Raw genomic sequence first — 122,994 nt, 5'->3', positions numbered from 1 at the left:
CATTTATGTCGCTTCCCACCTCCCCGCCACCTCTGCTGCTATTGATCTGTATGGAAATCAAAAGGTATAAGAATCAAGGCAGTCCTTTTCTTCGGGGTCCGTGAGCGGGGACCCTGTTGCAACAGTTATTTGTTCTTTCAATAACGATCAGGCTTTGCTTTTCAGGCTTTGCTTTTCTCCAAAAATCCTGGTGTGGTCTCTGTCTTTTCCCGACCGATACGGAGCCTTCAACCATGCTCCTTCCAAGGTCCCGGTCCTCCTTCTGAGGCAGGGACCCCTTGGGGAGGCATTTATTTATTTATTTCACCCCCGAGCAGGCGGGCAGAGGGCAGGCTTTGCCCCCTGTGCCAGGGCTGTGTGTGGCTGCTCTTACTGCTGCCAACATCTCTCTTGGCAGATGGGAGGTTGGGTAAGGCTTGGGTCCCCTGCCAAGAGCGGAAGTGATGATGCCCTTTGGCCCAGACAATGGGGGTGCATCTTGGGTGCCGCCAGGGCCTTCTCTTGCCAAGCAGGGCAGGGGTGTTGGGTGGGTGAGCTGTGTCTCCTTGGCATTCAGTGACGGGGGGGGGGCAGCCTTAGAATCATAGAATCATAGAGTTGGAAGAGACCACAAGGGCCATCAAGTCCAACCCCCAGCCAAGCAGGAAACACCACCAGAGCACTCCTGACATATGGTTGTCAAGCCTCTGCTTAAAGACCTCCAAAGAAGGAGACTCCACCACACTCCTTGGCAGCAAATTCCACTGTCGAACAGCTCTTACTGTCAGGAAGTTCTTCCTAATGTTTAGGTGGAATCTTCTTTCTTGTAGTTTGGATCCATTGCTCCGTGTCCGCTTCTCTGGAGCAGCAGAAAACAACCTTTCTCCCTCCTCTATGTGACATCCTTTTATATATTTGAACATGGCTATCATATCACCCCTTAACCTCCTCTTCTCCAGGCTAAACATGCCCAGCTCCCTTAGCCGTTCCTCATAAGGCATCGTTTCCAGGCCTTTGACCATTTTGGTTGCCCTCCTCTGGACACGTTCCAGTTTGTCAGTGTCCTTCTTGAACTGTGGTGCCCAGAACTGGACACAGTACTCCAGGTGAGGTCTGACCAGAGCAGAATACAGTGGCACTATTACTTCCCTTGATCTAGATGCTATACTCCTATTGATGCAGCCCAGAATTGCATTGGCTTTTTTAGCTGCCGCGTCACACTGTTGGCTCATGTCAAGTTTGTGGTCAACCAAGACTCCTAGATCCTTTTCACATGTACTGCTCTCAAGCCAGGTGTCACCCATCTTGTATTTGTGCCTCTCATTTTTTTTGCCCAAGTGCAATACTTTACATTTCTCCCTGTTAAAATTCATCTTGTTTGTTTTGGCCCAGTTCTCTAATCTGTCAAGGTCATTTTGAAGTGTGATCCTGTCCTCTGGGGTGTTAGCCACCCCTCCCAGTTTGGTGTCATCTGCAAATTTGATCAGGATGCCCTTGAGTCCATCATCCAAGTCGTTGATAAAGATGTTGAATACGACCGGGCCCAAGACAGAACCCTGTGGCACCCCACTAGTCACTCTTCTCCAGGATGAAGAGGAACCATTGATGAGCACCCTTTGGATCCGGTCAGTCAGCCAGTTACAAATCACTGAGTGGTGGCATAGTCAAGACCGCATTTTACCAGCTTCTTTACAAGAATATCATGGGGCACCTTGTCAAATGCCTTGCTGAAATCAAAGTAGGCTACACCCACTGCGTTCCCTTCATCTACCAGGCTTGTAATTCTGTCAAAAAACGAGATCAGGTTAGTCTGACATGACTTATTTTTCAGACTATTGACCATGCTGACTATTGGTGATCACAGCATTCCTTTCTAGGTGCTCACAGACTGTTTGCTTAATGATCTGCTCCAGAATCTTCCCTGGTATTGATGTCAGACTGACTGGGCGGTAATTATTTGGGTCCTCTCTTTTCCCCTTTTTGAAAATAGGGACAACATTTGCCCCCCTCCAGTCCGCCGGGACTTCACCTGTTCTCCAGGAATTCTCAAAGATTACTGCCAGTGGTTCTGAGATCACATCTGCCAGTTCTTTTAATACTCTTGGATGCAGTTCATCTGGCCCTGGAGACTTGAATACATCTAAACTAGCCAAGTATTCTTGTACTATCTCCTTAGTTATTCTGGGCTGTGTTTCCTCTGCTGAATCATTTCCTCCAAATTCTTCAGGTCGGGCATTGTTTTCTTTATCGGAGAAGACTGAGGCAAAGAAAGCATTGAGGAGTTCAGCCCTTTCTGTGTCCCCTGTTTGCATTTCACCATCTTCTCTTCTGAGTGACCCCACTGTTTCTTTGTTCTTCCTTTTGCTACGAACATACCCATAAAAGCCTTTTTTGTTGCTTTTAACCTCTCTAGCAAGCCTGAGTTCATTCTGTGCTTTAGCTTTTCTGACTTTGTGTCTACACGTGCTGGCTATTTGTTTGAATTCCTCTTTGGTGGTTTCCCCCCTTTTCCATTTTTTGTACACATCCTTTTTTAATCTTAACTCAGGTCAGGAAAGCAAATCTTTGTTTGACACTGTCCTGCCTTGTATTGCCCAAAATCCTCCTGACACAGAGCTTGTGGAAGGCATTGAGGGGTTGTTTCTGATGGTTGTAATTGTCCATGACTCACTTCACAAAGCAGCTTGCTCAACACACAATCCTGATAGACCTTCATCTTGGTATTGAACGGTTAGCATCCCATTCTCCCATAGAGTGGTCCGTCGGGTTCCAGACGCTTCAGGTTCCAGACGCTTCAGGTTATAGACTACGCTGACCCAGAAATAATACCTCGGGTTAAGAATTTTGCTTCAGGATGAGAACAGAAATCATGCAGCAGCGGCACGGTGTTAACGTAAGGCCTCATTAGCTAAAGTGATACCTCAGGTTAAGAACAGTTTCAGGTTAAGAACAGATGCCCAGAACGAATTAAGTTCTTAACCAGAGGTACCACTGTACTCTTTGGAGAGGTGAGCTGTTGCCGTAACTGCCTCGCCAGTACACTTGTCCAGGTCAGCATCAATGAAGAGGTTGCTGGTTTCTTAGGTAGACAAAATCATCCACCACCTCCATTGTCTGAAACTCACATGGTTCTAGGTGCATTTTGCAACAGGGAATGCCATAGACACGAGCAGTTTCTGAGCTCTGCCTGCAGAACTTAAGATTTCGGATTAAAACTGCAGAGTGGAAGGAAAGAAGGACCTTTTTCTGCCTCCCCACTTCCAGCTACTCTCTGAAGACTGAAGGAGAGACCTTCTTAAAAACTCAGGGGGGTGGGCAGGGGAAGGACTAGACCATGTGAAAAATGAACATATTATTTTAGCTGCTGTTCATTCCTTTTCAGCTTTGTATTTTTGTCATAACAGAGTGCACGTAGACATTCCATTGTTGCGCCCGAATCCCAGGTTTAAGGTCCTCTTTATGTCTTAGCTGTCCTATCTCTGTTTCTAACACTGACCACCTCTAGTGTGTGGTCAGCAATGTGGATGCATGGAATTCTTTCTCTATCACAAGGGTTGGTGATCGATATTAAATACAGTGGCACAATCATTGAATTGTGGAAAGAGAGCCGATCTCACTTCCCACCAAAGAATTCACACAGGGGGAAAACCATACCACTGCTTGGAATGTGGAAAGACCTTTAGTCACCGTGCCAATCTCATGGCACACCCAAGAATTCACAGTGGTGAGAAACCATATCAGTGCTCCCAACATGGGAAGAGCTTCACTGTGAGCTCCGGTCTCCCTTCCCATCAAATAATTCACAGTGGTGAGAAACCATATCAGTGCTTGGAATGTGAAAAGAGCTTCGGTAAGAGGACCAAGCTCATGGCCCATCAAAGAATTCACACAGGGGAGAATCATAGAATTTTAGACCTGCAGGAGACCCCGGGGTCATCTCAACTAAAGCACCCATGACATATTGCCTTCAAACTTCTCCTTACAAACCTCCAAGGAAGGAGAGTCCACAACCTTCCAAGGGCATCTCTAATTTGAAGCCATTGGTTTGGGTCCCAGCCTCCAGAGCCGGTGAAAACAAGCTTGTTCAATCTTCCACCTGACAGCCCTTCCTGTTCCTCAGAAGGCTTGGTTTCCCAACGCTTAATTGTCTTGGTCAACCCCCTCTGCACACCTTCCAGCGTGTCAAAATCCTTCTTAAATTGGGGCACCCTAAATTGGACACAGGACTCCATGTGTGGTCTGAACAAGGCAGAAGAAAGTGGGGCTGTTACTTCTCTTGATCTGGACACTTGAGTTCTTTGGACGCAGCCTAGAATAACAGCCTTTTTTGCTGCTGCATCATACGGTTGACTCATGTTAGTCTAAGACCCCAGGTCTTTTCCACATGTACTACTGGCAAGCCTGGTATCCCCCATCTTATATTTGTGCAGCTGATTCTTCTTGCCTAAGTACAGAATCTTACCTTTCTTCTTACTGAAATTTATTGGATGCCTTTATATACCACCTGTTTCTTCAAGAAGCTCAGTGTGGTGTAAAGGGGTTCGCCCCCTCATCGTTTAATCCTGACAACAACCCTGTGAGGTAGGTTGGGCTGTGAAGCCATCACCCAGTGAGCTTCATGACTGAGTGGAGATTTGAACCCAGGTCTCCCAGGTCCTAGTCCAAAACTCTTAAGCACTCTACTCGAATGAGACTCTTGGAAAGTGCATGCATGAGCATTTAATGAAAGTTTCAGTGCAATGTCTTGGTGTTTGTATTTAAAGTTGTGTACACATGTGTCAATGACATTAATATATTAATGGTAATCACAGTAGACGAGCAAATTTTAGGTATTGCTAGACGGCGATGGGGTTAGTTTGGAATGCTGGGATTGAAAAATTGAACAATTTCCACATGAATCTCAACAAGATCTAAAATATAAATACAAAACGCCAACAGCAACAACCCCTGAAAAAAAGTTCATACAACCATCTTCTCGGGGTTCCTACTCTTTGTGAGGATGAACCTTGTTGCTACAAATAAAGCTCCTGACCGCTGTTTTGCTCCCTTAACTTGCCTGGATTCTCCTTCTTTGCTGACCCCGGAGGGACCGCGGGGTGTGGCTGTTGGGATACTGCCAGGGAGATGGAGGCATCAGGCAGCCCCCAGGTGTCTCTGGACGATCACTGGTCTCCCGTGGAACAGCACCAGTGAATTAGCGACAGGAGCCTCAGAGACATTCCAAGCCCCATGCCCACCCTTTCAGCAGAGTCTCCACAAGGAAAGATGCCGACAGGAGAGCATATTCACAGCTTTATTCAACGTAGTTCAGAACAAAGGAAAAACATGACTGCTTGCCTCCGTGTCCAGGAAAACAGCCAGAATACAAAAGCTATATACAAAACGGAAATTCCCAGCAGAAGCTGGAAGTAAACAGGCATGTGACACACAACAGCCTGTTTCCTTTTAAGGTGGATCGCAACTATATCCTAACATTGGCCCCCTGGGGAGCTGGGCAGCGAGGGAAATCAGCACCCCAGGATTTTTTCCTTCTCAGTGCTTTCCCACTTGAGCCTCTTACCTAAAAGCCTTAGAGCCCACAATGAGACAGGATTGTGTCCCTGCCCTCAGCAGACAAAATAGCTCCCCCTCCCAAGATACTGAGGTGCCCTGAGGGCTGTGCGGGACCCCCAGTCATTGAAGTGAAAAGGGGAGGCTCAGGAAAGTTTTGGGAAGGGGGCAGCACAGGCTCCAGAAGCTCCTTCTCACTGATTCCTCCACACTACTCCCCCCCCCAATTACGCCTGCCTCCCCCCCCCCATGGCTCCTTCACAGGTGTGGGGAAGCTGCGACCCCTCTGCCCCCATCAAACTTCCTTTAAGACCCCACGTTGCAGGGGGCAGGCTCACCTGCAGCAAAACAAAATGCAGCTGCCCTGGCTGAGTGGAGTCAGGCTGGGGGGCACCTTGAGGACCCCGGAAAGGTGCCCCTAGAAGAAATGTGCCCCCTTTGTCGGAGGCAGCCCTCCTTCTGAAACACCAAGAGAGTAAACGGACAGTTCTCTGAATGGAGAGGAGCAGAAAGTGGAGTCCCCTCAAGATCAGTAGTGGGACCTGTGGCTTTTCAACTTGTTCATAAATGATCTAGAGTTAGGAGGGAGCAAAGTTTGCTGATGGCAGTAAATTGTCCAGGGTTGTTCAAACAGAGAGAGATTGCAAGGAGCTCCTAAAGGACTTCTTCAAAGGGAGTGAATGGACAGAAAATAAAGCTCATTGTCAATGAGATTAAAGTGGTGCATGTGTGTGTAGGGGGGGGGGGACACCATCTTAATATCATGTACAGGCTCATGGGGTCTGAACTGGATTTCCCTGTGTGCTCTAGGAGACCAGGGGAGAGGGGAGCTGGTCGCAGCAGGAGGGGGAGTCTTCCTGGATGCTTCAGCTGATGGCCTCCTCTGGGTCTCCTCTCCTCCCTCTGAGCCTGAACTGCTCTCTGCCCCAGACTCTTCCCGCTCACTAAACCCTGTTTCCTCCTCAGCTTGCAACATCTCCCCTTCCGGTCTACACCCTTTTCTCCCTCTTTTTGCTCATTGCCATCCCACCACAAGTCCCTGGTGGTGCCTCCCCCCCCCCCCCGCTGCACCCAGCCAGTCCATGACAACAACAGCAGCCACAGCACTGTGGTCCTCTGGTAGGAAATCTCTCTAGCAGCATGACTGAATAAAAAGTTCTGGGACTATGGGAAAGTACTATCTTCCCCAAACCCCAGAATCACCCATTGTAGGGATCAGATGGGATTACCATGAGGAATTATAAAATATACCTCAAGCCATCGTGTCCACGATGAAGACATTGTGTTGACTGGGTTTGATATATTGACGATAATTTCTGATTAAATCCCATAAGATTCTACATTCATGTCCTTTTATGCCCTTTTGCCTCTGCTGCCCATTCCTCTTGTCACGTACACAGCCCAGTTGCTTAGACAGGCCACCGTCCTGGGTCATCAAAGATAGTGGGCAAGTTTATTTGATGTAGGATGTTAATCTTAGGGCCAGGAAACAGATCTCACATTAGGGGGATAATGGTCACTGTCCTCCTGGCCTTCCTTATCATATGTACTGCTTGTTTGTTACCTCGGGGTTGCCAGATGCTCTTCTTTGTAGTTCTCAACATATTTACCCCAAAATATATGCATGCTAATTAGTGTTGTAGTGTAACTTTTTCCCCACGTGGGGTTTGATGAAATGCTCAGAGGAAATATGATTGGTTCTTACGAGCACTGTGTAAAAGATTCTTTTGCTAATAAAATGGCCTGGCGAGGGGTGTGGTGGATGCACTTTCTCCGAGAGCCTTGCTGGTCAAAGCCTCGTGTCTTGCTTTTAATCAGGGTCCAATCCTTTTACTTTGCGAACGCCACATCCATTAACTTACAGTATTATCAGTTTTCTTCAAAATGCTTAGGAGGCAGGGATGAAGTTCTGGTGAAGAAGCCGTGCTTGGAGATCATGCGGTGGGGGAAGTGACAGAGTTTGGTGCAAAAACCGTCTTGCATGCTTGAGTAGAGCAACTCCAGCCAAGTAGCAGCAGGGTAGGGGCCACGTGTAGAGCAAGTCCCACGCTGAGGTCAAAAACACACACAGAGGCAGCAGGACTTCTTCAGTAATAGTTTACTGAGCTTTCAAAGCATACAGTTCTCACTGGGTCCCCAGTGAGACACAAAACTTAGCTCCTGAGAGCAAATCCAGTTTCAGCAGTAAAAAAATACACCACACAAGATATCTAAGTCAGGCACACAAGGGAGCAAGGGAGGAAAGAGGCTGGAAGGACACAAGGCAATGGAGGTGTGTCTTTCACTTCCGGTCGTCTGGGAGGGAAGTCAGCAACTCAGCATCTGCAGGGGCTTCACGAAGAAAAGCTTTATGCCGGCTGCTTCCAGGCAAATGAGCATCCCAGAAACACACACTGTGATCTGTGGGGTGTTGCCATATCCATTGTTTTTGAAAGGTTACCACAATTTGGTCTAGAAACCAGTATAGGATGAGATCAATATATCGCCCAGCCCTAATCCTCACTCCCCACCAGAAATCCAGATTCACCAACTCCCCCTCAGTATCAAAAGGTACCTTACATCTAAAATTATACTCACTATTGTGAGACGTTACCTTCATTATTTCATTACTATAGTTTTACATATAAACAGCAGAACTTCAAATACACGACAGCTTTTAAGATGGATTTTCTGCTGAGTTCAATGCTGTGAAGAAGAGTAAACTCTGAAAGGAACACGTTCCTCACTCCATACATCTAAATGGGTTCTCCCCTCTGAGAAGAGGAGGAGTTTGGATTTGATATCCCGCTTTATCAGTACCAGAAGGAGTCTCAAAGCGGCTAACATTCTCCTTTCCCTTCCTCTGTGAGGTGAGTGGTGCTGAGAGAATTCAAAGTGTGACTGGCCCAAAGTCACCCAGCAGCTGCATGTGGAGGAGCGGAGATGCAAACACGGTTCCCCAGATTATGAGTCTACCACTCTTAACCACTACACCACACTGGCTCTTAGATGTTCCTTAAACACTCCATTATAACTAAAGCATTTCTGCAATCTTTCCCTTTAAACAGCTTCTCCTCTTTCGAGGGTTGATGGGTTTGTAGGGTGTCAACTGTTAAAGTTCTTCCTGTCCATGAGCCTGTAGATGTAGGACTTCCACTAGGACTGAACCTCTTTCTACTTTCCTGACATTTATATGGTTTGTCTTTTGTGTGAGTTTGTTGACATAAATCAAGGGTTCCACTCTGACTGAAGCTTCTTCTACAGTCCATACCTTTAAATGGTTTCTCCCCTGTGTGTCTACTGATGTTTTCTAAGATTTCTATTATCACTAAAGCTCTTTCCACACTCCATACATTTAAAAGGTTTCTCTCCTGTGTGAGTCCATTGATGTTGTCTAAGGTGTGCACTCCGGCTGAAGTTCTTTCCACACTCGATACATTTATATGGTTTCTGCCCTGCATGAGTCCGTTGATGTATTCTAAAGTCTCCAATCCGAATGAAGCTCTTTACACACTCCATACATTTAAATGGTTTCTCCCCTGTGTGAGTCAGTTGATGTTGTCTAAGGTTTGAATTGAAACTGAAGCTCTTTCCACACTCCATACATGTAAATGGTTTCTCTCCTGTGTGAGTCCGTTGATGTTTTCTAAGGCCTGCATCGTAACTAAAGCTCTTTCCACACTCCATACATTTAAATGGTTTCTCTCCTGTGTGAGTCTGTTGATGTATATTGAGGTGTCCACTCTGACTGAAGCTCTTTCCACACTCCATACATTTATGTGGTTTCTCCCCTGTGTGAGTCCTTTGATGTGTTCTAAGGGCTGCATTGAAACTGAAGCTCTTTCCGCACTCCATACATTTAAATGGTTTCTCCCCTGTGTGAGTCCGTTGATGTGATCTAAGGCCTGCATTGTGACTGAAGCTCTTTCCACACTCCATACATGTATATGGTTTCTCTCCTGTATGAGTCCGTTGATGTATTCTAAGGTTTCCAATCTGAATGAAGCTCTTTCCACACTCCACACATTCACATGGTTTCTCCCCTGTGTGAGTCCGTTGATGTCTATTGAGGTGCCCACTCTGACTGAAGCTCTTTCCACACTCCACACATTTAAATGGTTTCTCCCCTGTGTGAATATGTTGATGTTTTCTAAGGTTTGAACTGAAATTGAAGCTCTTTCCACACTCCATACATTTAAATGGTTTCTCTTCTGTGTGAATATGTTGATGTTTTCTAAGGCTTCCACTATCACTAAAGCTCTTTCCACAAGCTATGCATTTAAATGGTTTCTCCCCTGTATGCGTCCGTTGATGTATTCTAAGGCCTCCACTCTGACTAAAGCTCTTTCCACAAGCCATGCATTTAAACGGTTTCTCCCCTGTATGTGTACGTTGATGTGTTCTAAGGGTTCCAATCTGACTGAAGGTCTTTCCACACTCCATACATTCATATGGTTTCTCCCCTGTGTGAGTCCGTTGATGTGATCTAAGGTCTGCATTGTAACTGAAGCTCTTTCCACACTCCATACATTCATATGGTTTCTCCCCTGTGTGAGTCCGTTGATGTGATCTAAGGGTTGCATTGGAACTGAAGCTCTTTCCACACTCCACACATTCACATGGTTTCTCCCCTGTGTGAGTCCGTTGATGTCTATTGAGGTGCCCACTCTGACTGAAGCTCTTTCCACACTCCACACATTTAAATGGTTTCTCCCCTGTGTGAGTTTGTTGATGTATTCTAAGTGTATCACTTCGACGGAAGCTCTTTCCACACTCCATACATTCATATGGTTTCTCCCCTGTGTGAGTCCTTTGGTGTAATTTAAGGTTTCCACTCTAACTGAAGCTCTTCCCACACTCCCTGCATTTGAATCCTTTCTTACCCATGGGAGTCCTCTGATGTGTTCTAGGTTTTTCACTGTCAGTGAAACTCTTTCCACACTTCAAATCTTTAAAAGGTTTCTCTCCTGTGACTTTGTTGATGGGAGCTATGTGTGCTCATTCAGTGAAGCATATTCCACATTTCGCACATTTCAATGTCTATTCCTAATGAAATGAAATGTTCCCTGTCCCCTGGAATTCAGACGTTCTTCAGCGTGGGCAGAGAGGAAGTCCTTTTTGGATTCCAAGGAAGAGGACAAAGGGAAAAGAACAAATCAAACACCATTAGCCCCTTCTCTTATTTCAACATCTCCTACATCCCCCCGCTTCCTACCCATGTTCCCAATTTCTAGGAAATAATAATAATAATAATAATAATAATAATAATAATAATAATAAATTAAATAGTTATTATTTATACCCTGCCCATCTGGCTGGGCTTCTCCAGCCACTCTGGGAGGCTTCCAGAAAAATAATACTGTAATATATCAGACATTAAAAGCTTCCCTAAACAGGGCTGCCTTCAGATGTCTTCTATGGTCTCAGCAGCCGCTCCCAGTCCCCAGTCTAGCTGCTGCATTCTGGATTAGTTGTAGTTTCCGGGTCACCTTCAAAGGTAGCCCCACAGAGAGCACATTGTAGTAGTCCAAGCGGGAGATAACCAGAGCATGCACCACTCTGGCAAGGCAGTCCGCAGGCAGATAGGGTCTCAGCCTGTGTACCAGATAGAGCTGGTAGACACCTGCCCTGGACACAAAATTGACTTGCGCCTCCATGGACAGCTGTGAGTCCAAAATGACTCCCAGGCTGCGCACCTGGTCTTTTAGGGGCACAGTTACCCCATTCAGGACCAGGAAATCCTCCACACCTGCCCGCCTCCTGTCCCCCAAAAGCAGTACTTTTGTCTTGTCAGGATTCAACCTCAATCTGTTAGCCGCTATCCATCCTCCAACCACCTCCAGACACTCACACAGGACCTTCACTGCCTTCAGATTTAAAAGGGAGGTAGAGCTGGGAAACATCCGCATACGGATGATCGCCCAGTCCAAACCCCCTGATGATCTCTCCCAGCGACTTCATGTAGATGTTGAAAAGCATGGGGAGAGGACAGAACCCTGAAGCACCCCACAAGTGAGAGCCTAGGGGTCTGAACACTCATCTCCCACCACCACTTTCTGAACACAGCCAGGAGGAAGGAGCGGAACCACTGTATAACAGTGCCCCCAGCTCCCAGCCCCTCAAGACAGTCCAGAAGGATGTTATGCTTAATGGTATCAAACACTGCTGAGAGATCCAGCAGAACTAGGAAGCAGCTCTCACTTTTGTCCCTAGCCTGCCGGAGATCATCAACCAGTGCGACCAAGGCAGTTTCAGTCCCATGATGAGGCCTGAATCCCAACTGGAAGGGATCCAAATGGTCTGCTTCTTCCAGGCGTGCCTGGAGTTGTTCAGCAACCACTCGTTCAATCACCTTGCCCAAGAATGGAAGATCTGAGACTGGGTGATAGTTGGGGTTTTTAAGAAGCGGTTTAATAACCACCTCTTTCAGCGGGTCTGGAAAGGCTCCCTCATGGAGGGAAGCATTCACCACCCCACGAAGCCTATCGCCCAGCCCTTCCCGGCTAGCTTTTATAAGCCAGGATGGGCAAAGATCCAAGCAGCCTGTCCACATCCTCGGGGGTAACAGATTGGAATTGATCCCACACAACTTGACTAGACAGGACTCTAGCACTCTCCCCTCCCCTCCGGCCATGCTCCCACGGTGGAGTCTACCTCTTTCCGAATCTGAGCGACTTTATCAGCAAAAAAACTTTGCAAAATCATTGCAGGAGATCATGTGGCCCGTACTGAGCCCTGATGGAGCAGGTGGTTCTGCTAAATTGCGAACCACCTGAAAGAGTCTCCTGCTGCTGTTTTCTGCAGATGCAATAGAGGCAGTGAAGAAAGTCGTCTTCGCCATCGCTACCGCCACTTGGTAGGCTCGACACTGAGCTCTAACCCGTGTCTGGTCAGATTCAGAATGGGTTTTCTGCCACCGGCGCTCTGGCCATCTCAGCGATTGTTTCATTGCCCTCAGATCCGTGGGAAACCACAGGGCTGTCCGGGCTCCATGCAATCGGAGAGGGCACTTCAGAGCCAAACAGTCAATAGCCCTGGTTAACTCCACATTCCAGCGGGCCACCAGGGAATCAGCTGAAAGCCCATCAACATGGGATCAAACATCCCCTACCACTCTCTGGAAACCATTTGGATCCATTAAGTGGTGGGGTTGGACCATCTGAATCGGTCCCACCTCCCTGCAGAGGGGAAGGGTCACAGAGAAGTCCAGTTGCACCAGGAAGTGATCTGACCATGGCACTTCTTTAGTTTCACTTTTACTTCGTGTCAGATCACCCACGTGACTAGAGGTGAACACTAGGTCTAAGGCATGTCCATGACTATGAGTTGGGCCAGACTTATTCAGGGACAGCCCCATGGAGGCCATGCATTCCACAAAGTCCCGAGCAGCCCCTTGTAAGGTCATGTCGGTGTGGATGTTAAAATGCCCTAGGACACTCAAACTAGGTGTCTCCAGGAGAACATCCGCCACGACCTGGAGCAGCTCGCGTAGGGAATCCTTGGTCCAGTGGGGAGGTCGGTACACCAGAAGGAATCCTGTACTGCCCCTATTGCCCAACTTCCGGAACATGCACTCAGAGAACTGGGTCTTCCCAATAAGACGCCTGGTGAAAACTAATGACTTCCTAAAAATCACTGCAAACCCCCCTCCCCGCCCACAAGGCCTGGGTTGCTGTGTGTAAGAGAAACCTAGTGGACTAGCAGCAACAAGGACAGGCCCATCTGCTTCATCCAACCAAGCCTCTGTTACACATGCCAGGTCAAGTCCTCCATCCACTATCAAGTCATGGATCACAATGGTTTTATGGATCATTGACCTGGCATTGCACAGCAGCACCTTCAGGTCATGTGGGTATCCCCTTCCAGTATCCGTCCGGTCAAGACCAGACCTGGAGGCAGGGATAGTCCTCAAACAATGACTAAGCCCGCTTCTTCGGTAATGACGTGGTCTGGTCTTAGCGTAACTCCTCCTCCTACCCATGATCACTGAGATCGGTTGCCCCAGTACACACACACACACACTCCCGTGGAACTTGCCCCAGCCATTTTGTTTGATGGGACCCACTCCCAGGCAGCCCTGACCCCTCCCCTTAAAATCAAATTAAAACGTATACAAAAAACAAACTAACAAAACAATAAAACAAAAAAAGAGTACGTTACAAACACACCACAATTAAATTAAATTAAACAAATTCCCGCACCCAACTAAACACCCACCCCACCCCTCTTACGCACAGCAAATGAAAAAGCAATGCCATCAAATGATAGTAATGCAGCAGAAACCTTTCATAATCCTCAATCATCGTTAACAGCACAGCATGATCTTGGAATAAAGACTTTTCAAATCAATTGTTTCCTCACAGGAAAGGCAGCTGCTCTCTGTCCATGAACAGGCCCTCTCTTTCTCTGGTTCATCGTTCCTTTGGACATTCCCCATCCTCTGCATCATGAAGACACTGAGGTCCAGCTCTGAGGGCCTTCTGGCGGTTCCCTCATTGCAAGAAATGAGGTTACAGGGAACCAGACAGAGGGCCTTCTCGGTGGTGGCGCCCGCCCTGTAGAACGCCCTCCCTTCAGATGTGAAGGAAATAAGCAGCTATCTTATCTTTAAAAGACATCTGAAGGCAGCCCTGTTCAGGGAAGTTTTTAATATTTAACGCTGTACTGTTTTAAACATTTGATTGGGAGCTGCCCAGAGAGGCTGGGGAAACTCAGCCAGATGGGCGGGGTATAAATAATAAATTATTATGATTATATTATTATAATCCTCCATCCAGCCCAGTTTCCACCTCTAGATCTTCCTGAGTCACCTTCACAGTCCCAATGCCCTCAGGAGGTCCATGTGGACCATTTTGGGAGACCCAGGTCTACATCTTTTCCAGGGGCTGTGGTCTGGGTCAGTCAGAGAACTAGTGACAAGGCTTGGTGCTTGGGGTCAGCTGAATGGGTGCTCAGGGAAGCTCCTGTTCTTGGAGATGGACCTCCGTCTACATGCCTCACATTGCATGGAGAGAGCAGGAGAAGCAGAAGGAAAGCAGATGGCACATGGGAAACACTCCATCCCAATGGTTCTTTATAATGATGATGTGCTGCCTGATCTCGAGCCCCTCTTCTGACACAGGACTACCCTCATTTGGCACTGATAAAGCTGGATATTCAAGGCAAAGGGATAATTGTACTTAATGGAAAGTTCAACCTTGTAACACTGTCCTAAAGGATCTTCACTCGCTCTCAGTGCATTTCCGAGCACAATTCAAACTGCTTGTGCTGATCTTTAAATTATAATGCTTGCATCTTTCAGGCAAGAAAAGTATTGATCTAACATATAGAGATCATTCCTAGTCTATTGGTTCAAGAAAGTTCTGGTAGTTTTACTCTGTGTGATTCAAAGCTGGTGTTTTCTCCAGCTGGAACATTTTAGCTGATAAGGCAGATTCCTTTCTGCTGAGAGCAGGTGGTGGGATGAGTTGTAATGAGATTATGCTGAACCTTCCTTGTGTTTGGGAACCAGAAGAAGCTGGTTTAAACTGGAGTGAGCCAGGCTTGTTATCCAGTCCCAAGTTTACTCTGACACTGAATTGTTTATAAATTACAGTATTGAAAGGCGCCTGGTCCCACTTCCTATTCTGCTATTCTCTACTCTGCTTGTGTCTTTCTTACTTGAGTGCTGTTTTGGTATGCTTAGTTAGGGTTTGACTGTAAATTCAGTTTTTGGATTGTTCTGCTTCTTTGCCTTTTGTACTAAATTTCACTGCTGAATGGATTTTTTGCTGCCTCTGAGTGTTTTTCCTACTCTGCTAACTATATGTCAGACGTGGAGATCATTAGGGAGGAGCAAGATCTGCGACCTAAAGCCCTCAACCGCCTTGGCCCTGTAGACCTAAAGTAGTGTCTCCACCCCCATCGCTCAGTTTGAACATTGAGGTCCTCCTGCTGGTCCCCTCTCTGTGAGAAGTGAGGTTACAGGGAACCAGGCAGAGGGCCTCCTTGGTGGTGGCGCCCGCCCTGTGGAACGCCCTCCCTTCAAAGGTCAAGGAAATGAACAACTACCTGACATTTAGAAGACAGCTGAAGGCAGCCTTGTGTCAGGAGGTTTTTAATGTTTGATGTTTTCCAGTCTTTTATATGTACTGGAAGCTGCACAGAATGGCTGGGGAAACCCAACCAGATGGGCGGGGTATAAGTCCTAAAATTATTATTATTATCTTCTGGGGCTTTTTTGTAGTTATTTTGGAATTTGTACTGCAATATCAGCTCATGAAATGTTATAGGTGGAGAAAATCACAGGGTTGCTGTAAAATATAATCCCACCCACGACTTCTCATTCACATACAGTCTGTAAATTTGGGGGGGGGGTCACACACTTTACCTGTGCTAATACTGGCAGTCTTTGGCCTTCACAGGCACACCCGGTGTGTAGAGCCTCCAGCCACAGGCACTGTCTATCATGAAAATGGATCCTTTGACTGGGAAGATATATGCAATGGCTGTCACCAGATGATGGTGGGTTGTATCTCAGCTTGTCAGTCACTGTGACTCTGCCTACAAAGAATAAAAGGAACAGAAATGCTTTTCAGGTGCAACTTCTATATGAATCCTGAGAGCCATTCCATGGACTCTGCACCCGTTTCTGATGACAGGTGTACATTATCCTCATCCTCAGTGGAAAAGAGAATAAGGATGGAAGCCTGAGAGAGAGGAAAAGGTTTCTGGCTGCTTCCTGGGTGGGATTGCGGAAACCAAGAGCCGCTTCTGAGAAGGCCTCCCCCCTCCCCTCTTCCTCTCAGGATTTCCTCTCCTCTCCAGGGGACCAGTGGTTGGACTGGGCAGAATTGCTGTGTCTGGACAGGGCAGGGGATTATTGGGTGGAAGGAGGATGGAGATTGTAGGAAAGAAGGGTGGGGGGACAGGACCCGACTTTCCAGGGATCTTTCTCTGGTCGCCTTGAAGGGGGGGGGGTCGATTCCTGGCTGGGAGGGAGAAGCCAAGGCGGCCCCTCCAGAGATTCATGATGGAGATGTCTCCCCAAAGACTGGTCTTCCTCCCTCCCCCCCCCCCCATTGCTGCGCTTCCTTGTCCCGGGGATGCCCCCCCTTCTCCCCCCCCCACTTCCATGACCCCCTCTCTTTCTCCCGAAGTCTCCCCTGCACCCAGACGCCCCCTTGGCCCGGCTCACCCCTCGCCCTGCGCGACCCATCTCTCCGTCCCTATTGCCCCCCCAAGACGAGCCGGGGAGGGACAGGGGGTCTCCCGCACCCCTTAACCCTTTCCTGGCCCGCTTCTCTCCGCGCCCCAGGGATGCCTGCGCGGGGGAAACGGGGCCAGGGAGTCCTCGTGGGTGGGCGCCCCACGTCCGCCCCTGCGAGGAAAGCCCCCTCGGCAGCACGCACGCAGGGATCCAAGCCCCACGGAAGGCGCTTGGGGGAGCTGGCGGGGTCTCGTGACCCCTTTACCTCTTTGTCCTCGCTCCCGATCCTCCCTTCCTTTCCTGCAACATCCACGGGGGTGGGGGGGATTTACCAGCCGCCCCTCCTCCCCTTTCCGAAAGCGCGCGCCCCTAGAGCTACGGGCCAGAGAAGAAATCCGAAGGGGAAGCTCCACTTCCGGGAGAAGAAGGGAGGTTGGGAGGGGGCTCACACCCCCATTCCTTCAGGAGAAGCCGGATTGGAGGAGGGGGAAGGAGGGGTGGGACTTATGGGGGCGGGATCTGGGGTTGTGGGGGCGGGGGAGAGAAGGAGGTGCCGGGAAGGGAGGGAAAGGATTGAGGATCAGGAGAGCGGGGGAGGGGCTGATCCCGGAGATCCAGCTGCAACGTGCCCCCCCCCATTGCAACATCCACCCCTCCCCCACCCCACGAGCTTAGATCCCTCCGTGTTTTAGGTCTTGGTGCTGTTCAAAGCAGGAATGGAGGGGGGCAGCTAAACGACTCCCCCAAATCCCAGCTCCCCACCCCAGCCTCTAAGGCCAGGACAAGGACCGTGGACACAGGCACAGGCCATGCACAACAGCCAAGCGGATTCCAAAATCTGAGGGCTCCCTTGGAGAAAAAACAAGGAGACCAGCCAGGAAGAGGAGAGCAAAAGAGCAGCCAGTAGGTCTGGACTGAAGACTGTCTCCCCAGGACTCCCACCTGCCACCAGGTGGAACAAGATGGAAGCCCCCAACAAAAGAAGACCCCAACTTTTATTAGCCGCTAATCCCCCATGCTACACCCCCAAGACTACATCATGACTACATCATTGACACATCACAGGGAGAAAAAGAAGAAGAAGAGTTCAGGGAGAAAAAGAAGAAAAAGAGTTTGGATTTGATATCCTGCTTTATCACTCCCCTTCAGGAGTCTCAAAGCGGCTAACATTCTGCTTTCCCTTCCTCCCCCCCCCCAAACACTCTGTGAGGTGAGTGGGGCTGAGAGACCTCAGAGAAGTGTGACTTCTCTGAAGGAGGAGGAGTTGTGGTGGTAACCTAAGGGTCTTCTCATCTGTTCCTCCTTTCCTCTCCCCATGATTACATTCCTGAGGACAAAGGGGAGTTCACTGTTTCCTGCCCCCCAGAGGGAAGGGCTGGTCACTGTCCTGTGTTTCAGTCCGAACTGAATCCACTTCCATATGCAGGTCCTTTGTGAGTGGAATGATCTTCTGTCCAGGACCATCAAGGTTGGCATGCCAACTGGGTAGGGCTCGCTGCGGACGTGTTGGCTGCCTTGTGTCAAGTCTCCCCCCTTTGATAGTCCTTCACTCATGGTGTAAAATAAAAGTTGAACGGTGCAGATCCAATGTACGGCTGATTTTGTATGAATTTATAACAGAAGTGTCATGTATGTCCTGTGTGAGTGTGTGTGTGTGTGTTGTTTGTACAAACTGAATGATTGGGCGGGGGGTTCCTGCAACACATGAATCCCCATCCCAAAGAAGGGCAGTGCCAAAGAATGCTCCACCTGTGGGAATGTTCAGGGATGCAGGAGAGTATATATTATCTGGTTATATCCTTATCCAACTTGTGTTAACAAGTTTCCAATATCAGCAGAGTAAAACATTCCCCTTTATTTTAAGTTTGCAACGGCAGCGTTTGCTCAGGCTCGCTGAAGCCTCTATAATAACTATTCTGGTAATTTCCCCTTATTCCCTCATAAAATAGAAGAGACGACACAGTCTTTTACAAAAGTATAAAAAGAGTTTACTCACATTCTGTTCACAATCAGATCCCAGAAGGCAGACTTAGGCTTAATGAAGTAATATACATTTGGAGTCTATCTTATAATAAGACAGTCCCTGTCTCCTCTCTTGACTGGGAGCCAAGAGGGCATCTTTAGCTTAGTAGATGTTGCTTCTTCGAAGGAAGAGAGGCAAGAGAGAGATGGCTGCCCCTGCCCTGTACTTTTATCATTACCTGCACAGGTGAGGCCACACCCACCTCTAGTCACATGCAGAGGAAGTCTGTCCCAGCCCAGAGGAAAACAGGAAGTTTACCTGCTGGCTGGACAAACATCCCTCCCCATGTCTAAACATGTACAATCTAGGAATGTTGTGATTGACTGCTCTTGTGTTTCACATCCCACACCACCTACCACACAATTGCGCTCATTTCACACGCTAGCAAGGTTATGCTTAAAATGCTACAAGGCAGGCTTAAGCAGTATGTGGACCGAGAACTTCCAGAAGTGCAAGCTGGATTTCGAAGGGACAGAGGAAGCAGAGACCAAATTGGAAACATGTTCTGGATTATGGGGAAAGCTAGAGAGTTCCAGAAAGACATCTACTTCTGCTTCATTGACTATGCAAAAGCCTTTGACTGTGTCGACCACAGCAACCTATGGTGAGTTCTTAAAGAAATGGGAGTGCCTGATCACCTCATCTGTCTCCTGAGAAATCTCTATGTTGGACAAGAAGCCACAGTTTGAACTGGATATGGAACAACAAAATTGGGAAAGGAGGACGGTATATTGTCTCCCTGCTTATTTAAAGTAAATGCAGGATTCATCATGTGGAAGGCTGGACTGGGTGAATCATGTAATAAAAAATTTAAGGTCTTATATATATAATAAATGTTCATAAATGTACCAAGCAAGCACATAAATAGATATGTCGACCACATGTCTGGAGCAGCTCAGGAAGACCGTCCTGAAACCATTTAGACTCCCAAACTGACCAAATGTTTACTCTGCAAGGAGGGAGGGGGTGAGGGAACCTTCCCATTGTCTCAGGAATTGGGAAATCACCATCTCAAAGGAATGGCCAGACTACCAGGAAAGGGAATCAGATAAGGCATTATCAGAAAACCTGCCAGACAGAAAAAACAACAACATTCTAATTTCTGTTGTAGACCGCCTTTTCTGTGATGTAGGTATGATGTTTGTGGGGAGTGGTCTGGGGTTACACCCCTTCTGTGATGTATGTATGATGTATGGAGGGGTGGTCTGGAGCTCCAGGGAAGGCAATTTAAAATGTCTGTATAAAGGCAGGCACACCTTTGTTCTGGGTCCTCCTCCTTTCCTGCGTGTGAGGGGAGCGCCCTGTTGCAGCAGATCAATAAAGATCAGGCTTACGAGCGGCTTTGCTTCTCAATATTCTCTGGTTGCCTCTGTTGTTTTCTCCTACCAATGGAGAACCTACAAGGGACTCTATAAAGGGCTCTTGTGCCCCCCATAAGGGAAGAAGGGCAGCTTTGGTTTACAACAGATGGCACCCACCCCAGATGGGACCTTCGGTTGCCCGGATTCTGGGGGCAAGGAAGGACCGATGATCCAGCGCGCACCAGGCCATTTGCCAGGAGGAGCCACCAGCCCTCTACAGACCCCAGGGTCTGGAAATAAGTGGAGTTCCAGCGGGGCTAACCAGAGAAAGCAACGCTTGATCAGGCTGGCCTCAAATTTATTTATTTTTAACATAATCTTTATTGATTTAAACTACACACATATACAAAGAATTTACAATCTCATACTGCAAAAAAGACAATTAAGAAAAAACAAAGAAGAAAATACAGAAAAAGGAAAGAAGAAAAAGCAGATTTATGTGCATAAAAAAAATTAATCTTCCTAATTAAATAAAAAAGACTTCTGACAAAATGAGTCTTACAATTATTCTCATTGTACTGTTTATACTGCCATTGTTGTTTTTTTCGCACAGTTTTATATTCTTTGATATTGTTCCAGTCTACTCCACAAACAGCATTTGTTGTGTTTACAAGTATCACTCAAGTTCTGCTAATATGGTGTGGTTGGTACAATATGATCTTCTATAATTCTCAAATATTCTCCCTTCTCCAAGTATTTTCTGGTTCAATCCTCCTCTATCTCTTCCCATCAGTTTTGCTAGTTGTAAATATTCTAACATGAGTAGATGGCTTCTCTTGGTGATGTCCACAAGGGTATTTTTGGCTCAAGTAGTCCTTTATATTTATTCCAGATTTTATATCTCGGTTTCTTTCCACTCCATATAAATCTAGATATTTCCCTTTTCCACTCCTTAAAACAATTCATTCCTCCTAAAATGGGCATTGTTTGGAATAAGAAAATCATTTTGGGAAGGATATTCATTTTCACAAACGAGACTCTTCCCCAGAGTGAGAGATGGAGTTTGGTCCAGGTTTCCATATATTTTTTTAAAAAATTCTTTCCATACTTTACTAGAATTATCCTCATATAAATTTAAACTTTTATTTGAAATCCAGATCCCTAGGTATTTAACCTTATTTTTAATTTCCAGGCCTGTTTTTTTCTTGAAGTTCTTTTTTTTCTTCCATTGTGAGGCTTTTTGTCAGTAATTTAGTTTTTTGGTAGATTATTTTCAGCCCCAGGCCGACCATAAATTAATCTAGTAAAAGACCCTGGGATGGCCAGGAGCAGCGCATGCGGACGTGAGTCTAGGAATGGAGAAGATTGTGGGCAGGAATCTCTGAAACACCCAGCAACCCAGATTCTCATCCTTTGCTGTCTCTCTTTTGCTTACGGTCTTCACTCCCAGCCTTTCTGGCAAGAGGTAGCGAGGAGGGGGAGGGGAGAATGGGAGACTTGGGGTTCTGCAATTAGAGAGGCAATTAACTGCAAGGGGAGAACGCCAATCAAAGCTCTCATTCCCTGTCGGGGAACCTAAGATCTGAAACTTTACCTTTTTCCCAAGGAAGACGCCCCAAGGCTGGTCCAAGTGGCCAGTTTGGATAGCAAGGGGCTTGGTTTCCAATTTCTCTTTTTCTCGTAAATGCAGCTGCACCGGCAGCACCAAGATCTGGAAGGAAGCGACTGGTGCGCGTCAGAGCGCAAGGGTGTTTCCAGTTCCTTTCCGTTCTCTCTGGAGCAGCCAGATTTGGCACTGGGCTGCCAGGCGTCCAATGGAAAGGGACTCTTTTCCCTAGAGTGTAAGAGGCAGAAAAGGTTGCTGGGACCCCATTGGAAAAAGAGGGAGGGAGAAGGACTTTGTAGAGAAGACAAACGACTGTGAGGTCAGGAAAGACCTGGGAAAAGGCTAGCGGGTTTTTGTTTTGGTTGAAAAATTGGATCCCCACATTCTAAGAGTTCTAACTGCCAGAAGCAAAGGCTGGTCGCAGCAGGAGGGGGAGTCTCCCTGGATGCTTCAGCAGCAAGCCTCCTCTGGGTCTCCTGCCCCCCTCCTCTCCTCCCTCTGAGCCTGAACTGCTCTCTGCCCCAGACTCTTCCGGCTCACCAAACCCCGTTTCCTCCTCAGCTTGCAAAATCTCCCCTTCTGGTCTGCTCCCCTTTCTCCCTCTTTCGGCTCATCCCCCCCGTGCTGGGAGATCATGCGGGGGGGGGGGTGACAGAGTTTGGTGCAAGAAACAAAGGTACTTTCATCTAAAATTATACTCACTATTGTGAGATGTTCCCTTATTTCATTATTATACAGTTTTACACATAAACACCAGAGCTTCACATATACCTCATGCTTTTAGGAATGGTTTCCTGCTGAGTTCATTGCTCAGAGTGGACTCTGAGAAGAAGACATCCCACACTCCATACATCTAAATGGGTTCTTCCATGGGAAAGTCCCTGGATGTTCCTTAAATACTCCATTATAAATAAAGCACTTTCTGCAGTCTTTTCATTTAAACTGCTTCTTCTCTCTGAGTTTGTTGATGGTTTGAAGGGTTTTAAGTCTTAAAGTTCTTCCTGACCATGAGTATGTTGATTTAGAACTTCCGCTAGGACTGAACGTCTATCTACTTTCCTGATATTTATATGGTTTGTCTTTTGTGTGAGTTTGTTGACATAAATCAAGGGTTCCGCTCTGACTGAAGCTCCTTCTACAGTCCATATCTTTAAATGGTTTCTCCCCTGTGTGTCTGCTGTTTTCTAAGGCTTGAACTGAAACTGAAGCTCTTTCCACACTCAATACATTTATATGGTTTCTCCCCTGTGTGAGTCCGTTGGTGTAATCTCAGACTTCCATTCTGACTGAAGACCATTCCGCACTCCACACATTTAAATGGTTTTCCCCCTGTGTGATTCTTTTGATGTCTTCTAAGGCTTCCACTATCACTAAAGGTCTTTCCGCACTCCATGCATTTAAATGGTTTCTTCCCTGTGTGAGTCCATTGATGTTTCCTAAGGTATCCACTATTACAGTGTTTCCCAACCTTGGGCCTCCAGCTGTTTTCGAACTACAATTCCCATCATCCCTGACCACTGGTCTTCCTAGCTGAGGATTATGGGAGCTGTAGTCCAAAAACAGTTGTAGGCCCAAAGTTGGGAAATGCTGCACTATTACTAAAACTCTTTTCACTCTCCATGCATTAAAATAGTTTGTCCCCTATGTGAGTCTGTTGCTGAGTTTTACTAAAACTCTTTCTGCACTCCATACATTGAAATGGTTTCCCGTCATGTGTGAGTCCGTTGATGTTTTCTAAGGTTTCCATTAACATTAAAGCTCTTTCCACACTCCATACATTTATATGGTTTCTCGCCTGTGTGAGTCCGTTGATGTCTTCTAAGGCTTCCATTTTCACTAAAGCTCTTCTCACACTTCATGCATTTAAATGGTTTCTCCCCTGTGTGAGTCCGTTGATGTGATCTAAGGCTTGTATTACAACGGAAACTCTTTCCACACTCTATACATTTAAAAGGTTTTCCCCCTGTGTGAGTCCATTGATGTGATCTAAGGTGTCCATTCTGACTGAAGTTCTTTCCACACTCCATGCATTCAAATGGTTTCTCCCCTGTGTGAGTCCGTTGATGTGTTCTCAGGCTTCCACTATAACTAAAGCTCTTTTCACACTCCATACATTTGAATGGTTTCTCCCCTGTGTGAGTCCGTTGATGTTTCCTAAGGCATCCACTATTACTAAAACTCTTCTCACACTCCATACATTGAAATGGTTTCTCCCCTGTGTGAGTTCGTTGATGATTTCTAAGGTCTCCACTCTGACTGAAGCTCTTTCCACACTCCATGCATATAAATGGTTTTTCCCTTGTGTGAGTCCGTTGATGTTTCCTAAGGCATCCACTATTACTAAAACTCTTCTCACACTCCATACATTGAAATGGTTTCTCCCCTGTGTGAATCCGCTGGTGTAATTTAAGGACTCCATTCTGACTGAAGCACTTTCCACACTCCATACATTGAAATGGTTTCTCCCCTGTGTGAGTCCGTTGATGTGTTCTAAGGTTTCCATTATCACTAAAGCTCTTTCCACACTCAATACATTTATATGGTTTCTCCCCTGTGTGAGTCCGTTGGTGTCTTCTAAGGCTTCCACTATCACTAAAGCTCTTTCCACACTCCATACATTCATATGGTTTCTCCCCTGTGTGAGTCCGTTGATGAATACTGAGGTGTCCACTCTGACTGATGGTCTTTCCGCACTCCATGCATTTATATGGTTTCTCCACTGTGTGAGTCCGTTGATGTTTTCTAAGGCTTCCACTATCATTCAAGTTCTTTCCACACTCCATACATTCATATGGTTTCTCCCCTGTGTGAGTCCCTTTGTGCAATTTAAAGTTTCCACTCTGACTGAAGTTCTTCCCACACTCCCTGCACTTAAAACGCTGAGTCCACTTAAAACAGTGAGTCCACTGGTGTGTTCTAAGTTTTGCATTGAAAGAGAAGCTCTTTCCGCACTCCATACCTTTAAATGGGTTCTTTCCTTTTTGTGTTCGTTGATGTGAACTATGTGTGCTCATTCGGTGAAACATATTCCACATTTCACAATTTTAATGGCTATTCCTAATGAAATGAAAGGTGCCCTGTCCCCTGCAATTCTGTCTTCTCCATCACCTTTTTCAGGGTGGGCAGAAAGGAAATCCTGTTTGGGTTTCAAGGAAGAGAACACAGAAAAAAAGGGCACATCAACCGCCATTAGCACCTTCTCCTATTTCAACATCCCCTACATTCTCCCATGTCCTACCCATGTTCCCACTTTTTAGGAAATGAAAATGGTATAATGTCTAATGATAGTAATGCATCAGCAAACTTTCATAATCCTCAATCATCTTTAATAACACAGCATGATCTTGGAATACCGTTGTCCTCTGAGACTACCTTTCAAATCAAGTGGTTGCCCCCATTTCCACCTCTAGATCTTCATGAATCACCTGCACAGTCCCGCTGACCTCAGGAGGTCCATATGGACCATTTTGGGAGACCCAGGGTCTCTTCCAGGGACTGTGGTCTGGGTCAGTCAGAGAACTAGTGAGAAGGCTTGGTGCTTGGGGTCAGCTGAATGGGTGCTCAGGGAAGCTCCTGTTCTTGGAGATGGACCTCTGTCTACATGCCTTGCATTGCATGGAGATAGCAGGAGAAGCAGATGGCACATGGGAATCCCAGGTGTAAACACCGACCCAAATGGTTCTTTATAATGATGATGTGCTGCCTGATCCTGTGCTTGCCTTCTGACAGAGCACTATCCTAATTGGGCACTGAAAAGCAGGATATTCAAGGCGAGGAGATAACTGTACTTAATGGTAGGTAGACATATTGGTCTGACACAGTTGAAGTAAAAAAATTAACAAAAATAGTCCAGTAGCAACTTAGGGTCTTGGGAGAAAAGTAATGACAAACCTAGACAGCATCTTAAAAAGCAGAGACATCACTTTGCCAACAAATGCTTGTATAGTTAAAGCTGCAGTTTTCCCAGTAGTGATGTATGGAAGTGATAGCTGGACCATAAAGAAGGCTGATTGCCAAAGAATTGATGCTTTTGAATTCTGGTGCTGGATGAGACTCTTGAGAGTCCCATGGACTACAAGAAGATCAAACCTCTCCATTCTGAAGGAAATCAGCCCTGACTGCGAACTGGAAGGACAGAACCTGAAGCTGAGACTCCAAGACTTTGGCCTCAAGAGAAGAGAAGACCCCCTGGAAAAGATCCTCATGTTGGGAAGATGGAGGGCACAAAGAGAAGGGGACGACAGAGGGCGAGATGGTTGGACAGTGTTTTCGAAGCTACCAGCATGAGTTTGACCAAACTGCAGGAGGCAGTGGAAGACAGGAGTGCCTGGCGTGCTCTGGTCCAGGGGGTCACGAAGAGGCAGACACGACTAATCGACTAAAAAACAACAACAACAGCAGCAGCAGCAATTTAGGGACCAACTAAGTTTGTTCTAGGTATAAGCTTTCGTGTGCTTGCACACTTCTTCATATAGTGATGGGTAGTGGGAGACGGTAGTAGGAGTACCTTCTGAGAAAAACCCCACCCCACCCTCCCACGATATACAAGGGTCTGGTGACATCTGTGTCGGTGTATCTGAAGAAGTGTGCATGCACACAAAAGCTTATATCTAGAACAATCATAGTTGGTCCCCAAGGTGCTACTGGACTATTTTTAAATATTTTATTTCAACTGCGTCAGACCAACACGGCTGCCTACCTGCATCTAGATGTCATGGGGTGTTGGGGAGCAGTAGTTCCTTTGGTGGGGGACATGTCCTTCTGGGGTCATTTTTCCACCCTTGGTCCCCACCCTGCACTCAGCTCTCACCTGTGGCTTCCAGAAGCTGTCAGCATGCAACAGGAGTTCAAGCAACGGCTTCAACCGGCCGGCTAACCCAGGTGAGGATAGCTGATGGGTCTCAAATCCTTGGGGGGCTGGGGAATTCTGCTGCACCTGAAGTCAAGCCCTGGTGGATGGAGAGGAGGAGAACAAGCGTGAATCCCACAGTCCAGAAGGCAGATTCTGCCCGTGCGGAAGAGGAACCTGAAGGGCAGGTGGGGCACGTCCACCTGGAGGCTTGTTATCTAGTCCCAGGGTTACTCTGACATTGAATTGCATATAAATTGCAGTATTGAAATGCGCCTGCTCCCACTTCATATTCTGCTATTACTCTACTCTGCTTGTCTGTTTCTTACTTGAGTGCTGTTTTGGTAGGCTAAGTCAGGGTTTTACTGTGAGTTACATTTTTGCTATTTTTGGATCCTGTTATGCTTATCTGTCTTCAGTAACAAATTTCTCAGCTGAATTGTTTTTTTGCTGCCTCTGAGTGTTTTCTCCTACTCTGTTAACTATACATCGATCATTATGGAGGCGCAAGATCTGCAACCCAAAGCCCTCAACAGCCTCGGCCCTGTGGACCTGAAGGAGCATCTTCACCCCCATCGCTGAGTCCAGACAGGGAGGTCCGCCTCCGAGGGTCTTCTGCTGGTTCCCTTGCAGTTAGAAGTGAAGTTCCAGGGAACCAGGCAGAGGGCCTCCTGCCCCATGGAATGCCCTCCCTTCAGAGGGCAAGGAGGTAGGCAACTATCTGAGATTTAGAAGACAGCTGTATCAGGAAGTTTTTAATTTTTGGATGTTTTACTGTCTTGTATATGTACTGTAGGGACGCGGGTGGCGTTGTGGGTTAAACCCCAGAGCCTAGGACTTGCCGATCAGAAGGTCGGCGCTTCGAATCCCCGTGACGGGGTGAGCTCCCATTGCTCGGTCCCTGCTCCTGCTAACCTAGCAGTTCGAAATCATGTCAAAGTGCAGGTAGATAAATAGGTACCGCTCTGGCGGAAAGGTAAACGACGCCTCCATGCGCTGCTCTGGTTCGCCAGAAGCGGCTTAGTCATGCTGGCCACATGACCCGGAAGCCGTACGCCGGCTCCCTCGGCCAATAAAGCGAGATGAGCGCCGTAACCCCAGAGTCGGCCACGACTGGACCTAATGGTCAGGGGTCCCTATACCTTTACCTATATGTACTGTAAGCTGCCCAGAGTGGCTGGGGGAAAAGACGAATACTATAACTTTTACAGTGGTACCTCGTGTTACAGACGCTTCAGGTTACAGACTCTGCTAACCCAGAAATAGTACCTTTTGTTAAGAACTTTGCTTCAGGATGAGAACAGAAATCGCACGGTGGCAGGAGGAGGCCCCATTAGCTAAAGTGGTACCACAGGTTAAGAACAGTTTCAGGTTAAGAACGGACCTCCAGAACGAATTCAGTTCTTAACCCGAGGTACCACTGTACTATTATTATTATTATCATTATCATGTGATTTTTGTAGTTAATTTGGAATTCGTACTGCAATATCAACTCATGAAATGTTGTGGGTGGAGAAAATCACAGGGTTGCTGTAAAATATAATCCCACCCACAAACTCACATTCATACACACTCTGTAAATTTGGGGGGTCACACGCCTTACCTGTGCTAATACTGGCAGTCTTTGGACTGCACAGGCACACCTGGTGTGTAGAGCCTCCAGCCACAGGCACTGTCTATCAGGAAAATGGCTCCTTTGACTGGGAAGATTCATGCAGTCGCTGTCATCGGATGCTGAAGGCTTGTATCTCAGCTTGTCAGTCACTCTGACATTGCCTACAAAGAATAAGAGGAATAGAAATGCTTTGAGGTGCAACTTCTATATCAACCCTGAGAGCCATTCCATGGACTCTGCACCCGTTTCTGATGACAGGTGTACATTATCCTCATCCTCAATGAAGCAGGCGGTGGAAAAGACACTTAAAGATGGAAGACTGAGAGAGAGGAAAAGGTTTCTGGCTGCTTCCTGGGTGGGACTGCGGCAACAAAGAGCCGCTTCTGAGAAGAACTCCCCCCTCCCCCCCGGGATTTCCTCTCCTCTCCAGGGGACCAATGGTTGGACTGGGCAGAATGGCTGTGTCTGGACAGGGCAGGGGCTTATGGGGTGGAAGGAGGATGGAGATTGTAGGAAAGAAGGGTGGGGGGACAGGACCCCCACTTTCCAGGGATCCCTCTGGTTGCCTTGAAGGGGGGGCGATTCCTGGGCGGGAGGGAGAAGCCAAGGCGGCCCCTTCGGAGATTCCCGAGGAAGGCACGATGGAGATGTCTCCCCAAAGACTGGTCTTCCTTCCCCCCGAAAATGCTGCCCTTCCCTGACCCGGGGATGCTCCCCTCCCCCCTCTTCCATGACCCCCTCCCTCTCTCCCGGAGTCTCCCCTGCACCCAGAAACCCCCTTGGCTCATCCCTCGCCCTGCGCGACCCATCTCTCCGTCCCTAATGCCCCCCAAGACGAGATGGGGAGGGACAGGGGGTCTCTATGCAGGCGCCTCCCGCACCCCTTAACCCTTTCCTGGCCCGCTTCTCTCCGCGCCCCAGGGATGCCTGCGCGGGGGAAACGGGGCCAGGGAGTCCTCGTGGGTGGGCGCCCCATCTCCGCCCCTTCGCAGCACGCGTGCCGGGATCCAGGCCCCACGGAAGGCGCTTGGGGAGCTGGAGGGGTCTCTGGGTCCTTTTCTCCCCCCCGCGACCCCTTTACCTCTTTGTCTTCGCTCCGATTCTCCTTTCCTTTCTTCCAACATCCACGGGGGGGGGGTCTCCTGCCTCCTCCCTCCCCTTTCCGAAAGCGCCCCCCCCCCCGAGCTACGGGGCAGAGCAGCAATCCGGAGTGGAAGCTCCACTCGCAGGAGAAGCAGGCAGGTTGGGAGGGGGCTCACCCCCCCATTCCCGGAGCAGAAGCCGGATTGGAGGAGGAGGAGGAAGGGGTGGGATGTTTGGGGGCGGGATCTGGGGATGTGGGGGCGGGGTGAGAGGAGGATGTGCCGGGAGGGGAGGGAAGGAATTGAGGGGGGGGAGGGAGGTTTCCCCTCTACCGTCTTCCTTCTGGATCAGGAGGGCGGGGGAGGGGCTGATCCCGGAGATCCAGCTGCAAAGTGGGTCCCTCCTGCAAGGTTTGCATTGCAACATCCTCCCCTCCCCCACCCCACGAGCTTAGATCCCTCCGGGTTTTAGGTCTTGGTGCTGTTCAAACCCCCAAATCCCAGCTCTGACTCAGGCCAGGACAAGGACCGTGGACACAGGCACCGTCCATGCACAACAGCCAAGAGGCTCAGAAAAGCAGCCAATACAATTGGAGCCAGAAGCGGATTCCAAAATCTGAGGGCTCCCTTGGGCAAGAAATAAGGAGACCAGCCAGGAATATGTTACGGAAATTACGGGGGGGGGGGCACATCTTTAAAGTTAAATATTACCAATATTATGCCTGAATGTATCCTTCCAACTTGACAGCTCAGGGAAGTCACATAGCTTTAAAAATAATATAAAATCATCTCCTTTGCCAGTTCCCCCCATTCCAAAGCTATTTTCCCCTTGCAAAAGGACTCCAGGAAGTTCTCAGAGGTGACAATTGCTGGGCTCATTGTTAGCCAAAGGAAGCCAAATCTCATCACCTGACTCGCCTCAGGCACCAGACATGCAAAGGAAGTTCTATTGTACTTTTGGGTGGTGGGCACTTAAGACATATTTGTCTATGCTCATCTTATACCTGAGTCTTGCCCTGCCATGTCTGCTTATGCTAATCTTGTACCAAGGACTTGTCTGGACATGTTTGCCAAGGTTAACCCCTCCCCTTTGAACTGTATTCTGGGATGTGGTGGGAAAGTTTTAAAAGTCTTTGTCACCCCATCCTTGGGGTTCAAATTTGCTTTTGAACCTATTGCGCAATAAACTTTGGTCTACAGCTATTTGCTCCGGTTGGCTGGACTCCTTCCTTTATTCCGCAGGGACCCGCGGGCTCTGCCCAACCAGCTGGGGGACTGAGCAGCCTCACACCTAGATTTTCCCCTAACAAATAGCAGAGTAAAAGAGCAGCCAGGAGGTATGGTCTTGATTGAAGACTGTCGCCACAGGACTCCCACCTGCCACCAGGTGGAACAAGATGGAAGCCCCCAACAAAAGATCACCTCAACATTTATTAGCTGCTAATCCACCATGCTACACCCCCAAGACTACATCATGATTACATCATGACTACATCATTGACACATCAAACAGAGGAGGGGTTGAGGGAGGAGTTGTGGTGGTAACCTGAGTGTCTTGTCGAGAGCCAGTGTGGTGTAGTGGTTAAGAGCAGTAGTCTCGTAATCTGGGGAACCGGGTTCGTGTCTCCACTCCTCCACATGCAGCTGCTGGGTGACCTTGGGCCAGTCACACTTCTCTGAAGTCTCTCAGCCCCACTCACTTCACAGAGTGTTTGTGGGGGGGGGAGGGGAAAGGAGATTGTTAGCTGCTTTGAGACTCTTGAAGGGGAGTGATAAAGCGGGATATCAAATCCAAACTCTTCTTCTTCTTCTTCTTCTTCTTCTTCTTCTTCTTCTTCTTCTTCTTGTCACCTGTCCGGTTCCTCCCTTCCTCTCCCCATGATTACATTCCTGAGGACAAAGAGGAGTTCATGTGTTTCCTGAACACATGAATCCCAATCCCAAAGAAGAGCAGTGCCAAAGAATGCTCCACCTACCGTACAATTGTGCCCATTTCACACGCTGGCAAGGTTATGCTTAAAATGCTACAAGGCAGGCTTAAGCAGTATGTGGACCGAGAACTTCCAGAAGGGCAAGCTGGATTTCAGAGGGACAGAGGAACCAGAGACCAAATTGCAAACATGCGCTGGATTATGGAGAAAGCTAGAAAACATTTTACTTCTGCTTCAGTGACTACGCAAAATCCTTTGACTGTGTCCACCACAGCCAACGATGGCAAGTTCTTAAAGAAATGGGAGCGCCTGATCACCTCATCTGTCTCCTGAGAAATCTCTATGTGGGACAAGAAGCTACAGTTAGAACTGGATATGGAACAACTGATTGGTTCAAAATTGAAATAGCAGTATGACAAGGCTTTACATTGTCTCCCTGCTTATTGAACGTAAATGCAGAATTCATCATGCGAAAGTCTGGACTGGAGGAATCCTGTAATAAAAAAGTTAAGGTTGATACGGAAGGGGGGGCATGTTTGTCAACCCCCTTCCCAGAAGCCTTCAGAGGGTTTGAGGTGATGACCTCAAGGGCGCCCGGGCCTGCAAGGACCCCCCAGCCCCCTCACTCTTTTGCACTAAGCACCACGCAAAACCCAAGCCCCCAAATAAAGTGCCCTTTCCCTGGGTAGACCGGAGGAGCTAGTAGCGTATTTTATGAATGAACAGACTATTTGCCTACGGGAGCGTCCTGACCAATCAGCCTACACCGAATGCAGCCTCCAGCCAATCAATACAATGCATTTGGTCCGCAGTGTCAGCTCTTGCAGGCCTCCTTTACCTTCGGACAAGCTGTTGACAGCTCCCTGATGGGAGAACAATGGACTGACACCTTGTATCCTTGCTAAGCCCATCCAAATTGATACAATGGATCAATTCGTTTCCCAAATGAGCTGCCACTGTTTTAAAGGGCTAAAAAAAATCCATAGAAAATCACCCGTACCACCGATTCTCTTGCTTTCCATGCCAAACTGCTCAATTTCCTCAGGACTTCAAGACTGCCCAGTACCTTCCATAATCCCTCAAGCGGGAGGTCACGTACACCCAGGAAGGACCCCATTGATGCCAAATCACCCGGTCTAGCCCTTCCTCCAGGCTCGGCCGGGTGACAGACTATGCAAACTAAGACCCCATTGCCCTCTTATCACCGGTACTCAGAATGTGCCTTTCAATACATGTTCCAACTCTGCAGGATTCCCCCTCCCTCCTCCATATCTTAATCCTGTAGAACCCACCCCTTCTCTGATGTAATTGTGATGTAGCAATGATGTAGTGATGATGCTTTTGAACTGTATCTGGGGTAATGGTGGAAAGTTTTAAAAATTAATGTCACCCCATCCTCGGGGTTCAATCTCGCCTTGAACCTGTTGCACAACAAACGTGGATCTTCTCCAACTTGCTCCAGTCTCTGGCTGCGCTCCTTTTGTTCCGCAGGGACCCGCGGACTCAGTCCGATGAGCCAGGTGGCAGAGCAGCCTCGCACCTGGATTTTCCATAACAAGGTCTTGTATATACAATAAATGTTCATAAATGTACCAACCAAGTGCATACATAGATATGTGGACCACATGTCTGGAGCAGCACAGGAAGACCGTCCTGAAACCATTTTGACTCCCAAACTGACCAAATGTTTTCTCTGCAAGGAGGGAGGGGGTGAGGGAACCTTCCCATTGTCTCAGGAACTGGGAAATCACCATCTCAAAGGAATGGCCAGACTACCAGGAAAGGGAATCAGATACAGTGGTGCCCCGCAAGACGAATGCCTCGCATGATGGAAAACTCGCTAGACGAAAGGGTTTTCTGTTTTGGAGGTGCTTCGGAAAACGAATTTGCTATGGGCTTGCTTCGCAAGACGAAAATGTCTTGCGATTCCTGGGCTTTCCCCCCCCTCCCCCCCTTTTTCCCAAGCCCCTAAGCCGCTTAACAGCTGTTAGCTAAGCCGCTTGACAGCTGATCTAAGCCGCTTATCAGCTGATCTAAGCCGCTAATAGCCTTTTAGCAGCTAATCCGCTAATCCCTTAAGCCTTTAATAGCCGCTAATAGCCTTTTAGCAGCTAATCCGCTAATCCCTTAAACCTTTAATAGCCGCTAATAGCCGCTAAACCGCTAATAGCGCTAATCCGCTAATGGGCTTGCTTCGCAAGACGAAAAAAACCGCAAGACGAAGAGACTCACGGAACGGATTCTTTTCGTCTTGCGAGGCACCACTGTAAGGCATTATCAGATAACCTGCCAGACAGGAAAAACGACAACATTCACATTTCTATTGTAGACCGTCTTTTTTGTGATGCAGGTATGATGTTTGTGGGGGGTGGTCTTGGATTACGCCCCTTCTGTGATGTATGGAGGGGTGGTCTGGAGCTCCAGGGTAGGGACTTTAAAATGTCTATATAAGGGCAGGCACGCCTTGGTTGGGGGTCCTCCTCAGGAGAGCACCCTGTTGCAGCAGATCAATCAAGATCAGGCTTACTAGCTGCTTTGCTTCTCAATAGTCTCTGGTTGCCTCTGTTGTTTTCTCCTACCAATGGAGAACCTACAAGGGACCCTATAAAGGGCTCTTGTGTCCCCCATAAGGGAAGAAGGGCAGCTTTTGTTTACAACAGATGGCACCCCAGATGGGACCTTCGGATGGCCAGATTCTGGGGACAAGGAAGGACCGATGATCCAGCGCACACCAGCCCTCTACAGACCCCAGGGTCTGGAAATAAGTGGAGTTCCAGCGGGGCTAACCAGAGGAAGCAACGCTTGATTAGGCTGGCCTCAAATTTATTTATTTTTTAAAATAATCTTTTTTGATTTAAATTACATACATATGCAAAGAATTTGGAATCTCATACTGCAAAAAGAAAATGAAAGAAAAAACGAAGAAGAAAAAAGGAAAGAAGAAAATACAGAAAAAGAAAGAAAAAGCAGATTTATGTGCATGAAAAAACTTAATCTTTCTAATTAAATAAAAAAGACTTCTGACAAAACGAGTCTTCCAATCATTCTCATTGTACTGTTTATACTGCCGTTGTTTCCCCCCACAGTTTTATATTCTTTGATATTGTTCCGGTCTACTCCACAAACAGCATTTGTTGTGTTTACAAGTATCACTCAAGTTCTGCTAATATGGTGTGGTTGGTACAATATGATCTTATATAATCCTCAAATATTCTCCCTTCTCCAAGTATTTTCTGGTTCAGTACTCCTCTGACTCTTCCTGTCAGTTTTGGTAGTTGTAACTATTCTAACATGAGTAGATGGCTTCTCTTGGTGATGTCCACAATGGTATTTTTGGCTCAAGTAGTCCTTTATATTTATTCCAGATTTTATATCATGATTTTCTTAACACATGGCTCAAAAATCCCCTGTGGACCTTCACTTTTTCGTATTTTGAAGAAGCCTGCCATCCAGACCGATTCTCGTGGCCTTCCAAGTCTATTAGGTCCATATCTTTTGGTGTAATCCAGTCTTTCATCCAAACCAATCCTGCTGCTGCATGGAAAGAGAACAACTAAATGCCCCAATAACAAAACAGGAAACCCAAAGGTCAATAAAGAGGATGAAACAAGGTAAAGCCCCAGGACCGGATGGGCTTACCTCAAAGTATTTCAAAACACTTAGTGAACAGTTGATACCGGTTCTCTGTGAAGTAATGAACTCTATTCTACAAGGAGGAAAAATACCAAATTCCTGGAAGACGTTGTTCCCCAAACAAGACACAGATCATTTGAGCATTAAGAATTTTAGACCAATATCACTGTTGAACAATGATTACAAACTATTTGTGGACATTATGGCAAACAAATTGAAAATAATATTAAATGAGCTAATTCATAAAGACCAAGGAGGTTTTTTACCAGGCAGGCGATTAAAATATAATGTAAGACATATTATTAATACATTGGAATATTTAGAGGTAAGAAATGATAAACCAGCTGTACTAATGTTTATCGATGCTGAAAAAGCATTTGATAATATATCTTGGCTATTTATGAAGAAAACTATGGAGATGATGGGGGTTGGTGCCTCCTTCCTGAGAGGAATTGAAGCAATTTACTCGGAAAAGAGAGCGAAACTAATAGTGAATAATGCCTTGACATAATCATTTGACATCACAAAGGGTACCAGACAGGGGTGCCCACTGTCCCCACTATTGTTTATTATGGTTCTAGAGGTATTAGCAAATTATTTGAGAGAAACATTAGAGATAAATGGAGTTAAAATAGGTGTTAAAAATTAAAACTTAAGGCCTATGCAGACGATTTAGCATTAACCTTAGATGAACCTCAGGAAAGTGTTAAAAAATCTGGAAGACGGCAAAGAATATAAACATATTCAATGATAACTATCAACCAGTGTGGAAAGAGATTAAAAGAGATTTGGAAGTATGGGATAGATTAAAATTGTCAATAAGTGGAAGAATATCAGCGATCAAAATGAATACATTACCAAAGATGCTATTTTTATTTCAAACGATTCCTATAATCAGAGGCTTAGGACAATTTGGAGAATGGCAAAAGGTTCTCTCGTGCTTTATATGGCAAGGGAGAAAATCGAGAATTAAATTTAAAATACTGACGGACAGAAAGGAAAGAGGGGGGGGTTCTCGATACCTGATTTGAAACTTTATTACGAAGTGGCCTGTCTATGTTGGATAAAGGATTGGATAACCTGGAAAACTCAGACCTGTTAGTTCTGGAGGGATCTAATAACAGATATGGGTGGCACTCCTACCGCTGGTATGGTAAAGTGAAAGTGCACACAGGTTTCACAAACCATGTGATAAGGAGTGCCCTATATGAGGTCTGGGCAGAAATAAGAATCTGCTAGAAAGGAAAACACCGTGTTGGGTCTCACCAGTTGAAATGTTAACAGTAAAAAAATTGAATATGGCAGGGAGTTGGGCTACATATGAGGAGATTTTGATGAAATCTGAGAAAGGATGGAACTTGAAGCCCTATAATTGTATTGAGGAGAAATTGACAGGATGGTTGCAATACCATCAAGTTAATGATGTTTTTAAGGATGATAAAAGATTAGGATTTGAAGATAAGAAATCGAAATTTCAAATTGACATTATAGAAAGCAAGACCAAACTACTCTCGAAAATGTATAATTTCTTATTAGAACGGAATACAAAAGATGAATTGATAAAAGAGGCTATGACAAAATGGGCAATAGACTTTGGGCATAATATAGAATATGATGCATGGATCAAACTCTGGAATGAAAATTTAAAATTTACTGCATGCTCTACTTTAAAAGAGAATGTAATGAAAATGGTTTATCGCTGGTATCTTACTCCCAGCAAACTAGCAAAAATGTACAGGACGAGTAGCAAAATCTGTTGGAAATGTAAAGAAAAGGATGGTGACTTTTACCACATGTGGTGAGCATGTGATCAAATGAAAGAGTTTTGGGAACTGATCTATAATGAATTAAAAAAGATGTTTAAATATACTTTCCTCAAAAAGCCTGAAGAACCACTGCTAGGTTTGATAGGAGAGGATATTAAGAAGACGGACCAAAGACTATATATGTATGCTATGACAGCAGCCAGAGTTTTGATAGCCCAAAAGTGGAAAACACAGGAGATACCGACTGTAAAGGAGTGGCAGACAAAGTTGGTCGAGGATGCGGAACTAGCAAAACTGGCACACAGGATTCGCAGTCAGGAGGAAACAAAGTACCAAAAAGAATGGAGTAAATTTATGGTCTATGTAAGTGAGAACTGTAGAAATCTGAAGACGTTATTAGGACTGAAATAAATCTCATGTCATGGTTTAGTCTTTTACTAATGAAACTGTGAATTAAGGATTGGAATAAGAAAACCTGCGGAAGGGAAGGAGGGAAGTCAATGGCTCTATGGAGCATAAAGTAAGATAGATGTAAAAAGATTTGATATATTTGTTTGTTGGTGTTGGTGTATTTAAAATGAAAACTTAATAAAAAGCATATTAAAAAAAAGAAGACGACGACCCTGGGATGGCCAGGAGCAGCAAATGCGGACGTGAGTCTAGGAATGGAGAAGATTGTGGGCGGGATTCTCGGAAACACCCAGCAACCCAGATTCTCATCCTTTGCTGTATCTTTTGCTTACGGTCTTCACTCCCAGCCTTCCTGGCAAGAGGTAGCTAAGAGGGGGAGGGGAGAATGGGAGACTTGGGGTTCTGCAATTAGAGAGGCAATTAACTGCAAGGGGAGAATGCCAATCAAAGCTCTCATTCTCTGTCGGGGAACCTAAGATCTGAAACTTTTCCTTCTTCCCAAGGAAGACGCCCCAAGGCGGTCCAAGTGGCCAGTTTGGATAGCAAGGGACTTGGGCTCGGTTTCCAATTTCTCTTTTTCTCGTAAATGCAGCTGATCCTGAAGGAAGCGACTGGTGCGCGTCAGAGCGCAAGGGCGTTTCCAGTTCCTTTCCGTTCTCTCTGGAGCAGCCGGATTTGGCACTGGGCTGCCAGGCGTCCAATGGAAAGGGACTCTTTTCCCTAGAGTGTAAGAGGCAGAAAAGGTTGCTGGGACCCCATGGTAAATAAAGGGAGGGAGAAGGACTTTGTAGAGTCCTTCGTAGAGAAGACGAACGACTGTCAGGTCAGGAAAGACCTGGGAAAAGGTTAGTGGGATTTTGCTTTGGTTGAAAAATGGGATCCCCACATTCTAAGAGTTCTAACCGCCAGACTCAAAGGCATGTGCTGGTCGCAGCAGGAGGGGGAGTCTCCCTGGATGCTTCAGCAGCCGGCCTCTCCTGGGTCTCCTGGCCCCCTCCTCTCCTCCCTCCGAGCCTGAACTGCTCTCTGCCCCAGACTCTTCCTGCTCACGAAACCCTGTTTCCTCCTCAGCTTGCAACATCTCCCCTTCCGGTCTGCTCCCTTTTCTCCCTCTTTCTGCTCATTGCCATCCCACCACCAGTCCGTGGGCTCTGAGCCTTCTTCCCTTGTGGTCCCCCAGCTGGTGCCTCCCCCTCCCACCAGGCAGTCCATGACAACAACAGCAGCCACAGCACTGTGGTCCTCTGGTAGGAAAACTCCAGAGTAGCATGAGTGAATAAAAACTTCTGGGACTATGGAAAAATATTCTCTTTCCCAAACCCTAGAATAAGCAGGAGCTCTGGGGTTGCCCCACGGGGTTAAGGGTGAAGATGCTCCCACCAGGAGATTTCCCTGGTACCTACAGCCCCTCCTTCCCCCTCTTGAAATGAGGCTTGGAGGAAAATATCCCATTCAATTTCAGCATTTCAAGTTTTCTTCATGACCCGCAGGAGGCAGCGATGAAGTTCTGGTGAAGAAGCAGTGCTTGGAGATCAGGGGTGGGGGGTGACAGAGTTTGGTGCAAAAACCAAAGGTACTTTCATCTAAAATTATACTCACTATTCTGAGATGTTGCCTTCATTATTTCATTATTATACAGTATTATACATATAAACACCAGAACTTCACATATACCTCTTGCTTTTAGGAATGATTTCCTGCTGAGTTCATTGCTCAGAGTTGACTCTGAGAGGAAGACGTCCCACACTCCATACATCTAAACGGGTTCTCCCATGTGAGAGTCCCTAGATGTTCCTTAAATAAAGGTAAAGGTAAAGGGACCCCTGACTATTAGGTCCAGTCGCGGACGACTCTGGGGTTGTGGCGCTCATCTCGCTTTATTGGCCAAGGGAGCCGGCGTACAGCTTCCAGGCCAGCATGACTAAGCCGCTTCTGGCGAACCAGAGCAGCACACGGAAAGGCCGTTTGCCTTCCCGCCGAAGCGGTGCCTATTTATCTACTTGCAATTTGACGTGCTTTCGAACTGCTAGGTTGGCAGGAGCAGGGACCGAGCAACGGGAGCGTCTCCTCTCTGACTTCTGCTTCTCCTCTCTGTGTTTGTTGGTGGTTTGAAGGGCTTCAACTCTTAAAGTTCTTCCTGACCATGAGTATGTTGGTTTTGAACTTCCAATAAGAGTGAACCTCTGTCTACTTTCCTGATATTTATATGGCTTGTCTTTTGTGTAAGTTTGTTGACATAAATCAAGGGTTCCACTCTGACTGAAGCTCCTTCTACAGTCCATGAATTTACATGGTTTCTCCCCTGTGTGTCTGCTGATGTTTTCTAAGATTTCCATTCTGACTGAAGGTTTTTCCACACTCCATACATTTAAAAGGTTTCATCTCTGTGTGAGTCTGTTGATGTTGTCTAAGGTGTGTACTCTGACTGAAGTCCTTGCCACACTCCATACATTTAAATGGTTTCTCCCCTGTGTGAGTCCGTTGATGGTTTCTAAGGTCTCCACTCTGACTGAAGCTCTTTCCACACTCCATGCATTTAAATGGTTTCTCCCCTGTGTGAGTCCGTTGATGGTTCCTAAGGCTTCCATTATCACTAAAGCTCTTTCCACAATCAATACATTGAAATGGTTTCTCCCCTGTGTGAATCCGTTGATGTATTCTAAGGTGCCCACTCTGACTGAAGCTCTTTCCACACTCCATGCATTTAAATGGTTTCTCCCCTGTGTGAGTCCGTTGATGGTTCCTAAGGCTTCCATTATCACTAAAGCTCTTTCCACACGCAATACATTGAAATGGTTTCTCCCCTGTGTGAATCCGTTGATGTTTCCTAAGGCTTACATTATCACTAAAGCTCTTTCCACACTCAATACATTGAAATGTTTTATCCCCTGTGTGAATCCGTTGATGTTTCCTAAGGTTTCCACTCTGACTGAACTCCTTTCCACACTCCATGCATTTAAATGGTTTCTCCCCTGTGTGAGTCCGTTGATGTAGTCTAAGGCTTGCATTCTTACTAAAGCTCTTTCCACACTCGATACATTTATATGGTTTATCCCCTGTGTGAGTCCGTTGATGGTTCCTAAGGCTTCCACTAACACTAAAGCTCTTTCCACACTCGATACATTTATATGGTTTATCCCCTGTGTGAGTCCGTTGATGGTTCCTAAGGCTTCCACTCTGACTGAACTCCTTTCCACACTCCATGCATTTAAATGGTTTCTCCCCTGTGTGAGTCCGTTGATGGTTCCTAAGGCTTCTATTTTCACTAAAGCTCTTTCCACACTCGATACATTTAAATGGTTTCTCCCCGGTGTGAGTCCGTTCATGGTTCCTAAGGCTTCCATTATCACTAAAGCTCTTTCCACACTCAATACATTGAAATGTTTTATCCCCTGTGTGAATCCGTTGATGTATTCTAAGGTGCCCACTCTGACTGAAGCTCTTTCCACACTCCATGCATTTAAATGGTTTCTCCCCTGTGTGAGTCCGTTGATGTTTCCTAAGGCTTCCACTCTGACTGAAGTCCTTTCCACACTCCATGCATTTAAATGGTTTCTCCCCTGTGTGAATCCGTTGATGTTCCCTAAGGCTTCTATTTTCACTAAAGCTCTTGCCACACTCGATACATTTAAATGGTTTCTCCCCGGTGTGAGTCCGTTCATGTGTTCTAAGTTTTCCATTTTCACTAAAACTCTTTCCACACTCGATACATTTAAATGGTTTCTCCCCGGTGTGAGTCCGTTGATGGTTCCTAAGGTTTCCATTATCCCTAAAGCTCTTTCCACACTCTACACATTTAAAAGATTTCACCCCTGTGTGAGTCCGTTGATGTCTTCTTAGGTTTCCACTATCATGAAAACTTTTTTCACACTCCATGCATTTAAAAGGTTTCTGCCCTGTGTGAGTCTGTTTGTGCAATTTAAGGTTTCCACTCTGACTGAAATTCTTCCCACACTCCCTGTACTTAAAACGTTTTCTCTCTGTGTGAGTCTGCTGGTGTGTTCTAAGTTTTGCATTGAAACAGAAGCTCTTTCCGCACTCCATACCTTTAAATGGGTTCTTTCCTTTTTGTGTTCGTTGATGTGAACTGTGTGTGCTCATTCAGTGAAGCATATTCCACATTTCACACATTTTAATGGCTATTCCTAATGAAACGAAAGGTGCCCTGTCCCCTGCAATTCTGTCTTCTCCATTACCTTTTTCAGAGTGGGCAGAAAGGAAATCCTGTTTCGGTTTCAGGAAACAAAACACAGGGGGGAAAGGACACATCACCCGCCATTAGCACCTTCTCCTATTTCAACATCCCCTACATTCTCCCATGTCCTACCCATGTTCCCAATTTTTAGGAATTGAAAATGGTATGATGTCTAATGATAGTAATGCATCAGCAAACTTTCATAATCCTCAATCATCATTAATAACACAGCATGATCTTGGAATAGTGTTGTCCTGTGGGACTGCCTTTCTTTCTTTTTTCTTCTTCTCTTTTTTTTAAACTTCTATTTTGCTTTAAACAGGTACATGTAAACAGGTACTTAGAAATATAGACAACCAAAATTACAAAGGAAAATTCCTTAATAGTAATGAAAAAAAATGAAAAAAGACTACAAAAAATATCGAGGTACATGACACAGAACAAAAGCAACTATGGGAAAGATAAAGAAAAAGAAAAAAAGAAAAAGATGAGCCAAAGCAGGAAAGCTCATCTATTGTACACTTCCGTCAAGCTCACAACAGATCATTATTCTTATCAATTCTCTCTATCTGCATTCTAAAGGAATCCCTCATCTTGGTATCAGGGAGCATTTCTCTATGCGGTATCATTCTAAACATAGCCAGATCTTTCTTGTTGAGCCCTTGTCCCCTACATAATTATTTAAACATTCCCATTCTTCTTTCACCATTTTTTAAGGTTTATCTCTTATTGCATCTGTCAGCTTTGCGAGCTCCAAGTACTCGCACAATTTGACTACCCATTCCTCTTTAGTGGGTGTATTTTTATCTTTCCAGTGTTTTGCCACTACAACCCTTGCTGCTGACGTTGCATACATAAATAGCCTAGTTTTGTTTTTGGGAATATTATCTGAAACCATTCCAAGTAAAAATTATATGGAGAGACGACCAATGGGTGACGCAAACAAAAATCAAGCTAGCGGAATTTTTCGAGATAAATGGGAAACAAAATGCAGACATGAATGTAGTTTAGTAAAGTGTACATGAGGGGTCTTGGAATACAACAAATGGCTAGGCTGAAGAAGATAAAAGACAATAATATCCAAGAGCTAACAAAACAGATAAGAATTAACGAAAAAGAGTTGATCAAAAATCCAAAAAGTCATGAAATATTACAAAAAATAAAGATATTGCAATCCCATATCTCTAGTATATTAAATAAGGAAGTAGAAAATAAAATTAAATGGGGAAAACAAAGGTATTTTGAGTCCGCCAATAAGCCCGGTAAGTTGTTAGCATGGATGATAAAGGAAAAGCAAACAAAAAAAGTTATAAATAGAATTTTGGACCAAGGAGAGGAAATAACAGACCCAGTAAAAATAAAAATAAAATTCTTAAACTTTTCTAAAGATTTGTATAAACAAGAACATTTAGAGGTTAATAAAATGGAAGAGTATTTACAACAAAATAAATTACCAAGAATTGAAAAAGAAGAAGTTGAGGCCCTAAACTCTAATATAGAAATAGATGAAATGGCACAAGTAATAAAAAAAAAGAAGAGTGGCAAATCGCCAGGTCTTGACGGAATCACATTAATGTACTATAAGAACCTGGAAGAAGAATGAATAATATACTGGGAGGGAAAGATATAGCACAATCATGGAAAGAAGCACTGATCACTCTAATCCCGAAACAGGGAGTGGAGTTGACAGACATGAAAAACTATAGACCAATCTCCCTGTTGAATACAGACTATAAAATCTATGCTGGGGTGATGGCTAATAGATTAAAAAAGACTCTAAACAAAATAATCAGCAGAGACCAGGCGGGCTTCTTACCAGATAGACATATAAAAGACAATACAAGAATAATAATTGACCTGTTGGAATATGTGGAAATGAAACCAAGTAAAAAGATGGCCATGTTATTGGTTGATGCAGAAAAAGCTTTTGATAGAGTATCATGGAATTTCCTATTGGAAACTTTCAAAGGTCTGGACGTAGGGGAGAAAATAATTAATGGAATTAGGGCGATATATGATAACCAAAAAGCAAAATTGCTAATAAATAACGAGATCACCGAAGAGTTCAGCATCGAAAGGGGGACAAGACAGGGGTGCCCTCTCTCCCCACTTCTTTTTATTGCCACCTTGGAACCACATTTAATAGCAATAAGAAAGGATAAAAATATAGGAGGAATTAACCTAGGAACTCGATACTACAAAATTAAAGCCTTTGCCGATGATGTAATCGTAACCACTGAAAACCCAGTGGAAAGTATCCAAAAAACGCTTGCACAACTGGAAGAAATTGGGAAGGTCTCAGGGTTCAAACTGAATAAAGGAAAATCCAAATTATTAATGAAAAATTTGCGTAAGTTGGGAGAGGAGTAAAAAATCAGTAGTAACCAAAACACCATGGTGGCTGTCACCAATGGAATCTATGTCAATTCACAGGATGAATATGAACAGCGATTGGCTAACATATAAGGATTTAGTAGAGGAAACAAGTAGTGATCCGAAAATAAAGGGCCTAAGCGAATTGAAACAGAAGGGAATAACCTGGCTGGAGTATTATCAATTAAAAGCCGCCCTTGAAAAGGATAAAAGAACCAAAGGATTTGACAAAAAAAAATCCTATCTGGAGAAGGTTATTTTATATAATAATCAAAAGATACTTTCTAAAATGTACAAACTACTTTTGAATTGGCAAAGAAAGGAGGAAGATATCAAAGAATTACAGTAAAATGGGAGAGGGACCTGGGACATACGATCAAACCCAATATTTGGAACGAATTATGGACTAAAAATATAAAATTCACGGCTTGTTTCCTTATAAGGGAAAATCTTATGAAAATGTACTATAGGTGGTACCTGACCCCTGAAAAACTCGCAAAAATAAATAAATCAAATAATAACAAGTGCTGGCGATGTAAGGAACGGATAGGAACATACTACCATATGTGGTGGTCCTGTCTAGAGATACAAAGATTTTGGAACATGATTTATGAAGAGATAAAGAGATTGAGAAAAACTACATTTAGCAAGAAACCGGAAGAATTTTTACTCTGAGACTGCCTTTCAAATCAAGTGGTTGCCCCCATTTCCACCTCTAGATCTTCATGAATCACCTGCACAGTCCCACTGACCTCAGGAGGTCCATGTGGACCATTATGTGAGACCCAGGTCTACATCCTTTCCAGGGACTGTGGTCTGGGTCAGTCAGAGAACTAGTGACAAGGCTTGGTGCTTGGCGTCAGCTGAATGGGTGCTCAGGGAAGCTCCTGTTCTTGGAGATGGACCTCTGTCTACATGCCTCACATTGCATGGAGAGAGCAGGAGAAGCAGAAGGAAAGCAGCTGGCAAATGGGAATCCCAGGCGGAAACAGCCCCTCCCCCACTGTTCCTTATAATAATGATGTGCTGCCTGATCCTGTGATTGTCTTCTGACAGAGGACTATCCTAATCTGGCACTGAAAAGCAGGATATTCAAAGCAAGGAGATAACTGTACTTAATGGTAGGTAGTCATATTGGTCTGACACAGTAGAAGTAAAAAAGTAACAAAAATAGTCCAGTAGCACCTTAGGGACCAACTAAGTTTGTTCTAGGTATAAGCTTTCATGTGCATGCACACTTCCTCATATAGTGAAGGGTAGTGGGAGATGGTAGTAGGAGTACCTTCTGAGAAAAACCCCACCCTCCCACGATATACAAGGGTCTGGTGACATCTGTGTCAGTGTATCTGAAGAAGTGTGCATGCACACAAAAGCTTATATCTAGAACAATCATAGATGGTCTCTAAGGTACTACTGGAATATTTTTTAATTTTTTATTTCAACTGCGTCAGACCAACACGGCTACCTACCTGCATCTCGATGTCATGGGGTGTTGGGGAGCTGTAGTTCCTTTGGTGGGGGACATGTCCTTCTGGGGTCATTTTTCCACCCTTGGTCCCCACCCTGCACTCAGCTCTCACCTGTGGCTTCCAGAAGCTCTCAGCATGCAACAGGGGTTCAAGCAACGGCTTCAACCGGCCGGCTAACCCAGGTGAGGATAGCTGATGGGTCTCAAATCCTTGGTGGTTTGGGGAATTCTGCTGCACCTGAAGTCAAGCCCTGGTGGATGGAGAGGAGGAGAACAAGCGTGAATCCCACAGTCCAGAAGGCAGATTCTGCCCGTGCGGAAGAGGAACGTGAAGGGCAGGTGGGGCACGTCCACCTGGAGGCTTGTTATCTAGTCCCAGAGTTACTCTGACATTGCATTGTATATAAATTGCAGTATTGAAATGCGCCTGCTCCCACTTCATATTCTGCTATTACTCTACTCTGCTTGTCTGCTTTTTACTTGAGTGCTGTTTTGGTAGGCTAAGCCAGGGTTTTACTGTGAGTTACATTTTTGCTATTTTTTGGGTCCTGTTATGCTTATCTGTCTTCAGTAACAAATTTCTCAGCTGAATTGTTTTTTTGCTGCCTCTGAGTGTTTTCTCCTACTCTGTTAACTATACATCAATCATTGTGGAGGAGCAAGATCTGCAACCTAAAGCCCTCAACAGCCTCGGCCCTGTGGACCTGAAGGAGCATCTTCACCCCCATCGCTCAGTCCGGACAGGGAGGTCCGCCTCCGAGGGTCTTCTGCTGGTTCCCTTGCAGTTAGAAGTGAAGTTCCAGGGAACCAGGCAGAGGGCCTCCTGCCCCATGGAATGCCCTCCCTTCAGAGGGCAAGGAGGTAGGCAACTATCTGAGATTTAGAAGACAGCTGTATCAGGAAGTTTTTAATTTTTGGATGTTTTACTGTCTTGTATATGTACTGTAGGGACGCGGGTGGCATTGTGGGTTAAACCCCAGAGCCTAGGACTTGCTGATCAGAAGGTCGGCGGTTCGAATCCCTGCGACAGGGTGAGCTCCCGTTGCTCGGTCCCTGCTCCTGCCAATCTAGCATTCCGAAATCATGTCAAAGAGCAAGTAGATAAATAGCTACTGCTACGGCAGGAAGGTACACGGCGTTTCCGGGTGCTGCTCTGGTTCGCCAGAAGCAGCTTAGTCATGCTGGCCACATGATCCGGAAGCTGTACGCCGGCTCCCTCGGCCAATAAAGCGAGATGAGCGCCGCAACCGCAGAGTTGGCCGCAACTGGACCTAATGGTCAGGGGTCCCTTTACCTTTACGTATATGTACTGTAAGCTGTCCAGAGTGGTTGGGGGGAAATACTAATACTATAAGGTCTAGAGTGGTACCTCGGGTTACAGGCGCTTCAGGTTACAGACTCTGCTAACTCAGAAATACTACCTTTTGTTAAGTACTTTGCTTCAGGATGAGGACAGAAATCATGTTCCGGCGGCGCGGTGGCAGCAGCAGGCCCCATTAGCTAAAGTGATGCTTCAGGTTAAGAACAGTTTCAGATTAAGAACGGAGCTGTAGAACGAATTCAGTTCTTAATCCGAGGTACCACTGTACTATTATTATCATCTTGTGATTTTTTGTAGTTATTTTGGAATTCGTACTGCAATATCAGCCCATGAAATGTTATGGGTGGAGAAAATCGCAGGGTTGCCGTACATTATAATCCCACCCACAAACTCTCATTCACATACAGTCTATAAATTTGGGGGGGGGGGGTGTCACACACCTCACCTGTGCTAATACTGGCAGTCTTTGGCCTGCACAGGCACACCCGGTGTGTAGAGCCTCCAGCCCCAGGCACTGTCTATCAGGAAAATGGGTCCTTTGACTGGGAAGATTCATGCAGTCGCTGTCATCGGATGCTGAAGGATTGTATCTCAGCTTTACAGTCACTCTGACATTGCCTACAAAGAATAAAAGGAACAGAAATGCTTTTGAGGTGCAACTTCTATATCAGCCCTGAGAGCCATTCCATGGACTCCGCACCCGTTTCTGACGACAGGTGTACATTATCCTCATCCTCAATGAACCAGGCAGGGGAAAAGAGACTTAAAGATGGAAGCCTGAGAGAGAGGAAAAGGTTTCTGGCTGCTTCCTGGGTGGGATTGCGGAAACCAAGATCCGCTTCTGAGAAGGCCTCCCCCCTCCTCTCTTCCTCTTGGATTTCCTCTCCAGGGGACCAATGGTTGGACTGGGCAGAAGTGCTGTGTCTGAACAGGTCAGGGGCTTATGGGGTGGAAGGAGGATAGAGCTTGCAGGAAGGAAGGGGTGGGGGGACTAGACCCGACTTTCCAGGGAACCTTCTCTGGTCGCCTTGAAGCGGGGTCGGTTCCTGGCTGGGAGGGAGAAGCCAAGGCGCCCCTCCGGAGATTCCCCAAGGAAGCCACGATGGAGACGCCCCCACCCCAAGACTGGTCTTCTTATCTCCCCACCACCACCAATGCTGCGCTTCCTTGCCCCGGGGGTGCCCCCCTCCTACCCCCAACCTTGCCCCCCCTGCACCCAGAGGCCCCCTTGGCTCACCCGTCGCACTCCCTCCCTACTGCCCCCCAAGACGAGCCGGGGAGGGTCTCTATCCCTCGTGCCCGTTAACCCTTTCGTGGCCCACCTCTCTCTGCGCGGAGCCACCAGCGCTCCTGATATTCCCAGCGGGCGCCACGATGGAGACTTCTCCCCAAAGACTGGTCTTCCTATCTCCCCCCCTCCTCCCCCAGTGCTGCCCTTCTCTGACCCAGGGATGCTCCCCTCCCTCCCCCCATTCCTCGACCCCCCCTCCCTCTCTCCCGGAGTCTCCCCTGCACCCAAAGGCCCCCTTGGCTCGGGTCACCCCTCGCCCTGCGCGCCACACCTCTCCATTGGCAGCCCTCCCGATAGGAGCAAGGGAGCGACAGGGGGGTCTCTATCCCGGCGCCTCCCGCACCCCTTAACCCTTTCCTGGCCCGCTTCTCCGCGCCCCAGGGAGTCCTCGTGGGTGGGCGCCCCATCTCCGCCCCTTCGCAGCACACGTGCCGGGATCCAGGCCCCACGGAAGGCGCTTGGGGAGCTGGCGGGGGTCTCTGGGTCCTTTTCTCCCCCCTCCCCCCCGCGACCCCTTTACCTCTTTGTCCTCGCTCCCGATTCTCATTTCTTTCCTGCAACGTCCACGGGGGGCGGGGATCCTCCTCTTCCCATCCTCCTCCCCTTTCCGAAAGCGCCCCCCCCCCATCTACGGGGCAGAGCGGCAATCCGGAGTGGAAGCTCCACTTCCGGGAGAAGCAGGCAGGTTGGGAGGGGGGCTTCCCCCCCCCCCATTCCTGGAGCAGAAACCGGATTGGAGGAGGAGGAGGAGGAGCAATGTATTGGGGGCGGGATCTGGGGTTGTGTGGGCGGGATGAGAGAAGGATGTGCCGGGAGGGGAGGGAAAGAATTGAGGGGGGGGGAGGAAGGTTTCCAGCTGCAAAGTGGGTCCCGTCCCTCCTACAAGGTTTGCATTGCAAAATGCTCCCCTCCCCCACCCCACGTGCTTGGATCCCTCCGTGTTTTAGGTATTGGTGCTGCAGCCCCTCCGCCCCCCCCCAAGTTCCTTTAAGAGCCCCACGTTGCACGGGGCAGGCTCACCTGCAGCGAAACAAAAACCAGCTGCTCTGGCAGAGTGGAGCCAGGCTGGGGGGCACCGTGGGGACCCCAGAAACGTGTCCCTAGAAGAAATGCGCCTCCCCCCTTCTCTGGTGCTCAAGTGCTGCCGGTGGGCCCCTGCTTGGCCCCTGGGAGGACAGAGGTCCCTTGGGCCTGATCCTGCAGGGCTCACCTGACGCTCAGATGCAAGTGGACCCTCCTTTGTAATTGAGGGAGAACAGGGTTTCCCAAACTTGGGTCTCCAGCTGCTTTTGGACAACAGCTCCCATCACCCCTAGCTGGCAAGAACAGTGGTCAGGGTTGATGGGAATTGTAGTCAGGCCCTCCAGGTGGCTCTGGCAAGTGAGCCCAGCTGCGTGTGACAAGAGTGGGGGAAATTACAAGGGGGGGTGTGCTTACCACCTGACATTATCCCCTGGGTCCAAAACCCCTCTTCCCTCAGTAGCACAAGAACAACACACACTTCCTATAAATACAGGAAAACACGGTCTCTGTATTTTATGGATGGGATTTATGGACTTTGTATTTTATGAATGGAATTTATGAATAACTGAAACTCAACAATCAAGAGCGCTATGTTTTGACAGCTAGCCAATGGGGGAATCTGTAGACGGCTAAAACTGTCTGCAAACCAGCCATTCAGCTCAGCCTTTGCACAATTGTCTCAGCGCCCTCCTGCTGCTCAAACTATGGGCAAAGTATATTAAATGTATCCATTTTGGTTTCGATTGCCTAAAGTTGCTAGAATCTTACAGAGACTGTGTCTGAATGTATCCTTTCAGCTTGACAGCTCAGGGAAAGATACCTAACTTTGCAAATTCATATAATACCCATTCTTTAACCAATTCTTCCCATTCCAACACCATTTTAAGGTGAATTGAGGCTTCACCCTCCTCCATGACCCTGGAAGGGGATAGTCACGTAGGCAGCGAGAACAGGGCCTACTGCCATAATCCCCTGAGCGTGAGAGCACGTACACTTCGCCCCACCCAGGGAGTGACCAAGGGGCGACAATAGACGTCCACAGAGGCAGCTGATCAAGCCAGGTGTTCTGAAGGCCCATCTTGGGAGAAGCCCTGAGGGCAAGGATGTATGTCAATAGTTTTATTGTTCTCTGGGTGGTGGGTTCTTGAGAGGTGTCCAGAGTTGTATCTGATAGAAGGACAAACTGCTGAACTTGTGTAACCCTTTGATACCCCTCCCCTTTGATACCCCTCCCCACTTGTGACATACTAGTGAAGATGCTGCTCAAAATGTATTCTGGGCGAAGGGGGTGTTAATGCATTGAAAGTATAAAAAGATAACAATCTTGGACAATCTTAGTAAAAGGAAGATTTTATTAATACATTTTTGCAAACGAGTACTGCAGCATAAAAAGCAAGCCAGCAGAACAAGTCAAAAAGATTACACACAAGTTTTAAAGCCTCATAGCCTCTTTTCCCACTCCTTCACAGAGAAGACATGGAAAACCCCCAGCTGGGAATGTTATTTGGAGCTGCAGCTATTTTCACGTCTGTGAGATGGGAGCCAAGAGCTCACTTCAGTCCAGATCTTTTATAGCCTGTAGTCACTCTCCCTCCTCCCTCGCAGAGAAAACATGAAATCCCCAATTGGTCAAAGACAATACGACGTAGGAATACTTTTGAGCAAAGATTCTGATATAATTTATAGCACAAGATCAAGAAATCGTTGGATGTTCTGACATAATTTAGATACAGGATAAGCAGCAGGTCAAGAAGGTCGTTAGGTAAAGGTAAAGGGACCCCTGACCATTAGGTCCAGTCGTGGCCAATTCTGGGGTTGCGGCGCTCATCTCGCTTTATTGGCCGAGAGAACCGGCGTACAGCTTTCGGATCACGTGTAATAGAGACTGGCTGAGTGGGGACAAACTCCTTCTCCCCCCTCCCCCCCTCCAGGGTGGTGGGTGCAGAGGGTGCCATGCAGTGCCTTCCCCCTCCACCCCACGCTTCGCCTTACATCAGTGCCAAGTCTTCACCCCGCTTCCCTCCCCCTCTTACCCCCACGTGTGGGGCAAGGGCAGAGTAGCCAAGGTTTGATTCGGGGTGGGGGGCAGGCAGCTGCCCCCTCCTTCTCCAAGCCCCGAGTGCGCAGGCCTTGCTGCGTAGGAATCTGCCTCCCCTTGAGCCAGGCCCACTCAGCTCAGTCTTGCCTGCAACTGGCTGGCAGCATCACCTTCAGGGTTTCAGGCAGCCCTGCTTGGAGTTGCTAGGATTGGACCTGGGACCTTCTGCAGGCGGATTTATTTCATAATTGATTAATAGCTGTGTAGTATACCCCTTGGTATTTTCTAAAATGGTTCTGATAACTGTTTGTAATTTTCTCCTTCCATTGACAGGAAGACAAGGAAAGTGAAAGTAGGCAAACATTGTGTTTGGTGGGAAAGGGATTAAAAGGGAGAAGAAAGACAAAACAAGAGGCAGGAGAGATAAGTTAGAGGGTGCACTACACAGAAGAGTATATAAAGCACCACCTACTGGCAGAGAAAAACCTCTCTCTCTCGATATAGTGAGAGGTTATTGACATAGTAAAGGAGCTAAAAAGAACTAACTAAAAATAAATCATGTTAATAAAATTTGGAAAAAGGAAAGAGGGACATCTAGTGGTGGCAGTTAGAAAAATAAAGTAAAAAGGATTGTTAAGTGGAATTATGGCATACAGGGTCAACACCAAGAGACAGAAGGAATTCCAAACAAGAAATGGAACCCAGAAATGAGATTTTAGAGATGTCTGCTGAGATCAAAAAAGACATCAAGGACATTTAGGACTGTGAAAAAAATTTGGAAAGTAAGCTTACTGGAATGGAAAAGAGATTTGACCAATCAATTACAGAATTAAAAGGACAAATTAATGAGGTAAAGACTAAAACACAAACATTAGATGACTCAATTAAAAAGTACAGAAAGAGGTCAAAGAGACAAGGAAAGAAGGGGACAAAGTTAAAGGAGAAGTGACAGAGTTGACTAAACTACTTGAGGAGACACTGGATGCTCTTGCAATGATTGAACTGAAGAAGGAGGAATTGAATCTGAGATTCAGAGGGGTGCTGGAACTGGCAGAAGAGGATATTGGGAATAGGTTAATTGTGGAAATTGCAAATTGGCTTCAATTGAAAGATGAGGATGTGGCATCCACAACTGATAAAGTTTTAAGAATCAAGACAAGTTCTGCCAAATCTAAAAAATTCCCAGGAGATTGCCTAATTTTCTTCAATTCCAGAGGTTTGAAAGATACAATTTTGTGGATGAATCAAGGGGGGACGGACGGACTGCATTGATGAGAAAATGATCATAATTTATGAAGAGGTCCCTAAAAGTTTTTTGGTTTTTTTTTTTTTGTTTTGTTTTTTTTTTGAAGGAAAGAGAGGCCTACAACTTTAGCAAGTGTCCTAAGGAGAAATAATATCCAATACAAATGAAAGTTTCCTGAGGGAATGTCTTTCTATTATAAGGACAAAAAATCCAAGATGAAAAGCCCTCAGGAGTGGTAGCATAGTCAAGACCGCATTTTACCAGCTTCTTTACAAGAATATCATGGGGCACCTTGTCAAATGCCTTGCTGAAATCAAGGTAGGCTACATCCACTGCGTTCCCTTCATCTACCAGGCTTGTAATTCTGTCAAAAAATGAGATCAGGTTCGTCTGACATGACTTATTTTTCAGAAATCCATGCTGACTATTGGTGATCACAGCATTCCTTTCTAGGTGCTCACAGATTGTTTGCTTAATGATCTGCTCCAGAATCTTCCCTGGTATTGATGTCAGACTGACTGGGCGGTAATTATTTGGGTCCTCTCTTTTCCCCTTTTTGAAAATAGGGACAACATTTGCCCTCCTCCAGTCTGCTGGGACTTCGCCTGTTCTCCAGGAATGCTCAAAGATGATTGCCAGTGGTTCTGAGATCACATCTGCCAGTTCTTTTAATACTCTTGGATGCAGTTCATCTGGCCCTGGAGATTTGAATACATCTAAACTAGCCAAGTATTCTTGTACTATCTCCTTAGTTATTCTGGGCTGTGTTTTCTCTGCTGAATCACTTGCTCCAAATTCTTCAGGTCGGGCATTGTTTTCTTTATCGGAGAAGACTGAGGCAAAGAAGGCATTGAGGAGTTCAGCCCTTTCTGTGTCCCCTGTTTGCATTTCACCATCTTCTCCTCTGAGTGACCCCACTGTTTCTTTGTTCTTCCTTTTGCTACGAACATACCCATAAAAGCCTTTTTTTGTTGCTTTTAACCTCTCTAGCAAGCCTGAGTTCATTCTGTGCTTTAGCTTTCCTGACTTTCTGTCTACACATGCTGGCTATTTGTTTCAATTCCTCTTTGGTGGTTTCCCCCCTTTTCCATTTTTTGTACACATCCTTTTTAAATCTTAACTCAGTTAAAAGTTCTTTAGATAGCCACCCTGGCTTCTTTAGGCACCTTCCATGTTTCCGTCTCATTGGTATTGCCTGAAGTTGTGCTTTTACTATCTCCCTCTTAACAAACTCCCAGCCACCATGAACTCCCTTTCCTTTTAGTATTACTGTCCATGGGATCTCACCCAGCACTTCCCTAAGTTTTATGAAGTCGGCTTTCTTAAAGTCAAGAAATTGAGTCCTAGTATGCTTGGCTGCTCATTTCCGTTGTATAGTAAACTTCAGAAGAGCATGATCACTTGCGCCTAATGATCCTTCCACTTCTACCCCACTAACCAGGTCATCGACATTGGTTAGGACCAGATCTAAAATGGCTGTTCCTCTTGTTGCTTCTCCCACTTTCTGGACAATGAAGTTGTCTGCAAGGCCAGTGAGGAATCTGTTTGACCTTATGCTCTTGGCTGAGTTTGACATCCAACAAATATCACACAGTATATCCAAGTCAGGCACGCACACCAGCAGAAGGGAGCAAGGGAGGAAAGAGGCTGGAAGGAGACAGGGCAATGGATGCGTCTTTTGCTTCCTGTTGTCTGGGAGGGAAGTCAGGAACTCAGCATATTCAGGGGCTTCACAAAGCAAACATTTCTGCCAGCAGCTTCCAAGCAAATGAGCATCCCAGAAACACACACTGTTATCTGTGGTGTGTTGCCATATCAATTGTTTTTGGAAGGTTTTCACGATGTGGTCTAGAAACCAGTTTGGACAATATATCACCCAGCACTAATCCTCACTGACCACCAGCAATCCAGATAAACCCTCACCCCTTCTCTATCGAAAGCTACTTTACATCTTAGATTATAATCACATTGTTTGACATTGCCTTCAATATTTCATTACTATACAGTTTTACACATAAATACCAGAACTTCACATACACAACATGTGTTAAAGACTGATTTTCTCCTGAGTTCATTTCTGTGAAGAAAAGAGTGGACTCTGAGAGGAAGACGTCCCACACGCCAAACATCTAAATAAAGCGCTTTTTGCAATCTTTTCATTTAAACTGCTTCTACTCTGAGTTTGTTGATGGTTTGTAGGGTGTCAACTATTGAAGTTCTTCCTGTGCATGAGTCTGTTGATGTAGGACTTCAACTAGAACTGAACATCTATCGCCTTTCCTGACATTTTTATGGTTTGTATTTTGTGTGAGTTTGTTGACGTAAATCAAGGGTTCCACTCTGACTGAAGCTCCTTCCACAGTCCATACCTTTAAATGGTTTCTCCCCTGTGTGTGTGCTGATGTTTTCTAAGATTTGTATTCTGACTGAAGCTCTTTCCGCACTCCAGGCATTTATATGGTTTCTCCCCCGAGTGAGTCCGTTGATGTATATTGAGGTGTCCACTGTTTCTGAAGCTCTTTCCACATTCCATACATTTATATGGTTTCTCCCCTGTGTGAGTCCGTAGATGTGTTTTAAGGTATCCATTTCGACTGAAGCTCTTTCCACACTCAATGCATTTAAATGGATTCTCCCCTGTGTGAGTCTGCTGGTGTAATTTAAGGTCTCCTTTTTGACTGAAGCTCTTACCGCACGCCATACATTCATATGGTTTCCCCCTGCCTGTGTGAGTCCGTTGATGTGATCTAAGGCCTGAATTGTAACTGAAGCTCTTTCCACATTCCATACATTTATATGGTTTCTCCCCTATGTGAGTCCGTTGATGTGTTTTAAGGTATCCATTTCGACTGAAGCTCTTTCCACACTCAATGCATTTAAATGGTTTTTCCCCTGTGTGAGTCCGTTGATGTATTCTAAGTGTTCCAGTCCGATGGAAGCTCTTTCCACACTCCATACATCCATATGGTTTCTCCGCTGTGTGAGTCTGTTGATGTGATCTAAGGCCTGCATCGAAACTGAAGCTCTTTCCACATTCCATACATTTATATGGTTTCTCCCCTGTGTGAATCCGTTGATGTCTTCTAATGCTTCCACTATCACTAAAGCTCTTTTCACACTCCATACATTTAAATGGTTTTTCCCCTGTGTGAGTCCGTTGATGTTTTCTAAGGTTTCCACTATCACTAAAGCTCTTTCCACACGCCATACATTTAAATGGTGTCTCCCCTGTGTGAATCCGTTGGTGCATATTGCGGTGTCCACTCTGACTGAAGCTCTTTCCACACTCCATACATTTATATGGTTTTTCACCAGTGTGAGTTCGCTGGTGTAATTTAAGGTCTGCATTCTGACTGAAGCTCTTCCCACACTCCCTGCATTCATATGGTTTCTCCCCTGTGTGAGTCTGGTGATGTTTATTGAGGTGTCCACTCTTACTGTAGCTTTTTCCACACTCCATACATTTATATGGTTTTTCACCCGTGTGAGTCCGTTGATGTGAACTTAAGTGTCCACTCCGACTGAAGCTCTTTCCACACTCCCTGCATTTAAAAGGTTTTTCACCCGTGTGAGTCCGTAGATGTGCACTTAAGTGTCCACTCTGACGGAAGCTTTTTCCGCACTCCGTGCATTTAAATGGTTTTTCCCCTGTGTGAGTCCGCTGGTGTATATTGAGGAGTCCTCTCTGACTGAAGTTCTTCCCACACTCCCTGCATTGGAATCCTTTCTTGTCCATGTGACTCCGCTGATGTGTTCTAAGTTTTCCACTATCAGTAAAACTTTTCCCACTCTCCATACCTTTCAGTGGTTTCTCCTCTCTTGGAGTAGATGTGAGCTATGTTTGCTAATTCAATGAAGCATATTCCATATTTCACACATTTTAATTTCTATTCCTAATGAAACGAAAGGTGCCCCATCCCTTGGAATTCTGAATGTCTTCTCCATCACCTTCTTCTGAGTGGGTGGAAAGGAAATCCTGTTTGGGTTTCAAGGAAGAGAACAAAGGGAAAGAGAGCACATCAAATGCCATTAGCACTGTCATATATCAACATACCGTACATTCCCCCACCTCCTATCCATATTCCTCTCTTTCTCCGATCCATCGTTCCTTTGGACATTCCCCATCCTCTGCATCATAATCCTCCATCCACCTCTAGATCTTCATGAATCACCTGCACAGTCCCATTGGCCTCAGGAGGTCCATGTGGACCATTATGTGAGGCCCAGGTCTATGTCTTTTCTGGGGAATGTGGTCTGGGTCAGTCAGAGAACTAGTGACAAGGCTTGGTGCTTGGGGTCAGCTGAATTGGTGCTCAGGGAAGCTCCTGTTCTTGGAGATGGACCTCTGTCTACATGCCTCCCATTGCATGGAGAGAGCAGCAGAAGCAGAAGGAAAGCAGATGGCAAATGGGAAACACCCCCCCCCCATTGTTCCTTATAATAATGATGTGCTGCCTGATCTCAGGCCCGTCTTCTGACTATCCTAATGTGACACTGAAAAAGCTGCATATTAAAGGCAAATGGATAACTCTACTAGTGAAAACTTCAACCTTGAATATGTAGTGTTCATTTATTGATGGCCTGAAGTTGTGTTATTTCTAGAGACATGAATTTATTCCTCTTCTGTCTCAAATATCGTAATTATCTGATGTCATGGGGTGTTATGGGAGCGGGAGTACCTTTGGTCGTCCCCACCCTGGACTCAGCTCTCACTTGAGGCTTCCAGAAGCTGTCAGGATGCAACAGGGGCCACAATCCCAGGAATGGCTTCAACCGGCCGTCTACCAGGGATGGGAGCCCATCAAGAAGGAAAACTCTGGTCCTAAACATTTGCGGCCTCGTGAGTTATCTTCAGGAGAAGAAAAGGCTATGGAGGGAAACCTACACAAATCCAGAGTGGACTCTCTATGATGGTTGAATGGTGTCCTGCACACCTTCTTCATTCACCTCCTGCAGCCAAGCTGGTGCCAAACCTACTGCTCTGTGTTCCTTGGGACCATATCAGCCAGGCTGAGAAGGGGGTCTTCTTGTCTAGGCAGCCCAGGACCCCCAAACACACTGCCCAGGCAGTGCTGCTAACACAGCAGTTTCAGGCAGAGAGATGAGCTCAGACCTGTGTATCAAAGTCTCTCCGATGTGGAACAAGGGAAACAGAAACAAAATTTACATCATAAATGTAAAGGTAAAGGGACCCCTGACGATTAGGTCCAGTTGTGACCGACTCTGGGGTTGCAATGCTCATCTCCCTTTATTGGCCGAGGGAGCCGGCGTAAAGCTTCCGGGTCATGTGGCCAGCATGACTAAGCCGCTTCTGGCGAATCAGAGCAGTGCACATAAACGTCGTTTACCTTACCGCCGGAGCGGTACCTATTTATCTACTTGAACTTCGAACTGCTAGGTTGGCAGGAGCAGGAACCGAGCAATGGGAGCTCACCCCGTTGTGGGGATTTGAACCGCTGACCTTCTGATTGGCAAGTCCTAGGCTCTGTGGTTTAACCCACAGCGCCACCCGCGTCCCATATTTACATCATACGGCACTGTAAAAGTATTCAAAATATTTGTTTTTCGAAGAAAAGACCACAATGTATCAGGTGGCCCCTTGAAAGCTAATTAAAGAATTGTGGCTGGAAGTTTTGGGGGTGCAGGACCAGGAAAGCTTCTGCCACCCTGATCCTTCCAATGGGGATTCAGGCCTCATCATGGGACTTAAACTGCCCTGGCTGATTAGCTCCAATGGGATAGATATTGAGGGGAAAGCTGTTTCCTGGTTCTGCTGGATCTCTTAGCGGCTTTGGAGACCTTTGGCCATGGTGTCCTTCTGGACCCTCTAGGGGAGCTGTGGGCCCTGTTATGCAGTGGTTCCCCTCCTTCCTCCTGGGCCATGTCCAGAAAGTGGTGTTCAGACCCCTGGATGCTTACTTGTGGGGTGCCCCAGGGCTCCATCCTCTCCCCTATGCTTTTTACTATTTATATGCAGCCACTGGGAGAGATCATCAGGGGGTTTGGGTTGGGTGTTCACCAGTATGTGGATGATGCCCAGTTCTTCCTCTCTTTTAAATTGGAGCTAGTGAAGATGGTGAATGCCCTGTGTGGCTGTCTGGAGGTGGTTGGAGGATGGATGGCGGCCAACACATTGAGGTTCAATCCTGACAAGACAGAAGTACTGCCCCTGGGGGAGGGTGGGGGCCTTCCTGGTCCTGATGGGGTAACTGTGCCCCTGAAGGACCAGGTGTGCAGCCTGGGGGTCATTTTGGACTCCCAGCTGTGCATGGAGGTGCAGGTCAATTCTGTGTCCAGGGCAGCTGTCTACCAGTTCCATCTGGTACACTGGCTGAGAACTTACCAGCCTTCAGACTATCTCACCAGAGTGGCACATGCTCTGGTTATCTCCTGCTTGGTCTACTGCCATCTGCTCTACATGGGGCTACCTTTGAAGGTGACTCTGAAACTGCAACTAATCCAGAATGGGGGAGCTAGACTAGTTACTGGGAGCAGCCACTGAGACCACATGACACTATTTCTAAATTATCTTCCCTGACTCCCAGCGCATTTCCGAGTACAATTCAAACGGTTGGTGCTGACTTTTAAAGTGTCTGTGGAATGTGAAACACAAGAACAGTCAAGTACAACATCCCTAGAGTGGACATAAAGGGGGATGTCCTGACCAGCCAGTCAGAACTTCCAGTTTCTCCTAGGCTGGCACAGACGTCTTCTGCATGTGACTAGAGGTGGGCGCGACCTCACCTGCCCAGATAACAAAAGAGCAGGACTGGTCAGCCATCTCTCTCTCTCTGACTACATTCGTCAAAGAAGCAACATCTGCTTAGCCTAAGATGCTCTCTTGGGCTGTCTCCTTATGGGATAGTTTCTAGGTGTATGTAACTTTTGTAACCTAAGTCCGCCTTCTGGGATCCATTTGTGAACAGAATGTGTGAGTAAACTCTTTTTATACTTTTATAGAAGACTGTGTCGTGTCTATCTTTTGATGACGGACTAAAGTGGAAATTACCAAGGAAACTTATTTTAGAGGCTTTAGTGAGCCTGAGCAAACACATCCGCTGTAAGTTTAAAAAGGGGAATGTTACTCTGCTACATTGTACAACTTGTTAACACAAGTTGGAAAGGATATAATCAAGCAATATTTCCTCTCCTGCATTCTGAATATTCCCACAGTGTCATGGTTGCATTTTTCAGGCATAGAAAAGTATGGATGTAATGTATAGCGATTATTCCTAACCTATTGGTTCAAGAAGGTTCTGGTAGTTTTACTCTGTATGATTCAAAGCTGGTGTTTTCTCTAGATCATGGGGAGGCAAACTAAGGCCCAGGGGTATAAATACGACGACAACGATGATGATCTTGTGGGGGTTTTTAAAGTTATTTTGGAGCTCGTACTGATATATCAGCTCATAAAATGTTATGGGTGGAGAAAATCACAGGGTTGCCATAAACTATAATCCCACCCAGGAAATCTCATTCATATACATTCTGTAAATTTGGGAAGGTCACAAACCTCACCTGTGCTAATACTGGTAGTCTCTGGCCTGCACAGGCAAACCCTGTGTAGAGCCTCCAGCCACAGGCACTGTCTATCATGAAAATGGGTCCTTTGACTAGGAAGATTCATGCAGTCGCTGTCATCGGATGCTGAAGGATTGTATCTCAGCTCGTCAGTCACTCTGACATTGCCTAGAAAGAATAAGAGGAACAGAATGCTTTCGAGGTGCAACTTCTAAAGCAACCCTGAGAGCCATTCCATGGACTCTGCACCCGTTTCTGATGACAGGTGTACATTATCCTCATCCTCAATGAACCAGGCAGTGGAAAAGACAATAAAGATGGAAGCCTGAAAGAGAGGAAAAGGTTTCTGGCTGCTTCCTGGGTGGGATTGCAGAAACAAAGAGCTGCTTCTGAGAAGGCCTCCCCCCCCCTCTCTTCTGCTCGGGATTTCCTCTCCTCTCCAGGGGACCAATGGCTGGACTGGGCGGAATTGCTGTGTCTGGACAGGACAGGGGCATATGGGGTGGGAAAAGGATGGAGCTTGCAGGAAGGAAGGGTGGGGGAACAGGACCCCCACTTTCCAGGGATCCCTCTGGTTGCCTTGAAGGGGTGGCCCGTTCCTGGGCGGGAGGGAGAAGCCAAGGCTGTCCTACCAGAGATCCCCCGCGGCTGCCACAATGGAGACGCCCCCCCCTAGACTGTCCTTCCTATCTCTCCCCCCCCCCCACCAATGCTGCCCTTCCCTGCCCCAGGGATGCTCCCCTTCCTCTCCCCCACTTCCTTGACCCCCTCCCTCTCTCCAGAGTCTCCCCTGCATCCAGAGGCTCCCTTGGCTCCGCTAATCCCACACCCTGCGCCCCCATCTCTCCAGCTGGAGGTGCCCCCCCCAAGAGAAGCAGGGGAGGGACGGGGGTCTCTATCCCTCCTGCCCGTTAACCCGTTCGTGGCCCACCTCTCTCTGCGCGGAGCCGCCAGCGCTCCGGGGATGCCTGCGCGGGGGACACGGGGCGATGGGGTCCTCATGGGTACCCCCTGAGCGAGGTCCTCATGGGTACCCCCTGAGCGAGGGCCCCATGCCCGCCCCTACCAAGGCGCCTAAGGGGCCGAGAAAAGCCCCCTTCGCATCACTGCTGACGGGGCCCACGGAAGGCGCTTTGGGGAACTGTCAGGGGTCTCTGGGTACTTTTCTCCCCTCCCCTCTCCTCTCCCCTCCCCCCCCCCGCGACCCCTTTACCTCTTTGTCCTCCGTCGGGATTTTCATTTACTTTCCTGCAACATCCACGGGGCGGGGGAGGCGTTTCAGGCGTCTAGGGAGGTCGCATGATGGTTTATCTCCTTGACATCTGGTGGGAGGGCGTTCCACAGGGCAGTCACGACAACCGAGAAGTAACCTCACTTCTCGCAATGAGGGACCTGCCAGAAGACCCTCGGAGCTGGACCTCAGTGTCCGGGCTGAGCGATGGACGTGGAGACGCTCCTCCCCTTCTACTGGGCTGAGACCATTTGGGGCTTTCAAGGTCAGCGGACCGGGAGCCAGTGAAGATTTCTTAGGACCCGTGTTCAGGGACCAGCTGTTAGGGGGCCGTTCAGCTGCTGCCCAAAACTGAATGTGTCCCTTACCGGAAGTAATCCATAAACCTCTCCTGCTCCGCCTTCTCGGGATGCCATTGGTGCGCGATGCTCCGGTTCTCGAGAGAGGGAGAGGCGTGAGTTGGTTGCGCTCGGCTTGCCAAGGGTTAAACGGAAACGAGCTAGATTCCTAGACAGGAAAGTAAGACGGGGGGGGGCAGGGTCCTCCAGAGCGAAAGCCCAACCCCTCTCTTTCCTGCAAGAAGTGGGGCGTGTGGGGGTCCCGTTGGTTCGGCTCTGCAGAGGCTGCCTGGGGGCGCCTGCTGGGATCCGGTGAGTCTCCTCTCTCCCAGGATAGGGCCCATGGGGAGAGCGGGGGTCCCAGCGCTGCATGGCGAGAGGGGGGCAAGTCAGGGCGCGGAGGGTCGCAGGAGGGCGGCAGCTCTGCTCTTCCTTTGCATGGATGCGCTGCAGGCCACTTGGATCCAGGAGCGGGGAAATGCATGCAGAGAAACCCCATTTAGATGTATAGATCAGTCCCCTTGTATAACAGAGGTTGGCCGCGGATGGAAACATTCAGACATGAAATATACCCTGGTCCCTAAAACCTCACCTGTGCAAGGAGAAGAAGGAAGGAAGGAAGGAAGGAAGGAAGGAAGGAAGGAAGGCAGAGAAGAGAAAGTGCTTCCTTTTGCAGGGCAGAGTAAAACCTGTGGAACTGCCTCCCACAAGAGCCAGGGAGGCCACCAATCAAGGTGGCGTTAAAAGAGGAGGAGGCCAATCCGTGGAGGAGGAGGAGGAGGAGAGGGCGATGGGGGAATCCTCTGCCCTGTCTCCCACATAGGAGGCAGCCCTCTGGCCTGATCCTGCAGGGCTCCTTTACTCCTCCAGTGCTTAGTGTTAGGATGCTGCCAAGGAATTGGGGGCAAATAGTAGGCCCCCAGCTGTGCTGGGTGAACTCCAGTCCTTGGATCAGCATGAAACTGCGACCCGAGCTTCAGAAGCCTTCAGTAGCTGGGCACGCACACTCAGCAGATTAAATGCACAACAGAAGTGGCTGGAGAGGCATATGTGAGCAGATTTACAAGCAGTTTATTCAGCACACATCAGGACAAAGGAATCATGTCTCTTCTCCTTCATGTCCAAAGCAAGACAGCATAAGCAAAATCTATACAGTGGTACCTCGGGTTAAGTACTTAATTCGTTCTGGAGGTCTGCACTTAACCTGAAACTGTTCCTGACCTGAGGCACCACTTTAGCTAATGAGGCCTCCTGCTGCTGCCACGCCGCCAGAGCACGATTTCTGTTCTCATCCTGAAGCAAAGTTCTTAACCCGAGGTAATATTTCTGGGTTAGCGGTGTCTGTAACCTGAAGCGTCGGTAACCGGAGGTACCACTGTACACACACAGAAGTTCCCAGCAAGCTGTGCTGGAGTGTAAACAGGCATGTGACACACAACAGTCATGCCTGTCCCTTAAGGTGGAACGGAAATATTCTAACACTTAGTTCCTCCAGATGCAAGCGTGCCCTCTGAGATTGCTGGGGGTTGGACTAGATGATCCTTGGGGTGCCATCCACCTCTATAGTTCTATGAAAGCATCACAGGAGGTCTCACAAGCCAAGGCATTGAGAGCAGGAGAGGTCCTGCTGGAAAGGAAACAACCAGTGCAACTGTTTTAAAACAGGAATCCAACGTGTTTGTTGTGGGGGGACTCAGTGGAGAGGGGTAGACCCATGGATGCCGCCTTGATCTCCTTGGACAAAGAGGTGGGAGAGAAATGCCCTTCATAAAGAGAGGCAGCCCAGCCAATCATCTGGCTGCTGCATTTTGGGCCAGTTCCCGAGTCGCCTTCAAGGCAGTTCCACACAGAGAGCGTTGCAACCATCCCATCTGGTGCAGAGCAGGGAGGACCAGGGCCATGTCCTCTCTGTCCCAAAAGGTCTGTGGGGTGGGGAACTAGCCTGAGCTGGACATGGGCCTCAAGCGACCATGATGGACCCAGGAGTGCCCTCACGTATTCATGACTGGGGAGGGGGCATGTTAAGCAATGTAGCATCCTCATCATTACTGTTAGTTCCCTGTCTGTAATCTGAATCTCCTAGAGCAGATTACTAAATATAAATAACAGCAATAAGAACAGTTGTAAATGCATTGCAGGCATAGAAAGGCTTGCCCCACTTTATTTGTTTTTGAGAGCTGTCCTTTGACCCCACCCACATGTCATTTGGCCTCACCCACTTGGCCCTCAGGAGTTAGCCAGATAAGGGAATAAATGGGCCCTGAAGTGGGGTTGGGCAGGAGAGCAACTCTTGAGGAGTCCTGGGTTAGGACCCCACTATAACCCAATGCTCAGGTAACACTCAGTACAAATGACTCACTTGTCAATCACAGTTCTGACTTCATTCCTTGATTGAAAACTCTGAAAGGCAGGCGCAACCAGGCTCATTCATCTCTCCGAAAGACCAGAGGTTACCTGCATATTTTACATGGTAACTTTCCATCTAAGAGGGCTGGAGACTTACTGTATTTCTCTCTCCATGAGACACATTTTTTCCCTCCTAAAAAGGGGAAATGTGTGTGCATCTTATGGAGCGGATGCAGGCAGGAGGCAGGTGGGAAACGCCCCCAAGAGTCGCACACACGCTCCGCGCGGCTCTTGCAAGCTTTTCCCAGAGGAGGGAGGAGGAACTGACTCTCCCTCCTCCTAAAAAAGCCTGCAGGAGCCGTGCACCCTTTAAAGAGGGTGCGGCTCTTGCTGGCTTTTGTGGGAGGTGGGGGATGGGACAGAGGGCAGCCAAGTATTCTTGTACTATCTCTTTAATTATTCTGGGCTGTGTTTCCTCTGCTGAATCATTTGCTCCAAATTCTTCAGGTCGGGCATTGTTTTCTTTATTGGAAAAGACTGAGGCAAAGAAGGCATTGAGGAGTTCAGCCATTTATGTGTCCCCTGTTTGCATTTCGCCATCTTCTCCTCTGAGTGACCCCACTGTTTTCCTTTTGCTACGAACATACCCATAAAAGCCTTTTTTGTTGCTTTTAACCTCTCTAGCAAGCCTGAGTTCATTCTGTGCTTTAGCTTTTCTGACTTTGTGTCTACACGTGCTGGCTATTTGTTTGAATTCCTCTTTGGTGGTTTCCCCCCTTTTCCATTTTTTGTACACATCCTTTTTTAATCTTAACTCAGTTAAAAGTTCTTTAGATAGTGTAGCAGGAAACCCCCCCCCCCATCATTCAGTTTGTACAGACTTCACACACACTCACACTCACACACTACATACGCTACACTTCTGTTATAAATTCATAGAAAATCAACCATACATCAGATTTGCACTGTTCCACTTTTATTCTACTCCATATTTCAAGGACTAGCTAAGGGGGGTGCCCTGGTGACGGTCAGCCATAATCCCCTAAGCGAGCAGTCACATACCTGGCTACTGCACCTGGTGGGGCATGATAAGCGAGATAAGCATCCTGATGGGCTCAGGCTCATCTCATCATGGACACAATGGACTGCATACGGTTGTATATTCAGAGCAGACAGCAACAAAAGGACCATGGCCGGATTCCCCTCAGGGGGAAGAAAACTGCACCTTTTCTTTGTTATTCACAACTGGTTCATGGGAGGGGGAGAAAGGAGGAACCAGCCAGGTGACAAGACACTCAGGTTACCACCACAACTCCTCCCTCAACCCCCCCTTTCTGTAATGTATGCATGATGTTTCTGGGGGTGGGCTTGACCTAGAGGAGGGGAATTTCAAAAGTTTTTATAAGGTCTTGCACACCATTGTTCTGGGTCTTTCCTCTCTCCTGCGAGTGAGGGGAACACCCTGCTGCAACAGTACAATAAAGGCCAAGCCTACAGGCTGCTGATTTGCTCCAATTTACTCTGGTTGGTGTCTTTACTTTTTGTCCAAGGGAGCCCTCGGATTTTTCCTGCAACAGTTTGGCGACCATGCTCAGGGACACTTGGTCCTCCTGTGAAGGTGAGGGGGGAGATGGAGGGGATCAGGCGCCACTGGGCAACCTTAGCCCAGGGATCCTTTTTCCTCTCCCTGCCTCCTCTTTGCGGGCGGTAATCAATCGTCACCAAAAGCCCAACCAGGGGGAGCAAAGGCGAGGTCAAGCCGGCTAAAGAGAAAGGATCCCGGGATCCACGGGGGACATCTGCGAACGTGAGTATGGGTTTGAAGTAGACACATTGGGAGGGGGGGTGGTAAAAAGTACCCCACGGCAGCCGGACTTTCCTATCTTTCCTTCTTATCTGCTATCAGACGCCACCTTTTCGGGGTCGTCCAGGGGCGTCCTTACTCTCCCGTCTTCCCTTTTCGGAGTCGTCCCGGGAAGCACAGTTCTTATCTGCTATCAGACGCTACCTTTTCGGGGTCGTCCAGGAGCGTCCTAAAAAACCCCCCGTCTTCCCCCTCGGAGTCGTCCCGGGAAGCACGGTCCTTATCTGCTATCAGACGCTACCTTTTCGGGGTCGTCCAGGAGCGTCCTAATTCTCCCGGTTTCCCCCTCGGAGTCGTCCGGGGAAACACGGTTCTTATCTGCTATCAGACGCCACCTTTTCGGGGTCGTCCAGGGGCGTCCTAACCCCCATCCCCCTCTCCCGTTTTTCCCTTTCGGAGTCGGCCAGGGAATTGCGGATCTATACTGCACTTTCCTTTACAAATCTATCTCTCCCTCCCTCTTAAAACTCTCCTATAACCTCCGCAAATGAAGCTGCCCCTCCTGCCTGGCGACCTTTGTTAGGGATGACCCGGGTACGTGAGAACGCAAGGTCATTTGCTTCCTTTCCAAACCTTTAATTTTCCGGGACCCCGATCCGGCACTGCGCTGTGCAGACGTTCAGTAGGGAATCCCAAAATTAGTTTCGAGGTCAGGTAGGAGGCTGTTGTGGTTAATAGAGGGTAGTACATAAACTGGGGCCCCACACTAGGGTTAGTCTTGTGAACAGTACTGAAGTAGAATTTGAGATACGTGGTTTTCCGGGTGAAAGAGACCCGTGGTTTCCAGGAGTGTTCCTGTAGTGTTCCGGGTAGAGAGACCCGTGGTTTTCAAGAGTAAGGTCTGTGGTTTTCTGGGTAGAGAGACCCGTGGTTTTCAAGAGTAAGGTCTGTGGTTTTCCGGGTAGAGAGACCCGTGGTTTTCAAGAGTAAGGTCTGTGGTTTTCCGGGTAGAGAGACCCGTGGTTTTCGAGGCTAATGCGGGTAGAGAGACCCGTGGTTTTCTAGACAAACTGCTTGTAGTTTACTGGTAGGCAGGGATTGCTTTAGCTGAAAGATAACTTGAATACTGGTAGAATATTCTTCCCCCCCATTCTTTGTCCCTTTCTTGTACCCGTTCTTCTACCTCCTAGTGTAATCTACTGAGCAACCCCCCCTCCGTATTAGAGGGAAAATGGGAGCTCACTAGACACCCTGGCTGGACTCCTCCTGGCAACAAAGCTTCCATGGAGCTTTTTTGCCCCAGAGAGGATTCTGATACGCCCCTCCAGTTTAAAATAAAGGGGCAAAATGGTCTTTCCAAGTACAAAGTACAAGACCGTTGTAACTTTTAGTGGGTGGCTTAGGCCCACCATCTGGAACCCAGGGCACAGCAGCCACCTCAGGGATCCTTCAACAAAATCAGAGTGTGAACCCTTAGGGAGAGCTGAACACATCAAAATTGTGTTGTTAAACTATCACCTAAAGTTAGAACATGAAATCATGAACCTAATGGTGCTCAGAAGGCAGTAGATATAATAACAGCCCAGCCTGAGAGCCCACACATTAGAGATCTTAGTTTCTCTAAAATATATTTAGAAAAAAAAATGAATAAGAGATGTACTCAAAAATTTAGAAATATTTAAAGGGTTTGTGTTTACATTGGCTTCGGCATCCACAGACTGTTCTTAAATGCACATAGTTTTTAAATTGCCAGCTTGCTTCAAAATTTAAAATCTAAGGAAGCTAAGGAATGTTTGGCCTCATCAATCTTAAACAGGATAAATATATGTATATATATATATTAGAATGAAGTGTGCAAATGTTTGTTATTTGAGAGAGGCTCCAAAGAGTCTTCCTCTGAGTGGCTTGAGTGAGGAGTATGATTTGATTTAAGTTGATGGTAGATTATGTTTTGCTGCAACTTAGTCTATATCCGTGTTCCAATCTTTTTTATTCCAGCATTTTGAAATGTGCTGTGAAGACACAAATGTTTCTGCTGCAAAAGCCTAGTTGAGCACAATTGCTCTCTCAAGCTAAAATGCAGTGTATGTATTAGATTAAGCATATTCCTATGAAAGTATGGTGTTCCTTCTAAGAAAAATATCTGAGTCTAGTTTTAACTTTGATTTGGTTGGACAGAAGAGTTATTGTAAGGCTCCTGATATCAGTCTCTATAAGACTTCCTGGTCTCTTTTCTTAGAAAGTGCTCCCCCTTGTTTCATTCTGTCTCATTCAGGTTTTTTTTTCTTCTTACTTCTGTGCCAGGAAAATTTACTCCTGAGTAAGCTTCCTTTAAAGGAAACTGCAAAGGGGAGGGGGCATAGATTAGGCTTACTATGCCTCTGCAAGTTCAGGAAAATTGTTCACTTTTGTATTCCTTTTAAATCAAATCTATGGCTGATTTAATTATTTGTGAGTGGTTATATCAATTGAATTAACTTTGCTTTATAAAAGATCCTCTCCCTATCTTAGGAAGAAAATGTTCACTTCAATCTTCCTTTAAAGATAATAACAGTCTAGGAACTTGCACTCTTTAGTCTAAGGAAGTAAACTCTCACTCAAACTAGCTTCAAGATCTGCTAAAAGGGTTCTGTATAAAGTTGGGTACCTTTATTTTCCTCTTCCTTAGTACATGGTAGGAGCATGGCTTGTGGTCTCTTCAAACAGTTGTGTCTGTGTACATATGTATGTCTCTTTGGTAGTACAAATCTTGCTGTGAAAATCTTGCTATGAACCCTGCATTTTAGGGTTAGACTAGATGACCCCAGGGTCCCTTTCAACTTTCCCAATTTGTGGCTGTGTGGAGGGCCATGTGTCTGCAAGCATGTGATGAGTTGAAATTCAGCCCAACTTTGCTCTTCGTTTTTTAAAAAGGTGAGAGGTGAAAGCCGTGATGTTTTGAAGCAGAACTGGTGATATCAGGCATTTGAGTGATTACAGTGCTTATCATTTTGTCTATTATTTACAAAAATCAGACTTAAAAGTCTACTCAAAGTTTAAGCACATACAAATTCATATAATCAAGTAGAATGAGCCTTGACATATAGTCAGTAGCCTTCACCATCCTGTAAATAAAGGGCAGGAAAAATTTGTCTGCAAATGGTAAGGCTGAAATGACTGAGAATGTTAAACAAATCTTATAAATTCTGACTCTGGCCATTTTTTCCCATATATAAGGGCGTGGCATTGTTCTGCGAATGGCCAGAGGGATATTAGCCCTTTCCTGTACATAAAGGAAACAATCTCTTGCTTGGGCTGAAGGAAACATGATCCCTTAGAAAACTGCTAGCTTGGGTGAATACTTGAATTGCTCAGTTTCTCTTTTTTGTTTTAAAATCTAACCCTATTTTTTAAAATGTACTCCTTACCCTTCCCTTCCCTTATTCAAATGGTAATTTAGCCAAAAGATCCAACATTTTCAATAGTATAAAAGGTTTGCTGAGACATGAACTCTGCACATGCACAGAGGCTAGATCAGCTTGAAAGAAAGAGAGAGAGAGGAAGGAGGGGGAACTGTAGGAAGGGGGGAGAGGAGGTTTTTCCAGAACTTCGGCTGCAGGGAGAAACTTATCCAAATTTCCTTATGTAAAACTTGGAACCATTGAGGGAAATCACCCTTAATGTGTCTTTTGCTCCAAGGGCTACTTAAGACAAAAGGGCTAAGTACTGGACCATCAAAAGTCAAGAGGTTGCCAAGTTTCAAATCTTAACATGCCAAATTCTTTTCACAGGTAAATTTAAAAGCACTCCCACTGACTTCTCACATGAAATAATTTTCCCTTTTAACAGGATATGTGAACCCCACTAACAAAGTGTTTGTCCCTTCCTTTCTCCCACAGCACAAATGATAACGAGGGGATGCAAACAGTGATTTAAATACTCTACAAAAAGTAATTGCTGTATTTCTTTTGTCTTTCTTCCCTTAAAGCCAAACAGTCACTGCATTTGTATTTCTTTTGTCTTTCTTCCCTTAAAGCCAAACAGTCACTTTCTTTCTGTTCAGCAAAACAAGTCTGAATCCCTGCTAGTTGATTTCCCTCTATCTCTTTGTGGCTTTGACACCTTTTTAGGTTACAAATAATCTGCTTTTCATTTATTAATCAGTTTTTCATTGGGTTGTTAGAATGCCAAAACAGATTACTTCAGGTTACTTCAGGTGTTTTTTTTTTTTTTTTTAAATGTGTGTCTTAGCATTTATTTATTTTTGCTTCCTCATAGGTCATTGTGTGTGTGTGTGTGTGTGTGTGTGTGTGTTTTACTTTTGGGACATGTCCATCACACGTTGAAAGTCATTTTAAACCCTTTTCCATTGTTTTCCCACTTTTTCAATCCAGTAGTAATCTGTGTGGTTTTGATAATACCTTTGTATTATTTAATAATAATTCTTTTCTAAATCTGATGTTTTTGTGTCAAGTCTGTTTAGATCTGACTGGTAATCTAATTTTTTGCTTTCTTTTTTATTTTTTAACCTTTCTTGTATTTTTACAGTTCTCTTTCTCTACATGTGGAGTAATTTTTTATTAAGTGAAAGAAAGCAAACAAACTTAGCAGATAATAACAGTAATTATATGGAAATGTGATAATAATATTAAAATGAGTAAAATGCTTAACATGCTAAGATTTTATTATTTGCAGCTAATAACTCAAGGAGATTTTCTTGGGGAGGGGCTTTTGCCCCTTCTTTTTCTAACTCTGTCTTTAAGTCCCCCAAAAACCCTGCCCCTCTCACAGGATGTCACTTCTACAGATGTGCAATGATGAAAAAGCAGCAACAACCCCTCAACTCAGTTCTTCACCATCACAAGACCTGCAACAACAGACACCAGTTTTCAAAATGCCCACAGCTATCTCTTGAAAAGGATATAGACTGAGGGGGGGGGGGAGCTGACAAAGGGGGGAGGAGTTGAATTCTAAGGACATTTTCTCACTTTTGAACCTTAAGACTGTGCTCCAGGATTGAGAAGATCACAATTGTGTCAAGATATGCAACTGATATTTAATTAGTTTGTTTTGTATTATGTGTTATTATGTAGGAAATTTGAAATGTGTCTTGACAGTGTGATTTCCACAAAGGGGGGCAATTTTTGTCTGTAATTGTTTTTATGTTTAATGTCTTATTGCTTACACACCAATGGAGAATTCTCATGCATTTTATACTTTCTAATAGCTCACGCTATTGTGTAGTCCAATGTTTAGATCAATTTATAACCACATTTCATAGTTCCATCTAGCGCTCTGCCAACTTTCCCTATCCATTTTAAAATGTGCTGAACCTTGTTTTGCCTAGGACAAGCTTCTGGATCCATAAGACACAAGATACATGAAGGTGGATATGCTTTGGTTTAGCAGGAATGATCCCTTATAGAGTTAAATTGACTTATTTGGACAAAATGCCCTTTTAAGAATGGTTTTCTTTTAACAGTTTGTTTTGAAAAGTTGAGAACCATGGGGCAAGATAAATTCAAATTGGACTCAGTTTAAATTGGACAAGTGTATCCAGGCTGCAATTAGCTTTTTGGTCCTTAAAGTGCAAGTGAGCAACTTCCCATGACTGCAAGACCAGAGCCCATAATAATAAAATACCATAGAATGGCCAAGGCAAAGACATTTCTCTCATGACGTGTCCAAACCGGCCATGCAACATGGTTAATATGAAAGCCCTAAGTGGATTCACCAGGGATTGCCACGCCTGTAGCACTATGCCCGGTGTGAGACCACAGAAGAGCTAGCTTGACACCTGGGAAACACACAAAAATGGCGGGGGACAAAGCAAACTGCATTTTTCAGTCGTTACTGGACCTTCCTGCTAAATGTAAAGCATAGACCACTATTGAGAAAATATTTCTTCCAAGATGCTAGAATACCACAAGTAACTGAGCAACAAAATATTAATTTTACGTGATATCCTATGTCTAACTATGCACTGTTACACCGTTACATTTCTATGCAAAGAAGCATGACCTCCAAGTCCCTTTCAGGCTCACATGGACACACGCATCTGGGACGGAGAATAGCAGGTTAATATTTACCACTTTAAATTGTGCGGAGAAAAGAATTGCAAAGTAGCCACCTTTGCAATCTTATCTCCGAAGGGGGGAACTGTAGCAGGAAACCCCCCCCCCCATCATTCAGTTTGTACAGACTTCACACACACTCACACTCACACACTACATACGCTACACTTCTGTTATAAATTCATAGAAAATCAACCATACATCAGATTTGCACTGTTCCACTTTTATTCTACTCCATATTTCAAGGACTAGCTAAGGGGGGTGCCCTGGTGACGGTCAGCCATAATCCCCTAAGCGAGCAGTCACATACCTGGCTACTGCACCTGGTGGGGCATGATAAGCGAGATAAGCATCCTGATGGGCTCAGGCTCATCTCATCATGGACACAATGGACTGCATACGGTTGTATATTCAGAGCAGACAGCAACAAAAGGACCATGGCCGGATTCCCCTCAGGGGGAAGGAAACTGCACCTTTTCTTTGTTATTCACAACTGGTTCATGGGAGGGGGAGAAAGGAGGAACCAGCCAGGTGACAAGACACTCAGGTTACCACCACAACTCCTCCCTCAACCCCCCCTTTCTGTAATGTATGCATGATGTTTCTGGGGGTGGGCTTGACCTAGAGGAGGGGAATTTCAAAAGTTTTTATAAGGTCTTGCACACCATTGTTCTGGGTCTTTCCTCTCTCCTGCGAGTGAGGGGAACACCCTGCTGCAACAGTACAATAAAGGCCAAGCCTACAGGCTGCTGATTTGCTCCAATTTACTCTGGTTGGTGTCTTTACTTTTTGTCCAAGGGAGCCCTCGGATTTTTCCTGCAACAGTTGCCACCCTGGCTTCTTTAGGCACCTTCCATGTTTCCGTCTCATTGGTATTGCCTGAAGTTGTGCTTTTACTATCTCCCTCTTAACAAACTCCCAGCCATCATGAACTCCCTTTCCTTCTAGTATTACTGTCCATGGGATCTCACCCAGCACTTCCCTAAGTTTTATGAAGTCGGCTTTCTTCAAGTCAAGAAATTGAGTCCTAGTATGCTTAGCTGCTCCTTTCCACTGTATAGTAAACTTCAGAAGAGCATGATCACTCGCGCCTAATGATCCTTCCACTTCTACCCCACTAACCAGGTCATCAACATTGGTTAGGACCAGATCTAAAATGGCTGTTCCTCTTGTTGCTTCTCCCACTTTTTGGACAATGAAGTTGTCTGCAAGGCCAGTGAGGAATCTGTTTGACCTTATGCTCTTGGCTGAGTTTGACATCCAACAAATATCCGGGTAATTGAAGTCCCCCATTACTACTATCTCCCTTCCTTTTGCATGCTTGGCCATCTGTTCCAGGAAGGCATCATCTATGTCCTCCGTTTGGCTTGGGGATCTATAGTAAACTCCCACAATGAGGTCACTCTCCCTTAATTTTGACCCAAATGCTCTCACTTTGGCTTTGAGGTTCTAAATCTTGGATCTCTTCACAGGTATACACATCCCTGACATATAATGCCACTCCTCCTCCTTTCTTGTCTGGTCTGTTTCTCTGAAATAGATTGTATCCCTCCATTATTACATTCCAATCGTAAGCAGAAGGCCGATTAGCTGCTATCCCTGTGCAAAGGTCAGGGGGGGCAGGGTTTCTGTTGAGGCAGGTGATTAGCTGTGGAAGGAGCTTATCAGAGCTTGCAGGGCAGCGGTTCTTCAGAGCTTATCAGAGCTTGCAGGGCAGCAGTTCCTGTTCCTCAGAAGGCTTGGTTTCCCAACGCTTAATTGTCTTGGTCAACCCCCTCTGCACACCTTCCAGCGTGTCAAAATCCTTCTTAAATTGGGGCACCCTAAACTGGACACAGGACTCCATGTGTGGTCTGAACAAGGCAGAAGAAAGTGGGGCTGTTACTTCTCTTGATCTGGACACTTGAGTTCTTTGGACGCAGCCTAGAATAACAGCCTTTTTTGCTGCTGCATCATACTGTTGACTCATGTTAGTCTAAGACCCCAGGTCTTTTCCACATGTACTACTGGCAAGCCTGGTATCCCCCATCTTATATTTGTGCAGCTGATTCTTCTTCCTAAGAGCAAAATCTTACCTTTCTTCTTACTGAAATTTATTGGATGCCTTTATATACCACCTGTTTCTTCAAGAAGCTGTGGTGTAAAGTGGTTCTCCCCCTCATCGTTTAATCCTGACAACAACCCTGTGAGGTAGGTTGGGCTGTGAAGCCATCACCCAGTGAGCTTCATGGCTGAGTGGAGATTTGAACCCAGATCTCCCAGGTCCTAGTCCAAAACTCTTAAGCACTCTACTCGAATGAGACTCTTGGAAAATGCATGCATGCGGATTTAATGAAAGTTTCAGTGCAATGTCTTGGTGTTTGTATTTAAAGTTGTGTACACATGTATCAATGACATTAATATATTAATGGTAATCACAGTAGAAGAGCAAATTTTAGGTATTTCTAGACGGCGATGGGGTTAGTTTGGAATGCTGGGATTGAACAATTTCCACATGAATCTCAACAAGATCTAAAATATAAATACAAAACGCCAACAGCAACAACCCCTGAAAAAAAGTTCGTACAACCATCTTCTCGGGGTTCCTACTCTTTGTGAGGATGAACCTTGTTGCTACAAATAAAGATCTGGTCTCCTGACCGCTGTTTTGCTCCCTTAACTTGCCTGGATTCTCCTTCTTTGCTGACCCCCGAGGGACCACGGGGTGTGGCTGTTGGGATACTGCCAGGGAGACGGAGACATCAGGCAGCCCCCAGTTGTCTCTGGACGATCACCGGTCTCCCGTGGAATAGCATCAGTCAATTAGCGACAGGAGCCTCAGAGACATTCCAAGCCCCATGCCCACCCTTCCAGCAGAGTCTCCACAAGGAAAGATGCCGACAGGAGAGCATATTCACAGCTTTATTCAACGTAGTTCAGAACAAAGGAAAAACATGACTGCTTGCCTCCGTGTCCAGGAAAACAGCCAGAATACAAAAGCTATATACAAAACGGAAGTTCCCAGCAGAAGCTGGAAGTAAACAGGCATGTGACACACAACAGTCTGTTTCCTTTTAAGGTGGAACAGAACTATATCCTAACAGTGGCCCCTTGGGGAGCTGGGCAGCGGAGGAAATCATCACCCCAGGATTTTTTCCTTCTCAGTGCTTTTCCACCTGAGCCTCTTACCTAAAAGCCTTAGACCCCGCAATGAGACAGGATTGTGTCCCTGCCCTCAGTAGACAAAATAGCTTTCCCCCACCCCCACCCCAAGATACTGAGGTGCCCTGAGGGCTGTGCGGGACCCCCAGTCATAGAAATGAAAAGGGGAGGGGCTCAGGAAAGTTTCAGGTGGGGAGGGGCAGCACAGGCTCCAGAAGCTCCTTCTCACTGATCCCCCCCCCATGAAGTTCCTTTAAGACCCCATGTTTCAGAGGAAAGGTTCACCTGCAGCGAAACAAAATGCAGCTGCCCTGGCTGAGTGGAGCCAGGCTGGGGGGCACCTTGAGGACCCTGGAAATGTGTCCCTAGAAGAAATGTGCCTCCCCAGTTGGAGGCAGCCCTCCTTCTGAAACACCAAGAGAGTAAACGGACAGGAGAGGAGCAGAAAGCGGAGTCCCCTCAAGATCAGTATTGGGACCTGTGGCTTTTCAACTTGTTCATAAATGATCTAGACTTAGGAGGGAGCAGGGAGGGGGCAAAGTTTGCTGATGGCAGTAATTTGTCCAGGGCTGTTCAAAGAAAGAGAATTTGCAAGGAGCTCCAAAAAGTTATCCAAATGGGGTGAATGGGCAGAAAACACAGTTCATTGTCAACGAGATTAAAGTGATGCATGCAGGGACAAAAAAACAACACCTCTGAATATCATATACAGGATCACGGGGTCTGAATTGGATTTCCCTGTGTGCTCTAGGAGACCAGGAGAGAGGGGAGCTGGTCGCAGCAGGAGGGGGAGTCACCCTGGATGCTTCAGCAACCGGCCTCCTCTGGGTCTCCTGGCCCCCTCCTCTCCTTCCACCGAGCCTGAACTGATCTCTGCCCCAGACTCTTCCCACTCACCAAACCCTGTTTCCTCCTCAGCTTGCAACGCCTCCTCTCCCTCCAGTTCTTCTCCCCTTTCTCCCTCTATCTGCTCATCTCCATCCCACCACCAGTTCCCAGGCTCTGAGCCTTCTTCCCTTGTGGGTCCCCCAGCTTGTGCCCCCCCCCCTCACCAGCCAGTCCATGACAACAACAGCAGCCACAGCACTGTGGTCCTCTGGTAGGAAAAATCCCTAGCAGCATGACTGAATAAAAACTTCTGGGACTATGGAAAAGTACTATCTTCCCCAAACCCCAGAATAAGCAGGAGCTCCTGGGTTGCCCCATGGGGTGAAGATGGGCCCATCAGGAGACTTCCCTGGTCCCTGCAGCCCCTCCGTTCCCCTCTTGCAATTAGGCTTGGGGGGAAATCACCCATTAACTTACAGTATTATCAGTTTTCTTCAAAATGCTTAGGAGGCAGGGATGAGGTTCGGGTGAAGAAGCCGTGCTTGGAGATCATGCGGTGGGGGGAGGGACAGAGTTTGGTGCAAAAACCGTCTTGCATGCTTCAGTAGAGCAACTCCAGGGCATGAGCCAAGTATCGGCAGGGTAGGGGCCACATGTAGAGCAAGTCCCATGCTTAGGTCAAAAACACACACAGAGGCAGCAGGACGTCTTCAGTAATACTTTACTGAGCTTTCAAAGCATACAGTTCTCATTGGGTCCCCAGTGAGGCACAAAACTTAGCTCCTGAGAGCAAATCCAGTTTCAGCAATAAAAAAATACAGAACACAGGATATCCAAGTCAGGCACACACACCGGCAGAAGGGAGCAAGGGAGGAAAGAGGCTGGAAGGAGACAATGGGCAATGGATGTGTGTCTTTCGCTTCCTGTCGTCTGGGAGGGAAGTCAGGAACTCAGCATATTCAGGGGCTTCATGAATAAAAGCTTTCTGCCGGCTGCTTCCAGGCAAATGGGCATCACAGAAACAAACACTGTGATTCTTAGTATGTTGCCATATGAATTGTTTTTGATAGGTTATCACGATGTGGTCTAGAAACCAGTTTGGGACAATATATCGCCCGGCCCTAATCCACACTGACCACCAGCAATCCAGATAAACACTCCTTTATAAATAAAGCACTTTTTGCAATCTTTTCATTTAAACTGCTTCTCCTCTCTGAGTTTGTTGATGGTTTGTAGGGTTTCAACTCCTAAAGTTCTTCCTGTCCATAAGTCTGTTGATTTAGAACTTCCACTAGGACTGAACATCTATCTACTTTCCTGATATTTATAAGGTTTGTCTTTTGTGTGAGTTTGTTGACATAAATCAAGGGTTCCACTCTGACTGAAGCTCCTTCCACAGTCCATACAGTTCAACAGTTTCTGCCCTGTGTGTCTGCTGATGTTTTCTAAGGTTTCCATTCTGACTGAAGCTCTTTCCACACTGAATGCATTTAAAAGGTTTCTCCCCTGTGTGAGTCCGTTGATGTATTCTAAGGTTTCCATTGTGACTAAAGCTCTTTCCGCACTCCAAACATTTAAATGGTTTCTCTCGTGTGTGAGTCCGTTGATGTATATTGAGGTTTCCACTCTTACTGAAGCTCTTTCCACATTCCATACATTTATATGGTTTCTCCCCTGTGTGAGTCCGTTGATGTCTTCTAAGGCTTGCATCGAAACTGAAGCTCTTTCCGCATTCCATACATTTATATGGTTTCTCCCCTATGTGAGTCTGTTGATGTGCTTTAAGGTATCCATTTCGACTGAAGCTCTTTCCACACTCAATGCATTTAAATGGTTTTTCCCCTGTGTGAGTCCGTTGATGTATTCTAAGTGTTCCAATCTGATGGAAGCTCTTTCCACACTCTATACATCCATATGGTTTCTCCCCTGTGTGAGTCTGTTGATGTGATCTAAGGCCTGCATCGAAACTGAAGCTCTTTCCACATTCCATACATTTATATGGTTTCTCCCCTGTGTGAGTCCGTTGATGTCTTCTAAGGCTTCCACTATCACTAAAGCTCTTTTCACACTCCATACATTTAAATGGTTTCCCCCCTGTGTGAGTCCGTTGATGTCTTCTAAGGTTTCCAAGCTGACTGAAGCTCTTTCCGCACGCCATACATTTAAATGGTGTCTCCCCTGTGTGAATCCGTTGGTGCATATTGCAGTGTCCACTCTGACTGAAGCTCTTTCCACACTCCATACATTTATATGGTTTTTCACCCGAGTGAGTTCGTTGGTGTGATTTCAGATTTCCTTTCTGACTGAAGCTCTTCCCACACTCCCTGCATTCATATGGTTTCTCCCCTGTGTGAGTCTGGTGATGTTTATTGAGGTGTCCACTCTTACTGTAGCTCTTTCCACACTCCATACACTTGTATGGTTTTTCACCCGTGTGAGTCCATTGATGTGAACTTAAGTGTCCACTCTGACTGAAGCTTTTTCCACACTCCATGCATTTAAAAGGTTTTTCCCCTGTGTGAGTCTGCTGGTGTTTATTGAGGAGTCCTCTCTGACTGAAGTTCTTCCCACACTCCCTGCATTGGAATCCTTTCTTGTCCATGTGACTCCGCTGATGTGTTCTAAGTTTTCCACTATCAGTGAAACTTTTCCCACTCTCCATACCTTTCAATGGTTTCTCCTCTCTTGGAGTCGATGTGAGCTATGTTTGCTAATTCAATGAAGCATATTCCATATTTCACACATTTTAATTTCTATTCCTAATGAAACGAAAGGTGCCCAATCCCCTGGAATTCTGAATGTCTTCTCCATCACCTTCTTCAGAATGGGAGGAAAGGAAATCCTGTTTGGGTTTCAAGGAAGAGAACAAAGGGAAAGAGATGCCATTAGCACTGTCTTATATTTCAACATCTCCTACATTCCCCCGCCTCCTATCCATATTCCCAACTTTTAGGAAATTAAGATGCAATGTCATCAAATGTTAGTAATGCAGCAGAAACCTTTCATAATCCTCAATCATTGTTAATAAAGCAGCATGATCTTGGAATACATCCTTTTCAAATCAATTGTTTCCTCACAGGAAAGGCAGCTGCTCTCTGTCCATGAAGAGGCCCTCTCTTTCTCCGATCCATCGTTCCTTTGGACATTCCCCATCCTCTGCATCATAATCCTCCATCCACCTCTAGATCTTCATGAATCACCTGCACAGTCCCATTGGCCTCAGGAGGTCCATGTGGACCATTATGTGAGGCCCAGGTCTACGTCTTTTCTGGGGAATGTGGTCTGGATCAGTCAGAGAACTAGTGACAAGGCTTGGTGCTTGGGGTCAGCTGAATAGGTGCTCAGGAAAGCTCCAGTTCTTGGAGATGGACCTCTGTCTACATGCCTCCCATTGGATGGAGAGAGCAGGAGAAGCAGAAGGAAAGCAGATGGCAAATGGGAAACACCCCCTCCCATTGTTCCTTATAATAATGATGTGCTGCCTGATCTCACGCCCGTCTTCTGACTATCCTAATGTGACACTGAAAAAGCTGCATATTAAAGGCAAATGGATAACTGTACTAGTGAAAACTTCAACCTTTAATATGTAGTGTTCATTTATTGATGGCCTGAAGTTGTGTTATTTCTAGAGACATGAATTTATTCCTCTTCTGTCTCAAATATCGTAATTATCTGATGTCATGGGGTGTTATGGGAGCAGGAGTACCTTTGGTGGTAGTACCTTATGGGGTAATTTATTCACCATTGGTCCCCACCCTGCACTATGCTCTCACCTGAGGCTTCCAGAAGCTGTCAGGATGCAACAGGGGCCACAATCCCAGGAATGGCTTCAACCGGCTGGCAAAACCAGGTGAGGATAGCTGATGGGTCTCAAATCCTTGGTGGGTTGGGGAATTCTGTTGCAGGTGAAGAAAGGACCTGGTGGATGGAGAGGATGAGACCAACAGTGAATCCCACAGTCAAGAAGGCAGATTCTGCCCATTCTGCAGAGGAAAGTGAAGGGCAGATGGGGCTCATCAACTGGGGAAGGGAGCCCATCAAGAAGGAAAACTCTGGTCCTAAACCTTCACGGCCTTGTGAGTTATGTTCAGGAGAAGAAAAGGCTGTGGAGGAAAACCTACACAAATCCAGAGTGGAGTCTCTAAGATGGTTGGATGGTGTCCTGCACACCTTCTTCATTCAACTCCTGCAGCCAAGCTGGTGCCAAACCTACTGCTCTGTGTTCCTTGGGACCATTTCAGCCAGGCTGAGAAAGGGGTCTTCTTGTCTAGGCAGCCCAGGACCCCCAAACACACTGCCCAGGCAGTGCTGCTAACCCAGCAGTTTCAGGCAGAGAGATGAGCTCAGACCTGTGTATCAAAGTCTCGCCGATGTAGAACAAGGGAAACAGAAACTTTGAAACTTTTAAATTGGAGCTAGTGAAGATGGTGAATGCCCTGTGTGGCTGTCTGGAGGTGGTTGGAGGATGGATGGCGGCCAACACATTGAGGTTCAATCCTGACAAGACAGAAGTACTGCCCCTGGGGGAGGGTGGGGGCCTTCCTGGTCCTGATGGGGTAACTGTGCCCCTGAAGGACCAGGTGTGCAGCCTGGGGGTCATTTTGGACTCCCAGCTGTGCATCGAGGCGCAGGTCAATTCTGTGTCCAGGGCAGCTGTCTACCAGTTCCATCTGGTACACTGGCTGAGAACTTACCAGCCTTCAGACTATCTCACCTGAGTGGCACATGCTCTGGTTATCTCCTGCTTGGTCTACTGCCATCTGCTCTACATGGGGCTACCTTTGAAGGTGACTCTGAAACTGCAACTAATCCAGAATGGGGGAGCTAGACTAGTTACTGGGAGCACATCCGCTGTAAGTTTAAAAAGGGGAATGTTACTCTGCTAAATTGTACAACTTGTTAACACAAGTTGGAAAGGATATAATCAAACAATATTTCCTCTCCTGCATTCCTGAACATTCCCACAGTGTCATGGTTGCATTTTTCAGGCATAGAAAAGTACGGATGGAATGTGTAGAGACAATGCCTAACCAATAATAATAATAATAATAATAATAATAATAATAAAATTTTATTTATATCCCGCCCTCCCCAGCCAAAGCCGGGCTCAGGGCGGCTAACAACACTAAAATAGTGCAACATTATAAAAACATTATAAAAAATTAATTAAAATCAAATTCAAAATTGATGGCAACCATAAACTAAAGTTTTGTAAAGATTGCCAAAGGAGGGAGTCAGGCTGCACCCTGACCAACGGCCTGGTGGAACAGCTCTGTCTTGCAGGGCCTGCTGAAAGATGTCAAGTCCTGCATGGCCCTTGTCTCTTGTGATAGAGCGTTCCACCAGGTTGGAGCCGCAGCCGAAAAGCCCTGGCTCTAGTTGAGGCCAGCCTAACCTCTCTGTGGCCTGGGACCTTCAAGATGTTTTTATTTGAAGACCGTAAGTTCCTCTGTGGGGCATACCAGGAGAGGCGGTCCCGTAGGTACGAGGATCCTAGGCCGTATAGGGCTTTGAAGGTTAAAACCAGCATCTTAAACCTGATCCTGTACTCCACCGGGAGCCTGTGCAGCTGGTATAGCACCGGATGAATGTGATCTCGCAGCAAAGAGCCCGTAAGGAGTCTCACTGCAGCATTCTGCACCCGCTGGAGTTTCTGGGTCAGTCTCAAGGGCACTCCCACGTAGAGCGAGTTACAATAATCCAGTCTGGAGGTGACCATCGCGTGGATCACAGTGGCTAGGTCAGGGCGAGAGAGGTAAGGAGCCAACTGCTTAGCTTGGCGGAGATGAAAAAATGCCGCCTTTGTTATAGCTGCAATCTGCGCCTCCATGGAGAGGGAGGTATCGAAGATTACACCCAAACTCTTAACGGACGGTGCTGGCACTGATTGCACCCCCGCAAGAGATGGGAGTTGCCCCCTCAATCCCATATCATCCCGTCCCAGCCAGAGGACCTCTGTCTTCGAAGGATTTAACTTCAACCGGCTCCCACGTAACCATCCAGCCACAGCTTCCAAGCATCTGATCAGTGTGTCTGGGGCCGAGTCAGGATGGCCATCCTTCAACAGATAGAGTTGGGTGTCATCAGCATACTGATGGCAGCCCAGCCCAAAACTCCGGACAAGCTGGGCGAGGGGGCGCATAAAGATGTTAAAAGGCATCGGGGAGAGTATCACACCCTGAGGCACTCCACATACCAAGAAGTGGCGGGATGACAATTCCCCCCCAAGTGCCACCTTCTGTCCCCGACCAGAGAGAAACGAGGGCAGCCATTGAAGGACTGTGCCCTGGATCCCCACGTCGGCAAGGCGGTGGTCCAGGAGTTCATGATCGACCATGTCGAAGGCTGCTGACAGGTCTAAAAGAATCAGCAGCCCTGACCCGCCTCGATCCAGCTGCCTGCGGAGATCATCTGTTAGGGCGACCAGAGCCGTCTCGGTCCCATGACCAGCGCGGAAGCCAGACTGGAATGGATCCAGAGCCTATTGGTTCAAGAAGGTTCTGGTAGTTTTACTCTGTATGATTCAAAGCTGGTGTTTTCTCTAGATCATGGGGAGGCAAACTAAGGCCCGGGGGTATAAATACGACGAGGATGATGATGATCTTGTGGGTTTTTTTAAAGTTATTTTGGAATTCGTACTGATATATCAGCTCATAAAATGTTATGGGTGGAGAAAATCACAGGGTTGCCATAAACTCTAATCCCACCCAGGAAATCTCATTCATATACATTCTGTAAATTTGGGAAGGTCACAGACCTCACCTGTGCTAATACTGGCAGTCTTTGGCCTACACAGGCAAACCCTGTATGTAGAGCCTCCAGCCACAGGCACTGTCTATCATGAAAATGGGTCCTTTGACTGGGAAGATTCATGCAGTCACTTTAATTGGATGCTGAAGGATTGTATCTCAGCTCGTCAGTCACTCTGACATTGCCTACAAAGAATAAGAGGAACAGAATGCTTTTGAGGTGCAACTTCTAAATCAACCCTGAGAGCCATTCCATGGACTCTGCACCCGTTTCTGATGACAGGTGTACATTATCCTCATCCTCAATGAACCAGGCAGTGGAAAAGACAATAAAGATGGAAGCCTGAAAGAGAGGAAAAGGTTTCTGGCTGCTTCCTGGGTAGGATTGCGGAAATAAAGAGCCACTTCTGAGAAGGCCTCCCCCCTCCCCTCTTCCTCTCAGGATTTCCTCTCCTCTCCAGGGGACCAGTGGTTGGACTGGGCAGAATTGCTGTGTCTGGACAGGACAGGGGCATATGGGGTGGGAAAAGGATGGAGCTTGCAGGAAGGAAGGGTGGGGGAACAGGACCCCCCACTTTCCAGGGATCCCTCTGGTTGCCTTGAAAGGGTGGCCCATTCCTGGGCAGGAGGGAGAAGCCAAGGCTGTCCCACCAGAGATCCCCCGCGGCTGCCACGATGGAGACGCCCCCCCCCCATAGACTGTCCTTCCTATCTCTCCCCCCCCCCCGCCAATGCTGCCCTTCCCTGCCCCAGGGATGCTCCCCTTCCTCTCCCCCACTTCCTTGACCCCCTCCCTCTCTCCAGAGTCTCCCCTGCATCCAGAGGCTCCCTTGGCTCCGCTAATCCCACACCCTGCACCCCCATCTCTCCAGCCGGAGGCCCCCCCCCCAAGAGAAGCAGGGGAGGGACGGGGGTCTCTATCCCTCGTGCCCGTTAACCCTTTCGTGGCCCACCTCTCTCTGCACGGAGCCCCCCTGAGTGAGGGCCCCATGCCCGCCCCTACCAAGGCGCCTAAGGGGCCGAGAAAAGCCCCCTTCGCATCACTGCTGACGGGGCCCACGGAAGGCGCTTTGGGGAGCTGTCAGGGGTCTCTGGGTACTTTTCTCCCCTCTCCTCCCCCTCCCCGCGACCCCTTTACCTCTTCGTCCTCCATCGGGATTTTCATTTACTTTCCTGCAACATCCACGGGGCGGGGGAGGCGTTTCAGGCGTCTAGGGAGGTCGCATGATGGTTTATCTCCTTGACATCTGGTGGGAGGGCGTTCCACAGGGCAGTCACGACAACCGAGAAGTAACCTCACTTCTCGCAATGAGGGACCTGCCAGAAGACCCTCGGAGCTGGACCTCAGTGTCCGGGCTGAGCGATGGACGTGGAGACGCTCCTCCCCTTCTACTGGGCTGAGACCTTTTGGGGCTTTCAAGGTCAGCGGACCGGGAGCCAGTGAGGATTTCTTAGGACCCGTGTTCAGGGGCCAGCTGTTCGGGGGCCTTTCAGCTGCTGTCCAAAACTGAATGTATCCCTTGCCGGAAGTAATCCATAAACCTCTCCTGCTCCGCCTTCTCGGGATGCCATTGGTGCGCGATGCTCCGGCTCTCGAGAGAGGGAGAGGCGTGAGCTCGGCTGGCCAAGGGTTAAACGGAAACGAGCTGGATTCCTAGACAGGAAAGTAAGAACGGGGGGGGGGGCAGGGTCCTCCAGAGCGAAAGCCCAACCCCTCCCTTTCCTGCAAGAAGTCGGGCGTGTGGGGGTCCCGTTGGTTCGGCTCTGCAGAGGCTGCCTGGGGGCGCCTGCTGGGATCCGGTGAGTCTCCTCTCTCCCAGGATAGGGCCCATGGGGAGAGCGGGGGTCCCAGCGCTGCATGGCGAGAGGGGGACAAGTCAGGGCGCGGGGGGTCGTAGGAGGGCGGCAGCTCTGCTCTTCCTTTGCATGGATGCGCTGCTGGCCCCTTGGATCCAGGAGCGGGGAAATGCATGCAAATAAACCCCATTCAGATGTATGGTTGTTGTTTAGTCGTTTGGTCGTGTCCGCCTCTTAGTGACCCCCTGGAACAGAGCACGCCAGGCACATCTGTCTTCCACTGCCTTATCTCCTCCTGGCTCCAGAGTATTATTGGCCAGACCTAGGAGTCCCTTAGGAGTCCTAAGGGACGCGGGTGGCGCTGTGGGTTAAACCACTGAGCCTAGGACTTGCCGATCAGAAGGTTGGCGGTTCGAAGCCCCTCGATGGGGTGAGCTACCATAGCTCCTGTTGCTCGGTCCCTGCTCCTGCCAACCTAGCAGTTCGAAAGCACGTCAAAGTGCAAGTAGATAAGTAGGTACCACTCCGGCGGGAAGGTGAACGGCGTTTCCGTGTGCTGCTCTGGTTCACCAGAAGCGGCTTAGTCATGCTGGCCACATGACCCGGAAGCTGCACGCCAGCTCCCTCGGCCAATGAAGCAAGATGAGCGCCGGAACCCCAGAGTCGACCGCAACTGGACCTAATGGTCAGGGGTGCCTTTACCTTTAATAGGAGTTTTAATAGCCTTTGGAGGTACAGTGGTACCTCAGGTTAAGAACTTAATTCGTTCCGGAGGTCCGTTCTTAACCTGAAACTGTTCTTAACCTGAAGCACCACTTTAGCTAATGGGGCCTCCTGCTGCCGCTGCACCACCGGAGCACGATTTCTGTTCTCATCCTGAAGTTATTAACCTGAGGTACTATTTCTGGGTTAGCAGAGTCTGTAACCTGAAGCGTATGTAACCCAAGGTACCAGTGTATACATTTGGTGCTGTGACTCAGATAAATGGAGGCTTTCTTTGAACCCACCCAGCTGTGGGTGCCTCAAATGAGGGAGCAGTGCCCCCCCCCAGCTCTCTGTGTGTCTCAGGCAAGGGGGGGCTTCTCTGTGTGTTTTGCTCGCAGTTAAATTGCACATTTGGGGGGGGGAGCTTTCTTTTTGTGTGTTTTGCATTAACACTTTTGTCTCCAGCTCAGCCAGGGCTGGAGGGCCAGCTCTCTCTCTCTCTCTCTCTCTCTGTGTGTGTGTTTTTGGACCCACCCCCCCCCCCGGCAGCAGTGGACTGCCAGCTGTGGGTGCCTCAACCAGGCAACAGCAGGCTCCCAGCTCCGTGAATGTCTATGTATTGTCTGAAGCTCAACCAAGAGGGTTGTGAGGAAGGGGGGGGGAGTTTTCTCACTTTGTGTTTTGCTTGAAGGCTCCTGTCCGGCTGCGGGCTGGGGCTGCAGAGATCGGGCTCTCTCTCCTCTTGGCACAACTGCAAGTTCTCTGCCCAGGACTGACGGGGTGTGCAGCCGAGGGGGGGGGGCATTTATTTATGAGTCTTTTCTTTCTATAGGCTTTCTCACTGTCGGCCTTGCTGGCCACCAGTCTCTTTTCAAAAGGCTTTCCCTCCACCTTTTATTTTATCTGCAACATGTCGGAAGGGCAGGGAGTCCCCCTTGTGTAACAACTTAAGCAGGAGGGGATAATGGGGGGGGGGTCACACTCACAGGAGGAATGGACTCCATTACAAGGCATGGTGAATAATTTTGGCAAATTCAAGCACAAATATGGTGGAGCAATGAACCTCAAACGACTAAGAACTCCCTGCTGCCCCCCCCCCCGGCTCGTGGGACCTGGAGCAAACCAACCAGGTCTTTTGAAGCGTGACAAAACACCCTGGATGTTGGGAGCAGTTTGCATACGCAGACTCCTGGGTAGCAGTCCTGAGAGAGAGCCCTACATAAGTTGAAAGGACAGTATTGTACCTCGCTGAGGATGCAGTGGGCACTGAAGGAGGCAAAAGTAATGAAACCCCAGAAGAGCACTTTTCCAGAGGAGAGGAGAAAAAGAAATAACTGACCTGGCCCCCCAATGGCTCCCATATCAGCCTTTAACTGACCAGACTAGGAGTTTTGATAGCCTTAGGGGGCATACAAGACCCGGACTCCGAGCCTTCTTCCCTTGGGGGTTCCCCAGCTGGTGCCTCCCCCCCTTTCACCCAACCAGTCCATGACAGCAACAGCAGCAACAGTAAATTCAGTACGATGATAATAATATGCACACTGGTCTTCTGGCAGGAAGAATAATAACTTCTGGGACTATGGAAAAGTACTATCTTCCCCAACCCCCAGAATAAGCAGGAGCTCTGGGGTTGCCCCATGGGGTTCGTGAGTGAAGATGGGCCCCCCAGGAGACTTCCCTGGTACCTGCAGCCCCTCCTTCCCCCTCTTGCAATAAGCCTTGGGGGAAATCTCCCATTAAATTAGAGTATATTAAGTTTTCTTCAGAACACGTAGGACGCAGGGAGAAGTTCTAGTGAAGTAGCAGTGTGTGGATCTCATGCGGTGTGTGGGGGGGTGAGAGAGTTTGGTGCAAAAACCAGTCACACACAGATGCACCCATCTTGCATGCAAGCAACTCCAGGGCATGAGCCAAGTAGCAGCAGGGTAGGGGCCACATGTAGAGCAAGTCCCACTCTGAGGTCAAAAACACCCACAGAGGCAGCAGGACTTCTTCAGTAATAGTTTACTGAGCTTTCAAAGCATACAGTTCTCACTGGGTCCCCAGTGAGGCACAAAACTTAGCTCCTGAGAGCAAATCCAGTTTCAACAGTAAAAAAATACAGCACACAGGATATCCAAGTCAGGCACACAAGGGAGCAAGGGAGGAAAGAGGCTGGAAGGACACAAGGCAATGGAGGTGTGTCTTTCGTTTCCTGTCGTCTGGGAGGGAAGTCAACAACTCGGCATCTGCAGGGGCTTCACGAAGAAAAGCATTCTGGCGCTGCTTGCAGGCAAATGGGCATCCCAAAACATACACTTTGATTCTTGGTGTGTTGCCATATCAATTGTTTTTGGAAGGTTATCACGATGTGGTCTAGAAACCAGTTTGGACAATATATCGCCCAGCCTTAATCCTCACTGACCACCAGCAATCCAAATAAACCCTCTCCCCTTCTCTATTGAAAGGTACTTTACATCTTAGATTATAATCACATTGTTTGACATTGCCTTCAATATTTCATTACTATACAGTTTTACACATAAATACCAGAACTTCACATACACAACATGTATTAAAGACTGATTTCCTGCTGAGTTCATTTCTGTGAAGAAAAGAGTGGACTCTGAGAGGAAGACATCCAACACTCCATACATCTAAATGGGTTCTTCCATGTGAGAATCATAGAATCATAGAATCATAGAATCATAGAGTTGGAAGAGACCACAAGGGCCATCGAGTCCAACCCCCTGCCAAGCAGGAAACACCATCAGAGCACTCCTGACATATGGTTGTCAAGCCTCTGCTTAAAGACCTCCAAAGAAGGAGACTCCACCACACGCCTTGGCAGCAAATTCCACTGTCGAACAGCTCTTACTGTCAGGAAGTTCTTCCTAATGTTTAGGTGGAATCTTCTTTCTTGTAGTTTGGATCCATTGCTCCGTGTCCGCTTCTCTGGAGCAGCAGAAAACAACCTTTCTCCCTCCTCTATGTGACATCCTTTTATATATTTGAACATGGCTATCATATCCCCCCTTAACCTCCTCTTCTCCAGGCTAAACATGCCCAGCTCCCTTAGCCGTTCCTCATAAGGCATCGTTTCCAGGCCTTTGACCATTTTGGTTGCCCTCCTCTGGACACGTTCCAGTTTGTCAGTGTCCTTCTTGAACTGTGGTGCCCAGAACTGGACACAGTACTCCAGGTGAGGTCTGACCAGAGCAGAATACAGTGGCACTATAACTTCCCTTGATCTAGATGCTATACTCCTATTGATGCAGCCCAGAATTGCATTGGCTTTTTTAGCTGCCGCGTCACACTGTTGGCTCATGTTAAGTTTGTGGTCAACCAAGACTCCTAGATCCTTTTCACATGTACTGCTCTCAAGCCAGGTGTCACCCATCTTGTATTTGTGCCTCTCATTTTTTTTGCCCAAGTGCAATACTTTACATTTCTCCCTGTTAAAATTCATCTTGTTTGTTTTGGCCCAGTTCTCTAATCTGTCAAGGGTGAGAGAGTCTCTGGATTTTCCTTAAACACTCCATTGTAAATAAAGCGCTTTTTGCAATCTTTTCATTTAAACTGCTTCTCCTCTCTGAGTTTGTTGATGGTTTGTAGGGTTTCAAATCCTAAAGTTCTTCCTGTTCATGAGTCTGTTGATTTAGAACTTCCACTAGGACTGAACCTCTTTCTACTTTCCTCATATTGATAAGGTTTGTGTTTTGTGTGAATTTGTTGACATAAATCAAGGGTTCCACTCTGATTGCAGCTCCTTCCACAGTCCATACATTTAAACAGTTTCTGCCCTGTGTGTCTGCTGATGTTTTCTAAGATTTCCATTCTGACTGAAGCTCTTTCCGCACTCCATGCATTTAAATGGTTTCTCCCCAGTGTGAGTCCGTTGATGTGTTCTAAGGTTTCCATTAAAACGGAAGCTCTTTCCGCACTCCATGCATTTATATGGTTTCTCGCCTGTGTGAGTCCGTTGATGTTCTCTAAGTTGTCCATTATCACTAAAGCTCTTTCCACACTCCATACATTTAAATGGTTTCTCTCCTGTGTGAGTAAGTTGGTGTATATAGAGGTGTCCACTCTGGCTGAAGCTCTTTCCACACTTCATACATTTATATGGTTTCTCCCCTGTGTGAGTCCGTTGATGTGTTCTAAGGTTTCCATTAAAACGGAAGCTCTTTCCGCATTCCATGCATTTATATGGTTTCTCGCCTGTGTGAGTCCGTTGATGTATTCTAAGTTTTCCATTGAAACGGAAGCTCTTTCCACACTCCATACATTCATATGGTTTCTGCCCTGTGTGAATCCTCTCGTGTAATTTAAGGTCTCCATTCTGACTGAAGCTCTTTCCACACTCCAAACATTTAAAGGGTTTCTCTCCTGTGTGAGTTCGTTGATGTGTTCTAAGGTTTCCATTCTGACTGAAGCTCTTTCCACACTCCATACATTTATATGGTTTCTCGCCTGTGTGAGTCCGTTGATGTTTTCTAAGTTGTCCATTATCACTGAAGCTCTTTCCACACTCCATACATTTAAATGGTTTCTCCCCTGTGTGAGTGCGTTGATGTATATTGAGGTGTCCACTCTGACTGAAGCTCTTTCCACACTTCATACATTTAAATGGTTTCTCCCCTGTGTGAGTCTGCTGATGTAAACTTAAGTGTCCACTCTGACTGAAGCTCTTTCCACACTCCATACATTTAAATGGTTTCTCCCCTGTGTGAGTCCGCTGATGTTTTTTAAGACTTCCATTATCACTAAAGCTCTTTCCGCACTCCATACATTTAAATGGTTTCTCCCCTGTGTGAGTCCGCTGATGTTTTTTAAGACTTCCATTATCACTAAAGCTCATTCCGCACTCCATACATTTAAATGGTTTCTCCCCTGTGTGAGTCCGTTGATGTATTCTAAGGTGTCCATTATCTCTAAAGCTCTTTCCACACTCCATACATTTAAATGGTTTCTCTCCTGTGTGTGTCCGATGATGTAAACTTAAGTGTCCACTCTCACTGAAGCTCTTTCCACACTCCATACATTTATGTGGTTTCTCCCCTGTGTGAGTCCTTTGATGTGTTCTAAGGGCTGCATTGAAACTGAAGCTCTTTCCGCACTCCATACATTTATATGGTTTCTCCCCTGTGTGAATCCGCTGGTGTAAATAAAGGTATCCATTATCACTAAAGCTCTTTCCACACTCCAAACATTTAAATGGTTTCTCCCCTGTGTGAGTCTGCTGATGTAAACTTAAGTGTCCACTCTGACTGAAGCTCTTTCCACACTCCATACATTTAAATGGTTTCTCCCCTGTGTGAGTCCGTTGATGAGTGCTAAGTGCATCACTCCGACTGAAGCTCTTTCCACAATCCAGACAGTTAAATGCTTTCCCCCCTGTGTGAGTCCGCTGGTGTATATTGAGGAGTCCACTCTGACTATAGTTCTTCCCACACTCCCTGCATTGGAATCCTTTCTTGTCCATGTGACTCCGCTGATGTGTTCTAAGTTTTCGACTATCAGTGAATCTTTTCCCACACTCCATACCTTTAAATGGTTTCTCCCCTGTTGGAGGTCGTTGATGTGAACTATGTGTGCTCATTCAATGAAGCATATTCTGCATTTCACACATTCTAATTTCCATTCCTAATGAAACGAAAGGTGCCCCATCCCCTGGAGTTCTGACTGTCTTCTCCATCTCCTTCTTCAGATTGAGAGGAAAGGAAATCCTGTTTGGGTTTCAAGGAAGAGAACTAAGGGAAAGAAAATAAATCAAGCTCCATTAGCACCTTCTCCTATATCAACATCTCCTATATTCCCCCACAGCCTTCCCATGTTCCCAATTTTTTGGAAATGAAGTTGTAATGTTAACAAATGATAGTAATTCATGAGCAACTTTCATAATCCTCAATCAATGTTAATAAAGCAGCTTGATTTTTAAAAGAATGATGTGCTGTCTGATCTCATGCCCATCTTCGACGCAGGACTATCCTAAAATGACACTGAAAAGCGGATATTCAAGGCAAATAGATAAACTGTACTTTGTGGAATATGTAGTAGCTTGAATAAGTAGTATTAATTTACTTATTGCCTGAAGTTGTGTTATTTCTAGAGACAAATTTATTCTGGTTCTGTCTTAAATATCATAATTATACGATGTCTTGGGGTGTTAGGAGAGAATTAGTTCCTTTGGTGGGGGTCATGTCATGCACGTTATGGGGTAATTTATCCATCAATGGTCCCCACCCTACACTCAGTTCCCACCTGTGGCTTCCAGAAGCTGTCAGGATAGAATAGGGATCACAAGCCCAGGAACGGCTTCAACCGGCCGGCTAAACCAGGTGAGAATAGATGGTCTCAAATCCTTGGTGGGTTGGGGAATTCTGCTGCAGGTGAAGGCAGGCCCTGGTGGATGGAAGAGGATGAGAACAGCAGTGAATCCCACAGCCCAGAAGGCAGATTCTGCCCATGCTGCTGGGGAAAGTGGAGGGCGGATGGGGCTCAGCAATCTGGGAAGGGAGGTCCTCGAGAAGGAAAACTAAACCTTCGCTGCCTGGTGAGTTATCTTCAGGAAAAGAAAAGGCTATACAAATCCAGAGTGGAGTCTCTAAGATAGTTGCATGGTGTCCTGCACACCTCCTTCCAGCCACTCCTGCAGCCAAGCTGGTGCCAAACATACTGCTCTGTTTTCCTTGGGACCATATTAGCCAGGCTGAGAAAGGGGTCTTGTTGTCTAGGCAGCCCAGGACCCCCAAACACACTGCCCAGGCAGTGCTGCTAACACAGCAGTTTCAGGCGGAGAGATGAGCTCAGACCTGTGTATCAAAATCTCTCCAATGTGGATGTGCTATTTACATCATATGTCACTGTAAAAGTATTCAAAATATTTGTCTTTTGAAGAAAAGACCACCAAGTATCGGATGGCCCCTTCAAAGCTAATGAAAGACTTGTGCCTGGAGCTTTTGGGGGTGCAGGACCAGGAAAGCTTCTGCCACCATGATCCTTCCAACTGGGATTCAGGCCTCATCATGTGACAGAAACTGCCCTCGTTGCTCTGGCTGATTATCTCCAATGCGCTAGAGTCTGAAGGGAAAGCTGTTTCCTGGTTCTCCTAGATCTCTCAGTGGCTTTGGAGACCCATCGAGAAGGAAAACTCTGGTCGTAATACTTTGCTGCCTCGTGAGTTATCTTCAGGAGAAGAAAAGGCTATGGAGGAAAACCTACGCAAATCCAGAGTGGAGTCTCTAACAAAGTTGCATGGTGCCCTGCACAGCTCCTTCCAGCCACTCCTGCAGCCAAGCTGGTGCCTAACGTACTGCTCTGCTTTCCTTGGGTCCATATAAGCCAGGCTGAGAAGGTGGTCTTGTTGTCCAGGCAGCCCATACATCAATTAAAAAGTATTCAGAATATTTCTCTTTTCAAGAGAAGATCACCAAGTATCCGGTGGCCCCTTCAAAGCTAATGAAAGTCTTGTGACTGGAGCTTTTTGAGGTGCAGGCCAGGAAATCTGCTACCATTCCAATTGGGATTCAGGCCTCATCATGCAACAGAAACTGCCCTGGTTGCGCTGGTTAATGATCTCCAATGCGCTAGATTCTAAGGGGAAAGCTGTTTCCTGGTTTTGCTAGATTTCTCAGTGACTTTGGAGACCTTTGGCCGTGGTATCCTACTGGACCCTCGAGGAGAGCTGGGGAAATGGTTATGCAGTGGTTCCCCTCCTTCCTCCTGGGCCATGTCCAGAAAGTGGTGTTGGGGGATGAGTGTTCTGAACCCTGGGCTCTCACTTGTGGGGTGCCTCAGGGCTCCGTCCTATCAGCCATGCTTTTTAATATCTATATGAAGCTGCTGGGAGAGATCAGCAGGGGTTTTGGGCTGGGTGTTCACCAGTATGTGGGTGATACCCAGATCTTCTTCTCGTTTAAATCGGAATCAATGAAGGTGATGAATGCCCTGTGTTGGTGCCTGGAGGTGGTTTGAAGATGGATGGTGGCTAACAGAATGAGCTTGAATCCTGACAAGACAGAAGTACTGTCCCTGGGGAACAGGGGGTGGGATGGTGTGGGGGACCCCCTGGTCCTGATGGGGTAACTGTGCACCTAAATAACCAGGTGCGCAGCCTAGGGGTCATTTTGGACTCACAGCTGACCATGGAGGCACAGCTCAATTCTATGTCCAGTGCAGCTGTCTACCAGCTCCATCTGGAATGCAGGCTGAGACCTTCCTTCCCCTCAGACTGTCTCACCAGAGAGGTGCATGCTCTGGTTATCTCCCGCTTGGACTACTGCTATGTGGTCTACATGGGGCTACCTTTGAAGGTGACCCAGAAAGTGCAACTGAATGGGAGCAGCCACCGAGACCACATATCACTGCCCTTAAAGGACCTTACCTGGCTCCCACCAGATTTCCAAGCATGATTCAAACTGTTGGTACTGACCTTTAAGTGGCATGGCTGCATTTTCCAGGCTTAGAAAAGTATTGATCTAATGCAGGCGTCCTGAAACTCAGCAGTTTCCTTTCTGCTGAGAGCTGGTGGTGGGATAAGTTGCTATGAGGTTATGAAGAACCTTTCTTGTTTTGGGGAACCAGATGAAGCTGGTTTAAACTGGAGTGAGCCAGGCTTGTTATCCAGTCCCAAGGTTACTCTGACATTTAATAGAATATAAATTACAAGGCCGAAATGCACCTAGTCTGCTATTTCTCTACTCTGTTTGTGTGATTCTCAGTTGATTGCTGTCTTGGTATGCTAAGTTAGGGTTTTATGTCAGTTAAGTATTTGCTATTTTTTTGGATCCTGTTATGCTTCTTTGCCTTCAGTAATAAATTTATTTGCTGAATGAGATCGCTTTGGAGCAGCAAGATCTGCAACCTAAAGCCCTCAACAGCCTCGGCCCTGTAGACCTGAAGGAGCATCTCCACCAACATCGCTCAGTCTGGACAGGGAGGTGGTCCTTCAAAGGTCTTCTGCTGATTCCCCCCCTGCGAGATGCGAAGTTACAGGGAACCAGGCAGAGGGCGAGGAAGTGGGCAACATTCTGACATTTAGAAGACAGCTGAAGGCAACCCTCTATCAGGAGGTTTTTAATGTCTGATGTTTTACTGTCTTTTCTTTGTACTGGAACCAGGAAGTGGAAGAGAAACTTAAAGATGGAAGCCCGAGAGAGAGGAAAAGGTTCCTGGCTGCTTCCTGGGTGGGATTGCAGAAACGAAGAGCTGCTTCTGAGAAGGCCTCTCCCCTCCCCTCTTCCTCTTCCTCTTCCCTCTCCTCTCCAGGGGGACCAATGGTTGGACTGGGCAGAACCACTGCGTCTGGACAGCGCAGGAGCTTATGGGGTGGGAAGAGGATGGAGCTTGCAGGAAGGAAGGGGTGGGGGGACTGGACCCCCCACTTTCCAGGGATCTGTCTCTGGTCCCCTTGAAGGAGTGGCCGATTCCTGGCTGGGAAGGAGAAGTCAAGGCGGCCCCTCCAGAGAATCCCAGCAGGCGCCACCATGGAGAAGTCTCCCCAAAGACTGGTCTTCCTATCTCGCCCCCCCCATTGCTGCCCTTTCCTGCCCCAAGGATGCTCCCCCTCCCCACTTCCTCGACTCCCTCCCTCTGTCCCAGAGTCTCCCCTGCACCCAGAGGCCTCCCTTGGCGCGGCTCAGCCCTCATCCCCCATCTTTCCATCCTGGGGGGCCACCCCAAGACGCACAGATTAGGGACAGGGGGGTCTCTATCCAGGCGACCCTCACGCCCGTTAACCCACCTTTATTCGTGTGAAACCCACAGGGCCCCAGGGATGCCTACTCGGGGGAAACAGGGAAGGGGGCCCTCGTGGGGACCCCCTGCGTAGGCGTCCCATGTCCGCCGCTGCCAAGGCGCCTAAGGGGCCAAGGAAAGCCCCCTTCGCAGCACACGTGCAGGGATCCAGGCCCTGCCGACGGGGCCCACGAAAGGCGCTTTGGGGAGCTGGCGGGGGTCTCTGGGTCCTTTTCTCCCCTCTCCGCCCCCCCCCCCCGCGACCCCTTTACCTCTTTGTCCTCGCTCCCGAGTCTCATTTCTTTCCTGCAACATCCACCGGGCGGGGGTTCCCTTCCCTGCCGCTCCGCCTTTCCTTTCCAAAGCGCGCTCCCCTAGAGCCACGTTGCAGAGCAGCAATCCGGCGCAGAAGCTCCACTTGCGGGCGAAGCAGGCAGTTTGGGAGGGGGGCTCTCTCCGCTCATTCCGGAAACAGAAGCCGGATGGCGAGGAGGAGGAAGAGGAGGAGGAAGATGGTGTAGCGCATGATGAAGGGATTTGGGGTTGTGGGGGCGGGGTGAGAGGAGGATGTACCGGGAAGGGAGGAATTGAGGGGGGCGAAGAAGAGGAAGGTTCCCCCCTCCCTTCTTCGTTCAGGGGATGAGGAGAGCGGGGGAGGGGCTGATCCCGGCAATCCATTTGCAAGGTGCGCCCCCCCCTATAATGTTTGCATTGCAAAATACTTCCCTCCCCCCACCCCCCCACGCCGTGATCTTAGATCCATTCCATGTTTTAGGTATTGGTGCACATTGAGCAGCGGGTTGGGCTCTGTGACTCCTGTGTAACGGGGAAAATGGGGCTTGGGCTTTTGCACACACACACACACAGAGAGAGAGAGAGAGAGAGAGAGAGAGAGAGAGAGAGAGAGAGACCCGACACAATTCCTCCCTTGTGTCTCCGTCAGAGGTAACACAATGCGGCCAGGAAGAAAGCAAGGCAGCTGTTGTTCTGTTTGCCCACAGAGCCCCCCCCCCCATGCGAGGAGTGAAGCAGCCCAGAACTAAAGCGCGTTGCAATTTGTACACCCTCAGATAGTAGGCCCCCCCCCCTCACAGAGAGAGCACCCCAAAAACATCCCTGGTTGCGTCACAAAATGAGTTGTACGTGGAAATCAGATCAGACTTCGAGATCCTGTTTTGGCAACATGACAAGTCTGGGATGCCTGAGGATTCCTGCTCGCTGCCTTTTCCTGGCCAGCCGGAGAGATCATTGGAAAGGGCGGATTTCTTGACTCCAGAATCCATCATCGCAGACCCGTTTCATTCAGGCCTAGAGATCTGCTCTTTGGCCCAGTCTGCTTGGATCATGTGGATCATCAATGGATCATATGGATCACCACTGGATCATCCATGATGTCATGCCTTTCTCACGGGAGGAGGGGGCTCAGGAAGAATCTCCTGCCACGTGACTGGGGGGGCTGGAGGCTGACGGGGGCCAGACAGGGCTGCTGTTTTGCTCTCCGTACTTTTTCAGCTCAGCTTTACTGGCAGAAGTTACATTTCATCCAGAAATGGGTGGATTCATTGAGGAAACGGAGCTACGTTTCAAAGAGGCAAATGTGTGTACTTTGTTACCATCCAGTGAGTTGTGTTGCAAAGGCCATTTGCAGAAAGGCTCCTATTGTATCACCTGCGGCTACATGCTTTGATCTTTTTGCGGAAATGTTATCCTCGGGCTGAGACCATTTAGGGCTTTCAAGGTCAGCCCCGACACTTTGAATGGTGATCAGAAACGGATCTAGAGCCAGTGAGGATTTCTTAGGACCCGTGTTCAGGGGCCAGCTGTTAGGGGGCCGTTCAGCTGCTGTCCAAAACTGAATGTATCCCTTGCCGGAAGTAATCCATAAGCCTCTCCTCCTCCGCCTTCTCGGGATGCCATTGGTGCGCGATGCTCCGCCTCTCGAAAGAGGGAGAGGCGTGAGTTGGGTGCGCTCGGCTTGCCAAGGGTTAAACGGAAACGAGCTAGATTCCTAGACAGGAAAGTAAGACGGGGGGGGGGGGGAGAGGGTCCTCCAGAGCGAAAGTCCAACCCCTCCCTTTCCTGAAGAAGTCGGGCGTGTGGGGGTCCCGTTGGTTCGGCTCTGCAGAGGCTGCCTGGGGGCGCCTGCTGGGATCCGGTGAGTCTCCTCTCTTCCAGGATAGGGCCCATGGGGAGAGCGGGGGTGCCAGAGCTGCATGGCAAGAGGGGGGCAAGTCAGGGCGCGGAGGGGCGCAGGAGGGCGGCAGCTCTGCTCTTCCTTTGCATGGATGCGCTGCTGGCCCCTTGGGGAAGGGTCTGGGGTCCAGGAGCAGGGAAATGCATGCAAATAAACCCCATTCAGATGTATGGATCAGTCCCCTTGTATAACAGAGGTTGGCCGCGGATGGAAACATCCGGACATGAAATATACCCTGGTCCCTAAAACCTCACCTGTGCAAGGAGAAGGAAGGAAGGAAGGAAGGCAGAGAAGAGAAAGCGCTTCCTCTTGCAGGGCAGAGTAAAACCTGTGGAACTGCCTCCAACAAGAGCCAGGGAGGCCACCAATCAAGGTTGTGTTAAAAGAGGAGGAGGCCAATCCGTGGAGGAGGAGGAGGAGAGGGCGATGGGGGAATCCTCTGCCCTGTCTCCCGCATAGGAGGCAGCCCTCTGGTCTGATCCTGCAGGGCTCATTTTCTCCTCCAGTCAGTGGCGCAGCGTGGGTTGTTAGCACCCGGGGCAAGGCAAGTAATTTGCGCCCCCTAACCCGTGGATTTGCGCCCCCTAACCCTAACCCCCAGGTGTTGCGCCCGGTGCGCCCGCCCCCCCCACCCCCCCACGCTACGCCACTGCCTCCAGTGCTTAGTGTTGGGATGCAGCCAAGGAATTGGGGGCAAATAGTAGGCCCCCAGCTGTGCTGGGCGATCTCCAGTCCTTGGATCAGCATGAAACTGCGACCCGAGCTTCAACAGCCTTCAGTAGCTGGGCACGCACACTCAGCAGATTAAATGCACAACAGAAGTGGCTGGAGAGGCATATGTGAGCAGATTTACAAGCAGTTTATTCAGCGCACATCAGGACAAAGGAATCATGTCTCCTCTCCTTCATGTCCAAAGCAAGACAGCATAAGCAAAATCTATACAGTGGTACCTTGGGTTAAGTACTTAATTCGTTCTGGAGGTCCACACTTAACCTGAAACTGTTCTTGACCTGAGGCACCACTTTAGCTAATGAGGCCTCCTGCTGCTGCCACGCCGCCAGAGCACGATTTCTGTTCTCATCCTGAAGCAAAGTTCTTAACCTGAGGTAATATTTCTGGGTTAGTGGTGTCTGTAACCTGAAGCATCTGTAACCGGAGGTACCACTGTACACAAACAGAAGTTCCCAGCAAGCTGTGCTGGAGTGTAAACAGGCATGTGACACACAACAGTCATGCCTGTCCCTTAAGGTGGAACGGAAATATTCTAACACTTAGTTCCTCCAGATGCAAGTGTGCCCTCTGAGATTGTTGGGGGTTGGACTAGATGATCCTTGGGGTGCCATCCACCTCCATAGTTCCATGAAAGCACCACTGGAGGTCTCACAAGCCAAGGCATTGAGAGCAGGAGAGGTCCTGCTGGAAAGGAAACAAGCAGTGCAACTATTTTAAAACAGGAATCCAACGTTGTCAGGGGTTCAGGAGCAGAGGCACAGGAGAGGGAGGAAATGGAGAGCGAAGGGGAGGAGTCCGAAGGAAATGTCAGCGACGACAGCGATCCGAGGTCTCTGAGTCTGTCCAGTGAATCAGAGGATTCACAAAAAGGGGCTCCCATGGTCAGGGCAAGGGGAGTACCCAGGGGGGCACTTCAGGGAGAAGGGGCCAGAGGGGACTCAGAGGGCAGCAGCTGGAAATCTGGACCAGCGTCCACACCAGAGGGAAGTAGGGGGGAGGAGTCCCAGGCATCGGGATCAGGCGGCGCGCTACCAGCGGGAGAACATGAGGCAGGATTGACCACGCCTCCTTCAGGGAGCGAGGAAACGGTTAAGAGGAAGGTTAAACGCGCGCGCGCGCCAAGTTCAAATGTACAGGAAGGCGGCACAGTTGGCAGCCCGGGTAGGGAGCCAAGTCCTAAAGCCCGCCGAAGAGAGCGGGAGGAGTCAGGAGGGTCAACGTCTGCGTCAGAGGAGTCCAGGAGGGAGGAGACCCCGGGGGGCAGCAGGACCCAGAGGAGAAAGGAGAGAAGGGAGAGGTGGAGTAAGATTAGAGTCTTAAACTGGTGTACAGGGGGCGGAGATTCAGACGGAGCTTCGCCAGTCTAGACTCTAGACGTAGAGCTGGGACGCTGAGGCTTGGAAATGGAAACTATTCTTCAATAAAGACTTTGATACTTTACTACCGGCTAGCGTTGGTCCTTTGTGAGCTGGGACCAGGAGCCAGCTCTGACAGTAAGCTCCATCTCCAAGTTTTGGCACCAAGAACCTCGCCACGTGAGTCGACGCGGCGAGGGCAGAGGAGGGGTGCTTCGAGAGCTCACACAAATCAGGCAAGATGACTCCAGAACAGCAACTGACAGAACTGCGAAATGCAGTAACTCAACTCAACGCGGAGGTACGGGCCTCCAAGAAAAGGGAAGAGGAAATGGATGCCGCCTGCAGAGATCTCCGAACCAGGTTGGAAGCGCTCACTACACTGGGGCAAATGGGACCCAGGTCCGAGGGCATTGGACTGGGGAGGAGGGGAGGCAGTCTGGTATCTCATTTCGACGGGAGTTTACAGCAGTACCCCAACTTCAGAGCCGACCTGCTGTTTGCGCTGGATCTGCTAGAAAAAGACTTTAGAGAGGAGAGAGAGAAAGTGGGGTTTATCTTGTCCCATTTGCATGGGGAGGCCAAAACGTGGCTGAGGAATTTATGGAGAGATAATGATCCGGCGCTCCAAGATGCAAAGGCTTTCATTAAAGCAATGGATTCGTGCTTTTTATCAAAGATAGACATCGACATTGCCAGAAGAGACATACACGGGCTTAAACAAGGCAGAGCCAGTGTGAGGCAGTACCATGCACGCTTTTTTGGCTTAGTTCATGCACTGGGATGGGAGAAAGATTCTGCTCCAGTGAGAGACCTCTTTTGGGAAGGCTTGAATGCAGATGTAAAAGCTGAGATTGCAAGGGGAGAGAGGCCAAAGAACACTCAGCAAGTGGTCCAGAGGGCTCTGGAGATTGGGGTGCGCCTGGAGGAACGTCCTTGGAACAGAGAAGAAGGACGTTGGGGAAGGGCGCCAGCCAGAGCACCTCCCTTCTCTCCCAAAGATGCAGCGCGTGCGCAATCCACACCTTCGCAGGGAGGGGGAGAAGAGCCGATGGAGATAGGAGGTGCCAGGGCTCAGTCAGCTACCAGAGCCCTAACACCGGGAGCAGTCAAAACGAAGCCTCCTAGAGGGAACAGGAAGTGCTACATCTGCGAGAGTGCTCAGCACATGGCGAAAGAGTGTCCCCAGAGGCTACACAAGCACACTGCAGCCTCGGCAACAGTCACAGACGCAACTCAACAGAGAACACCACAACAGGGAAACGACGGAGTCTGGCTGGAGGAAGAGGCACTGGGGTCCAGCCAGACAAGTCAATGAAGCAATCCCCAGCAATTTTGCAGCCCACAGACCCCCTCCCACCCAAACCAGTGGTGCAGCTTACAGCGTCACTCCAACTGCCCAATGGACGCACCCTGGAAGTACCAATCACCATTGACTCTGGCAGCAACGCAGACTTTATAGGACTGGATTTCATTCAGCAGCACAATATAGCACTACTGCCAGCCACGCTGCCTCTGAAGGTTGTCACAGTGGATGGCAGAGACTTGTTGGGGGGGCAGGTGGTGCAACAAATGCCTCCAATGGTGATGCGAATTGGGAATCACCGAGAAGTCATCAGCTTCAATGTCACCCACCTGTCGGACACGCCGGTAGTCTTGGGCATGAGTTGGCTGCACAGGCACAGCCCAGCATTGGCGTGGTACCAGCGCCAACTGACCTTCGGCTCATCCTATTGCGCAGAACATTGCATCCTACCTAGCCCGGAAGAGGGAGGGGAAGACCCGCAGCTACAATTAGGCACGCTGCAAGCAGTGCCACGCAAGTACGCAGCGTTTTTGGAGGTTTTCTGCGAGAAAGAAGCAGACAAGCTGCCTCCCCACAGGCCCTATGACTGCAAGATTGACCTCCTGCCAGGGGCGACGCTGCCAACCGGGAAACTGTATTCAATGTCTGAAGATGAGCTGCAGGAGCTCAAGGAGTTCATAGACCTCAACTTGAAGCGCGGTTTCATCCGGGAGTCGAAGGCAGCGGGGGGCAGTCCTGTATTCTTTGTGAAGAAAAAGGACACGCCCCAAAAGAGGCTTGTAGTTGATTTCAGGCTCTTAAATTCCAAGACCAAGCCCACGGCCTTTCCCATGCCCAAAATAGATGACCTGCTCGCAACGGTGAGGAAAGGACGCGTTTTCACAAAGTTGGATCTGCGAGGGGCGTACAACCTGATTCGCATACGGGAGGGAGACGAGTGGAAGACTGCCATGTTCACGCCCCTGGGCACATATGAATACAGAGTTATGCCCTTCGGTTTACAAAATGGCTCTCACTGTTTTCAAGCCTTCATGCATCACGTCCTGGCGGGTCTCCTCTACAAGAAATGCGTCTGCTTCTTGGACGACATCCTGATATTCTCAGAATCAGAGGAGACCCACGAGGGAGACGTCAAGGAGGTTCTGCAGAGACTGCAGGAGCATCGGCTGTACGCCAAGCTGGAGAAGTGCCAGTTCGACAGGAAGGAGGTGGATTTCCTGGGCTACAAGTTGTCGGACAAGGGGCTCGCCATGGACAGCGCCAAGGTTCGCGCAGTGTTGGACTGGAAGAGCCCGCGCAATCGGAAGAAGGTCCAGCGGTTTGTGGGGTTCGCCAACTTTTACCGCAGGTTCATCAAGGGGTTCGCGATGCAGACAGCGGCCATTACCGACACGCTCAGCTCCAAGAAGAAGAAGTTCATCTGGACGGAGCAAGCGGAGCAGTCCTTCCAGAACCTTAAGCGTCTCTTCTCGTCCGAAGAGCAGCTACTGCATGTGAATCCCAGCAGACCGATGAGAGTTGAAATGGACGCCTCAGACAGAGCCGTGGGCGCAGTACTGTTGCAGCAGGACCCGCATGGGGACTGGAGACCGTGTGCCTTCTACTCTAGGAAGCTCAGCAAGTCAGAGCAGAACTACACCATCTGGGACAGGGAGTTGCTGGCCATTCATGCAGCATTCAAGGCGTGGCGGCACTTCCTCATCGGAGCCAAACACACAGTGCAGGTTCGCACGGATCATAAGAACCTGGAGTACTGGCGTACGGCAAGGTTCCTGAACCAGCGGCACATCCGATGGGCGGAGTTCTTTGCGGATTTCGACTTCAGGATAGAGTACATCCCAGGAGACAACAACATCATGGCAGATGCACTGTCCAGAAAGCCGCAATACCTCGAAGAGGCGGCACCAGCAGCGGCCAAGCACATTTTCGCACCGAAAGCGTGGGTGTGCGCTCCAGCAACCGTGGACCTGGATGCAGTCCGTCGAGCGCTGCAGGAGGACCCCTTCGCACAAGCCAAAATGGAGGAGGTGCACAAGGGCACGGTGAAGGACGACGAGTTCCAAATACGTGATGGATTGCTCATCCGCAGAGGGGCACTCTATGTACCGGGAGACGACCTCCGCGCGAAAGTACTGCAGCAGTTGCACGACGCACCCACCGCCGGGCACTTTGGCAAAGAGAAGACGGCAGAATTAGTTGCCAGAGATTTTTGGTGGCCCAAGATGCGGGGGGAAGTCGCGGAGTACGTCTCGAGGTGCGACACCTGCCAAAGGGCCAAGTCAGTGCACAAACCTCCGGCGGGACTACTCGAACCGCTGCAGACACCGAGCGAACCGTGGGAGAGGGTGGCCCTGGACTTTGTCACGGATTTACCCAGCTCGAGGGGTAAAACGGCAGTGCTAGTGGTGGTGGACATGTTCACCAAAATGGCCCACTTCATTCCGTGCGCGAAGGTGGCCACGGCGGAACAGACCGCCAAACTGTTCATAGACCACGTCTTCAGGGTGCACGGTCTGCCACGGTCGATCTTGTCCGACAGGGGGCGGCAGTTCATCTCGAACTTCTGGCAGAAGCTGTTGGGTTTCCTGAACGTCAAGATCAACCTAGCGTCGGCGAGACACCCGCAGACCAACGGACAAGCGGAGCGCGTCAACGCCATCATGCAGCAGTACCTGAGATGCTATGCAAATCAGCAGCCGGCAACATGGGTGGACTACCTGCCGCTCGCTGAGTTCGCCTACAACAACACGAAGCACGTGTCCACGGGGGTGACACCGTTCTTCGCCAACAACGGGAGGCATCCCAGAACCTTCCCGGGATTAGAGAGACTGGGGGAGGGGGAGCCACAGGCAGCGGAAGTCTTAGCGTCAGAATTGCAGGAAGTTCACGAACAGCTTAGGAGGCAGTTAGAACTTGCAAAGCACGCATACAAACTGCAGGCTGACAAGCACAGAAGGGTCGGGGAGGACATACAGGTGGGAGACTGGGTGTGGTTAGCGGCCCAAGCAGTGCCGACCAGATCATTAGCGAAGAAGAAACTCGGACATAAGCAGCTAGGACCTTACCAAGTTGAGGCACAGATCAATCCAGTGGCCTTCCGGTTGACACTCCCGGAGGGATCCAGAATGCACCCAGTGTTCCATAGGTCAGTGCTCACGCCCTACAAAGCACCTCACCGATTTCAGGCGCAGGGCACGGCACCAGACCCGTATAGGGAGACGCCCCCAAGGAGGGAGTCGCCAAGAGGGGAGCCCATCAACCAGGTCACAGAGATTCTAGACTCGAGATGGGGGGAAGAGGGAGTAGAATATTTTCTTGCCAGTGAAGGTACCCCGGCCAGCGCCAACCGTTGGGTGCCGGACTATGCCCTGAACGAGCCTCTTCTCAAGGAGGAGTTTCATGCCTTGTTCCCACACAGGCCAATGCCAGCCGAGTATTTCGACGACTGGCTTTTCACACCCACGCTTTCAACCAGCACATTCCAGGGGTTCACCTCGGACGAAGAACCAGCAAGAGAAACACGTTCCCCGGAGGGATCGCCCTCGGGGTTTGCCTCAGACCGCTTGTTTTGGTGGGACGATCAACCAGAGGAGCGGTGGAGCAGGAGGTGGCTGGGGGGTCCTTGGCAGACAACGGACCCAGAGGTGACAGAGGGAGAGATGGACATGGACGTGCTGTGGGAGGACGTGGGGTTCGAGCACGGCGGCACAGAGATGGAAGCAGAGGAAATCGAGGTCGGCGAGAGCACGGAGGACGAGCCGGACTTCTCCGGCTGGATGCACGCCACGGGGGACGAACTGTATCCGCCATTCACCCCCACAACGACGGAGCACCCAGCACCCACACCTGAGGAAGGGGAGGGGGAAGGGGGGGCTTCGAGGGGGGGATGGATGTCAGGGGTTCAGGAGCAGAGGCACAGGAGAGGGAGGAAATGGAGAGCGAAGGGGAGGAGTCCGAAGGAAATGTCAGCGACGACAGCGATCCGAGGTCTCTGAGTCTGTCCAGTGAATCAGAGGATTCACAAAAAGGGGCTCCCATGGTCAGGGCAAGGGGAGTACCCAGGGGGGCACTTCAGGGAGAAGGGGCCAGAGGGGACTCAGAGGGCAGCAGCTGGAAATCTGGACCAGCGTCCACACCAGAGGGAAGTAGGGGGGAGGAGTCCCAGGCATCGGGATCAGGCGGCGCGCTACCAGCGGGAGAACATGAGGCAGGATTGACCACGCCTCCTTCAGGGAGCGAGGAAACGGTTAAGAGGAAGGTTAAACGCGCGCGCGCGCCAAGTTCAAATGTACAGGAAGGCGGCACAGTTGGCAGCCCGGGTAGGGAGCCAAGTCCTAAAGCCCGCCGAAGAGAGCGGGAGGAGTCAGGAGGGTCAACGTCTGCGTCAGAGGAGTCCAGGAGGGAGGAGACCCCGGGGGGCAGCAGGACCCAGAGGAGAAAGGAGAGAAGGGAGAGGTGGAGTAAGATTAGAGTCTTAAACTGGTGTACAGGGGGCGGAGATTCAGACGGAGCTTCGCCGGTCTAGACTCTAGACGTAGAGCTGGGACGCTGAGGCTTGGAAATGGAAACTATTCTTCAATAAAGACTTTGATACTTTACTACCGGCTAGCGTTGGTCCTTTGTGAGCTGGGACCAGGAGCCAGCTCTGACAAACGTGTTTGTTGTGGGGGGACTCAGTGGGGAGGGGTAGACCCCTGGATGCCACCTTGATCTCCTTGGACAAAGAGGTGGGAGAGAAATGCCCTTCATAAAGAGAGGCAGCCCAGCCAATCATCTGGCTGCTGCATTTTGGCCAGTTCCTGAGTCGCCTTCAAGGGCAGTTCCACACAGAGAGCGTTGCAACCATCCCATCTGGTGCAGAGCAGGGAGGACCAGGGCCATGTCCTCTCTGTCCCAAAAGGTCTGTGGGGTGGGGAACTAGCCTGAGCTGGACATGGGCCTCAAGCGACCATGAGGGACCCAGGAGTGCCCTCAAGTATTCATGACTGGGGAGGGGGCATGTTAAGCAATGTAACATCATCATCATTACTGTTAGTTCCCTGTCTGTAATCCGAATCTCCTAGAGCAGATTACTAAATATAAAAAACAGCAATAAGAACAGTTGAAAACACATTACACGCTTAGAAAGGCGAGTCCCACTTCATTTGTTTTTGAGAGCTGTCCTTTGACCCCACCCACATGTCATTTGGCCCTCAGGAGTTAGCCAGATAAGGGAATAAATGGGCCCTGAAGTGGGTTTGGGCAGCAGAGCAACTCTTGAGGAGTCCTGGGTTAGGACCCCACTATAACCCAATGCTCAGGTAACACTCAGTACAAATGACTCACTTGTCAATCACAGTTCTGACTTCATTCCTTGATTGAAAACTCTGAAAGGAAGGAGCAACCAGGCTGATTCATCTCTCCGAAAGACCAGCAGTTCCCTGCATATTTTACATGGTAACTTTCCATCTAGGAGGGCTGGAGACTTACTGTATTTCTCTCACCATGAGACACATTTTTTCCCTCCTAAAAAGGGGAAATGTGTGTGCATCTTATGGAGCGGATGCAGGCAGGAGGCAGGCGGGAGACGCCCCCAAGAGTCGCACACATGCTCCGCGTGGCTCTTGCAAGCTTTTCCCAGAGGAGGGAGGAGGAACTGACGCGGCCCATCAGTTTCTTCTCCCTCCTCGTAGAAAAGCCTGCAGGAGCCGTGCACCCTTTAAAGAGGGTGCGGCTCTTGCTGGCTTTTGTGGGAGGTGGGGGAAGGGACAGAGGGCAGCCAAGTATTCTTGTACTATCTCTTTAATTATTCTGGGCTGTGTTTCCTCTGCTGAATCATTTGCTCCAAATTCTTCAGGTCGGGCATTGTTTTCTTTATTGGAAAAGACTGAGGCAAAGAAGGCATTGAGGAGTTCAGCCCTTTCTGTGTCCCCTGTTTGCATTTCGCCATCTTCTCCTCTGAGTGACCCCACTGTTTTCCTTTTGCTACGAACATACCCATAAAAGCCTTTTTTGTTGCTTTTAACCTCTCTAGCAAGCCTGAGTTCATTCTGTGCTTTAGCTTTTCTGACTTTGTGTCTACACGTGCTGGCTATTTGTTTGAATTCCTCTTTGGTGGTTTCCCCCCTTTTCCATTTTTTGTACACATCCTTTTTAAATCTTAACTCAGTTAAAAGTTCTTTAGATAGCCACCCTGGCTTCTTTAGGCACCTTCCATGTTTCCGTCTCATTGGTATTGCCTGAAGTTGTGCTTTTACTATCTCCCTCTTAACAAACTCCCAGCCATCATGAACTCCCTTTCCTTCTAGTATTACTGTCCATGGGATCTCACCCAGCACTTCCCTAAGTTTTATGAAGTCGGCTTTCTTCAAGTCAAGAAATTGAGTCCTAGTATGCTTAGCTGCTCCTTTCCACTGTATAGTAAACTTCAGAAGAGCATGATCACTCGCGCCTAATGATCCTTCCACTTCTACCCCACTAACCAGGTCATCAACATTGGTTAGGACCAGATCTAAAATGGCTGTTACTCTTGTTGCTTCTCCCACTTTTTGGACAATGAAGTTGTCTGCAAGGCCAGTGAGGAATCTGTTTGACCTTATGCTCTTGGCTGAGTTTGACATCCAACAAATATCCGGGTAATTGAAGTCCCCCATTACTACTATCTCCCTTCCTTTTGCATGCTTGGCCATCTGTTCCAGGAAGGCATCATCTATGTCCTCCATTTGGCTTGGGGATCTATAGTAAACTCCCACAATGAGGTCACTGTTATTCTTCTCTCCCTTAATTTTGACCCAAATGCTCTCACTTTGGCTTTGAGGTTCTAAATCTTGGATCTCTTCACAGGTATACACATCCCTGACATATAATGCCACTCCTCCTCCTTTCTTGTCTGGTCTGTTTCTCTGAAATAGATTGTATCCCTCCATTATTACATTCCAATCGTAAGAAGAAGGCCGATTAGCTGCTATCCCTGTGCAAAGGTCAGAGGGGGCAGGGTTTCTGTTGAGGCAGGTGATTAGCTGTGGAAGGAGCTTATCAGAGCTTGCAGGGCAGCGGTTCTTCAGAGCTTATCAGAGCTTGCAGGGCAGCAGTTCCTGTTCCTCAGAAGGCTTGGTTTCCCAACGCTTAATTGTCTTGGTCAACCCCCTCTGCACACCTTCCAGCGTGTCAAAATCCTTCTTAAATTGGGGCACCCTAAACTGGACACAGGACTCCATGTGTGGTCTGAACAAGGCAGAAGAAAGTGGGGCTGTTACTTCTCTTGATCTGGACACTTGAGTTCTTTGGACGCAACCTAGAATAACAGCCTTTTTTGCTGCTGCATCATACTGTTGACTCATGTTAGTCTAAGACCCCAGGTCTTTTCCACATGTACTACTGGCAAGCCTGGTATCCCCCATCTTATATTTGTGCAGCTGATTCTTCTTCCTAAGAGCAAAATCTTACCTTTCTTCTTACTGAAATTTATTGGATGCCTTTATATACCACCTGTTTCTTCAAGAAGCTGTGGTGTAAAGTGGTTCTCCCCCTCATCGTTTAATCCTGACAACAACCCTGTGAGGTAGGTTGGGCTGTGAAGCCATCACCCAGTGAGCTTCATGGCTGAGTGGAGATTTGAACCCAGATCTCCCAGGTCCTAGTCCAAAACTCTTAAGCACTCTACTCGAATGAGACTCTTGGAAAATGCATGCATGCGGATTTAATGAAAGTTTCAGTGCAATGTCTTGGTGTTTGTATTTAAAGTTGTGTACACATGTATCAATGACATTAATATATTAATGGTAATCACAGTAGAAGAGCAAATTTTAGGTATTTCTAGACGGCGATGGGGTTAGTTTGGAATGCTGGGATTGAACAATTTCCACATGAATCTCAACAAGATCTAAAATATAAATACAAAACGCCAACAGCAACAACCCCTGAAAAAAAGTTCGTACAACCATCTTCTCGGGGTTCCTACTCTTTGTGAGGATGAACCTTGTTGCTACAAATAAAGCTCCAGTCTCCTGACGGCTGTTTTGCTCCCTTAACTTGCCTGGATTCTCCTTCTTTGCTGACCCCGGAGGGACCGCGGGGTGTGGCTGTTGGGATACTGCCAGGGAGACGGAGACATCAGGCAGCCCCCAGTTGTCTCTGGACGATCACCGGTCTCCCGTGGAATAGCATCAGTCAATTAGCGACAGGAGCCTCAGAGACATTCCAAGCCCCATGCCCACCCTTTCAGCAGAGTCTCCACAAGGAAAGATGCCGACAGGAGAGCATATTCACAGCTTTATTCAACGTAGTTCAGAACAAAGGAAAAACATGACTGCTTGCCTCCGTCTCCAGGAAAACAGCCAGAATACAAAAGCTATATACAAAACGGAAGTTCCCAGCAGAAGCTGGAAGTAAACAGGCATGTGACACACAACAGTCTGTTTCCTTTTAAGGTGGATCGCAACTATATCCTAACATTGGCCCCCTGGGGAGCTGGGCAGCGGAGGAAATCATCACCCCAGGATTTTTTCCTTCTCAGTGCTTTTCCACCTGAGCCTCTTACCTAAAAGCCTTAGACCCCGCAATGAGACAGGATTGTGTCCCTGCCCTCAGTAGACAAAATAGCTTTCCCCCACCCCCACCCCAAGATACTGAGGTGCCCTGAGGGCTGTGCGGGACCCCCAGTCATAGAAATGAAAAGGGGAGGGGCTCAGGAAAGTTTCAGGTGGGGAGGGGCAGCACAGGCTCCAGAAGCTCCTTCTCACTGATCCCCCCCCCATGAAGTTCCTTTAAGACCCCATGTTTCAGAGGAAAGGTTCACCTGCAGCGAAACAAAATGCAGCTGCCCTGGCCGAATTGAGCCAGGCTGGGGGGCACCGTGGGGACCCCGGAAATGTGTCCCTAGAAGAAATGTGCCCCCTCTGTCGGAGGCAGCCCTCCTTCTGAAACACCAAGAGAGTAAATGGACAGTCTCTGAATGGAGAGGAGCAGAAAGCGGAGTCCCCTCAAGATCAGTATTGGGACCTGTGGCTTTTCAACTTGTTCATAAATGATCTAGACTTAGGAGGGAGCAGGGAGGGGGCAAAGTTTGCTGATGGCAGTAATTTGTCCAGGGCTGTTCAAAGAAAGAGAATTTGCAAGGAGCTCCAAAAAGTTATCCAAATGGGGTGAATGGGCAGAAAACACAGTTCATTGTCAATGAGATTAAAGTGATGCATGCAGGGACAAAAAAACACCTCTGAATATCATATACAGGATCACGGGGTCTGAATTGGATTTCCCTGTGTGCTCTAGGAGACCAGGGGAGAGGGGAGCTGGTCGCAGCAGGAGGGGGAGTCTCCCTGGATGCTTCAGCAACCGGCCTCCTCCGGGTCTCCTGACCCCCTCCTCTCCTCCCTCCGAGCCTGAACTGCTCTCTGCCCCAGCCTCTTCCCACTCACCAAACCCTGTTTCCTCCTCAGCTTGCAACGCCTCCTCTCCCTCCAGTTCTTCTCCCCTTTCTCCCTCTATCTGCTCATCTCCATCCCACCACCAGTTCCCAGGCTCTGAGCCTTCTTCCCTTGTGGGTCCCCCAGCTTGTGCCCCCCCCCCTCACCAGCCAGTCCATGACAACAACAGCAGCCACAGCACTGTGGTCCTCTGGTAGGAAAAATCCCTAGCAGCATGACTGAATAAAAACTTCTGGGACTATGGAAAAGTACTATCTTCCCCAAACCCCAGAATAAGCAGGAGCTCTGGGGTTGCCCCATGGGCTTCAAGAATGAAGATGGGCCCATCAGGAGACTTCCCTGGTCCCTGCAGCCCCTCCGTTCCCCTCTTGCAATTAGGCTTGGGGGGAAATCACCCATTAACTTACAGTATTATCAGTTTTCTTCAAAATGCTTAGGAGGCAGGGATGAGGTTCGGGTGAAGAAGCCGTGCTTGGAGATCATGCGGTGGGGGGAGGGACAGAGTTTGGTGCAAAAACCGTCTTGCATGCTTGAGTAGAGCAACTCCAGGGCATGAGCCAAGTATCGGCAGGGTAGGGGCCACATGTAGAGCAAGTCCCATGCTGAGGTCAAAAACACACACAGAGGCAGCAGGACGTCTTCAGTAATACTTTACTGAACTTTCAAAGCATACAGTTCTCATTGGGTCCCCAGTGAGGCACAAAACTTAGCTCCTGAGAGCAAATCCAGTTTCAGCAATAAAAAAATACAGAACACAGGATATCCAAGTCAGGCACACACACCGGCAGAAGGGAGCAAGGAAGGAAAGAGAATGGAACGACACAGGGCAATGGAGGTGTGTCTTTCGCTTCCTGTCGTCTGGGAGGGAAGTCAGCCACTCAGCATATTCAGGGGCTTCATGAATAAAAGCTTTCTGCCGGCTGCTTCCAGGCAAATGGGCATCACAGAAACAAACACTGTGATTCTTAGTATGTTGCCATATCAATTGTTTTTCATAGGTTATCACGATGTGGTCTAGAAACCAGTTTGGGACAATATATCGCCCGGCCCTAATCCACACTGACCACCAGCAATCCAGATAAACACTCCTTTATAAATAAAGCACTTTTGCAATCTTTTCATTTAAACTGCTTCTCCTCTCTGAGTTTGTTGATGGTTTGTAGGGTTTCAACTCCTAAAGTTCTTCCTGTCCATAAGTCTGTTGATTTAGAACTTCCACTAGGACTGAACATCTATCTACTTTCCTGATATTTATAAGGTTTGTCTTTTGTGTGAGTTTGTTGACATAAATCAAGGGTTCCACTCTGACTGAAGCTCCTTCCACAGTCCATACAGTTCAACAGTTTCTGCCCTGTGTGTCTGCTGATGTTTTCTAAGGTTTCCATTCTGACTGAAGCTCTTTCCACACTGAATGCATTTAAAAGGTTTCTCCCCTGTGTGAGTCCGTTGATGTATTCTAAGGTTTCCATTGTGACTAAAGCTCTTTCCGCACTCCAAACATTTAAATGGTTTCTCTCGTGTGTGAGTCCGTTGATGTATATTGAGGTTTCCACTCTTACTGAAGCTCTTTCCACATTCCATACATTTATATGGTTTCTCCCCTGTGTGAGTCCGTTGATGTGATCTAAGGCTTGCATCGAAACTGAAGCTCTTTCCGCATTCCATACATTTATATGGTTTCTCCCCTATGTGAGTCTGTTGATGTGCTTTAAGGTATCCATTTCGACTGAAGCTCTTTCCACACTCAATGCATTTAAATGGTTTTTCCCCTGTGTGAGTCCGTTGATGTATTCTAAGTGTTCCAATCTGATGGAAGCTCTTTCCACACTCTATACATCCATATGGTTTCTCCCCTGTGTGAGTCTGTTGATGTGATCTAAGGCCTGCATCGAAACTGAAGCTCTTTCCACATTCCATACATTTATATGGTTTCTCCCCTGTGTGAGTCCTTTGATGTCTTCTAAGGCTTCCACTATCACTAAAGCTCTTTTCACACTCCATACATTTAAATGGTTTCCCCCCTGTGTGAGTCCGTTGATGTCTTCTAAGGTTTCCAAGCTGACTGAAGCTCTTTCCGCACGCCATACATTTAAATGGTGTCTCCCCTGTGTGAATCCGTTGGTGCATATTGCAGTGTCCACTCTGACTGAAGCTCTTTCCACACTCCATACATTTATATGGTTTTTCACCCGAGTGAGTTCGTTGGTGTGATTTCAGATTTCCTTTCTGAGTGAAGCTCTTCCCACACTCCCTGCATTCATATGGTTTCTCCCCTGTGTGAGTCTGGTGATGTTTATTGAGGTGTCCACTCTTACTGTAGCTCTTTCCACACTCCATACACTTGTATGGTTTTTCACCCGTGTGAGTCCATTGATGTGAACTTAAGTGTCCACTCTGACTGAAGCTTTTTCCACACTCCATGCATTTAAAAGGTTTTTCCCCTGTGTGAGTCCGCTGGTGTTTATTGAGGAGTCCTCTCTGACTGAAGTTCTTCCCACACTCCCTGCATTGGAATCCTTTCTTGTCCATGTGACTCCGCTGATGTGTTCTAAGTTTTCCACTATCAGTGAAACTTTTCCCACTCTCCATACCTTTCAATGGTTTCTCCTCTCTTGGAGTCGATGTGAGCTATGTTTGCTAATTCAATGAAGCATATTCCATATTTCACACATTTTAATTTCTATTCCTAATGAAACGAAAGGTGCCCAATCCCCTGGAATTCTGAATGTCTTCTCCATCACCTTCTTCAGAATGGGAGGAAAGGAAATCCTGTTTGGGTTTCAAGGAAGAGAACAAAGGGAAAGAGATGCCATTAGCACTGTCTTATATTTCAACATCTCCTACATTCCCCCGCCTCCTATCCATATTCCCAACTTTTAGGAAATTAAGATGCAATGTCATCAAATGTTAGTAATGCAGCAGAAACCTTTCATAATCCTCAATCATTGTTAATAAAGCAGCATGATCTTGGAATACATCCTTTTCAAATCAATTGTTTCCTCACAGGAAAGGCAGCTGCTCTCTGTCCATGAAGAGGCCCTCTCTTTCTCCGATCCATCGTTCCTTTGGACATTCCCCATCCTCTGCATCATAATTCCCCATCCACCTCTAGATCTTCATGAATCACCTGCACAGTCCCATTGGCCTCAGGAGGTCCATGTGGACCATTATGTGAGGCCCAGGTCTACGTCTTTTCTGGGGAATGTGGTCTGGATCAGTCAGACAACTAGTGACAAGGCTTGGTGCTTGGGGTCAGCTGAATAGGTGCTCAGGAAAGCTCCAGTTCTTGGAGATGGACCTCTGTCTACATGCCTCACATTGCATGGAGAGAGCAGGAGAAGCAGAAGGAAAGCAGATGGCAAATGGGAAACACCCCCTCCCATTGTTCCTTATAATAATGATGTGCTGCCTGATCTCACGCCCGTCTTCTGACTATCCTAATGTGACACTGAAAAAGCTGCATATTAAAGGCAAATGGATAACTGTACTAGTGAAAACTTCAACCTTGAATATGTAGTGTTCATTTATTGATGGCCTGAAGTTGTGTTATTTCTAGAGACATGAATTTATTCCTCTTCTGTCTCAAATATCGTAATTATCTGATGTCATGGGGTGTTATGGGAGCAGGAGTACCTTTGGTGGTAGTACCTTATGGGGTAATTTATTCACCATTGGTCCCCACCCTGCACTATGCTCTCACCTGAGGCTTCCAGAAGCTGTCAGGATAGAATAGGGGCCACAAGCCCAGGAATGGCTTCAACCTGCTGGCAAAACCAGGTGAGGATAGCTGATGGGTCTCAAATCCTTGGTGGGTTGGGGAATTCTGTTGCAGGTGAAGGCAGGCCCTGGTGGATGGAGAGGATGAGAACAACAGTGAATCCCACAGTCAAGAAGGCAGATTCTGCCCATTCTGCAGAGGAAAGTGAAGGGCAGATGGGGCTCATCAACCGGGGAAGGAAGCCCATCAAGAAGGAAAACTCTGGTCCTAAACCTTCACGGCCTTGTGAGTTATGTTCAGGAGAAGAAAAGGCTGTGGAGGAAAACCTACACAAATCCAGAGTGGAGTCTCTAAGATGGTTGGATGGTGTCCTGCACACCTTCTTCATTCAACTCCTGCAGCCAAGCTGGTGCCAAACCTACTGCTCTGTGTTCCTTGGGACCATTTCAGCCAGGCTGAGAAAGGGGTCTTCTTGTCTAGGCAGCCCAGGACCCCCAAACACACTGCCCAGGCAGTGCTGCTAACCCAGCAGTTTCAGGCAGAGAGATGAGCTCAGACCTGTGTATCAAAGTCTCGCCGATGTAGAACAAGGGAAACAGAAACTTTGAAACTTTTAAATTGGAGCTAGTGAAGATGGTGAATGCCCTGTGTGGCTGTCTGGAGGTGGTTGGAGGATGGATGGCGGCCAACACATTGAGGTTCAATCCTGACAAGACAGAAGTACTGCCCCTGGGGGAGGGTGGGGGCCTTCCTGGTCCTGATGGGGTAACTGTGCCCCTGAAGGACCAGGTGTGCAGCCTGGGGGTCATTTTGGACTCCCAGCTGTGCATGGAGGCGCAGGTCAATTCTGTGTCCAGGGCAGCTGTCTACCAGTTCCATCTGGTACACTGGCTGAGAACTTACCAGCCTTCAGACTATCTCACCAGAGTGGCACATGCTCTGGTTATCTCCTGCTTGGTCTACTGCCATCTGCTCTACATGGGGCTACCTTTGAAGGTGACTCTGAAACTGCAACTAATCCAGAATGGGGGAGCTAGACTAGTTACTGGGAGCACATCCGCTGTAAGTTTAAAAAGGGGAATGTTACTTTGCTAAATTGTACAACTTGTTAACACAAGTTGGAAAGGATATAATCAAACAATATTTCCTCTCCTGCATTCCTGAACATTCCCACAGCATCATGGTTGCATTTTTCAGGCATAGAAAAGTATGGATGTAATGTGTAGAGACAATGCCTAACCAATAATAATAATAATAATAATAATAATAATAATAATAATATTTTATTTATATCCCGCCCTCCCCAGCCAAAGCCGGGCTCAGGGCGGCTAACAACACTAAAATAGTGCAACATTATAAAAACATTATAAAAAATTAATTAAAATCAAATTCAAAATTGATGGCAACCATAAACTAAAGTTTTGTAAAGATTGCCAAAGGAGGGAGTCAGGCTGCACCCTGACCAACGGCCTGGTGGAACAGCTCTGTCTTGCAGGGCCTGCTGAAAGATGTCAAGTCCTGCATGGCCCTTGTCTCTTGTGATAGAGCGTTCCACCAGGTTGGAGCCGCAGCCGAAAAGCCCTGGCTCTAGTTGAGGCCAGCCTAACCTCTCTGTGGCCTGGGACCTTCAAGATGTTTTTATTTGAAGACCGTAAGTTCCTCTGTGGGGCATACCAGGAGAGGCGGTCCCGTAGGTACGAGGATCCTAGGCCGTATAGGGCTTTGAAGGTTAAAACCAGCATCTTAAACCTGATCCTGTACTCCACCGGGAGCCTGTGCAGCTGGTATAGCACCGGATGAATGTGATCTCGCAGCAAAGAGCCCGTAAGGAGTCTCACTGCAGCATTCTGCACCCGCTGGAGTTTCTGGGTCAGTCTCAAGGGCACTCCCACGTAGAGCGAGTTACAATAATCCAGTCTGGAGGTGACCATCGCGTGGATCACAGTGGCTAGGTCAGGGCGAGAGAGGTAAGGAGCCAACTGCTTAGCTTGGCGGAGATGAAAAAATGCCGCCTTTGTTATAGCTGCAATCTGCGCCTCCATGGAGAGGGAGGTATCGAAGATTACACCCAAACTCTTAACGGACGGTGCTGGCACTGATTGCACCCCCGCAAGAGATGGGAGTTGCCCCCTCAATCCCATATCATCCCGTCCCAGCCAGAGGACCTCTGTCTTCGAAGGATTTAACTTCAACCGGCTCCCACGTAACCATCCAGCCACAGCTTCCAAGCATCTGATCAGTGTGTCTGGGGCCGAGTCAGGATGGCCATCCTTCAACAGATAGAGTTGGGTGTCATCAGCATACTGATGGCAGCCCAGCCCAAAACTCCGGACAAGCTGGGCGAGGGGGCGCATAAAGATGTTAAAAGGCATCGGGGAGAGTATCACACCCTGAGGCACTCCACATACCAAGAAGTGGCGGGATGACAATTCCCCCCCAAGTGCCACCTTCTGTCCCCGACCAGAGAGAAACGAGGGCAGCCATTGAAGGACTGTGCCCTGGATCCCCACGTCGGCAAGGCGGTGGTCCAGGAGTTCATGATCGACCATGTCGAAGGCTGCTGACAGGTCTAAAAGAATCAGCAGCCCTGACCCGCCTCGATCCAGCTGCCTGCGGAGATCATCTGTTAGGGCGACCAGAGCCGTCTCGGTCCCATGACCAGCGCGGAAGCCAGACTGGAATGGATCCAGAGCCTATTGGTTCAAGAAGGTTCTGGTAGTTTTACTCTGTATGATTCAAAGCTGGTGTTTTCTCTAGATCATGGGGAGGCAAACTAAGGCCCGGGGGTATAAATACGACGAGGATGATGATGATCTTGTGGGTTTTTTTAAAGTTATTTTGGAATTCGTACTGATATATCAGCTCATAAAATGTTATGGGTGGAGAAAATCACAGGGTTGCCATAAACTCTAATCCCACCCAGGAAATCTCATTCATATACATTCTGTAAATTTGGGAAGGTCACAGACCTCACCTGTGCTAATACTGGCAGTCTTTGGCCTACACAGGCAAACCCTGTATGTAGAGCCTCCAGCCACAGGCACTGTCTATCATGAAAATGGGTCCTTTGACTGGGAAGATTCATGCAGTCACTTTAATTGGATGCTGAAGGATTGTATCTCAGCTCGTCAGTCACTCTGACATTGCCTACAAAGAATAAGAGGAACAGAATGCTTTTGAGGTGCAACTTCTAAATCAACCCTGAGAGCCATTCCATGGACTCTGCACCCGTTTCTGATGACAGGTGTACATTATCCTCATCCTCAATGAACCAGGCAGTGGAAAAGACAATAAAGATGGAAGCCTGAAAGAGAGGAAAAGGTTTCTGGCTGCTTCCTGGGTAGGATTGCGGAAATAAAGAGCCACTTCTGAGAAGGCCTCCCCCCTCCCCTCTTCCTCTCAGGATTTCCTCTCCTCTCCAGGGGACCAGTGGTTGGACTGGGCAGAATTGCTGTGTCTGGACAGGACAGGGGCATATGGGGTGGGAAAAGGATGGAGCTTGCAGGAAGGAAGGGTGGGGGAACAGGACCCCCCACTTTCCAGGGATCCCTCTGGTTGCCTTGAAAGGGTGGCCCATTCCTGGGCAGGAGGGAGAAGCCAAGGCTGTCCCACCAGAGATCCCCCGCGGCTGCCACGATGGAGACGCCCCCCCCCCCATAGACTGTCCTTCCTATCTCTCCCCCCCCCCCCGCCAATGCTGCCCTTCCCTGCCCCAGGGATGCTCCCCTTCCTCTCCCCCACTTCCTTGACCCCCTCCCTCTCTCCAGAGTCTCCCCTGCATCCAGAGGCTCCCTTGGCTCCACTAATCCCACACCCTGCGCTCCCATCTCTCCAGCTGGAGGCGCCCCCCCCCCCCCAAGACGAGCCGGGGAGGGACAGTGGGGTCTCTATCCCTCGTGCCCGTTAACCCTTTCGTGGCCCACCTCTCTCTGCACGGAGCCCCCCTGAGCGAGGGCTCCATGCCCGCTCCTACCAAGGCGCCTAAGGGGCCGAGAAAAGCCCCCTTCGCATCACTGCCGACGGTGCCCGGAAGGCGCTTTGGGGAGCTGTCAGGGGTCTCTGGGTACTTTTCTCCCCTCTCCTCCCCCCCCCCCCCGCGACCCCTTTACCTCTTTGTCCTCCATCGGGATTTTCATTTACTTTCCTGCAACATCCACGGGGCGGGGGAGGCGTTTCAGGCGTCTAGGGAGGTCGCATGATGGTTTATCTCCTTGACATCTGGTGGGAGGGCGTTCCACAGGGCAGTCACGACAACCGAGAAGTAACCTCACTTCTCGCAATGAGGGACCTGCCAGAAGACCCTCGGAGCTGGACCTCAGTGTCCGGGCTGAGCGATGGACGTGGAGACGCTCCTCCCCTTCTACTGGGCTGAGACCATTTGGGGCTTTCAAGGTCAGCGGACCGGGAGCCAGTGAAGATTTCTTAGGACCCGTGTTCAGGGGCCAGCTGTTAGGGGGCCGTTCAGCTGCTGTCCAAAACTGAATGTATCCCTTGCCGGAAGTAATCCATAAACCTCTCCTGCTCCGCCTTCTCGGGATGCCATTGGTGCGCGATGCTCCGGCTCTCGAGAGAGGGAGAGGCGTGAGCTCGGCTTGCCAAGGGTTAAACGGAAACGAGCTGGATTCCTAGACAGGAAAGTAAGAACGGGGGGGGGGGCAGGGTCCTCCAGAGCGAAAGCCCAACCCCTCCCTTTCCTGCAAGAAGTGGGGCGTGTGGGGGTCCCGTTGGTTCGGCTCTGCAGAGGCTGCCTGGGGGCGCCTGCTGGGATCCGGTGAGTCTCCTCTCTCCCAGGATAGGGCCCATGGGGAGAGCGGGGGTCCCAGCGCTGCATGGCGAGAGGGGGACAAGTCAGGGCGCGGGGGGTCGTAGGAGGGCGGCAGCTCTGCTCTTCCTTTGCATGGATGCGCTGCTGGCCCCTTGGATCCAGGAGCGGGGAAATGCATGCAAATAAACGCCATTCAGATGTATGGTTGTTGTTTAGTCGTTTGGTCGTGTCCGCCTCTTAGTGACCCCCTGGAACAGAGCACGCCAGGCACATCTGTCTTCCACTGCCTTATCTCCTCCTGGCTCCAGAGTATTATTGGCCAGACCTAGGAGTCCCTTAGGAGTCCTAAGGGACGCGGGTGGCGCTGTGGGTTAAACCACTGAGCCTAGGACTTGCCGATCAGAAGGTTGGCGGTTCGAAGCCCCTCGATGGGGTGAGCTACCATAGCTCCTGTTGCTCGGTCCCTGCTCCTGCCAACCTAGCAGTTCGAAAGCACGTCAAAGTGCAAGTAGATAAGTAGGTACCACTCCGGCGGGAAGGTGAACGGCGTTTCCGTGTGCTGCTCTGGTTCACCAGAAGCGGCTTAGTCATGCTGGCCACATGACCCGGAAGCTGCACGCCAGCTCCCTCGGCCAATGAAGCAAGATGAGCGCCGGAACCCCAGAGTCGACCGCAACTGGACCTAATGGTCAGGGGTGCCTTTACCTTTAATAGGAGTTTTAATAGCCTTTGGAGGTACAGTGGTACCTCAGGTTAAGAACTTAATTCGTTCCGGAGGTCCGTTCTTAACCTGAAACTGTTCTTAACCTGAAGCACCACTTTAGCTAATGGGGCCTCCTGCTGCCGCTGCACCACCGGAGCACGATTTCTGTTCTCATCCTGAAGTTATTAACCTGAGGTACTATTTCTGGGTTAGCAGAGTCTGTAACCTGAAGCGTATGTAACCCAAGGTACCAGTGTATACATTTGGTGCTGTGACTCAGATAAATGGAGGCTTTCTTTGAACCCACCCAGCTGTGGGTGCCTCAAATGAGGGAGCAGTGCCCCCCCCCCCAGCTCTCTGTGTGTCTCAGGCAAGGGGGCTGCTCTGTGTGTTTTGCTCGCAGTTAAATTGCACATTTGGGGGGGGGGGGAGAGCTTTCTTTTTGTGTGTTTTGCATTAACACTTTTGTCTCCAGCTCAGCCAGGGCTGGAGGGCCAGCTCTCTCTCTCTCTCTCTCTGTGTGTGTGTTTTTGGACCCCCCCCCCCCAGCAGCAGTGGCCTGCCAGCTGTGGGTGCCTCAACCAGGCAACAGCAGGCTCCCAGCTCCGTGAATGTCTATGTATTGTTTGAAGCTGGGCCAAGAGGGTTGTGAGGAGGGGGGGGGGAGTTTTCTCACTTTGTGTTTTGCTTGAAGGCTCCTGTCCGGCTGAGGGCTGGGGCTGCAGAGATCAGGCTCTCTCTCCTCTTGGCACAACTGCGAGTTCTCTGCCCAGGACTGGCGGGGTGTGCAGCTGGGGGGGGGCATTTATTAATGAGTCTTTTCTTTCTATAGGCTTTCTCACTGTCGGCCTTGCTGGCCACCAGTCTCTTTTCAAAAGGCTTTCCCTCCACCTTTTATTTTATCTGCAACATGTCGGAAGGGCAGGGAGTCCCCCTTGTGTAACAACTTAAGCAGGAGGGCATAATGGGGGGGGGGGTTCCCCACAGTCACAGGAGGAATGGACTCCATTACAAGGCATGGTGAATAATTTTGGCAAATTCAAGCACAAATATGGTGGAGCAATGAACCTCAAACGACTAAGAACTCCCTGCTCCCCCCCCCCCCGGCTCGTGGGACCTGGAGCAAACCAACCGGGTCTTTTGAAGCGTGACAAAACACCCTGGATGTTCGGAGCAGTTTGCATACGCAGACTCCTGGGTAGCAGTCCTGAGAGAGAGCCCTACATAAGTTGAAAGGACAGTATTGTACCTCACTGAGGATGCAGTGGGCACTGAAGGAGGCAAAAGTAATCAAACCCCGGAAGAAAGAGCACTTTTCCAGAGGAGAGGAGAAAAAGAAATAACTGACTTGGCCCCCCAATGGCTCCCATATCAGCCTTTAACTGACCAGACTAGGAGTTTTGATAGCCTTAGGGGGGCATACAAGACCCAGACTCCGAGCCTTCTTCCCTTGGGGGCTCCCCAGCTGGTGCCTCCCCCCCTTTCACCCAGCCAGTCCTTGACAGCAAAAGCAGCAATAACAGTAAATTCAGTACGATGATAATAATATGCACACTGGTCCTCTGGCAGGAAAAATAATAACTTCTGGGACTATGGAAAAGTACTATCTTCCCCAACCCCCAGAATAAGCAGGAGCTCTGGGGTTGCCCCATGGGGTTCGTGAGGGAAGATGGGGCCCCCAGGAGACTTCCCTGGTACCTGCAGCCCCTCCTTCCCCCTCTTGCAATAAGGCTTGGGGGAAATCTCCCATTAAATTAGAGTATTTTAAGTTTTCTTCAGAACACGTAGGAGGCAGGGAGAAGTTCTAGTGAAGTAGCAGTGTGTGGAGATCATGCAGTGTGTGGGGGGGTGAGAGAGTTTGGTGCAAAAACCAGTCACACACAGATGCACCCGTCTTGCATGCAAGCAACTCCAGGGCATGAGCCAAGTAGCAGCAGGGTAGGGGCCACGTGTAGAGTCCCACGCTGAGGTCAAAAACACACACAGAGGCAGCAGGACTTCTTCAGTAATAGTTTACTGAGCTTTCAAAGCATACAGTTCTCACTGGGTCCCCAGTGAGGCACAAAACTTAGCTCCTGAGAGCAAATCCAGTTTCAGCAGTAAAAAAATACAGCACACAGGATATCCAAGTCAGGCACACAAGGGAGCAAGGGAGGAAAGAGGCTGGAAGGACACAAGGCAATGGAGGTGTGTCTTTCGCTTCCTGTCGTCTGGGAGGGAAGTCAGCAACTCAGCATCTGCAGGGGCTTCACGAAGCAAACCTTTCTGTTGGCAGCTTCCAGGCAAATGGGCATCCCAAAACACACACTGTGATCTGTGGTGTGTTGCCATATCAATTGTTTTTGGAAGGTTATCACGATGTGGTCTAGAAACCAGTTTGGACAATATATCGCCCAGCCTTAATCCTCACTGACCACCAGCAATCCAGATAAACCCTCACCCCTTCTCTAGTGAAAGGTATTTTACATCTTAGATTATAATCACATTGTTTGACATTGCCTTTAATATTTCATTACTATACAGTTTTACACATAAATACCAGAATTTCACATACACAACATGTGTTAAAGACTGATTTTCTCCTGAGTTCATTTCTGTGAAGAAAAGAGTGGACTCTGAGAGGAAGATGTCCCACACTCCAGACATCTAAATGGGTTCTTCCATGTGAGAGTCCCTGGATGTTCCTTAAACACTCCATTGTAAATAAAGCGCTTTTTGCGATCTTTTCATTTAAACTGCTTCTCCTCTCTGAGTTTGTTGATGGTTTGTAGGGTTTCAAATCCTAAAGTTCTTCCTGTCCGTGAGTCTGTTGATTTAGAACTTCCACTAGGACTGAACCTCTTTCTACTTTCCTCATATTTATAAGGTTTGTGTTTTGTGTGAGTTTGTTGACATAAATCAAGGGTTCCACTCTGACTGCAGCTCCTTCCACAGTCCATACATTTAAACAGTTTCTGCCCTGTGTGTCTGCTGATGTTTTCTAAGATTTCCATTCTGACTGAAGCTCTTTCCGCACTCCATGCATTTAAATGGTTTCTCCCCAGTGTGAGTCCGTTGATGTGTTCTAAGGCAGGGGTGTCAAACTCAAATTCATCGGGGGCCGCATCAGCAGTTTGGTCACCCTCAAAGGGCCGGTTGTATCGGCCTAAAATATTTGAGCAGGCTGAGACCCCCAAAGTTGATGGGCTTTGACATTTAAATGGGATGTGTGTGGCATGTGATAAATTATGTGAGGTTCGAGCTGGTCTTTGACCCGTAATAAATGATGATGATGATGATGATGATGATGATGATGATGTGAGGTGGGGCCTACCTGCCCCCCTCAATATTTTATTCAGCCTGACACCCCTGTTATGAAAGATTACTAAAGTCTGCCCCTGTGGTGATGTATCATAACATTGTGCAGGCCCAGTCTGAGGGCACCTTTACTGGACTGCGTCTTGTGGCTGGGGCTTATCTACGCCTTCTCTTCCTTCTCCGCCTGGTGCTGCCTCCTCCCTGTGCCAGGTGCTGGCGGGGGGGGGGGGGGAGATGTGCCGGTTGCAACCCAGTTTCTGACGGGGGCCAATGCTGCTTGTTCTTCCCTCTACTTTTCAACACTGCAATATATCGCTACCGTATCACAACATCACTATCACAATGTTGAAAAGTTGGTATCGTCTGCTTTTAGGGGCTGATGGGCTTACTCAGTACGGACAGGGGCACTCCTAGGAATTTATTGGATTTCAAATCCCTGGATTTCAAATCCCATTGAGGGGGGGCAGGGGCGGACTTTGGTAATATGGCACCCACCCTGAGTGAGGACAAACTTTGGTGCCCCCCCCCCCCATAGAATAAATAGGCATCGTTATCATTATTTTGTCCTCCCTTGGCTCGGGGCGGGTAAGGCGCCCGCACGGCCCCAAATCTGGTGCTGGTGGAGGAAGCACATTTCCACAACGGGCCGAGCTGCCCCTGTGGATCCTGCTGCCTGAGGCAGCCGCCTCCCTTGCCCTCCGTGGCAAGCCGAGGCTGAGGGGGACGTTCGCTTGCCCAGGCGCCGGGCTTCCGTCCACTTGCTCCGGTGCGCTCGCTGCAGCCCTGCTGCCAGCTGCCAGCAGCCGTCGGGGAAGGCGGCCGGGCTCCGGGGCTCGGTGGGGCCCGCCGGCAGAGGGCGGCGCTGCGCCTCGCCTGGGCGTGGAAGCCCTGCTGGCACGTTGTCTCCCACGCCGCGCGTTCGCGTCGCGCTCCCGCCTCCATCTCGGCTCGCTCCCTCCCGTTCTCCGCCTCCGCGCCTCGCCTGCCAGACTCGCATCCCTGCCCGGCGGCGGCACAGCGGAGGCCGAGCATGGCACCAGCAGCGGCTTCCGGGGCGCGCGGAGGAGCAGCCTCTCTGCTCACCTCCACCTTCGTGCTGAAAGGCGACGCGGCGCACAACCAGGCGATGGTGCACTGGATGGGCGAGAACAGCAGTGAGAATGGCGGCTACACGGGCCACATGACAACGTCTGGCGGGCCGGATTCGGCCCGCGGGCCTTGTGTTTGACACCTGTGTTCTAAGGTTTCCATTAAAACGGAAGCTCTTTCCGCACTCCATGCATTTATATGGTTTCTCGCCTGTGTGAGTTCGTTGATGTTCTCTAAGTTGTCCATTATCACTAAAGCTCTTTCCACACTCCATACATTTAAATGGTTTCTCTCCTGTGTGAGTAAGTTGGTGTATATAGAGGTGTCCACTCT

The 122,994-nt window shown here is 48.3% G+C and overlaps 6 protein-coding genes across 11 annotated transcripts; all 6 read right to left on the bottom strand.

Annotated features, from left to right (window-relative positions):
- Positions 1 to 7,612: 7,612 nt before the first annotated feature.
- LOC310659122 (uncharacterized protein) lies at positions 7,613 to 17,145 on the bottom strand. Of its 2 annotated transcripts, none has more exons than XM_083402258.1 (3): positions 16,962 to 17,145; positions 15,878 to 16,050; positions 7,613 to 10,622 (listed from the first exon to the last, which is right to left on the bottom strand). In XM_083402258.1, exon 3 carries the CDS (start codon positions 10,285 to 10,287, stop codon positions 8,806 to 8,808), a length of 1,482 nt encoding a protein of 493 aa, XP_083258384.1. In that variant the 5' UTR covers positions 10,288 to 10,622; positions 15,878 to 16,050; positions 16,962 to 17,145; the 3' UTR covers positions 7,613 to 8,805. The 2 variants fall into 2 exon arrangements, with proteins under 2 accessions (XP_083258384.1, XP_083258385.1); XM_083402259.1 differs by having other exon boundaries at positions 15,878 to 15,974.
- Positions 17,146 to 23,316: 6,171 nt separating this feature from the next.
- Positions 23,317 to 29,443, bottom strand: LOC310659135 (uncharacterized protein). The gene is made up of 4 exons (XM_083402285.1): positions 29,172 to 29,443; positions 28,079 to 28,251; positions 26,437 to 26,575; positions 23,317 to 24,762 (listed from the first exon to the last, which is right to left on the bottom strand). The coding sequence occupies exon 4, from the start codon at positions 24,659 to 24,661 to the stop codon at positions 23,336 to 23,338; it is 1,326 nt and encodes a 441-aa protein (XP_083258411.1). The 5' UTR covers positions 24,662 to 24,762; positions 26,437 to 26,575; positions 28,079 to 28,251; positions 29,172 to 29,443; the 3' UTR covers positions 23,317 to 23,335.
- Positions 29,444 to 39,199: 9,756 nt separating this feature from the next.
- Positions 39,200 to 48,260, bottom strand: LOC310659095 (uncharacterized protein; the record flags this gene model as incomplete). 4 transcript variants are annotated; one of them, XM_083402156.1, is made up of 4 exons in its annotated part: positions 48,082 to 48,259; positions 46,711 to 46,888; positions 45,062 to 45,200; positions 39,200 to 41,137 (listed from the first exon to the last, which is right to left on the bottom strand). In XM_083402156.1, exon 4 carries the CDS (start codon positions 41,012 to 41,014, stop codon positions 39,200 to 39,202), a length of 1,815 nt encoding a protein of 604 aa, XP_083258282.1. In that variant the 5' UTR covers positions 41,015 to 41,137; positions 45,062 to 45,200; positions 46,711 to 46,888; positions 48,082 to 48,259. The 4 variants fall into 4 exon arrangements, with proteins under 4 accessions (XP_083258282.1, XP_083258281.1, XP_083258284.1 ...); XM_083402155.1 differs by having other exon boundaries at positions 46,716 to 46,888; positions 48,082 to 48,258; XM_083402158.1 differs by lacking the exon at positions 45,062 to 45,200 and having other exon boundaries at positions 48,082 to 48,260.
- Positions 48,261 to 53,825: 5,565 nt separating this feature from the next.
- Positions 53,826 to 57,122, bottom strand: LOC310659126 (uncharacterized protein). The gene is made up of 2 exons (XM_083402265.1): positions 56,582 to 57,122; positions 53,826 to 55,844 (listed from the first exon to the last, which is right to left on the bottom strand). The coding sequence occupies exon 2, from the start codon at positions 55,662 to 55,664 to the stop codon at positions 54,240 to 54,242; it is 1,425 nt and encodes a 474-aa protein (XP_083258391.1). The 5' UTR covers positions 55,665 to 55,844; positions 56,582 to 57,122; the 3' UTR covers positions 53,826 to 54,239.
- A 19,078-nt stretch (positions 57,123 to 76,200) lies between these two features.
- LOC310659136 (uncharacterized protein) lies at positions 76,201 to 82,065 on the bottom strand. Its single transcript, XM_083402286.1, has 3 exons — positions 81,893 to 82,065; positions 78,904 to 79,048; positions 76,201 to 77,972 (listed from the first exon to the last, which is right to left on the bottom strand). Exon 3 carries the CDS (start codon positions 77,790 to 77,792, stop codon positions 76,494 to 76,496), a length of 1,299 nt encoding a protein of 432 aa, XP_083258412.1. The 5' UTR covers positions 77,793 to 77,972; positions 78,904 to 79,048; positions 81,893 to 82,065; the 3' UTR covers positions 76,201 to 76,493.
- A 5,808-nt stretch (positions 82,066 to 87,873) lies between these two features.
- On the bottom strand, positions 87,874 to 94,613 carry LOC310659096 (uncharacterized protein). 2 transcript variants are annotated; one of them, XM_083402159.1, is made up of 2 exons: positions 94,371 to 94,613; positions 87,874 to 90,113 (listed from the first exon to the last, which is right to left on the bottom strand). In XM_083402159.1, the coding sequence occupies exon 2, from the start codon at positions 89,960 to 89,962 to the stop codon at positions 88,148 to 88,150; it is 1,815 nt and encodes a 604-aa protein (XP_083258285.1). In that variant the 5' UTR covers positions 89,963 to 90,113; positions 94,371 to 94,613; the 3' UTR covers positions 87,874 to 88,147. The 2 variants fall into 2 exon arrangements, with proteins under 2 accessions (XP_083258285.1, XP_083258286.1); XM_083402160.1 differs by having other exon boundaries at positions 87,874 to 90,089.
- Positions 94,614 to 122,994: the final 28,381 nt, after the last annotated feature.

This window comes from Podarcis tiliguerta (genome assembly GCF_965153285.1).
Source record: "Podarcis tiliguerta genome assembly, chromosome: 10".
NCBI lineage: Eukaryota > Metazoa > Chordata > Lepidosauria > Squamata > Lacertidae > Podarcis > Podarcis tiliguerta.
Note: the sequence above shows the minus strand (reverse complement) of the source record. Positions and strands in the feature narration are given on the sequence as shown.

Coding starts and splice junctions, on each gene's coding strand:
- LOC310659122 (XM_083402258.1), bottom strand. CDS start 10,287: ATGGAGTGTGGAAAGAGCTTCCGTCGAAGTGATACACTTAGAATACAT.
- LOC310659135 (XM_083402285.1), bottom strand. CDS start 24,661: ATGTGGAATATGTTTCACCGAATGAGCACACATAGTTCACATCAACGA.
- LOC310659126 (XM_083402265.1), bottom strand. CDS start 55,664: ATGGAGAGTGGGAAAAGTTTTACTGATAGTGGAAAACTTAGAACACAT.
- LOC310659136 (XM_083402286.1), bottom strand. CDS start 77,792: ATGGAGAGTGGGAAAAGTTTCACTGATAGTGGAAAACTTAGAACACAT.
- LOC310659096 (XM_083402159.1), bottom strand. CDS start 89,962: ATGAGCACACATAGTTCACATCAACGACCTCCAACAGGGGAGAAACCA.